The 114,850-nt window shown below is 45.8% G+C and overlaps 1 protein-coding gene across 1 annotated transcript; it reads right to left on the reverse strand.

Annotated features, from left to right (window-relative positions):
- Positions 1 to 25,821: 25,821 nt before the first annotated feature.
- RENBP (renin binding protein) lies at positions 25,822 to 95,262 on the reverse strand. The gene is made up of 10 exons (XM_077479018.1): positions 94,936 to 95,262; positions 69,352 to 69,427; positions 65,950 to 66,025; positions 64,135 to 64,307; positions 62,511 to 62,735; positions 44,656 to 44,737; positions 44,401 to 44,576; positions 43,825 to 43,956; positions 40,496 to 40,583; positions 25,822 to 26,936 (listed from the first exon to the last, which is right to left on the reverse strand). Exons 1-10 carry the CDS (start codon positions 95,037 to 95,039, stop codon positions 26,851 to 26,853), a joined length of 1,218 nt encoding a protein of 405 aa, XP_077335144.1. The 5' UTR covers positions 95,040 to 95,262; the 3' UTR covers positions 25,822 to 26,850.
- Positions 95,263 to 114,850: the final 19,588 nt, after the last annotated feature.

The following is a 114,850-nucleotide window of genomic DNA, read 5'->3' on the forward strand; positions in this document are numbered from 1 at the left end:
ATGGCAACTAGTAGTAGGTATAAAGGAGTTCCTATCGGTGGTTTTAAAGAAAGTTGATGTAATAAAACGTTCTTCTTTAATAGTAATAGTAAGGTCTAAAAAATTTATTTTGGTAAGACTGGCTTCATAAGTGAGGTGTATACCCCTGGTGTTGGCGTTAAGCTCACTCATAAACAGGGAGAGATCCGATTCACTCCCGTCCCATAGGAGGAGGATGTCGTCTATATACCTGGCCCAAAAGGTCAGCTGCGGCCTGACACGGGCATAGACGACATCCTCCTCCCATTTCGCCATAAACAAATTCGCCAGACTAGGGGCATATTTTGCCCCCATTGCGACCCCTTTGATCTGGCGAAAAAAATCCCCTCCAAACCAAAAAAAGTTATGCGTAGCCGCATAGTCTAAAAGCTTCATAATGAAGATTATTTGTTCTGAGGGGAGATCAGAAAACCTCTCTAGGGAATCCGAGACGGCCTCTAGGCCCATATCTTGGGGTATGCTTGTATAAAGTGACGCAACATCTGCAGTCACCAGCAGAGTCCCTTGTTTGGGATGATATCCCTCGAGAAGGTTAATTATATGCCTTGTGTCTTTAATAAATGATGGCATTCGACGCACTAGAGGTTGTAGGAAGAAATCTATATACCTGCCCACCCGGGAAGTGATAGAGTCAATCCCACTAATGATGGGTCGTCCCGGGGGGCAAGTTAGACTCTTATGGACCTTGGGTAGGTAGTAAATTATAGGGATTCTAGGAGTTTTTGGGACAAGAAAGGCCTTTTCTTTCTTATTTAAGATTCCCTGATCGAATCCCTCAGTAACAAGGGACTCCAAAGTTCTTTTGTATTGTACATTTGGATTAGAGGGTAGGGAGATGTAAGTAGCCCTATCTCCCAAAATCCGATTCATCTCGCCTATATAGTCATCCTTATTAAGGATGACTATGCCCCCCCCTTTGTCCGCTGGGCGGATGACCACATTTTTATTGTTGCAGAGGGATTCAATGCCAGCATCAATCACCTCTTTATTTCTAACTTTCTTTATACGTAAGTCCTCAAGGTCTTTGAGGGCCAGATCACGAAAGACTTTTAAAGAGGGACACAGATGCCCAGGTGGGTTGAAAAGTGATGGATTAGAAAGCCCCGAGTGACAATAGTCACCAGAGGTATTTCTAAGGAAATTGGTAGGGTTTGAAGCTACATATCTTTGGATATTAAGTTTTCTTACATACCTATGAATATCCATGTATGTTTGGAACTTGTTCATGTTTTTGGCTGGAGCAAACTTGAGGCCCTTATCTAGGACACTCAGTTCGCAATCACTAAGGGTGGCCGAGCTAAGGTTAAAGATACCTGCACCAGTTATGTTCTTGGTCTTTTTGGGCTGAGTACGCCTCCCCCCTCTAGTTCCTCTCTTAGCTCGACCACTCTTTTGATGCCTTGGTTTGGCCTGGGAAAACCCCAATTGCTGTGGCTTGGGTTAATACCCAAGTTGCCATTACCAGAGTTTCCCTGAATGTCACTGTAGGGACCCATATTGTTGGGCCTTAGGTTAGTCATACTCTCCATAGGTGGAAACCCCGAATCCTGTAAAGGCAAAAAGCTGTTTTGTGTAGGAATATTATATTGAGATTGGTAGTCCACATCATAATGTACCACTTGGCTGTTATTATAAGCTGTTGGTGGGTTAGGTTTTGGATATTGAGAAGGGAGGGGTAATTGATTATAAGTAGGGGATGGAAAGTAACCCTGCTTAGAAGCAAAGCTTCCCATCCATCCAGGGGGAGGTACAAACGGTCTCTCCTGTCCCCAATTTAGAGGGGGGGCAGCCTGACCATAATAAGGAGAGGGGGCTTGGGCATATGTGTGGGGGAGGGGGGGGGCATTCTGACGTTGCCCACCTCGTCCCCTTCCTCTATTGTCATGCCCCTGAGGGGGTCCTCGTTTGCCACCTCTCGTTTGGCTGTAATTTCTCCTTCCCTCAACAGGGGAGCGGAAACGAGAATTTACAGAATTTGCAGATGGTGCTGTCTGGTTTTGTGTATTCTGGGGTGGTATCCCACCCTGGGACATAGCCACCGGGGTAGTATCCATAGCTGGACCAGAGACATCAATTTGTTCCATCAATAATCTCTTTTGCCACTCAAAAACGGTCATAGATTGATAGTCCAAGATATCTCGGTTATACTTCTTTTTCTTTTTTAATTTTTGTTCTCTATCCTCTTTCTCCAGCAGCTTAAGAAGGCCTTTGGATCTATCTAAATATTCCTCATTATTTTTAAAGGGCAATATTTTATCTTTTAAGTTTTTGATCTCAATATCTAAACGGTTAAGTTTCAAATTTTTCCTCTCCACCAGGAACCGTAGAAAGGCAACACCAGCTTCATTAAAATATTTATACCATCCCTCCAGATCTACTTCACCTTTCTGGGGGCAAACCTCCCACCTTAAGCTACGTGGGACCATCTGTAATTTTATATACGTTTCCAGAAACGCAATGTCCCATTGGGTGTGGATCTCAGATACTATTAGGTTTTTTAGCCTTGTAAAGAGACCACCCAAATCCCCATCGCCTTCAGCAAAGGGTTCGAAAACCCCTTCTGTGTTTACCACTCTGGAAGCACGAAAATCAAAAATATCCATGAATAGAGTAGCTGCAGTAAATGTATAAGAATCACAAACACGGTACAAAGGGTAAACCGCGCTACTCGAACAACAAAAGAAAGCAACCTAAAAGCAGCAACCCTAATCGTAATACTCCGATATCAAACTAAATAGGTGAAAAAAATGAGCTGCGCTAAAAACAAATTAGAAATTAAAAATTAATCAAACACCTAAAACCTAATCAAAACCTATACAAAGTAAGCATAAAAAACAATATTAAATAAACAAAAATGTGATTAGTAAATAGTATATATGAGTACTATCATATCATCATAGAGTGAATAAAGTGTGTACTAAATCTGAAATGAAATTAGTATAAATAATATAGAAAGCACCCACAATAATTAATGTAAATTGAAACAAAAATAACAATGTGTGCTAAATCTAAACGAATAATATTAATAAAAATAATATTCAAAAACCATAAAGAGTTCATATGTGATAAAGGAAAAAATGATATTTTTAGTCCAAAAATATTATTATTGATTCTTCAAACTTGGTATTAAGGTGAAAAAATTTTTATCCACAAATGCGTGTATGTAGAAAATATTCAAAACAATCCTCCACCAGTGAGAAGAGGGGCCGCTTACCAGAGCTTTAGATCCCAGTGTTAGTGAGATCAATAAGGCAACAGCACAGGGGTTTCTGGGTGAACCGTCACAGGCATCCCACCATCTATGTCTCCAATACGAAGGCTCCAATACGAAGGCTCCAATCAAGGAACGAAGGTGTCGTAGATTGCTGACACCACGCTGTCTCTATCTCCAGTACGAAGCCTCCAATCAGGGAACGAGGGTATCGTGGATCATATATAAAAGATCAAAGACACTCGCATAGCGTAAAACCACTTGGTTTAATAAAGTAGAATTTAAAAAAATTACACTCACATACGTAAAGAAAAAACGATCACATAAAAAACGAGCCGGCCGGACTCGTGTGCCGCCCGCACTTCCTGGTTGGGCGTAGAACGCAGAGACGTCAGAACGCCTATCTCCCTACGCGCGTTTCGTCTCAAACGGACGTGTTCACGGGATGCGGGACGGCGTTCTGACGCACCGCCTATATACAAAATCATAAACAAACAGCCTCGGTCTGAGCTCCATGTTGTCCTCTCAATCCACCATGTTAGGTGAGGGAAAGAGGACTGGAATGCCCATACTATCACCCAGTCCACCATTTTGCATAAGGAGAAAAGGGTAAAAACGAGGACCCCCTCAGGGGCATGACAATAGAGGAAGGGGACGAGGTGGGCAACGTCAGAATGCCCCCCCCCTCCCCCACACATATGCCCAAGCCCCCTCTCCTTATTATGGTCAGGCTGCCCCCCCTCTAAATTGGGGACAGGAGAGACCGTTTGTACCTCCCCCTGGATGGATGGGAAGCTTTGCTTCTAAGCAGGGTTACTTTCCATCCCCTACTTATAATCAATTACCCCTCCCTTCTCAATATCCAAAACCTAACCCACCAACAGCTTATAATAACAGCCAAGTGGTACATTATGATGTGGACTACCAATCTCAATATAATATTCCTACACAAAACAGCTTTTTGCCTTTACAGGATTCGGGGTTTCCACCTATGGAGAGTATGACTAACCTAAGGCCCAACAATATGGGTCCCTACAGTGACATTCAGGGAAACTCTGGTAATGGCAACTTGGGTATTAACCCAAGCCACAGCAATTGGGGTTTTCCCAGGCCAAACCAAGGCATCAAAAGAGTGGTCGAGCTAAGAGAGGAACTAGAGGGGGGAGGCGTACTCAGCCCAAAAAGACCAAGAACATAACTGGTGCAGGTATCTTTAACCTTAGCTCGGCCACCCTTAGTGATTGCGAACTGAGTGTCCTAGATAAGGGCCTCAAGTTTGCTCCAGCCAAAAACATGAACAAGTTCCAAACATACATGGATATTCATAGGTATGTAAGAAAACTTAATATCCAAAGATATGTAGCTTCAAACCCTACCAATTTCCTTAGAAATACCTCTGGTGACTATTGTCACTCGGGGCTTTCTAATCCATCACTTTTCAACCCACCTGGGCATCTGTGTCCCTCTTTAAAAGTCTTTCGTGATCTGGCCCTCAAAGACCTTGAGGACTTACGTATAAAGAAAGTTAGAAATAAAGAGGTGATTGATGCTGGCATTGAATCCCTCTGCAACAATAAAAATGTGGTCATCCGCCCAGCGGACAAAGGGGGGGGCATAGTCATCCTTAATAAGGATGACTATATAGGCGAGATGAATCGGATTTTGGGAGATAGGGCTACTTACATCTCCCTACCCTCTAATCCAAATGTACAATACAAAAGAACTTTGGAGTCCCTTGTTACTGAGGGATTCGATCAGGGAATCTTAAATAAGAAAGAAAAGGCCTTTCTTGTCCCAAAAACTCCTAGAATCCCTATAATTTACTACCTACCCAAGGTCCATAAGAGTCTAACTTGCCCCCCGGGACGACCCATCATTAGTGGGATTGACTCTATCACTTCCCGGGTGGGCAGGTATATAGATTTCTTCCTACAACCTCTAGTGCGTCGAATGCCATCATTTATTAAAGACACAAGGCATATAATTAACCTTCTCGAGGGATATCATCCCAAACAAGGGACTCTGCTGGTGACTGCAGATGTTGCGTCACTTTATACAAGCATACCCCAAGATATGGGCCTAGAGGCCGTCTCGGATTCCCTAGAGAGGTTTTCTGATCTCCCCTCAGAACAAATAATCTTCATTATGAAGCTTTTAGACTATGCGGCTACGCATAACTTTTTTTGGTTTGGAGGGGATTTTTTTCGCCAGATCAAAGGGGTCGCAATGGGGGCAAAATATGCCCCTAGTCTGGCGAATTTGTTTATGGCGAAATGGGAGGAGGATGTCGTCTATGCCCGTGTCAGGCCGCAGCTGACCTTTTGGGCCAGGTATATAGACGACATCCTCCTCCTATGGGACGGGAGTGAATCGGATCTCTCCCTGTTTATGAGTGAGCTTAACGCCAACACCAGGGGTATACACCTCACTTATGAAGCCAGTCTTACCAAAATAAATTTTTTAGACCTTACTATTACTATTAAAGAAGAACGTTTTATTACATCAACTTTCTTTAAAACCACCGATAGGAACTCCTTTATACCTACTACTAGTTGCCATCATCCATCTTGGCTCAAATCAGTACCTAGAAGCCAGCTCTTAAGATTGAGACGTAACTGCACAGAACAGGATGTTTTTATACAACAGGCCCGTGTTCTTACTCAGAGGTTCATTGATAAAGGTTATCCATCTGAACCCTTGACATGTCTGATAGATGAGATTAGTCAAGTTGAAAGATCCGATTTACTAAAGGAACGAGAAGGAGGTCGTCAAAACAATTTCCGTTACCCCTTCATCACCAATTATTCCTGCCAACACACTAGGATCAAACATATACTTAAAAAACATTGGCATGTACTTAGGAACGACTCGGTATTGGGAACTATTTTGCCTGACAGACCCCAAGTAGTATATAGAGGCGTAACATCTCTGAGGGACAGGGTGGCCCCTAATGTTTTGGACCCACCCACTAATCGTCCACATTTTTTCTCAAACCTTACTGGGTACTATCAATGCAGGAAGTGCACGGTATGTAGCTTAAATGGCTGTCGGTCTAGGAGAAGTACTACCTTTAGATCTACGGTCACATCTAGGTCTTATACCATAGAACCTTTTATCACTTGCTGCTCAGAGGCAGTGGTCTACATGCTGGAGTGCCCTTGTGGCCTCCAGTATGTAGGGCGGACCAAACGTGCTTTACATGTACGTTTGAACGAACATATTGGGAATATCCGTAGAGGATATACCCAGCATTCGGTCTCCAAACACTACCTGTTGGCACACAACAGAGACCCTACCAACACAATCTTCATGGGAATTGACAAGTTCAATCCCCATTGGAGGGGAACCCATTTGGTAAGAAGCATTTCCAAGCTTGAAATGATGTGGATACACAGATTAAAAAGTTACGTCCCTCATGGTCTTAATATTGAAGTAGACGTAAATGCATTTATTGACAATTCTTGAATAGTGATGGCCGAACGGTTCGCCCGGCGGTCGTTTCGCGGCGAATTTCCGACTTTCGCCGTCCGCGGGTTCGAACGCCTTTTTCCGTCGTTCGCCCCGGCGGACTTACGTGTTTAATGTATACAAGAACTTTAACCTTTCGTGACACGTTTATCATGTGTTACAGGACAACCAATTGAGACATGACAGCTCATGGACACTTGGACATTCCCCCTAACCTATAAATACACCCGATCCGGTGGCCATTTTACATTCTTTCTTCTGTCACTGTAGGGAAAGGATCCTGTGTGGAGTAGGGACAGAGAAAACGCTAGCTATTTGGTACACAAAAGTTCTTTTCAGGACTGGTATAGGTGTTAGGTCAGCAGCCTGAGTTTCTTTTGTCAGTTTAGATAAAGGGACAGAGCGCTGTATGCTGCTATTTTAGGGACAGCTCAGCCAGATTAGTCTTTCTTCATCATCATCATCATCATCATCATTAGCTGTTACTATCAGGTCCACAAAAGAGCTGTTCCAGCTAATCGTTCCAGCCTACTCTTTTTTGCCAATTTGTATAGGGACAGGCAGGAAGCAGTGTGTCAGGCAGTGAGGATAATTTTAAAGACTTGCTGTTACTATTAGTTCCACAAAGGTTCTTTTCAGGACTGGTATCAGTGGTACGGTAATAGGCTTGTACACGTATAATATTCTTTCTTCCAAATATAGAAAGAATATTATACTTGACTGCTGCCCTTCTGCTGCAGTCTGCTAATCATTCACAACTCACTTGTTCCACAAAGCTCTTTATCAGGACTGGTAACTTGGTCTGTCTAGGGTGCTACGGTACATAGGCTTGGGTGCGGTACAGTCTGCTGTTCTGTAAGGACCGCTATCGGTCCACAATACATAGGGTTGCCGTGCACTACTGCTGACCGCTGCCCTATACTGCAGCAGTCCTTCATTGGTATAGGGACTGACGTACAGTCTGCTAATCACTAACACACAACCTGCTTGGTCCACAAAAGTTCTTATAAGGACTGGTAACTTGGTATAGGGTGCTACGGTACATAGGCCTGAGTGCGTTACAGTCTGCTGTTCTGTAAGGACCGCTATCGGTCCACAATACATAGGGTTGCCGTGCACTACTGCTGACCGCTGCCCTATACTGCAGCAGTCCTTCAGCGGTATAGGGACTGACGCACAGTCTGCTAAACACTAACACACAACCTGCTTGGTCCACAAAAGTTTTTATAAGGACTGGTAACTTGGTATAGGGTGCTACGGTACATAGGCCTGAGTGCAGTACAGTCTGCTGTTCTGTAAGGACCGCTATCGGTCCACAATACATAGGGTTGCCGTGCACTACTGCTGACCGCTGCCCTATACTGCAGCAGTCCTTCATTGGTATAGGGACTGACGTACAGTCTGCTAATCACTAACACACAACCTGCTTGGTCCACAAAAGTTCTTATAAGGACTGGTAACTTGGTATAGGGTGCTACGGTACATAGGCCTGAGTGCGTTACAGTCTGCTGTTCTGTAAGGACCGCTATCGGTCCACAATACATAGGGTTGCCGTGCACTACTGCTGACCGCTGCCCTATACTGCAGCAGTCCTTCATTGGTATAGGGACTGACGTACAGTCTGCTAATCACTAACACACAACCTGCTTGTTCCACAAAAGTTCTTATAAGGACTGGTAACTTGGTATAGGGTGCTACGGTACATAGGCTTGAGTGCGGTACAGTCTGCTGTTCTGTAAGGACCGCTATCGGTCCACAATAGATAGGGTTGACGTGCACCACTGCTGACCGCTGCCCTATACTGCAGCAGTCCTTCAGCGGTATAGGGACTGACGTACAGTCTGCTAAACACTAATACACAACCTGCTTGGTCCACAAAAGTTCTTATAAGGACTGGTAACTTGGTATAGGGTGCTACGGTACATAGGCTTGAGTGCGGTACAGTCTGCTGTTCTGTAAGGACCGCTATCGGTCCACAATAGATAGGGTTGACGTGCACCACTGCTGACCGCTGCCCTATACTGCAGCAGTCCTTCAGCGGTATAGGGACTGACGCACAGTCTGCTAAACACTAACACACAACCTGCTTGGTCCACAAAAGTTTTTATAAGGACTGGTAACTTGGTATAGGGTGCTACGGTACATAGGCCTGAGTGCGTTACAGTCTGCTGTTCTGTAAGGACCGCTATCGGTCCACAATACATAGGGTTGCCGTGCACTACTGCTGACCGCTGCCCTATACTGCAGCAGTCCTTCATTGGTATAGGGACTGACGTACAGTCTGCTAATCACTAACACACAACCTGCTTGGTCCACAAAAGTTCTTATAAGGACTGGTAACTTGGTATAGGGTGCTACGGTACATAGGCCTGAGTGCGTTACAGTCTGCTGTTCTGTAAGGACCGCTATCGGTCCACAATACATAGGGTTGCCGTGCACTACTGCTGACCGCTGCCCTATACTGCAGCAGTCCTTCAGCGGTATAGGGACTGACGCACAGTCTGCTAAACACTAACACACAACCTGCTTGGTCCACAAAAGTTCTTATAAGGACTGGTAACTTGGTATAGGGTGCTACGGTACATAGGCCTGAGTGCAGTACAGTCTGCTGTTCTGTAAGGACCGCTATCGGTCCACAATACATAGGGTTGCCGTGCACTACTGCTGACCGCTGCCCTATACTGCAGCAGTCCTTCATTGGTATAGGGACTGACGTACAGTCTGCTAATCACTAACACACAACCTGCTTGTTCCACAAAAGTTCTTATAAGGACTGGTAACTTGGTATAGGGTGCTACGGTACATAGGCTTGAGTGCGGTACAGTCTGCTGTTCTGTAAGGACCGCTATCGGTCCACAATAGATAGGGTTGACGTGCACCACTGCTGACCGCTGCCCTATACTGCAGCAGTCCTTCAGCGGTATAGGGACTGACGTACAGTCTGCTAAACACTAATACACAACCTGCTTGGTCCACAAAAGTTCTTATAAGGACTGGTAACTTGGTATAGGGTGCTACGGTACATAGGCTTGAGTGCGGTACAGTCTGCTGTTCTGTAAGGACCGCTATCGGTCCACAATAGATAGGGTTGACGTGCACCACTGCTGACCGCTGCCCTATACTGCAGCAGTCCTTCAGCGGTATAGGGACTGACGCACAGTCTGCTAAACACTAACACACAACCTGCTTGGTCCACAAAAGTTTTTATAAGGACTGGTAACTTGGTATAGGGTGCTACGGTACATAGGCCTGAGTGCGTTACAGTCTGCTGTTCTGTAAGGACCGCTATCGGTCCACAATACATAGGGTTGCCGTGCACTACTGCTGACCGCTGCCCTATACTGCAGCAGTCCTTCATTGGTATAGGGACTGACGTACAGTCTGCTAATCACTAACACACAACCTGCTTGGTCCACAAAAGTTCTTATAAGGACTGGTAACTTGGTATAGGGTGCTACGGTACATAGGCCTGAGTGCGTTACAGTCTGCTGTTCTGTAAGGACCGCTATCGGTCCACAATACATAGGGTTGCCGTGCACTACTGCTGACCGCTGCCCTATACTGCAGCAGTCCTTCAGCGGTATAGGGACTGACGCACAGTCTGCTAAACACTAACACACAACCTGCTTGGTCCACAAAAGTTCTTATAAGGACTGGTAACTTGGTATAGGGTGCTACGGTACATAGGCTTGAGTGCGGTACAGTCTGCTGTTCTGTAAGGACCGCTATCGGTCCACAATAGATAGGGTTGACGTGCACCACTGCTGACCGCTGCCCTATACTGCAGCAGTCCTTCAGCGGTATAGGGACTGACGTACAGTCTGCTAAACACTAATACACAACCTGCTTGGTCCACAAAAGTTCTTATAAGGACTGGTAACTTGGTATAGGGTGCTACGGTACATAGGCTTGAGTGCGGTACAGTCTGCTGTTCTGTAAGGACCGCTATAGGTCCACAATAGATAGGGTTGACGTGCACCACTGCTGACCGCTCACCTATACTGCAGCAGTCCTTCAGCGGTATAGGGACTAAGAGTTTTGTCACAGGGTCATTTAAAAAATGACATGCAGAGGAAGAGGCAGGCCCTTCCGCAGGGGTGGTAGGGGTAGGGCAGGAGCAACAGGCTTGAGCCAAAGTGGGAAGTTGCAGAAGGTGCGTTCAATTACTTTAAAGGATGCACCAGACTTGGTTGAGTGGCTCGCTCAGCCTTACTCTTCTGCACCCTCCTCATCCTCTCGATCTGCACCCTCTTCTTCACTCTCTGCTATGTGCACCCCCAAAGACACTACCACCAACAACACGACCACCACCACCACCACCACATACCTTCCGCTTGAGTCACTGGAATTATTTTCCGATCCATATCAAGAGGACATTTCTGATGCGCAGCCACTCTTGGTATTGGATCAGGAAGAGGAGGTAGCAACAAGCGCTACTCAGCAGTCTGACGCCAGTACCCAGATCAGCCCAAGGAGGAGGTTGGTCCCCGGTGTTGCTGCCTACTCTACTTATAGCGGTGGGGAAGGTGACGTTGATGATGACGTGTCTAGTGATGTCACGTGGGTGCCCACAAGAGAGGAAGAGGAGGGGAGTTCAGAGGGAGATATGGACCAGCAGATAGGGAGGAGAAGCAGCAATGACTTACATTGCACAGCAGGGACAAAGCAGACTGCAAATGTATCAGGAGCGAGTCATCGACCATGTACGGTCACATCTGGCGCTCCCAGGACACCGGCACATGGCTCCGCAGTGTGGGCTTTTTTTAACGTGTCCGCTGCTGACAATAGCGTTGCCATCTGCAATCTTTGCAGTCAACGCGTTAGTCGCGGTAAGCCCAATACTCACCTAGGGACGACCGCCTTAAGAAGGCACATGAGCAGCCATCACCGAGCCCAGTGGGAGCAACGGAACACACAAAGCCACACTGCAGGCTCTCACCGTCCAGCCTCGTCTTCTACTTCTCCTTCTCCTCTCTCCTCACAATTGTCCTCCACTCCACCTTCCATCACGCCAAGCTCACATTTTTCTGCAAAAAGGCAGGCTTCCGTGGGCCTAATGTTTGAGCGTAAAAAAATGATGACGCCGGATAACCCTCTTGCCCAACGGTTGGCGGCTGGCTTGTCAGAACTCATAGCCCGCCAACTACTGCCATATAAACTGGTGGACTCGGAGGCCTTTCGCAAATTTGTGGCCATTGGAACACCACAATGGAAGGTCCCAGGAAGGAAGTATTTCTCAGAGAAGGGCATCCCAGAGCTATATGGCCATGTTCAGCGGCAAGTGAATGTATCTCTGGCACACAGTGTCGGTGCCAAGATACATCTGACCACAGACACGTGGTCTAGCAAACACGGGCAGGGAAGGTATATCAGTTTTACTGCCCACTGGGTGAACCTTCTGACGGCCGTCAAGCATGTAACCCGTGGCACCCGTGTAGATTTGGTTTTACCGCCACGGATTGCATGCAGGCCTGACTCTTCTTCTCCTCCTCCTACTCCATCCTCCTCCCTCTCCTCCTCAGCTGCCTCCTCCTTTTCCGCTGCTAGCGTCTCTTCCACTGCACCGCCCAAGCTCCCCAGAACCTATTCCACATGCCAGGTGAGACGTTGCCATGCCGTGCTGCGTCTGTTGTGCCTGGAAGCAAAGAGCCACACTGGCCCGGCACTCCTTTCAGCTTTGCGTTCACAGGCAGATGAGTGGCTAACACCGCTCAATTTGACAGTTGGTAAAGTGGTGTGTGACAACGGTGCCAATCTGCTTAGCGCATTGAAACAGGGCAAAATCACGCACGTGCCGTGCATGGCACACGTCTTAAACTTGGTCGTGCAGCGATTCCTTGTCAAATACCCTGGGGTCCAGGACATCTTGCGGCAGGCAAGGAAAATCTCGGCCCATTTCAGAAGATCTTACACGGCCATGGCTCGCCTTGCTGACATTCAGCGGCGACACCATCTGCCGGTCAGACGTCTTATTTGCGATTGCCCGACGCGATGGAACTCAACCTTCTATATGCTTGATAGGCTGCTCCAGCAGAAACGTGCAGTTAACGTCTACCTGTATGAACTCTGCGAAAGAAACGGTTCTGGGGAGCTGGGTTTTTTTTCACCGCGCCAGTGGCTGCTCATGCGCGACACATGCAGACTTCTGCGGCCATTTGAGGAGATCACCAAACTGGTCAGTCGCAGCCATGGCGCCATCAGTGACATGGTACCTTATGCCTTCTTTCTGGAGCGTGCATTGCGTCGTGTCATTGATCAGGCTGTGGAGGAGCAGGAGCGGGAAGATGAGGAAGTCGCAATGCTGGATGAATTCCCAGGGGGGGCTACTCTATCTGAGACAAGTCAACAACAGGAGTCTGATGAGGAGTCAGAGGAGGATGGTGCCGGGGCGGATGAGCAGGAGCAAGAAGAGCATGCTTTAAACCTTTCTGGGATCCCTGTTGTGCGAGGATGGGGAGAGGAGAATGAAGAGGACGACATTATCCTGGATGATGAGCAGGAGCCAGGCCACCACACCGCTTCCACTTTAGTGCAAATGGGGGCCTTCATGCTCCAGTGTTTTAATAGGGACCCCCGTATAAAAAGCATGAGGGTCAAGGACCAGTACTGGGTGGCAACGTACTTAGACCCCCGGTACAAACACAAAATGGCGGAAATGTTACCGCCGTCGCAGAGGGCTGTCAGAATGCAGCACTTCCAGGCCTTGCTTCGAGAAATGCTGCATTCTGCTTTTGCGTGCGCTGGCAGAGGAGCAATTCCCACTCCCAGAGAAGGATTTGCGGGTACCAATCCAACAGCGCCTGCAAGAAGAGGCCGGTTTGAAGATGTGTTGGTGACTTCGGATATGAGGTCATTCTTTCAGCCGACCCATCGACAGGTGTCATCCGGATCCAGCATCAGGGAACGCCTAGACCGTCAGGTGTCCGACTACATTGGGTTAACGGCCGATGTGGACGCTCTGAGGAGTGATGAACCCCTAGACTACTGGGTGGGCAGGCTTGACCTCTGGCCAGAGCTTGCCCAATTTGCAATCGAACTGTTGGCTTGCCCCTCATCCAGTGTCCTGTCCGAAAGGACGTTCAGCGCAGCAGGGGGGATTGTGACCGATAAGCGTACTCGCCTAGCTCACCACAGTGTTAACTACCTCACATTTCTAAAAATGAATGAGGCATGGATCTCGGAGGAATTCAACACATGTGATCAGTAGACCATGTATATGTCTATAAACAATTTTTGGAATCAAGCACACAGACCTTCTTAATTCATTTGGCTCACTTCCCTGACCCAAAAAAGCACACCGTACTATATGCCCCTACCCTCCTCTTTGAAGAGGTTGAGCGGTGTCATATTTCTACTGGGGCTGCTTATTATGAGGGGTTCCCACCATCCCTGTGCTGTGCTGACTTCCTCCTGGGTGTTCTTATTATGAGGGGCTCCCACCATCCCTGTGCTGTGCTGACTTCCTCCTGGGGGTTCTTATTATGAGGGGATCACACCATCCCTGTGCTGTGCTGACTTCCTCCTGGGGCTGCTTACGGTGCTGCTGTCAGCGCTGTATGTCACGGAGCTGCTGTCAGCGCTGTATGTCACGGAGCTGCTGTCAGCGCTGTATGTCACGGAGCTGCTGTCAGCGCTGTATGTCACGGAGCTGCTGTCAGCGCTGTATGTCACGGAGCTGCTGTCAGCGCTGTATGTCACGGAGCTGCTGTCAGCGCTGTATGTCACGGAGCTGCTGTCAGCGCTGTATGTCACGGAGCTGCTGTCAGCGCTGTATGTCACGGAGCTGCTGTCAGCGCTGTATGTCACGGAGCTGCTGTCAGCGCTGTATGTCACGGTGCTGCTGTCAGCGCTGTATGTCACGGAGCTGCTGTCAGCGCTGTATGTCACGGAGCTGCTGTCAGTGCTGTATGTCACGGAGCTGCTGTCAGCGCTGTATGTCACGGAGCTGCTGTCAGCGCTGTATGTCACGGAGCTGCTGTCAGCGCTGTATGTCACGGTGCTGCTGTCAGCGCTGTATGTCACGGAGCTGCTGTCAGCGCTGTATGTCACGGAGCTGCTGTCAGCGCTGTATGTCACGGAGCTGCTGTCAGCGCTGTATGTCACGGAGCTGCTGTCAGCGCTGTATGTCACGGAGCTGCTGTCAGCGCTGTATGTCACGGTGCTGATGTCAGTGCTCTGTATTACGGTGCTGCTGTCAGTGCTCTGTATCTCCTGCACCCTCTTGTTTGCCTACCCTGGTCCCTGACCTTCCCTCTCCTCCATTGCCTTCATTAGCTCCATAGTCCTGAATTGTCAGAACAATTTCCCAAATAAAAAAAAAATGCTTGTAGTTATCGATCCCAAATTCACCTCATACATGTATTATGCTATTGTCCAGGTGGTGGGACTACGTGCTACCCCCTAATAATTACCCCGTGGCCGCAAATTCGACCTAAAGGTTTGCGAAATTCGCCTCCCATTGAAGTCAATGGAGCCCGCGGCGAACGGTCGTTTTCGCGAACGTTTGTGTCCGTTCGCGTTTCGCGTTCGCGAAACGTCCCGTCGGAAGTTCGTCCATCACTATTCTTGAATAATATATGATTGGTTGGAATGGTTTATATAGCTTGGGCTTCCTGTGGTCGTTGTTGCTTTTTTAACTGTAAACTTGGTGTGAGTTCCATGAGCCCTCAATGAGGTTTTTTGCCTTTATTAATTTTTCTGTATTTGTGGTCTTACTACTTTTATTATTATTATTATTATTATATTATTATTTTATTATTTCATTGGATACCTTCTGATAAATATACTTTTCAATTGGTATTTGAAAGGAATTTTTTTGTAATTCCTCTTTTTCCCTCAATGTATTTTTATGATAATTTTGCATTTTTATTTTATAGTTCTTAAAAGATTCTGGAGGGTTATAATTATGGGTTTGCCTCTGCGTAATGGTAGGGCAAAATTTTTACCCTTTTCTCCTTATGCAAAATGGTGGACTGGGTGATAGTATGGGCATTCCAGTCCTCTTTCCCTCACCTAACATGGTGGATTGAGAGGACAACATGGAGCTCAGACCGAGGCTGTTTGTTTATGATTTTGTATATAGGCGGTGCGTCAGAACGCCGTCCCGCATCCCGTGAACACGTCCGTTTGAGACGAAACGCGCGTAGGGAGATAGGCGTTCTGACGTCTCTGCGTTCTACGCCCAACCAGGAAGTGCGGGCGGCACACGAGTCCGGCCGGCTCGTTTTTTATGTGATCGTTTTTTCTTTACGTATGTGAGTGTAATTTTTTTAAATTCTACTTTATTAAACCAAGTGGTTTTACGCTATGCGAGTGTCTTTGATCTTTTATATATGATCCACGATACCCTCGTTCCCTGATTGGAGGCTTCGTACTGGAGATAGAGACAGCGTGGTGTCAGCAATCTACGACACCTTCGTTCCTTGATTGGAGCCTTCGTATTGGAGCCTTCGTATTGGAGACATAGATGGTGGGATGCCTGTGACGGTTCACCCAGAAACCCCTGTGCTGTTGCCTTATTGATCTCACTAACACTGGGATCTAAAGCTCTGGTAAGCGGCCCCTCTTCTCACTGGTGGAGGATTGTTTTGAATATTTTCTACATACACGCATTTGTGGATAAAAATTTTTTCACCTTAATACCAAGTTTGAAGAATCAATAATAATATTTTTGGACTAAAAATATCATTTTTTCCTTTATCACATATGAACTCTTTATGGTTTTTGAATATTATTTTTATTAATATTATTCGTTTAGATTTAGCACACATTGTTATTTTTGTTTCAATTTACATTAATTATTGTGGGTGCTTTCTATATTATTTATACTAATTTCATTTCAGATTTAGTACACACTTTATTCACTCTATGATGATATGATAGTACTCATATATACTATTTACTAATCACATTTTTGTTTATTTAATATTGTTTTTTATGCTTACTTTGTATAGGTTTTGATTAGGTTTTAGGTGTTTGATTAATTTTTAATTTCTAATTTGTTTTTAGCGCAGCTCATTTTTTTCACCTGAGAAGGATTCCTTTGTCAGAGTCATTACTCGTTTTTCGGGACAGCACCAGCAGATACGTGGTATTTTGGAAAAATATTGGTATCTGCTACTTGCAGATCCCAAAATATCCAAGTTTGTAGGTGATTGTCCATCAATCACGTATAGGCGGTCTCAATCGCTCCGTGACAAATTGGTCTGTAGCCATTATGCCCCGGAAGTTAAAACAAAGATTAAAGAAACTGGCAATAAACCTTTTCATAGGTGCAACTTTAGTCGCTTCCTTTTTGCATCTAGGCATATTGTGTTACCTAATGGTCAAACATACAGACCCAAATTCTTGGCAACGTGTCAGTCTATTGGAGTAGTCTATATAATGATATGCAACTGTGGGGCTTATTATGTCGGGAAGACCAAGCGTTCCTTTTTTTGCCGCATCAGGGATCATGTATCCCTGGTGCGAGCTAAAAAAAATGGAGACACCCATAAGTAGACATATGGGCCTCTTTCATGCTTTTGATGAGACCTGTATGCATTTTTTTGCACTAGAATTAAATCCTCCAGGTGAGAGAGGTGGGAACTATGATCGCATACTTTTACAGAAAGAGGCACGTTGGATTTATATTTTAAGAGCTACATGTGCCCCTGGGTTAAATGATTCAATGAGATATAAACCTTTTCTCTGACGGTTCTGCTCCTTTTTTTTTTTTTCTCAATAAATATGAACTATGTTATTCTCTATACATTTTATTTCAAAATTGTCGAGGGATTGAGGGGCTAAATTATCCATTAATACTTGCTAAACCAGTCATGTTTTGGTTTTATTTCAAATAAAACCTTTTTTGAATTTATTTTGAAGAGCCTCTTAAAACTTTAGAGCAAATTGTTTTTTTGCCTTTTTTTTCTTCTCTATTTGTTACCTATTATCATTATGGGGTACCTCGGGTCCTAGCTTGCACGGGCGCATGGGGCTTTAATATGATTTTAGCATTATTAATCAATTTCTGCGTAGTTGTATCTATGTAAATTATGTCCATTATTTCCCAGGGTACATATGGGAACTCTAGTCCATACTCCGTTGCCACCCATTTGTTCAAAAGTCTCTGAGACCTCGCAAGACTCGGCAGGGTTCGGGCAGTTCCAACCCTCGGGAGGTATGCACGAATGTGGGGATTTACGCACCAAAGCAGCAGAGTCTCTCTTAAGTATAGGCAGGTTCACGGGTCTTGGCAATGTCACATTAACAGTGGTTGGGGTTTCCGCCCGTGGTGATACACTCCCTGAAGCAAGGGCTAGCCAGCCCGAAATGTCAGCACAGGTAGCGGCCACATCATCCCCACAGGCCCATAGCAACTCTTGGGACATTGTGTCAAACAACTCATCAACATCACCAGTGTTAGAAGAAGAGTCTGAATCTGAGTCCCGTACTTCTTCCGCTAACAAATAACCTTTCACAGTCCCGCTCCCCACCGTTTCCCCAGTTTTCTCACCGGTAGATTGTGTTGGCTTCTCTAGGGCAATCGCCTTCTTCCGATGAAGTCCAACTGGACTGGGAGGTGGTCCTCTACCGCAGCTGCGGGAAGTCTTTGCGCGCTCCACATTCTCCAGAGCAGGCATAGCAGTAGCAGTATTGGTGGACGAAGCCGTGTCCATAACTTCAGGGTAACTTCTCTGACCTGAGAAGAAGCCTTGTCTTTTTCCAAAGCACGACAACAGTGCACGATGCAGAAACTGTAGGCCTCACAGTCAGAGCGTAGGCGATGGACTCCTCGGTGGCCACGCCCGTAGCCCAGTCCATATGGTAGGCCTGAGGCGATTCTGTAGGCTGCTCTACTTTGAACAGGTAATCTCTGCATCTCCGACAACGGACAAACGGCCAGGGACTTGTGACCAGTCCCTCACATCTTCCACAAAGCATGCGAGGGCCTCGATGTCCCCAGAGGTATAGAGCATAAACCGCCCCTGCCTGGACAGTCAAGCACCGATCTCCCTGTATAGATTTCAATAAAGCAGCTGACAGACACTTTTCCGCACATTTTTTAAATTATATTATTTATTTTTGTATTAGCCCTATTTGGGGCGGGGGGGGGGGGGCTTTGGTGAGATATAAGGGGTCTAAACATACCCCTGACATCTCCCCTTTGAGGCAGAGAAAGGAACTGAGGACAGAGATTCCCCAGTCCCTTTCTCTGCAGTCTCTGCTGCACTGTGCCGGTAAAGGACAGATATACTGGCTCCTTCCTGGCAGTTTCGGGACAAGGGGGGCCTGAGGAAGACTGAGGGGGATGGGAGGCGGATGGAGGGGGACCAGAGGAGCACAGAGGACACAGAGGGGGACTGGAGGAGGACTGGGGGAGCATAGGGAGGAGGACAAGGAGAAGGACACAGGGGACAGTCAGGCGGTGGGAGGAGTTACAAGCACCGATCTCCCTGTATAGCTTTCACGAAAGCAGTTGAAAACCACGAGGGTGGAAAAGTGTCTGTCAGCTTTTTTATTAAAAACTATATAGGGAGATGGGTGCTTGTAACTCCACCCGCAGCCACACCGATCACCCCTGACTGTCCCCTGTGTCCTCCATGCTCCTCTGGTCCCCCTCCGTCCTCCTCCCACCCCAACCCACCCCCCACCCTGCTCCTCCCGTCCCCCTCTCTCCTGGATCTGTCAGGATGGAGAGCGGAGGAAGGAGCTGGTAAATCTGTCCTTTACTGGCTCCTTCCTTGTCTGAATGGACAGTCAGCGATGACTGACTGTCCATTCATAACTGAGCAGAGTAAACTTTGCTTACAATGTCTCTGTTTATGAATGGAAGGGAGCCTCTATCTCCTGTCCATTCATCTTCAGTGCAGCTGAGGCTGCAGAGAAAGGGGCTGGGGAATCTGTGTCCTTGGTCCCTTTCTCTGCCTCAAAGGGGAGATGTCAGAGGTCTGATTAGATCCCCTGATATCTCACCAAAGGCCCCCCCAAACAGGGCTAATACAAAAATAATAGAATAAAAAATATATATAAATATTTAAAAGGTAAAATTGGAAAAAATATACATAAATAAAAAAAAACACTGGTTTCATAAGAAAACCAACTGTCTGCAGAAAAGAACGGTACCAGGGTTATGGCTGATATCTTCAGCCATAATCCTGGTAAACCACTTGCAAGCAGCAACGTATAGACACTCTATTAACAAAAATATTGGGGCACCTGCCTTTACACAAACATGAACTTTAATGCCATCCCAATCTTATTCTGTAGGGTTCAATATTGCAGCTATAACAGCTTCTGGTAAGGCCGTCCACAAGGTTTAGGAGTGTGTCTATGGGAATGTTTGAACATTCTTCCAAAAGCGCATTTGTGAGGTCAGGCACTGATGTTGACAAGAAGGCCTGGCTTGCAGTCTCTGCTCTAATTCATCCCAAAGATGTTCTATCGGGATGAAGTCAGGACTCTGTGCAGGCCAGTCACGTTCCTTCACCCCAGACTTGTTCATCCATGTCTTTATGGACCTTGCCTTCTACAAAGAGGGAAGGATTTTTTTCCCCTTGCTGGAGCAAATTAGATCATGCTTTGATTGTTTTTTTTTATCTTCTTCGTATGAGGATTGTATCTGTAGCGCCCTGGGGTTTAGTCAGGGAGCTCCTCACAAATTTACTTACAGTTAATTACAAGTAAAAAAAAAAAAAATGTCCCCGGATTTCATTTTAAAAATCACCTTAGGTTATAGGTATATGGGGGTATCTCAGCCAATGGGCAGGGGTTTTCTTGAATCCCTTGGCCTGCTGGGAGAACCTTTATATATGGGTGAGGTCAGGTGATCTGCGTTCAGTGCCACCTGGACGGCTGTCTGGGTGGATGTGTGTGGTGCGCCCTGGGTTGCGGCTGTGTGAGGGCCTATCCAGAAGTAAGAGGGCAGCGCAGGGTTGGGAAAGCGGCTTGCAGCCCAACCAGAAGTGACGGCTGGAGAACCTGACGTGGCCAGAGGTAGAAGGGAAGCTGTCACCACTAAGGGACCAAACACCTTATTACCAGGGATCACAGGGAGTAACTGAAGCAAGTACCGGAGCAGCATTCTCACCGAACAGGCACGGTGGAGAATCGGGAAACTTCAGGCGGTGATCAAGTCAGGGACCCAACCAGCGGAGGTGATGCTTGCAGAGCAGCCTTGTGTGTCAAGCTAGGGACCGAGCCGGTCAGCATGGGTGAAGCTTGAGAAGTATCTGGAGTGCCAAGCTAGGGACCCAGCAGGGAAGCGTGGGTGGAGGTACCACCGCAAACCTTTGAGGAGCTCCAATGATTCAAAGTCAATAAATCAGAGGGTCTAGTGAGAGACCGGGAGATTAAGGGGCTGAAGAACTACAAGTAGAAGTTGTAGTGAAGCAAAGAGGACTGTAACAATATGTGTTAGGAACTATTAAAGGCTGTTGCCATAGGAGAGAGCAATCCTGCACATGCAGATGTGGCGCCTTGCTGGGGGCCTTTCCCTGTATGGCTGTCCTATTGAAGTCTCTGAGTCTGCCAATTGAAATTGTAACTGCTTAAGGGTGTCCTGGTCCTAACCCTCTTTCCCCCTCAAAATATAAAAAGTACTGTTAAGAGAAATAAAAACCTCTTTTACATCCAAGAAGTGTCTGGCGCCCAATAACTTTATCCACCTTGCACCCAAATGCCTCACAACCCAACACATACAGGATGTCAACTATCTTTGGCCCTGAAGGCTCTCAGACTGGAGGAGGCTAAAGACTTTGCTACATATGATTATTTTTTTGTTCCCTTTTATTGGTTGAACTAGATGGACTTGTTTCTTTTTTTTCAACCTGACTATATAACTATGAATGCGGCCACCACATGTAAGTACTGCTAAGTTGCAACATATTTCATTTTTGGTTTTGGGTGTAGGTATACTATGTGAATACAATGCTTTACATTTTTCTCTGGTGCTGATTGGGAATCCAAGAGAGTCACTGAGACAGAGCAAGTGAGGCAGCAGGCTGATGCTATTTGCTTCTTATAGCTCCTCTGGTCTCCTTGTGGGCTGTAACAACTCTGATCCTCCAATCTGCAGGCGTCTCTTGTCCTCGTGGGCTGTTACGGCTCTGATCTTCTAATCTGCAGTTGTCTCCACTCCTTGTGGGCTATGACAGCCCTGTTCCTCCAATCTGCAGCCTGCCACTTTCCTTATGGGCTGTGACAGCTTGGTTCTTCTAATCTGCAGTGGTTTCCTCCCCTTGTGGGCTGTGACAGCTCTGATCCTCCAGTCTGCAGTAGTTTTCTCCCCTTGTGGGCTGTGATAGCTCTGATCCTCCAATCTGCTGCGGTCTCCACTCCTTATGGGCCATGAAAGCTCTGATCCTCCAGTCTGCAGTAGTTTTCTCCCCTTGTGGGCTGTGATAGCTCTGATCCTCCAATCTGCTGCGGTCTCCACTCCTTATGGGCCATGAAAGCTCTGATCCTCCAGTCTGCAGCCATCTACTTTCCTTGTTGGCTTTGACAGCTCTGATCCTCCAATCTGCAGCCAGCTACTTTTTCTTTATGAGCTATGACGGCTCTGATCCTCCAATGGGCAGTTGTCTCCTCTTCTCGCAGGCTGTGCGGAATTAGGAAAGGTGCACAGTGCACTCTACAGCATGGCCCACAAGAAGAGGAGAGAAGTTGGACTGGAAGATAAGCATTATCAAAGCCACTAGCAGACCAGAAGAACAGAAGTAAAGATGCAGTGTCCTTGCTCAGTAGAAGGTGGGCAATGAGCAGAGGGTTTGCAGGATCATGGGAGCTGTTAGCGACCTAGGGCCCTCTGCAGTTGCCCAATTTCACCCCATCCTCAAACGATGGCCCTTATTACCACCAAATGAATCTTCTTGCAAAAAACAAAACAAAAAAACAATGAGCTGGTTAGCAGTATGACTCTTACATAAAAGTCATGTGTCACTTCTAACCATATCAGTACCAACATGTTACACCCACTTCATTACCTGGCCTTTTTATTTTATTTATTTATTTTTTTACTCTTTTATTTAAGAAAGGAAAGCAGTTTCCAAGTAGACATACATAAGTAGCAAGATAATACACAAAGGGTCCAGTAGTAACTAATTACCAATGCATTGGTCTAGACCAGGTAAGACAAGGAAAAGACCTATGTGGTCTGTCAAGGAGCAGAAGCATATTAAAACTCAACAAGAATGTTACGCTGTCCCCACAAAGGGAGCTAGGGAGTTATACCCCTGTAGGTAATGATCTGGCATGTCCTGGAGATGCCCCGGTTAGCAGTGCCAAAGTGGGACAACCTTCTGAGGAACCCCGTATGTAACAGAAAACTGCCAAATGTTTACACATAAATGTAAGGCAAGACAAGAAACACACACAAAAAAAAAAAATAGTAGAAAAAAAGCAGATAAAAAAAAGGGAGAAAAAAGGGAGGAAAAGGGGGGCGTAATACGAAGAGCCAGTCAGCGGCCAGGCACAGAATGCTAAAATTTCATCAACCATTAGGACCCACATCAATGAGAGCCTTCCCTTCCTCTAAGTCATGGGTCTTTAAACTATGGCCCTCCAGTTGTTCAGGAACTACAATTCCCATCATGCCCAGTCATGTCTGTGAATGTCAGACTTTTACAATGCCTCATGGGACATGTAGTTTCGCAACAGCTGGAGGGCCGTAGTTTGAGGATCCCTGCTCTAAGTAGATAAACATGTTCCATAGGGTCCAGCTTTTCGTATAAGCCTCTCAATTCAGCCGAGCTGTCAAGGCCAGATCCTCAATCAGGTTCAATTCCTCTACCCTACCTGGCCATTTTTTTTACGTTTTGAGTATTGTGGTACTTTGACACTAATCGGTCATGTAACCCTGTACCAACATAAATATCATATCTTTTTTGAGACAAATAAAGCTTTCTTTTGGTGCCAATTTTATCACTGCTGAGTTTTATTTTTATTATTTTGTACTATATAAAGAAAAAAAAAAAAAAAAGACTGAACATTTTGGAAAAAAAAAAGTTTTTTCATACTTTCTTGTATAAAACATGTAAAAAAAAAATTATATATATAAATAAGTGTGATGTACTGACTGCATATCACATTTCTTGAGCCCTCAAAATGGCAGGTTAGTATAAACACTCCTAAATGAGATTTTATATATATATATATATAATCTCATTGGTTATAGTGCTGGTTATTCTATACCTAGATGGTTTTTAAAAATTATATAATTTATCAAGTTTTTTTGTATGGTAAAGTTGTATATATTCTGTTCGTGTTAACTGCATTCAGGTAAACAGCAATCTAGTGGCTCTATTCTGTTATTTGGCAAATGACTCTCTCTGTGCAGAATATTTAAACTTGACCCTCTCCATACCACTTGAGAAAGGAGCGCGCATGCTCTGAAACGCGTTGCGTTTGTCTCTCCTTACCCTGGTGACGTCACACGCCCACTGGCACGGCGCTTCAAGCTGGCCCCATTCAACTTACCTGGAACTACTCAAGACTTGCCAGCTTCTTCCTGATTTACCGTGGACATCACCACAGGTACACACGCGGAGCGGAGGCGTGTAGGACTCTTCCTGTCAGGTTCCTTTCCCCAGATGAGCTTATTTTTCTTGATGTGAGTATATTTGACTGCTTAAAATTGTATATAATAAATATTGCACTTGAGGTGCTTTTCTGTTTTCCTTTAAGTTTTACCTCGAGCTGGCTTCACTCCAGAGAAAAGCTTTGCCTTTAGTGCGTGTCCTCCATTCAAGATACATCATAAGACTTATCGTCTACTTGTCTATAAACTTTTACCCCTCGGTTTCCTTGTCATGGACTTTTTAGACCTATGTCCCATTTATTGTATGCTATTTATGTAATTATCCTGTGCGCTGGCATTTAATCTATTTTATCAGGTACCATTACAGCCACTGCCAAAACTGTCCAAAAAAATCTGCATAGTTGATCCAGAGTAAGGCAAAAAACAAAACAAAAAATAAAAATAAAATATAAAGCTTTATCCAATTTGCTCCAAAAGGGGAAAAATACATTCCTTCATTATCCCTCTGAAGGCAATTGGATATTCCCTTGATCAACTACTCTTGCCTGGTGTTATTACCTATACAAAAAGTGCCCCCTTGTCCTCTAGCATGACCTGAAAGTGACGAACTCCTTACCAATTACATGGTCCATGTATTTGTACATGTTGATCGTATCCCCCCTTATTCTTTTCTTCCCAAGAGAGAACAAATTCAGTTCCTCTAATATTTCCTCATAGCTGAACTCCTTCATGACTCTTATCAGTTTGGTTGCCTTATCTGTACTTTACACTAGTTCCCCCGATATCCTTTTTGTGATTTGGTCCTCCAAACTGAACAGCATATTCCAGATGGGGTCTTAGCAATCCTCTTAGTTTTTCACAATTGCATTGTTAAGCAGAAGGTGGTGGTGTTGGACTGGAATACCTGGTGCCCAGCAAAAGCCAGGTGATGCAGCAAGTAGGCATGGTTAAATCAGACTACCAAAATGTTATTAGACATTGTCATTGACCTCTCGTCGGTCACACTATACTGCAGACCAGCCATTCTCAACCAAGGTTCAGTGGAATCCTAGGATTCCTCTAGAGTCCCCTCGCTTTTGATGGTGTCTGCATAGTTCCAGGGCCAGTGCCACTTGAAAAAGCCAATAGCAAGATTTTTCTATATGTCTGTAAGGGTGGCATTATGTTTACCATTGTAAGAGGGACATTCTTTCTACTGACCACCAAAGTAAGGGGGACATTGTTCCTACTGATCCCCAATAAATTCATTTTAGCAAGGGTTCCCCTGAACTGAATTTTTTTTTCTGAAGTTCCTTGGGGGTAAAAAGGTTGAGAATGGCTGCTATAGACCACTGTACTATGGACCACTCCCATGTAAGACACAGACTGGTCAGATATCAATGTAAACTATTGTTCTCCCATTGATATAAACGCTGCTCTGTAGATGGTCCAAGCAGCAAAGGACTTGACAGGGAGCTCCCATGGCCCAGTAATAATAAGATATGTTGGGCTGGTGGCCCTGAGTATTTCCCTATTAAGATTTCAGATAGAGCAGAACCTGTAGAGCTACCTTCTTCACACCTGAAAACACTTGGCAAAGACATAATTGGGAATTTAAGGTTACCTGATTGCAGATCTTTATTAATACCAAGTATCAAGAACAATGCTGCTTTATTGGTCTTATTTTCATTATAAAATGACATTAAAAAAAAAAAACTGTGGTTTTACCATGCAGCAACATCTTATAAGTGAAATATATATGTTAAAGTAGATCTAAAGGATCCTGTATGACAGTGTAAGCAAGTATCAAATTCAGTTAATATGTGATGCACAGGTCTCATAAGGAAATAACTTCCTTTACTCTCCCTGACTGTGTCAAATTCTCTTTCATTGGTGTATCACAAGTTTCCCCTCCCAGACACTGCAGCTCACAGTGGGAGGGTTTCAGCAACAGAAGCAGAGCTGTCAATCCAGAAAGATGTGGGTAGGAGTAGGTGTGGCCAGGTGCTAATTGGGTTGTAAAACAACAGCGACTGCTGATAGCCACACCTTCTACAACATCTTCTCCTCCCACTGTAGTGCAAGCAGGCACAGGCTACATGAAAAATATGAATGAGCAGATACGTGTATAATTAAGTGATAGATAGATCTTCCTGTCCTACACACTCAGGTTTAAACTGCCCAGGGGCTATCACCCTAAAGACATTTGAACCGTAGGTTACTCATTAATTAAAAGAAATATATAATAGAGCACATCTACTCCACAGCTAGATGGTCAGAGGTGGCTTTTAGTCAGTGCTGTGCAGATGTTTCCAATAGGGTTATAGGAATTAGATTATTGAGCCAATGTGGCCTCAAATAATTTACACATTTAGACGTGACAATCTACATTAACACTTCACAGTTGCAGATGATTGTAAGAAAATAATTGTGCCATAAACCTTTATCTATCTATCATAAGCTGGCATATTAAAGCTCACCATTAGAAAAAAATTGCATTGGCAATGGTGAGCACCAAGAAATCGCATAGATATATTGCAGGGAATATAAGCCAATCACTCTAAGCTTCTATGACACATTGATATTACTAGGAGCAATTTTCCAGCTAGGAATGTTCTTCAGTCTTCCATAAGAATTAGTCTGTGGCTTGGTTGTCTTCTTCCAGAAGCCTGGACAGAATCTCCTCACACATATACAGGCATCGTGGGATGTGAAAACAGCCTAAAATGTAATAAAATCTTTGTGTTAACACAAAAGATAAGGAAACAGGCTATGCCCTATGCATTGCAGGCCACAGCACAAAGTAAAATATGAACCACATGAAGCATACCCATGATGAAGGAAAAGGGGCGTAATATCAGACCCGCCATGCTATGTAGTCCAATATGATACCCTGGCACCCTCTAAAAGTATGTGAAATCTTAAGGCACCCCAGGCTAAAATGTACGTACATGTTACTTATCAATGGGAAATTGAGCCCAGAAGACTGCACAGAACTCCCTGATGAAATTAATTTCAGATCAGAAGTTCCTCCATCATGTCAGAGTCCTGTCTATCCATGCAAATCTCCCATCACATCAGTCACCTCTATATATCAGATGCCCCTCATCAGATCAGAAGTTCCCCCATCACATTAGAGGCCACCCATTACACCAGAGGTCCTCCATCATGCCAGAGCCCCCTATACAAGAGAGGCCCCCCCATCACATGAGAGTCACTCCTATGCATCAGATGCCCCTATAAAATGACAAAATTGCCCCATCACATTAGTCACCCCATTTACAAACCCTCTCCCCAATAACAGAGCCCCCCAGTTACACAGTCCCCTCACATCAGAAGAGCAGCAGAAGATGGGAAGTGGACGAGATCTGGTGGAGGCAGATTTCCATATTCTGCTAAAGGCAGGGGGCTTATCGGCATCGGGTCTGTGGATCAGTCATGTGTTGAGATGGTGCAGGCGAGCCAGCTGAGCCTCAAATAACATGCATCCTGGGCCTAGACCGTCAGTGGCAATTATGGTGCTAGTAGCCAGCTGGACCATGGCTACTCATGAAGCTGATCCAGGGCAAACTGAGTCTAATTGGCCATACACATGATAGGATTTTCCAACAACAAAATGTTCAATGCGAGCTTGTTGTCGAAAATTCCGACCGTGTATATGCTCCATCGGACATTTGCTGGTCGGAATTTCCAACAACTGTTTGAGAGCAGGTTCTCAAATTTTCTCAACAATTTTCCGAGCGTGTGTACACTATTCCAACACTCAAAAGTCCATGCATGCTCGGAACCAAGCAGAAGAGCCACACTGGCTATTGAACTTCACTTTTCTCGATTCACGTTCTTGACGTTCAGGAATTTCCAACAGCATTTGTTTGACCATGTGTATGCAAGACATGTTTGAGCCAACATCAGTCGGAAAAAAAATCCAGTTTTGTTGTTTCGGAACGTCTGATCATGTGTACATAGCATCATTCTCACAACACCACAAGGAAACAAAGATGACACCCCGGTTGAGAAATACCGATCTAGTAGATCATTACACGCACTCACACACTTATGCCCTGTACACACGATCGTACATTCCGACCACAAAATCCATGCATTTTTTCTGAGGGATGTTGGCTCAAACTTGTCTTGCCTACACACGGTCAAACAAACCTTGTTGGAAATTCCGATCGCCAAGAACGCGGTGACATACAACACGTACGATGAGCCAAGAAAAATTAAGTTTAATAGCCAGTGCGGCTCTTCTGCTCGAATTCCAAGCATGCGTGAAACTTTGTGCATCAGAATTGTTGTCAGAAGATTTGAGAGCCAGATCTCAAATTTTGTGTGTCGGAAATTCCAATGGAAAATGTCCGATGGAGCCTACACACAGTCGGAATTTTCGACAAAGAGCTCCCATGGAAATTTTCCGTCTGAAAATCCGACCGTGTGTACGGGGCATTAGTCTTACATTTTTCATAAACAATGTGGAAAGAGGTGGGTTATTTACAGTGGGGTATCTCGTTTTAATACTTTTTTTATTGGTTAGGCTGGAAATACACAAGTAAAATTTTGTTCGAACAGTCATAAGGAAATTCTGAAACTTGTTCTTCAGAGCATTTGATCTCACCATCATTGGAATTTTGTTCCAAAGCCCTTAAAAATGTCATGTCATCCAGACCTGCTACCTTAATGGAATCCCAGGTGTATTAAACAGATTTCATTACAATAGTTATGATTTTTTTTGGGCCAAAAATAAATAAATAAATACCACATTTCGAGTAATGCCCCATACACACGATCGGATTTTCAGATGGGAAATGTTGGATGTAAGCTTATTGGCGGTAAGCCCGACCATGTGTATGCTCCATCAGACATTTGTTGTCGGACTTTCTGCCAACAAATGTTGACTAGCATGTTGTCAAATTTTCCGCCCGACAAAAGTCCAAAGTACAAACACGCATGCTTGGAATCAAGGATGAGCTGGAAGCACACGGTCTTGTAAAACTAGCGGTCGTAATGGAAGCATCACATCGGCTCACCGTACATCACTACATTCCTAATTGTTGGCCAACATTTGTGTGACCGTGTGTATGCAAGACAAGTTGAAGCCAACACCCTTCAAACAAAGTTCAGCGGTTTTGTTGTCAAAAAATCCGAATTAGAATTTGCTCAAGAAAAAAATCTCTATTCTGCCTCTTCAAATCTTTTTATCACTAGGTTTGAGAACAATAGTCGTTTTGAACTCACCAACTTTTTGAAAATTCAAAAAAACCTTTAAAAAAATTAAAACTGTTATTCCTTTTAGTATTATGGCCAATTTTAGGGAATGTTGTATGTTTTTTTTTCTAGTGAGTTTTCATACATTCAACCCAAGAACAAAAAATAATATATGGCAGCTTACCAGTTCTTAGATGTGGCTGCATTCATTTTTTAAATTTTTTTTCTTTCCTTTATTTTCACCTGGTGATCCTGCCAAAAACAAACCTCCTGTTCTATAATGACAAAACTCACTGTACTGTATCTATAAAAAAACGCCATTGTTGCCCTAGGGGTCTCTACTGATTTGAATTACAGGCATTTCCTCTTCTCTTCATATTCATTCCTTTTGGGTGGGGAAGGGGGGAGCGTTTTGTAGTTTACATAAGATGGCTGGGAAAGCAGATGATATTGTTTGAGATTTCAGCTCCATTTACAAGAATTTACAAGGATATTCCTGGCAGGATCAACAGGTATTTTTTCTTTAAAAAATATAATGGTACGCAGCCCTACACATATAGCATTACAAATAAAAGTCCATAGTGTTTGAAATAAGAAACTGGTAGGCACTATTTTTATACCCATATATGTCACGTTACCAGTACACTTATCTCTACACGTACAACGTGGGGTATTATTCTCACATACTTTCATCCATACACCTTTTTTTTACTTTATCCTTTTCAATTTTCCCCTTCCTCCCATTCTAGCTTACTCATCTTTACTTTTTCAGTTTGCAACATTTCTCCATTCTCTCGCTTCTTTTCCTACCTCTTTCTCACTCCCTTTTTACATCCCTTCCTTTCTCCTCATACCATCTCCCCCATGCTCTGCAGGACTCCCTTTAATCCCTTGTACCCAAGTACATAATCTTATACTCTCAGGACATTGCTACACTAACCATCTTAGATTTGTATACATAATTATACATTTTATTACAGTGAGTACACCTTGCAAGATTCATGGGTGATCCTTAGGTCCAAATTTTTCTTTCCATCTCCTTGCCATGCCTGCCCTGCGTCTGGCCTCGGTCCTCCATGCTGTGGTCTCTATCCTTAGCTCCCGGGGGAGATGTTCTCCGCTGAAGCCAATCGTCTGACTAGCAAGTATGGGATTATTAGCTCTGGCCTCATGCTCCTGTCCAATCATAACCTATACTAAAATATATATTTTACTTTTTGTTACAGATATCAAATATACACATCAGCCCCTAAATAAGGGATGAGCCGAACACCCCAACCCCCCCCCCACCCCCGGTTCGGACCAGAATTTTCAAACAGACCAAAAATTTGTGCGAACTTTAGAACCCCATTGAAGTGTATGGACTCAAACCTTTCGAAATAAAAAGTGCTAATTTTAATGGCTAAAATGCAAGATATTGTCCTAAAAGGGGTTTGGGAACCCGGCTCCTTCCCCAGGGGACATGGGCCAATGGCTGAAATGTTTTTAAAAACTGCATTTTTTTTTTCGGGAGCACTGATTTTAATGACGATTAAAGTGAAAAAAAAAAAAAGTAAAATATTCCTTTAAATATCGTGCCTGGGGGGTGTCTATAATATGCCTGCAAAGTGCCACATGTTTCCCGCGTTTAAAACAGTCCCAGCACAAAATGACATTTAACGGAAAAAAAAGTCATTTAAAACTGCTAGTGGTTTTAATGTAATATCTGGTTCCGGCAATACAGATGAAAATCATTGAGAAAAATGGCATGGGTAGCCTCCCCTACCCATTACCAGCCCCTATGGGTCTTGTACAGATATTAAGGGGAACCCCGTACCCAATTTAAAAAAAGGAAAGGCGTGGGGCCCCCAGGCCCTATATACTCAGAACAGCAGTATACAGGTGGTGAAAACAAGACAGGGACTGTGTAGGTTTGTTGTGTTAAGTAGAATCTGTTTGTAATTTTGGACTGGTACATTTTTAAAGTGTAGCTCCAGTCAAAAAAAAAACTATTTTTAAGCTTTTTGGAAAACATAGGATAGGGTCATCACCCCGTCTTTTTTCATCTCACTTCCTGTTGTGTCCTTCCGTTTGCAAGTAGGAGATGTTTGTAAGTTGGATGTTTTAAAGTAGGGGCCTGCCCTATATGCTTTGCAGAAATGGAGGCCTAAGGTGTTGGTGTTGCCACAACATTGTAAGCCCTCACAGTAACTCTTGGTGGGCGCTGGAGCACCCTGCTGTGAACGATTAGATCAAGAATTGTAATTACTTGCCATTGTTGAACAATGGTAGAAAAATTGGGCCTTTGGTGGTTGTGGTGCTGGTGCTGGTGCCAGTGCCACAACACTATAAGTCCTCACAGTTACTCTCGGTGGGCGCAGGAACGGGCCCTGCTGTGAAACATTATATCAAGAATTGTAATTACATGCCCCTGTTAAACAGGGGCTGAAAAATTGGGCCTTAGGCACTGCTTGCTGGTGCCACAACACTGCAACCTTTCCCAGATACTCTAGTTGGAGTGTAGGAATGAGCCCTGCTGCAAAGCATTGCATCAAAAAATTGTATTACATGCCCCTGTTAAACAGGGGCTGAAAAATTGGGCCTATACACTGCAACCTCTACCATATACTCTAGTTGTAATGCAGGAATGAGCCCTGGTGCAAAGCATTGCATCAAAAATTGTATTACGTGCCCCTGTTAAACAGGGGCTGAAAAATTGGGCCTTAGACACTGGTGCTACGACACGGCAACCTTTACCATATACTCTAGTTGGAGTGCAGGAATGAGCCCTGCTGCAAAGCATTGCATCAAAAATTGTAATTACACGCCCCTGTTAAACAGGGGCTGAAAAATTGGGCTGGTGGCATCACCCAGAACCAAAAATGTTCTTCCAAGATATCAGATGTCACTCAGATAAGCATAGGCAGCCTTGAAGGGATGTGACATTTAAAAAAAAAAAAAAAAAAAAAAGGTTTCGGTTACATCAGCTTCAGGTGCTTGGTAGCTAGTGGTGATCCAAGACTGATTCATCTTTATGAAGGTCAGTCGATCAACTGAGTCGGTGGACAGGCAACACCCTGTGATCGGTTACAAAGCCACCAGCAGCACTGAAGGTGCGTTCCGAAAGAACACTGGATGCAGGACAGGCCAGTAGCTCAATTGCATACTGTGCAAGCTCTGGCCAGTGATCCATCCTCAAGACCCAGTAAGTCAGATGATTTTCGGTGGGAAAGGTGTCCAAGTCTGACCTTGCCCCTAGGTATTCCTGCACCATGTAAATCAGATGCTGGCGATGGTTGCTGGAACCGATCATACCTTGGGGCTGCGGACTAAAAAAATTGTCTGAATGCATTGGTCAGACGGCCACCTTCTCTACCACTCCTTCTGTGACTAACCAAAGCCCGAGAAACACGTTGTCCAAGACCAGGAGTTTGTAACCTCCAAGTTACATAGTTACAAAGGTTGAATAAAGACAACCTTAATGAGTGTCTACAATTGTCCCTATCCCTGTACATTGCACACTCACATCGGTCCCTACCCTCAAGGAGCCCACAATCCAAGGTCCCCATTCATATATTAGAGCCAATTTTGGATAGAAGCCAATTATCCGGCCTGCATGTCTTTGGAGTGTGGGAGGAAACCGGAGTACCCGGAGGAAACCCACGCAGGCACAGGGAGAACATGCAAACTCCAGGCAGGTAGTGTTGTGGTTGGGATTTGAACCAGCAACCCTTTTTACTGCTAGGTGAGAGTGCTAACCACTGCACCACTGTGCTGCCCGAGTCTCTGGGAACGAGTTGCACAGACCTTTCTGCAAAGCCTCCCGGAGATGTCTCATCCTCTGCTCCCTCTGTGGCAGCAAGATAAGGTCCACAACCTTACCCTTGTACCGTGGATCAAGGAGAGTGGCCAGCCAGTAATGGTCCCTCTTCTTGAACTGAAGAATACGAGGATCTTCCGCGGGCTTTGGAGGATCAGGGAGGCCATGCAGCGAAGGTTAGCTGAGGCATTCGGTCCGGAGTCCTCTGGGTCACCAAGGACAACATGATCTGCAGCCACCTCCTCCCAGCCACGTAGAAGTCCACGGGTTTCTTGAGACTGTAAATCATCCCTACAAGGCTGCTGCTGCTGATGCCGAGTGCCAGGCTCCACCTCCATGCTGACACAATCCTCCTCCAACAGGTGGACAAGAGGTACAGTGTCACTGATGCATGCACTGTCACTGCTCACCATCCTTGTGGCCTCCTCAAATAGTGACAGGACAGTGCATGCATCCCTGATCATGCCCCACCGGCGTGGTGAGAAAAAACTGAGCTCCCCTGACCCTGTCCTGGTGCCGTAGTCGCACAGGTACTCATTGATGGCCCATGTTGAGTTCCACCTGGTGAGCATGTCACATACATGGCGGTTCTTGGGCAGGTTCAACTCCTTTGGAGCTCAGCCAGCTGAGCACTGGCATTAAATGATCGGCAGAAATGCACACAGACTTTTCTGGCCTGCCTCAGGACATCCTGTAAGCCTGGGCACCTGCCCAAGAACCGCTGCACCACCAGGTTAAGGACGTAAGCCACACAGGGCACATAGGTCAGTTGTCCCTGTCGGAGGGTGGAGAGGAGGTTGGTGCCATCGTCGCAAACCACCATTCCTGGCTTAAGCTGGCGTGGCGTCAACCACCTCTCGGCCTGCCCCTGCAGAGCTGATGAAATATCTGCCCCAGTGTGGCTCCTGTCCCCCAAACAAACCAGTGCAAGCATGGCCTGGCATATTTTTTCCTGCGTACTTGCATAGCCCCTTGAAAGCCTACGGAGCACCGCTGGTTCCAAGGCCAGAGCACTGGAAGAGGCCATGAAGGAAGAAAAAGAGGTGGGGGTGGAGGAGAGAGGCGTGCCACAACCAGTTATATCATTTTCGAGGCATGGTGGCGGAACAACCTCCAACACTACTGCATCTTGTCCTGCATCCTTCCCAGCTGCCAGAAGAGTGACCCAATGGGCCGTGAAAGATAGGCAATGTCCCTGTCCATGCCTGATGGACCATGAGTCAGCAGTAATATGCACCTTACTGCTGACCGCCCTGTCCAGCGAGGCAAGGACAATTGCCTTCCACATGCCGGTAGAGAGCCGAAATCGCCTTCCGTGAGAAAAAGTGGCGTTTGGGGACCTGCCACTCAGGAACCGCACATTGCACAGAAGGGGGCAGAGTCTGCCAACTGAAAAGGCAGCAGTTGAAGTGCTAGCAATTTAGCCAAGCTAGCATTCAACCGCTGGGCATGTGGATGGCTGGGAGTGAACTTCTTTCTACGGTCCAGCAGCTGGGGCAGGGAAATTTGCCTGTTACAATCGGACGTGGGTGTAATGCTAGCAGAGTGCCCACAAGTAATTGGCTGTGACAACTAATTCTACACCTTCAGTCCTCTCAGTGCAGGTTTCAAAGAGGACTGAAGGTCTAGTGGGGTTGGAGATCCCAGCTGATGAGGAGCAAAGAGAGGTTCGCTTTGTTCTTTGGTGTGGGTCTTTAAGGTACTCTTGCCAACGAGCTGCATGGCAGGTCAACATATGTCTGGTCAAGCATGTGGTGCCCAAGCGGCTGATGTTTTGGCCACGCGAGATACGCTCAAGACATATGTTGCAAATAGCAGCGGTGCGATCTGATGCACTCGTCTCAAAGGCCCACACCAAAGATCTTTTGGAATAACGCGCAGAGGCAGCGCCCTGCACAGGCGGAGCTCTGCAGAGTGATTCAGTCTGTGTGCTGCCCCTAAGCTGGCCCCCGGAGGGCATCCTGCCTCGTTGGAGATGTGCCTCCTCCTCCTCCTCTCTATCAGGCACCCATGTGGAGTCAGTGAACTCATCATCCCCTCCCTCTTCATCCCTGGAGCAAACCTGGCAGCATGCTGCAGCTGGTGGAAAATGACTGCCAGATTGCTGTCCTTCTTGAGCATCCCCTCACTCTGCGCTCATGCTACTGCCTTCCTCTAGCTGGGTATCATCATCAGAGCCTTCAAAACGCTGGGCATCCTCCTGGAGCATGTACCCAGCACTGTGCTCAAACAGTTCGGGGGACTCCTCAGGAGGACATGGTGGGTCTAGGGAAGGAGTGACTGATGATGACATTGAAACGAGGGAAGAGGACGCGTTGGCAGCTGCTTTGCTAGTACTCTAAGCCGAGGGTGAGAGAGGATGAGGAGGATGAAGAGGGCTTAGTCATCCACTCTACCAAGTCTTCGGCATGATGCAGCTCAAAACGTCCAGCTGCCGAAAATAAGGACAAGCGTGTCCCATGGCCACATGCTGATGACGATGCACAGCGTCCACGACCAGCACTGTTGTCTCTAGACACTGAGCCTGCTTGCCCTCTTTTATTGGCTCGTGACTGTCTGCTTCTCCTTGTTGGCCTTCCAGACATAGTAATGGCCTGCAGGGAGATGGGAAAACCAGCAATTGGGTAGTGTATATTGTGCTGGAGGCACACAACACTTACTAACTATTGCAGATGCCTGTATGAGAGAACACCAGAAATAAAGGGTAGATACAGGTGTATACTGTGCTGTGCTATAGGCACACAACACCTACTAACTACTGCAGATGCCTATATGAGAGAACACCAGCAATAAAGGGTAGATACAGGTGTATACTGCGCTGGAGGCACACAACACCCACTAACTCCTGCAGATGCCTGAGAAAAGAACACACTGTCCCTGCCTATGCTGCTCTTTGCCTGCACGCCGGAACACACTACACAAGGCCGCCACGCTGGGGCCTTATATAGTGTGGGGCGTGTACTAAACCCCCCCTGAGCTATAATTGGCCACAGGCATCTTGCCTGTGGCCAATTATTGCTCTCTTCGCTGCTGGCGCTGTGATTGGCCAAGCATGTGTGGTCACAGTGCATGCTTGGCCAATCATGAGCCAGCAATGCACTGCAATGGCACAGTGCATTGTGAGCCGTGAGCGCCACACGAATTTGGTACGAATGGCCCATAACGTTCTGTATTCGCCGAATGTGCGACGTATGTTCGACTCGAACATCAAGCTCATCCCTACCCCTGAAGAAGCAAGTAGAGCTTGTGAAACGCGTCAGATTAGAGATGTATCAAGTATATCTGTACCATTAATATTTTGTGATGTTATATCATTATGGCTATGTTTAGAGCAGTATCATGCTATGTTGCTGTTTTTATGAATATTTCACCTACGTTCATGTCTTGTATTGGATGATATTGATACCATTCAAATAAACGTTGTTACTTTTTTATATTCATATATCTTGTTTACCCTTGATTATCATGGACACTTCACTTAAAGTCCCGGGCGACTGTCTGTTTCTATTGCCGCATATCGGAATTTCGACCAGCAAAAGACTGATGAGAGCTTTTCATCAGAAAATGCAACTTGTGTATGCTCCATTGGAATTTAGCTGGCCAAATTCCCGCTAGCAAAATTTGAGAGCATGTTCTCAATTTTTCTGACGGAAATTCCGATCGTGTGTATGCAATTTCCAAAGCATAAAAACGAATGCATGCACAAGATGGAAGCTATTGAACTTCCTTTTTCTAGTCCCGCCGTATGTGTTGTACGTCACCGCATTCTTGACGGTCAGAATTTGGTGTGACCATGTGAATGCAGGACAGCTTGAGCGAAATACCGTCGGAAAAACCATCAGAGCTTTTTCCAATCAAAATTCCGATCGTGTACACGTGGAATTAGTTTGAAATAAGGTCCTTATTCAGGGTAAAAAGGTGGAATCACCCACAGAGTATACAGGAATACAATTAGGTGAATACGGACTTATCTTCCACGGGTGGAGTGTTGACATCACGACGATGCAACGTGTCGACCGCGGCCATCTTTGTGGTTGGAAACAAATGCTGCTTATACAGACTTCTGCTTTCTGTACATGCTTGTTTTTAATTTGATGAAATGTAAGTACCCTGGATTTTTCTTTCAATAAATATGACTCTGGTTTCATAATACTACACCATGAGGAGTTCCTTCTTTTATATTTTATGCATGCACCTCTGATTATTTGGTGAGTACAAGACCCAGCCATCTGTGATCTCCATTAATGGTTTTGTGGCTCTGTTGATTTATCATACTTGTGTGACCACCTGTGATTAAGTGGTCCATTCGTTTTGGTAAGAGGCCTGGTGTGTTGATGTTTGGTGGTGGAGAAGTCTGTATTAATCTAATTTGCATTCTTGCCTACACTGTGGGCAATTCCAGCTTTTTCCCCTGAATACGGACCTTATTTCAAATACTATGGACTTTTATTTGTAATACTATACTTGTAGTGCTGTGTACCATTATATTTTCTATGCTTATTGTCAACATACAATTTATGTCAGCTGCTTTATTACAGTTACTAGGAAAGTGATTTATCCTGAATTTAGGTATTTTTCTTTGCTTGCAAAACAATTACTTAGCTTGAAAAAAATAAAACGAGTACAGCCACCACCAGGCCCGGACTGGGACAAAAAATAGGCCTGGGCATTTTGCATTGAGCAGTCCATGACATGTTAACCGGCCCCTTCCCCACTCTCCTCCCTGACAGATCCCCTGAGAGGGGGGAGGGAGAACCCACCAGAGGTGTGGGGGAGGGGTGAGGTGGGACCAGGAAAGAGCATGGGGGGTTGGAGAGCACAGGGAAGAACCTTCAGAACATGGGGTGGGGCGAGAGCACAGGGAGGGCAGCGGAGAGAGCATGGGGGGGTGGGGGAAGGTGGAGAGAACAATGGGGGGAGAGGTGGAGAGAGCAATGGGGGGGGGGGAGAGCAATGGGGGGGGGGAGAGAAGGTGGAGAGAGCAATGGGGGGGGGGAGAGAAGGTGGAGAGAGCAATGGGGGGGGAAGAGAAGGTGGAGAGAGCAATGGGGGGGGAAGAGAAGGTGGAGAGAGCAATGGGGGGGGGAAGAGAAGGTGGAGAGAGCAATGGGGGGGAGAGAAGGTGGAGAGAGCAATGGGGGGGGAGAGAAGGTGGAGAGAGCAATGGGGGGGGGGGGAAGGTGGAGAGAGCAATTGGGGGGGGGGGGGGAAGGTGGAGAGAGCAATTGGGGGGGGAAGGTGGAGAGAGCAATGGGGGGGGGGAAGGTGGAGAGAGCAATGGGGGGGGGGGGAAGGTGGAGAGAGCAATGGGGGGGGGAAGGTGGAGAGAGCAATGGGGAGGCGGAGAGCATGGGGGGGGGTGGAGAGCATGGGGAGGGAGGTGGAGAGCATGGGGGGGCGGAGAGCGGGGGGGGGGGGGGGGAGGTGGAGAGCCCAGGGGGTAGCAGCAGAGAGAAGCAGGATAGGAGGAGCAGTGGGGGCGGCTGCATATAGAAGAATAATTCTCTCCATCCTCCTCCTGCTTCTCCTCTCCCTCTCGCAGGCATTCTGCTACTGCGGGAGGAATTATTCTTCTATATGCAGCCACCCCCACCCCTCCTCCTCCTATGCAGTTTACAGGGGGGCTGAACTCACGTTTTCTTTTCCAGTGATCTGGCATATTCAGTCCATTCTCGACAGAAGGTGGGTCTGGCTCCTCCTTCCGGCACCAACAGCTGACCTATACGGGCGGCCGTGCAGAGGCCGCCGAAGGAGTGTCATCTAGCTCCTCCCCCCGGCGCCGATGGCTGAGTTTAACTGGCAGCCGGGCGGCCGAGGAGAGGCTGGATGAGCGGCGCAAGCTCAAGCTTTGAGCCCCGCAAGGGCTTGCAGCCTGGCGGCCCACCAGGCAAGTGCCCGGTTTGCCCTATGGCCAATCCGGGCCTAGCCACCATATTTAATGACTGGAGAGTGATATATGACATTTTTGTTCTCAGGTTTAGATACAGAAAAACTATTTCATAATGTGTATATACTGTATATGTGATCTGGCATTGTTTTCATGGCTCAGCCTGCACTCTAGAATGGTGCATTACACTTTATACACTTCAAATCAAGTGTGTGGATTGGTCTATGTATGGAGACTCTTAGGTAAAATATACCAGAGGTAAGCTTCAGCCACAGGGCAGCTATTCACTTGTATTGCAGGCCATACTCTTGTAGATGTTGATGCCCATTTGTATCAGTGATTACCTGCACCAATTCCTGAATGCGTAATTTTGTGTCAAGTAGCATATAAAATGCCTACAAGCGTCCATGTGCATGAACCCTTATAGTCAAAGTTACACAAATACTACAGTATATTGCCAAAAGTATTGGGACACCTGCCTTTACATGAACTTTAATGGCATCCCAGTCTTAGTCCGTAGGGTTCATTATTCAGTTGGCCCATCCTTTGTAGCTATAACAGCTTCAACTCTTCTGGGAAGGCTGTCCACGGGAATGTTTGACCACTCTTCCAGAAGTTCATTTGTGATGTCAGGTACTGTTAGATGAGAAGGCCTGGCTCACAGTCTGCACTCCAATTCATTCCAAAAGATGTTCTATGGGTTTGAGGTCAGAACTCTGTGCAGGCCAGTCAACTTCCTCCACCCCAAACTCGCTCATCCATGTCTTTATGGACCTTGTTTTGTGCACTGGTCCAAGTCATTTGTTGGAGGGGGAATTATGGTGTGTAGCTGTTTTCAGGGGTTGGGCTTGGCCCCTTAAAGTGTCAACATACCAAGATATTTTGGACAATTTCATGCCTGCCCTCGACTTTGAGGGAACAGTTTAGGGACAGCCCCTTCCTGTTCCAACATGACCAGTGCACAAACAAGGTCCATAAAGACATGGATGAGCGAGTTTGGGGTGGAGGAACCTGACTGGCCTACACAGGGTACTCACCTCAACCCGATAGAACACCTCTGGGATGAATTAGAGTGGAGACTGCAAGCCAGGCCTTCTCGTCCACATCATTTCCTAACCTCACAAATGCGCTTCTGGAAGAATGGTCAAACATTCCCTTAGGCACACTCCTAAATCCGGTGGACAGCCTTTCCAGAAGGATTGAAGCTGTTATAGCTGCAAAGGGTGGGTCCACTCAATATTGAACCGTATGGACTAAGACGCCATTAAAGTTCACGTGCGTATAAAGGCAGGTGTCCCAATACTTTTGGTAACATAGTGCATCTTGGAGATTCTGGCAGAAGTTTATTAAAATGTTAATCTAAATTGCTTGTGACAATGGTAATCAAACCTTTAAATGGGCCTCCTTTAATGCTGAGCGCTACCTTTCCATCCTGGCTCAGATAGCCAAACCACTCCCCGTATTTAGGGTCCAAAAACTGAAAAACACAAAACAGAAAAAAGGTCTTATATTATGCACATGCCGTAAAATATCACAATACAAAAAGTCAAACTTGTGCTGAGACAGACAGGAAGCCTGGTATTCTCCAGAAAATGCTTGTTGCCTGGCTATCATGCTACTCTTATACTTCTTAAGTCACTTAAGTCACTGACTTTAGTATGCATACAAAGTTGAGAGGTTATTGACTGCATTCATCTTCCATATTAGTGGCTCCTAAAGTGGTGAAGCTGGAGGATCGGTTACTATTTTCAAAGCATTTTTAGTGGTCCATTCAAGATTCCTTGCAGGTTCTCTGCTGTGATTTCCAGGATTCATAGGACCTCCACCAACTCCAGGACTTCCAGAGAATCCTGAGCAAGTGTAGACAGCCTTTTTGTTCCAGTCACCCCCATGGTGGGTTAATCTTGAAGGCCACGACCTGGTGCCAGTTGTAGTAAAGAAAACCGGGACCACTTAGGTTCCTGGCCTTCTCCACTTCAGGAGCTCTGGTGAAGGCTAACTGCCACTTAGATTCTGTGCCTCAGGTGACAATGTGCCACTTGCCAGGGGGCACCATAATAGGGTCAGTTTGTCATAAACCAGATGTGACCAGAACTGTGTGACTGTGACAGAGCGGACCAGACATAAATAGGTGAAAGTATGTTTATTAAAGTAAATGCACATAAATGTGAGCACGACACCAATACAAACTGAGTGAACAAACCAAACAACCAAACAGTGATAATAAACCAACCAGCATATGTAGCAAAAGGGAGTACCAGAATCGTAGTCAAGCAAGGCCATGGGTCATAAACAGGAGATCAGTAGATGGGGGGCCAGGAGTAAACAGACAGGGAACAAGATGGAGGGATCAGGCTGCAGAGCAAAGATCCAGGGATACAGGAACAGATACAACAGGTACAGGATATAGGAATCAGGGATCAGGATAACAGGAAAACAGGCTGCAGGTCAGGGAAAAAGGACAATACCAGGGCAAGGTGTCTGTGCACTTTCCAGGTATTTATACTATAGCTGCTATCAAAGTCAGGCGATGCCTGGTGATCCGCTGGTGGACGCTAGTACTGCGGCCCAAAGATGACATAATACTAGCAGGGAGAAGCTCTTCTGACAGCTCCAAACTGCCAGGAGACACCTGCTGGTGGACCTCAGTACTGCCCACCAAATGATCAATATTACCAGTGGAGGGAACCTTTGCTGACAGTTGCTAACATATTTAGAACCAACCAAGTCGGCAATTGTGCTCTCTGCACAGTTTTTTTTTACCCATCAAAGCAGCACAACCCATGTACTTAAACTAATATAGCGGTACCCTTGTAGGGACTGCAGGCGATTGTGGTCCATCCCTGAACAGCCAGGCACATGAATTTCCAGACACACCTAAGTCAAGAATCAGTCCTTGTACTTTGTTTTGTTTTATTGAGGAGATATAACTTGGATGGGGATAGGGAACATATGGGATACCACTTGACTGAAGATAGGAAATCAGGGAATGAATCTATATACACCACTGGTATATACAACCTGTTCTCTTCTCCTCCAACACATACACTTGCTTACAGACCATCACACCCAGGACCAGCTAGCACTTTTGGTTTGATCTATCACAGACTTGGATCCTTGAAAACAGACCAAGCGCCCCTTTGGTGTAGCAAAAATATGGTTGTTCTGAGTGCTAGCTGTCCTACATGTGGCTATTGCTCCCAGTACCACCTCTTCAGGCCCTGCCAGCCCTCCTGGCTGCAGCTTCCCCTTTCCACTGCCTGTGCCACCACAGCACCTATCCCAGGCTGCTTCAGCCCAGTCCTCTCAGGGATGCCTCCCAGTCCTCCTGACTGTGCCACTTACCCTGCCCTCTTGGCTGTTCCTGCTGAAGACTTGCCTGGGAGCATTCTCCCGCTGTCCTCCTTGCTCCGTGCCTCCCGTCCAGGAGAACTCCATGTATCTTGAGTGCGCCCCGTCTGCACCCAAGCCCAGGACCAAGGTCACCCCCCCCCCCAAAGGCCACAACAGCCTAACACACCATCTCCACCCAAACAACTCCTCCCCAGCTGGGCTGGCCCTGAGTATTTGAGGGGGCCTGCCCCCTGCCAATCCAAGTTGGAGATTGGTCAGGGCCCGCAGAATACTCCAGCCAGCTCCACCTTACTTCCCCTCCCTTCTTTCTAGAAGGTTCCAGTACATTCTAGAAATAGGGGGAAGGTCTCAGCAAAGCTGCCTGTGAGTCAGTCATCCAGCTCTCTGAATTTTTGCCCAACCCAGGGAACAAACAGAGGCAGGCTTGGCTGCCAACCAAGCCTGCATACATTTACCTACTCTAAAACAAAATAACTTTCTAAATTTCTAGCATTAGAGGGTACTACACTAAGTTTATAAAGTGTACTCATTGCTAGACCACTGTATTCACTTTACTAGTGTATGCAAAATGCTTTGGTTTTCAACCAGGCAGGGACGAATTAGGAGGCATGGGAGACAGGCGTGGGTAGGACTGACTGACGGACGGACTGAGTTTCATTAGAAAGCTTTAGATTTGCACATAATTTTAGCTACCTAAATCTCCGGATCAATTTATCATTTAAACTATATTGTTTTAGAGTATGTGGTAAAGACGTGCTCAAATTCCTTGATTTGCATATCTGCCAGAGCAGTTTTGATGTGGCATCACCACCCCTGTTAGATTTTTAATTTTATATAGAGATTGTAACAGGGCCCATTTCATAGTAGGACTGAGCAATCTGGCTTTACTGTATTATACAATTCAACATCTTAACATGTTTCTGTCATTTGGATCTGAACAAGTTGGATGTTCGGGAAGTTTTACAGGGGTTGAGGTGCATATGAAGGACCACAACAATATACGCTTTCATAGTCCAATGAGCAGGCTGGACATGGAGGCGGAAATGTGGGCGAATACTTACCTTTCCCGCTGTCCCCACCACTGAACACTGTTTCGATCCTGAGAAAACAGTCTCCCAAAGTGTGCCAGGAAACCATCACTTCTGAGGGTGTCAATCCCTGGATCCCTGACAGTTCTCACTGGTTCCTCCATCTCACTGCAGCACTTAGTATATGAAGGTTAGCGAGAGGAACCAGTGAGAAGGGACCCAAGGATTGGAGCCCAGGGTCGGTTTCCCAGTGGACTGTTTTCCCAGGATTGAAGCGATGTTAGGTGTTACATGGCTTTTACTTTTTATTTAAGCAGTCACTTTAATGTTACGTACCCGGGTGAAAACATAGTCAAAGACTGTCTGGAAGTGGTCAAGTAGACGTGGATCACGGGTCTCCTGATATCCAAGCAGAAAAGCAATCAGAGCTTCTGTGTGTGGCCACCACATTTTCATACTCCACTCCAGCTGGAAGAAAGGAAAGGAAACAGGAATTATCCACATACAGTACAATGAAAAAATAAACCCAACCTTCATTTGTTTACGATGATACAGGGAGATGGTTATAGTTCTTGGGGAGTTTACAAGCAGATAGAAATAATAGATGGGAACTTTGCTTCTCTCAGTAGAAGTATGGAAGCAGAAGGAAGAACTGGCCACAGTTTGACATACAGAATGTATCCTAATGCAATAGGGGGAAATAAGTTAAAGTTAAACTTAGCCCCTCCCCCAAACAATCACTACATTTGTTTTGTTTTTTTGTTGTTCTTTTAACTATTCTATATGTATTTAATCTGTGTATTTAGCCTTTTTTCAGCTTTAACGCTTCACCATATATTAACATCGGCCTATTAGCAAATGGTGTTAGGCCCTCTTTGGGTGATGGGCCCCCCTTTCAAACTTTATGTTCACCTGTGTAGGGCAATGCCCATCCACATCTTGAAAGGAGAAGAGACCTCCATGCTCTTGATCCCACCCTGAGTGAAATGGCAGCAACACAAACTTCTCCACTGCAGTCTGTCTCAAAGTATGGTCAGAGTGCCTGATGGCATGGCGCAGAAGAAACCAGCCAGCTTCAAGGGCATGCCCTGTGATGGCAAAAGAAAGATTAGATGAAAGCAAAAGGAACAGTTTGCGGCTATGAATGTATCTAAGAACATTCCATACCGGGGTTCTGATGCCGGCCCATACACCCTGGAAGCTCCTTTCCATCTTCAGATACGTTCTCCAAAATTTCCTGACCATCACGCTAAATTAAATTTAAGGTGGCACAGGGATAAAATCAATGTACAAGTCACCAAAGGTCATAAAACTTGCAGTAAACAAAAAACAAAACAAACAAAAACAACAACAAAAAAAAAAAAAAATACCTTACAGTCCCTGCTGAACTGCTCAAATTAAAATTCATGTACGGCCAGCTTAGCCCTCAAATATGTATAGATTAGTCCTTTCCTCCTCATTTCTGACTATAGTAAGTGCTGTCTGTGTAGCAAGATCCCAGGGCCCCTGGGGCCCAAGGGTGACCTCCAAAGTTAGGGACAGCTGACATCCTGGGTTACGAGGAATGTTGGGTGTAATGTAAGGTAGATGAATGGGTGGCAGACACTCATTGAATGCAAAGAGATTTATTTTCTCTTGAACAGAACTGGGGGAGAGAGGGTTAGGGCCAGGACACCCTTTAGTAGTTGCAATGTTAATTTGGCAGACTCTGAGACTTCTATAGGCAGACAGCCATGCAGGGAAAGGTATACAGCAAGACACCACATCTGCATGAGGATCACTGTCTCCTATGGCAACAGTCTTATAATGCCGCATACACACGATCGGAATTTTGGTCGGAAATAGCTCCGATGGTTTCCCCGACGGAATTACGGCGGGATTTCACTCAAGCTGTCTTGCATACACACGGTCATACCAAATTCCGACCATCAAGAACGCGGTGATGTATAACACATAGGACGGGACTAGAAAAAGGAAGTTCAATAGCCAGTAGCCAATAGCTTCCGTCTCGTAGTTGAATCTGAACATGCGTGGGTTTCTGCACGTCGGAATTGCATACACACAAATGCATTTTCGGAAAGGAACTTTTTCCGACCGAAAGATAGAGAACATGCTCTCAATATTTTGCTGGCCGAAATTCGAGTCCGATGGAGCACACACACGATCGCATTTTCTAACCAAAAGCTTGCATCTGTCTTTTGCTGGCCGAATTTCCGATTGTGTGTACGCGGCATTACAGTTTCTAACACAAGTTATAACAAACTCCTTTAGTTCTTCTACAATCTCCTCTTGTAGATCTTCACTCCACTGAGCTCCCAGTGTCTCTCACTAGACTTGCTGATCCACTGCCACTGGATCCCCTGAGCTCTTCCAACCTACTCACTCAGCATCTACCTCAAGCATCAGCCTCATGTCCATGCTGGGTCCCTAGCTTGGCACTCACAGATACTCCTCAAGGGTCACCACACTGAGTCCTGCTCAGTCCCTGGCTTGGCACACAAGACTGCTCTGCAAGCCTCCTGCTGAAGTTTCCCAATTCTTCACCATCCCCAGTTGGTGAGAATACTGCTCCAGTACTTTCCTTCAACAACGCACGGTGGTCACTGGTAACAAGGTGGATGGTCCCTTACTGGCGACAGTTTCCCTTCTACCTCTGACCACAACAGGTTTTCCGGGCCGGCAGAACCGTCACTTTTGGTTAGACTGCAAGCCGCAGTCCCAATCCTGCGCTGCTCTCTTGCTTCTGGATAGGCGCTCAGACAGCCTAGCAGCCAGATGTCCCCGGGATAGGTCTCAGGCTCTGGCCTAGCAGCCCGGGGCAGTACAACACACGTCCACCCAGACAGCCGACCAGGAGGCACAGAACCCCGATCACCTGACTCCACCCAAATAATTAGGTTCTCCTAGCAGGCCAAGGGATTCTAGAAAATCCCTGCCCATTGGCTGAGATACCCTATATACTCTTAATCTGCCACTTGCAATGCCCTTGTTTTATCCAATGTTGCCAGGTACCCGGCCACCTAACGACAGAAAAGAGAAGTGCAGCAATTTCAGAATTAGGGCAAAATCAGTTGACCCCCTAGGAACTGGCCAAGGCAACTGCATTTAAAAACAACCCTGCCTAAACATCGGGGTGCTACACCTGTGTGACCGGATAATTTATATGGATGGAAGGGCAGGGAAGAGGCCCATGTTGAGTCTTCGCATGGCACATGCATGCACAGACCCTCCTCTCCTACAGTTATGGCCAAAAGTATTGGTAATTATCCACAATGGGCATCATTCAACCAAGGCTTTATGAACACACCCCTTGATGGCTGTTATTTTTAGTTTGGTACCCTTATAAATACAAAAAATAAAATAAAAATCAAGCAAAAAAAAAAAAAACCATATACAGTATATCCAGGAGATATTGCAGCCGTGCTCAAGTCAGAAATTCCACATAGCTTACATAGAGTGGACTCATACTTTAAAACTACTGTAAACCTTTTTTAATCATTTTGCTAGAAAAGCAAACATGTGACCCAAACTGCCTAGGCCTTATAACGAGCCCTGAATAGAATTAGAAGCTGCATTTTACCCGGAAGGATTAGTCATTAACCGCTTCAGCCACGGAAAAAATTACCCCCTTCCTGACCAGAACACTTTTTGCGATACGCCACTGAGTCACTTTAACTGACAATTGCGCGGTCATGCAACGTTGCCCCAAAACAACATTTATTTACTTTTTTTCCCACAAATAGAGCTTTCTTTTGGTGGTATTTGAGCACCTCTGCCGTTTTTATTTTTTGTGCCATAAACAGAAAAAAGAGTGGCAATTTTGAAAACAAAAAAAAGCAATATTTTTTACTTTTTGCCATAATAAATATCCTCATAAAATATATAAACATGAAATTTCTTTTTCAGTTTAAGCCAATATGCATCCTTCTACATATTTTTTTGCAATGAGCGTATATCGATTGGTTTGCACAAAAGTTATAGCGTCTAAAAAATTGGGGGTAGATTTATGGCATTTTTAGTATTAAATTTTTTTTTATCAGTAAAGGCAGCGATCTTTGATTTTTATTGCGACTGCGACATCGCGTCGGACACATCGGACACTTTTGACACTATTTTGGGACCAGTGACATTTATACAGCGATCAGTGATCTAAAACTGGAGTTAGTACTTACCGGTAACTCCTTTTCCGGTGGTCTTCCAGGACAGCCCTTGAGAGATGGAACTCCTCCCATCGACACAGGAAACACATTGCCACAGTTCAAAAGGCGGTCCCTCAGATCCCTGGTCAGTCATTCACCAAGAACCGAAGGATGGAACTGAAAAACATATAAACCATAACAGGTAATAACATTAGTACATCACTACAATCAAATAAAGGGTGGGATCGTGCTGTCCTGGAAGACCACCGGAAAAGGAGTTACCGGTAAGTACTAACTCCAGTTTTCCCAAGTGTTCTTCCAGGACAGCCCTTGAGAGGATCCCCAAGTACTTACCAGATTAGGGGGGGACCACGGCCTGGAGGACTTTCCTCCCAAAGGCCTGATCCTGACTAGACATTAAGTCCAGTCGGTAATGCCTTGCAAAGGTGGAAAAGCTTGACCATGTGGCTGCTTTACATACCTGCTCCGGGGTGGCACCAGCTCTTTCTGCCCAGGATGCAGACAACGCTCTTGTGGAGTGAGCTTTAACACCCTCAGGAGGATCTCTATTCAAGGCCTTATACCCCTCTGCTATAGCTAGCCTAATCCATCTAGCTATGGTTACTTTTGAAGCTTTCTGTCCCCTACGCTGTCCGGAAAAAAGGACAAAAAGGGAGTCTGAGATTCTGAATGGATTTGTTATTTTAAGATATTCTAGAATACACCTCCTCACATCCAATAAATGAAAACGTTCCTCTTTCTCATTTGCTGCATTTTGACAAAATGAAGGGAGGACAATATCTTGGGACCTATGGAAGCTAGATGCTACCTTTGGTAAGAACCCAGGGTCTGTCTTTAGTATGACTCTGTCTTCTAGGATCTGTAGGAATGGTTCCCTGATGGATAGAGCTTGGATTTCACTGACCCTATGGGCTGAAGTGATTGCCACCAGGAGTACTGTCTTAAAGGTAATAAGCCTTAGGGAGGCCCCTGAGATAGGCTCAAAGGGTGACCCCAAGAAAGCTTTTAGCACAACTGCTAAATCCCAGGATGGGACTTTTGTGATTCTGACTGGCTTACGTCTAGCGACTGCCTTACAGAATCTAGCGACAAAAGGATTTTCCTGTAAGCGTTCATCTAGGTATACACTTAAGGCAGCTATCTGTACCTTAATAGTACTTAGGGTTAAACCCTTGTTTACACCTTCCTGTAAAAACTGTAGAATATTAGCCGTATTTATGTCACGGCTATTCAGCCAGCTATTAAATTTTTTCCAGACTTTTTTGTAAATAGCCCTCGTGACTGGTTTGCGACTCTGTAGTAAGGTCGCAATTACCTCATCTGACAGGCCCTTACTCCTTAAGATTTCCTCCTCAGTAACCACGCTGAAAGCTTCAGTGTGGCGACCTGCGGATGGTAGAGAGGTCCCTGCGACAGGAGGTCCTGTCTGTAGGGAAGCCTTAGAGGCGGACAATCTGTCAATTGTAGCAACGTTGTGAACCACGGTCTCCTGGGCCAAAAAGGTGCTACTAGAATCAAACAGGTTTTCTCCTTGAGGAATCTTGCTAGGACCCTCGGAATGAGATGAAGAGGGGGAAATGCATACGCCAGACTGAAAGTCCATGGAGTTTGCAAGGCATCTACCGCCAGGGGTTGATCTCCTGGGTTTAGCGAGAAAAAATTGGGAACCTTTGCATTCTTCTTGCTCGCAAAAAGGTCTACCTCTGGTTCTCCCCAGTGAGCTGTTATGAGATTGAATGCCTCTGGGTGTAAGGACCATTCTTGGTTCGAAATCTTCTGTCGACTCAAGAAGTCCGCCTTGTTGTTCAGCTCCCCTTTCAGGTGAACTGCAGAAATGGATTCCAGATTGGCTTCTGCCCACTGGAGAATGCGTCTGGCTACCAACATCAAACGAGGACTTCTGGTACCTCCTTGTTTGTTTATGTATGCTACAGCCGTCGTATTGTCTGAACGGACTTGTAGATGGTGACCCTGTATTGCGGGGTGAAAAGCTAGAACAGCTCTCAGGATTGCTGTTAGTTCTTTCCAATTGGAAGAGAAACATTTCTCCTCCGGGGTCCACTTGTCCTGGACCCAGCTTGAGCCTAGGTGGGCTCCCCAGCCCCAACTGCTCGCATCCGTTGTTAGTGTTGAAGTGATAGGAAGGACCCAATGAACCCCTTTGTTTAGGTTCTCCCTGTCCTTCCACCACCAGAGGGAGTGTTTTATCCTTGAGGGGATCGATACCTCCTCCTCCAGATCTCTGCCTTTTAATTGTTCTAACAGAAAACCCTGAAGTTCTCTTTGATGGAACCTGGCCCATTGTACGGCTGGAATGGCTGCCGTCATAAGACCTAAGACCGACATTACTTCCCTCACCGTACACTTGGGGCTGCATTGAAGAAAAGATATTCTCTGCCACAGATTCAAAATCTTTTCTTCCGGCAGTATAATTTTCTGATCTACAGACTTGATCCAGTACCCCAGATACAGGATCTCCTGTGTTGGGGTTGTCTTGGATTTCTCCTGACTGACAATCCACCCTAATCGACTCAGGCTGAGTTGAGTCAATTCCAGGTCCTGAGAAAGACGACTCTCTGAGTGGGCTGTTAGGAGCAGATCGTCTAGGTAGGGGATAATTGAGACTGATTGAAGCCTCAGAGGAACTAAAGCCTCTCCGAGAACCTTGGTAAAGATTCTCGGGGAGGATGATAGACCGAAGGGAAGTGCTCTGCACTGAAAGTGGTAAACCTTTGTGTCTATCTGCACTGCCATCCGAAGGAATTTCTGGCATTCCTCCCTTATTGGAATGTGCAGATAAGCATCCCTTAGATCCAGGGTTGCCATAAATGTCTCTTTCTGCAGGAGATTCTTTATGGAATAAATGGACTCCATCCGAAATCTCTTGTAACGGATGGAGCGATTCAGTGGACGGAGGTTCATAATTAGTCTGAATCTCCCTGACGGTTTTCTTACCACAAAAATGTGCGAGTAAAAACCGTCTCCTTGTTCCTGAATAGGGACTGGTGTCAATACCTCTTGATCTACCATTTCCCCTATTAGTAAAGGTAAGGCCCTGGCCTTTTCTGAGTGACTTGGAAGCTTTGTCACCAGAAACTTGGAAGGAGGGTTGCTGTGAAATTCCAGCGTATGACCCCTTTTTATTATATTTAAGACAAACTCGTTCGAGGTTGTCTCTTCCCATTGTGGAAGAAATTTGCTTAATCTTCCTCCCACAGGAACCCTGACGTCACTGGGGTTTGGGATCCTGATTGGGGCGGCTAAACAGTATGCCCCCTTTTCCTTTCCCTTTATGTCCCGACCAATGTTTTTTGGGGGTTGAACTCTTCTCTGGTTTAGAGGGTTCCTTAAAGGGACGAAAAATTTTTCTTTGAAAATTTTTCTTTTTTGCGGGAAAGGTTTTCTTTTTATCCGCCGTCCTTTCTAAGGCGGAGTCTAATTCAGGCCCGAAGACTAAGTCTCCTGTAAAAGGGACGCTGCACAGGCGGGTTTTAGACGCCGTGTCTCCCCCCCAGGTTTTCATCCATACTGACCTCCTTGCTGCCACTGAAAGTGCTGCAGATTTAGCCGTAAATTTTGCGGAGTCCGTGGAGGCGTCAGAGATGAAACTGGTGGCCTTAAAAAGCATAGGGAAGGATTTCAAAAGCTCCCCCCTAGGAGTGCCTGCCTTTAAGTGTTCTTGTAGTTGCGATAACCAGAACTCCAGGTTTCTAGCTACACAGGAAGTGGCTAGAGCTGGTTTTAAGCCTGCCATAGAGGCATCCCAGGCCCTCTTTAAGACAATGTCTGTTCTCCTGTCCATGGGATCTTTCAGGTGGCCCATATCCTCAAAGGCCAGATCAGCCTGCTTTGAGATTTTGGACAGAGGGGCGTCTAGTTTAGGATTTTTATTCCAGACCGCCTCTGGGCTCTCATCAAAAGGGAACCTTCTCTTAAGGGATTTAGGAAAGAAAACCTTTTTGTCTGGTTCAGACCACTCCTTAAGGACAAGGTCAGAAAGCACCTTATGTATAGGAAAAACCCTTGCTTTCTTTTTCCCCAGAGCCTCATACATTTGATCATGTCTGGATAACTGAGTTTCTTCCTCCTCAATTTCCAGCGTATCATAGATAGCCCCCATTAGCTCATCTACTTCCTCGAGAGATAATCTATATTTTGAGGCTTTAGATGCTGCTTGATCCTCTTCCTGACCCGAGTCAGTGTCAGAGGATTCGGGGCTAATCAACGTGGGGCTAGGCTCCCTGACCATACGGGGCTCCCCTGAGCTGGGTGTTGTAAGGCATGGTGAGGATGAGATTATAGTTGTTTTACTCGTGGAGGCAGCTGCAGCTGATCCCACGTCAGTGATTAACTCCCGGAGGGACTTAAAGGTCGACGCCATTTCCTCTTTAAAGGAGCCCAAAAACTTTGCTAAAGGGGAATCTGCCTCAGATTTAAGCAAGCTTGCAATGCATTGCTTGCATAGGGCTTTGTTAGAGCCAGAGGACAACCTATTCCCACAATTAGGGCACTTTTTGCGGCCTGTCTTGTCTTCCCTTGGCATCTCTTTAGCCTGAAAATAAGAAGACAAAGGATTTCTTAGCATCAGCACCATGTCCCTCTTAGAATCACCACTAACAAACAACCTCACTGTGAGTAAACCGCCACCGGGGGCACTACAGGGCCCAGCCTACAAACACCACCACTCCACCAGAGTAATAGCATGCCCAGCAGCCTACCTGGGTTTGGCTGGTGCCTGTCTCCGCCGGAGTATCCTGGGGAATAGCCTCCATGGTCCCCCTCTGACGCTCCGAATCCCGCCGCTAATCCGGTATAGCTGGACGCTGGTCGGGCTTCACAGGCACAGCGCTGGCTCTCCCTCTCCTCCTTGTACCCTTAGAGACCCGGAACCGGAAGTCTCGGCACGCAGTGATGACGCGGTTCCGCCGGAAGTGACGCTCGGCGTCTCCGACCCCACCGCAACAAGGAGCAAAGATGGAAGGTTCCACTCACCGCTCCTGGGGGAAACCGCGCCATTCTGCCCCTGGCCACCTCGGCACTGGAAGGAGGAGGGTAACGGGTCTGCTCCGAATCAGCTGGACGGTACCCGAGCCACAAAGAAAGGTATGGACCCAATACTGCAGCCAAAAAACAGGACCCGGTCCCTTATGGCTAACAGGTTCTCAGGCAGCCCCTGAGAGGGGCCTCCAGGTTCCTGGCAACATGTTCCTCCGACGTAGGAAACACAAATGACTGATCAGGGACCTGAGGGACCGCCTTTTGAACTGTGGCAATGTGTTTCCTGTGTCGATGGGAGGAGCTCCATCTCTCAAGGGCTGTCCTGGAAGAACACTTGGGAAAAATGTACTGATTACTGTGTAAATGACACTGGCAGGGAAGGGGTTAAACACTAGGGGGCGATCAAGGGGTTAAGTGTGTCCTAGAGAGTGATTCCAACAACTGGTGGGCTCACTACAACACGACAGAGATCACTGCTCCTGATGACAGGGAGCAGTAGATCCCTGTCATGTTGCTAGGCAGAACAGAGAAATGCTTTGTTTACACCTCCATCTCCCCGCTCTGCCGCTCCGTGTCACGATTGGGGGCCCCCGGCGGACATAGAGTCCGCGGGACCCATGCGCACGCTCATGGAGTACACGGCGGGCGCGTGTGTGCCCACTAAGGCGCGTCTTAAAAGGGACGTACAGGTATGCCCATTTGCGAAGCCATTGTGCCATTGTGCCGATGTACATCGTCATGCGCTGGTCAGCAAGCAGTTAAAGAGGAGCTGCACCTAAAAAAAAAAATATTAAAAGCCAGCAGCTACTAATATTGCAGCTGCTGACTTTTAATAAAATCACACTTACCTGTCCCAGGTTCCAGCGATGTCGGCGGCAGATGACGAGCGATCGCTCGTCTCGCTGCTGCCACCGCCGCCATCCTCTGTCAGGGAATCGGGAAGTGAAGCATGATGGCTTCACTGCCCGGTTCCCTACTGCGCATGCGCGAGTCGCGCTGCACGTCTCTTATGGTCCCCCGCTGCGTCTCTGGGAACTGTGTGTTTCCCAGAACACAACGGGGGGGGGGGGGGCGGAGCGTCTGCGGGGGTCTGCGGTGGTCTGGCCGGAAGTGGGTGCAGTTACCTGGATTATCCAGGTAACTGCACCCCCCTCCCCCCTGAAAGGTGCCGATTGTGGCACCGGAGGGGGGGAGGGATAAGATTAGCGGAACTTCCCCTTTAGGGTGAAGAACCGCTTTAAGCCTTTCTCTAGCTCAGTTTTTAATACATTTGATTCACATTCAAATGCAATGTATCCTGTATCCAGATTCAGCAGTCTTTTCACTGCGATTCTGTACAGGACTCTCTGAGAACTATTTTGGGAGGAAATTGTAACCTGGTTATACACTGTTGGAATACATTGTTCTTGTACTGTATTTTTCAACAATAACTACAAAAATATTCTTCAGCCAGTAGATGGCAGTGTTTACAAGTTTGTAGCTGCATCTATGGTAATACTCCATGTCTTTTCTCTGTATAATAAAGTTTACGATTTCTTGTCTGCAGTTAAGCAGCAAAGCCCATGGTCTGTTCTGTAGGGCTATATACAGATTTTTTTTTTTTTTATCAGAAAATAACTTTATTTCGCTTGTTGCACAGTACATGGTATAAAACAGGCAGTGCGTGGAGATACAGAAAAAATATAGATTACAAAAACAGGAGAAACATTGGGAGGAGAATCAAATCCCAAATAAAGTGCTTTCTCAATACATGCCCTTGCATTTGTAAATGTAACCTCTTTTGCTACACTCACTTATTATTCCCAGCTTTCTGTTTTAGATTACCATTATTCTCCCCACTGTCTTTTCCCTCCATTTCTTGATACAGCAATCCATCTACCGTGCAGCAATTCCAACATCTTGTACCGTAGATAGATAAACCTTAACAACTGTCATACTGAAAACAAGTGTTGCATCCACAATTGACCTTTGCAATTCTTTTAATTTCTCGTGTACACATTCTATATTAAAGTGGTTGTAAACGCTTTACATCAGGGTTTACTTCCTCTTTAAGTCATCTATAGTAAGTTGATAATACAATGTTCCTTCTTCCAGTGGCATAAGTGCCAGATTTTCGTACGGTCTATTCCCTGCAACTTTTGGTAATAATTGGATAATCGTGCTATCCCAGAATCAGTCTATCTTTGATAAGTTGGTAGGGGGCCAACCCCGGAATCTCTAGCCATGCCTGCCACATTAAATAAAATTTTTGTGGTACTTTCCTATGTTGATATGTTAATTTTTCTTTAATTAATAATTTGTTCACACTGTCCACCCATTGCCCCTTGGTAGGCACTCTTGAAGTAATCCACCGTTGGGCAATCAGTTTACGCACTTCATAGAGTAATCTGAGGATTGCTGTGCATGTGTGTGAGGTCAGCGTGTCATCTTCCAGTGCACCCAACAGACAAACGGCCGGGTCCATTGGAATAGTCACCCCATATACTGTAGATATCATGGCTATCACCTCCCTCCAGAATCTGAAAAGCTTGGGGCACTTCCACAACATCTGAAGAAGGTCACCATGGTCTGTCTCACATTTTGGGCATGGGGGGAATCTCTAATGCCCCATTTATGAAGTCTCTTGGGTGTCCTATAGGCCCTATGTAATAAGTATAATTGTGATAATTTGTGGGACGCCGACAGTGAGACCATAGGGACTGCCGCTAGACACAATTCCCATTTTTCCCCTTCAATGGGGCCAAGATCTGCCTCCCACCCCTGCCTACATGGTAGCTTAGCAGAGTCTTGTATTCGTGCAAGGAGTGCACTGTAACAGCCCGAGATCATTCCCTTTTTGTCCCCCTTCATAAGGATGGATTGAATAATAGCGTGATCTGTTGGTTGCAGTACAGTGGCCCTTGCCTGTGTTTGCAGTGCATGACGCATCTGAAGGTATTTGAAAAAATTGTTATTTGGAATCCCGAATTCCGTTTGGATTTCAGAGAACAATTTAAATGTATGACCAGCATATAGTTGGGAGACATATTTAATACCCGCCCTTTCCCAGTTTTTAAAGCCTTTTAGCTTCTGTAGTTCTTTGAGTTGTTTGTTGCGCCATATGGGTGTATCTGGCAGGTACCCTTTCATTCCAAGTATCTTTTTAATGTATGGCCATAATGTATTCAACAGTTTCACAGTAGGAGCCGTTGAATTTGGATGTGGATAACCCGCCTCCAGCCTTGTAAGTGCAGTCTCGCTGTCTCCCTCCATATCAAGCAACCTACGAATAGGGTCAGTCAGGTCCATTAGTCCCCACCCCCCTAGCTGTTGCAGTTGGGATGCTAAGAAGTAAATTCTGGGGTGCGGGACCGCCATCTCACCTTCTTCCTTATTATACTGGAGGGTTGACAACTTAATCCTAGCTGATTTTTTCCGCCATATCAATTCCTGAAATTGCGACAATCTTTTCAAACCATCTCCTGGGGATCCACACCGGGGAGTTATGAAATGTATATAATAATTGTGGTGCCCAGATCATTTTAATTAGGTTTATTCTCCCATCAACCGATAGAGGCAGTTTGCACCAGGCTGTGCATTTGTTTCTAAATTTGCTAAGAAGGGGGGATAAGTTGCGTGCAATATATTGGGATGGGTCCAGGATTACCTGGACACCCAAGTACTTAAATTCAGTTACAATCTGGACCATTTCTGCGCACCCAGGCACTGGGACGGTCAAGGGATCTAATGGCATCAGTTTTGCCAATTGATGGCAAAACCTGACAGCTCTCCAAAGGCTTTAATAAGGTCCATAACTGCATGCAAAGTTCCCTGTGTGTCTCCCAGGTATAGCAGGGTATCGTCAGCGTACAGGGATACCACATCCGTGTCCATGGAGCGTTGAAACCCAATTATGTCTTTGTCTCCGCGTATCCTAGCCGCCAGGGGTTTCAGAGCCAGAGCAAACAGGGGCGATAAAGGACACCCCTGTCGAGTGCCCCTGTACAACGAGAATGGCTCTGACAGTTCTCCATTCACCCCAAGTCCCGCGGTGGGCTTAGCGTAAAGTAACTGGACCCATTCGATAAAAGGTGTCACCCAGTCCCACACGCCTCAACACCTTCCACAGGTAAGGCCACTCGACACTGTCGAAGGCCTTAGCTGCGTCAAGGGAGAAAATTGCCCTATTGCCAGTATTATCCGCTGGGATCTGCAGGTTCAAAAAGAGCCTCCTAATATTTTGTGCTGTGGATCTTGAAGGGATATATCCGGATTGGTCTTTTTGCACCATTTTATGTATTACCCTGGCCAGTCTATTTGCCAATACCCTAGCCAACAGCTTAACATCCGCTGTCAGCAAGGATATGGGCCTATATGAGCCCGGGGAGCTGGCCTCCTTGCCTGGTTTCAGCAAGACCACAATAATTGCCTCATTCATGGAACTCGGCAAGGACCCTCTTTCAAGGGCCTCAGTATAGACTTTCAAGAGGGTGGGGAGTAGAGTACCGGAGTATCTTTTATAAATTTCGGATGGTAGGCCATCTACCCCTGGCGAGTTGTTATTTCGGGAGTGTGACAGGGCTATACCTAATTCCTCTTCTGTCAAAGGTGCATTAAGCATTTCGGTGTCTTCTAGTGATAGGATCGGGAGTTCGCTTTTATCTAAAAATTCCTCAATCTCCTCCTCCGTGGGCCTCACTTTAGATGTATACAGGTCCTCATAGAAGTCTTTAAAAATACGAACAATGTCTGAGGTGGAGGAGTGTTCGACCCTCTGGTCATCACAGATAGCTGAAATGGTGGAAGATGACTGTTGCGCTCGCGCCAGAACCGCCAGCATATGTCCAGTCGCTTCACCTTCCTCAAAATGCGTCTGTTGCAAAAAAAAGTGTTTATTTTCTGCTAACTGCAATGCTAGTTGCCTAGACATTGATTGTGCTCCCAGCCACGCCCTTTTTGTGTCATCTGTGGGATTGGCAATGTACTTGTCTTCTGTTTCGGAAACCACTCTGTGCACCGTCATTTCCCAAGCTTTAGTGTCTATTTTAATACAATTTATTATTTGTATGCATTGCTCCCTTGTATAGGCCTTCAATGCATCCCACACCATCACCAGATTCGTAGTGCCAATGTTGTCCAGTAAAAAGGAATTAAGTGCGTCCCGAAGTGGGTCAGGCTCTGGGAACAGCGAAAGCCAAAAGGGATTAAGCTTCCAAACTGGACGCCCAACTATGTCAGGGAATGATACACAGATGCGGAGCGAGGAGTGGTCAGAAAGGCGTCTGTCGGCATAGTCCGAGTCTCTAATATGTTGCAGCATCCTGTCATTGCCCAGGCCCAGGTCTATTCTGGATAGGCCTCCATAAGAGGCCAAATGACAAGAACACTTTTTAAGGTCCGGGTACCTACTGCGCCACACGTCTGTCAGCCCCAATTCCTCCAGGACCTTGGCAAAAGGTGTACAGCCCGTTGTGCCTGGCACTATATTGCTGGGTATGGGGAGCTTGTCTCTGGTATGATTTAAGTAATTGTTGAAGTCTCCCACTGCAAGGAGGGGAACCTCATGATATTGCGCCATAAAATTTTGCCAGGCTCCCAAGAACCCCTGCCGAATACGGCGGTGGTACGTATATATTAGCCAGTATACAAGTTAGCCCATGAACTTTACAGAGTAAAAAAACATATCTGCCACCCGGGTCAATCTGGGTCTTAGAACATTGGAACCGGACACCTTTATGTACAAGTATGCTTACCCCCCTGGAATATGAGGAATACGTGGAGTGGTACTGAACATCATACAAGCGTGGGCTCAGGCTAGGAGGAGGGTCAGCCGCAAAATGCATCTCCTGCAAGCACACAATACTGGCATTCATCGATTTTATATGTCTCAAAACTGCTATTTTTTTCACTGGGGTACCTAGGCCCCTCACATTCCAAGTGAGGACATTTAGCTCAACCGCCATATGGGCTTACCACAAATAGTGTCAGGAGAATATACAATGTTCGGCACCACGCCGCAGCTAAAAGAATTAGGACTTTAGACAAAGAGGAAATTACTGTTGACAGAGCATCAAAATTACCCAGTATGCAAATAATTAACTGTACATAGTCCAACTTCACAACTGCTAGGAGTATTAGTATGGAAGAGTCAGAACAGGAACTTGAGAAACATTTGAAGACATTGTGATTGCAAACGGCCATCAAACTAGGCCCTATTCGTGGGACCAACAGGGCCCCTAGCCTCTTGGGCTGTATAACAAACAGACCCCCTGCATCCGCTGAGGGGGGGGGGGGAGGCGGAGGAAGCTCCCATGAAACCCACGGGTTAGTTCAGCTGGAAGCTTCACTTCAACGGCACCTGCGGGGCATGCCGTTTCGTATAGGGTATACCGTGACAGTAGATCTCCCTCTGCCGCCTTGCTCACAATGTAGGACAGAGAGCAGTTATATAAAAGAAAAGGGGAAAAAATAACTCAAGCAGAACGAGCCTGTAAGTGACCGCAGCAGAGCCAGGGATAGCTTTATCAGGGCAGTCGATGGCTTCCAGTTCCCTGGGGCCTTCTCCCTCAATCCGGGGCGTTGCGTTGCACGCGGTTAGCTTTAAGGGCTCTATCCTCCCTGTCCAGCCATTAAGCTGCGTTGGTAGGCCGGTCAAAGAAATGGGTTTCTCCCAGTGCAACAACTCTGAGGCGCGCTGGGTAAAGCATGGCGTAAGGGAGGTTAAGCTCCCGCAATCTTTTCTTCACATCAATGAACTTTGCACGTTGCTTCTGCAGCTCAGCTGAAAAATCCAGGTACAAGGATACTTTAGAATTGACGATAGCCAGCGTGCCTCCCATAATTCTGGCCTTGGACAGTATGGAGTCCCTGTCTTTGTAATTAAGCAATTTTAAGAGGAAGGCCCTGGGATGATTGCCTGGCGGCAGGGGTCTGGATGGAACTCTGTGTGCCCGTTCAACTGCAGAGAGTGGAGAGAAAGCCTCCTTGCCAAACACAGTGATCAGCCAGTTCTCAATAAATGCAACAGGGTCTTTGCCCTCAGCCTGTTCCGTGATGCCTATTGCCCGTATATTGTTGCATCTCTTGCTATTTTCTAGGTCATCCAGGCGAGTCACATGCTGTGCAGTAAGGTGACAGTTGTATTGCAAGTCTCTTTGCATAGGGGGAATGTCATCCTCTATAGCACTCACTCTGCCTTCAATGGCGGCTGTGCGTTCCCTTAGTTTTTGCATATCCTGCCACACATAGGAAATTTCAGCTTTCACCCCTTTCACTTCATTAGCAAGTGCTGAGATAGACATATTACAAGCAGTCACAGCAGAGAAAATATCTCTGAGGGTGGGTTCTGTGCCATCAGATGGAGAGGGAATAGAAGTAGGCCCCACTAATCTGTCCCTTGGTGTACTCACAGTGTTCCAGGCAGGGGACAATCCCTCAGCATCCTCCAGCGGGACTGTGTCATCTGCAGTCGACTGATCACCAATGGCTTCCCCGGTGCCTGAGCATGGAGAGGGCATCTCTTTTGAAGCTTTGCCTCCATAGAGAAGTTTCTGGGCTGCCTCCCTATACTGATCTCTGGAGGTGCACTGTGGTAACGGCGCCAACTTGGGACAGGTCGGCCTGCATACTCCGGGATTCTCTGCCGCTCCTGGACATGGATTTGAGCATCCCAGAGCCCCGCAGGACGTGTCGCCGTTTCCGCGGTATCGTGGCGGTTACGGTGGGGCTCGTTCTGGAGCGTGTCCTCTGTATGACCGGATGATTACCAGGATTTTCGGTGGAGCAGGAGAAGTGTGCGACCGTTTACATGTGCCGCTCAGCCACGCCCCCCTATATACAGAATTTCTAACATACACCAAGCAGCATTTTTATAGGGTCAGAAAATAAGGGGCAATAAGGATTAAGCAGCCCAAGAAGCTGGCCAAATAAGATGAATGAAAGCATGACTAACTTCTTATATTATACATTACATTATAAACCTTCTTACCTGCACCTTGTGTTTTTCACCTACATAAGATGTGCATCGATCATTTCATGGTGTCACTTGCTGCTCATGTACACACAGCCTATAGTAAAGTAAACCTTAAAGCAGAGTTCTAGCTGGAAAGTCAGCTGCTGACTTTTAATAAGGACACTTACCTGTTGTCCAGGGAGCCACGTTATCAGCCCCCTCCCCCTCCCGGGTTTGATCCATCCATCGGATGGGGTTCAGTCGCTGCTATTCCAACTAAGGTAAACCAGCAGTGGAGCCTTCGGGCTTCACTGCCGATTTCCTACTGCACACAAGTCGCACTGCACTTCCTGAATGGTCCCCGTCATCTTCTGGGACACACAAAGGTCCCAGAAGGCAGCAGGAGAGAAGAGATTTTAACGCACTGGGCCATGGCGAGGCTGGGGCGGAAGTATACAAGGTACTTCATAAAAGGTAAGGAAATAAAATAATAATCATCATCCAAAATCGAATGGTGGAGGGGTTTAAGACAAAGTTGTAAAAGTGGGTGGAACTCCACTTTAACATTCCGGTGTCAGGAGTTTGTTCAAACATGAGGCATGGCACTGCATAGGTTAATGCATGCCTGTAGTCTAAGAACTGACACTTCCTGGGAAGAAACCACAAATCTCACTATCACAAGGTCACTAACTAGTGCTCTGCAGGTGAGAGCTACACAGTATTTAGATTTTACACAAACAAAAGCAGGCAGAGCAACAGAGATCCCCATACAGTTTTTCATCACGTTAGCACACCCACCATTTGTGATGTAACGGAAAGGAAATGGCAAGGCATGCGTTGGATGCTGTGTGACCCGGATTATGAAGTTGACTCTCCTTATGGCAAATAGGGACAAGTTAGGTGAATGGATATATGAACATGGTAGAATCAGCCATAATACTACAAACTGAAGCCAAAACATGTGAGCCCATCATTACACGGTCATGCAAACAAATGACATAGGAAAAGTATACAATGCCTTTACACGCTTGCCGACCGTATACTGTACATATAACACGGCAGCTCTGAAGCAAAAAGGTCACATACCCAGTTCGTGATCCTGCACTTCTGGGTCTGGGGCCCACGTGCGTACCGCCGAGGCCGCTTACGCTGTGAGAAGACACAGCGGGAGCTGATCAGCGGGTACAGTGAAATTAATGTCCACCGGCACCCACCAATAGTTTGGTAGAAAAAAGAAAAAAGAAAAAGCAGTAACACCCCAATAAAGGGTCAGAGGGCGCTGATCACCCCTAGTATATAAAAAACAAAGAAAAAGAATTATCCCCTAAATGGGGTTTTTTGACAGCATATATTACCTGTAGTTTGGTAGACAGGCAGAATGGTGGTCTGCCTATGCAAGCAAGGCAGATCGCCGTTCTGTCAGTAAAAAAGGCATGGATCCTGTGTCTCTGCTAAGCAGGGGTACCGATCCATGCCTTTTCCTAGTAAAAGCACCTCCCCCATAGTAGTAAAGCACTGGTCAGGCACACATTTAACCCTTTGATTGCCCATTAACCCCTTCCCAGCCATTGTCCTTATTACAGTGACAGTGCATAGTTTTTTTATCACTGAACACTGTATTAGTGTCATTGTTTCACAAAAAGTGTCCGCAATATCGCAGTCCCGCTATAAGTCATTGATCACTGCTGTTACTAGTAAAAAAAAGAAGACAAAAAAATAAAACAGATAAAAAATATCCCACAGCTTGTAGATGCTATAACCTTTTGCACAAACCAAATCGTGGGCATTTTCGGCAGCCATTATCTGCACTTTTTTTCTTTAAGCACAACACTGAAAACCCTATCTTCGCCCGATAATTTTCAGCGGCCGAAATTTCAGTGGATCACTAGTCTTTACTGTCATCCCCTCCCTGTGTAGTTTTGTTTCTCAGGTACCTGTATATGCTGCAGAATCCTCTCCACACTCCAGGCTTCCAGCTCCTCATATTTATTTGCTGCCTCTTCATCTTCCTCACACAGTTGGTCCACCAGGTTTAACAGCATCATTGGCACCGCCATGCCATTCACAGGATCAGCTCCCGGCAGCTCCGGCCTTCCCAAATCCGATGGATCCTCTCTCACCCAATGTACAATCTGGTCCATCATCTCTCGTGCTGCCTTCTAAAATATAGATTGGGAGCATCATTGCAGATGATCCATTCTGCAAGTCTGACCATACACAGTACATGTGTAAATTCTAACCAACTAAAAATAACAGAGTGACGCCTTCCATCATAAACAGAGGCCAGGAGCTGCTTGTGACAGCTCGGTCACTGTGCTAGAAGGGTGTAGGCAGGTGCAGGTTTTCCTCCAACCTCTAGGTGCTGCTGTGCCATTGTTACAAGTGGAGTGGAATCTGTTGCAGGAATTGTCCCCTTATGGACTCTGTTAGGGTTTCAGTGAAGTCAGTTGTCTGACTGAACACTGCGACCTCTGGAGACCTCCGACGGCCATCTTGACCGGGAATCTTATATATTGGGTCTCCTGTGACATTTGGGCATGCCTCGAGTATGTGGTAGGTCAAGGTTCTACTGGCTAGGGAAAGTGAAGAGAGGTTGCTGGCGAGTAGGGTCAGAAGAACAGAGACTAAGCCTGTGGAGAGGAAACATCCCAGTGTCTGGCATAGCCATGTGGTGCTCACCTTAGCAGCCTTACAGTCCCATCCAGTGCAAGCCACCCTTTGGTACTACAGGCCTCAAGCCTGATAATATTGAGAAATCACCAATTATTGCTTTTTCATATATCATGCCTACAAGAACTGACTGCCATCATTCATTACTATTTATGCAATATACCAATTAAATCAATAAAGAACTCTGTGGGGTCTCTTCCTGGCTGGGTACCATTGGCCTGGGGCTTGCCACCAAAGGGGCAAGGAGCTTGCTCTTAGGCCAGGAACCTCATCTGCCATGGACACATTTGTGTAGCATGTGGGTGTTAAGGTCCACCTCCCTTGCCGTTACATGTTTGGCATGAGGTCAATGTTTAGTCTAAGCAAGAACCTATGTTTATCTTAGTCATGTTTAAAGCGGTAGTAAACCCGCAAATTATAATTTTTTTTTTTAAACCTGCAAAGCAAAAGGCATAATGAGCTAGTATGCACCGCATACTAGCTCATTATGAAATACTTACCTTAGAACGAGGCCCCAACATCTGGCCCGATCCACGCCGAGGGAGCTGACATGCTCCCTCGGCGTCTCTTCCGGGTATCGCGGCTCCGGCGCTGTGAGTGGCGATATCGTGCATGCGCACGGGAGATTTCAGTCCGGCCGGACGAGCGCTGCCGGATTTTCACGGCGAGAACTCCCTTATGTGCATGCGCCGCTGCAGTCAGCGGCGCATACCGAGGGGAATATCTCCAAAACCGTACAGGTTTAGGAGATATTTTTTTTACCTACAGGTAAGCCTTATTATAGGCTTTCCTGTAGGTAAAAGTTAAAAAATTGACCATACAACCACTTTAAGTTCATGGTGTACTAAAACCTTGATTTTTTTTTTAATGGTTCCTCACATCTCTTACCTTGTACTGTTCTTTATGTGTGGTTCTCCAGAGCTCATCCATTGCCATAACGTAAAAACACTCGCTGAAGATTGTGCGCTGGACCTTGACTGCACGACCGTCACGGGTCACCACAAAGGCGCATTTTAGGGAGCCAGCGGAGGGTTGAGCATGAGCCAGAAGGAACTCTCCTCCTATGTAGACATAAATATAGTTTTTCTATAAAAGATTTATATAACAGACCAAGAGGGAGCAAATAAAAAAGATGTTCAACGTTAGGGTTTACATACAGTACCAATCAACTATTTTATTGATTGGTACTATTTATTGATTGCCACTATATACCCAGGTTTCCAATGTAGAAGAGATGCTGCCAGTCACACAAGTACAGTCCCTTGTGTACTGACATTTAAGGCTCTGTCTAGGGTGGCCTTTCTCAACCTTATTACCCAAAAGGAACCCTTGCAATCATTTTCAGGTCTCAGGGAACCCCTGCTTAAAGTAGTCCACTGGTGGTCTTTGGGAATTTGCCCCTTTCCTTGGTGGTGGGCAGTGGGAAGAATGCTCTCTTTACAGACATGGCTCTGGCTCGGTCAAGTGGTGTTGGACCTGGAACTAAGCAGGCGCTATCACATGATAGGTCAGTTAGCCAAAGCTCAAGGAACCTTAGCCACCTCTGGAGGAACCCTAGGGTTCCATGGAACCCTGGTTGAGAATGGCTGGTCTATGGGGATTTCTTTTTAGTATTTATTGCTGAAGAACTTTAACAGGAAAGAGGTTTAGCATCACAGGATACTCCAAGCTGATCAATAGCAAAAAAGGGAGGACAAACCTCTCACTAATATTCCAATAGCAGCTTTTCCTGGAGGTCATAAGGAATGGTAAATACATCTAGGACCCTACAGTAGCAGTCCAAGCCCATATAGCAGCTTCTGAAACTTGCGCAACTAATAGTCCACAGCTAGGTCTTTACGCGCAGTGTCACAGAAGTTGTCTGCGACCCAGCATCCACAGGTAGATCCTTCAGCAAGGAAGACAAAAAGACCCTTCTCCAGACGAGTGTCCTCCAGCAAATAATTCTTTAGAAATCCTCTCCAGGCCCTTAACCTATCTCCTGCTGAGGCCCAGATTGCAATTGCTTTTTTCAGTAAAGCTGCCTCCAGGGGCAGCAGCCCCAAGAGAACTGGAACCCACTTTCGAGAGGAAAGAACACTGTCAAAGCCTCCCAAACATTTCTCACCTCACAAGCCACCTTCTGGAAGCCTCCTTCCAGGGAATGGCTGGGGCATGATAAATATTAATGTTGGTGGTTTGAATCTCCCTGCCCTATACTCTGTAAACTTCTTCCAAAGGCAGGTAAGAGAAATCAAACACCCAGTACAGGAAACTCTGAACAGCCAATCACTGCTCCACTCACTACAGTGAAGTCAAAACCTTAATTTAAACTTAGCTTATAATGAGGAGGATGTTACATTTAAAAAAAAGGAGTGCACATATCTGGATTCGCATCAGTCCAGCGCCTGCAGATAATTGCCCACGTGAGCCTAACTTAACTAAACTAGAGTTTTTCTTTAACTTCTTGCCGCCCTCCCACTGTCAAATGACGGCGGGGTGGTGAGGCTCTCATTCTGGGAAGCCATCATATGATCACTGCGGGCGCAATGATTAGGGCCGCGCGTGTTGCTAGGACACGGCGCAACCTTGATCTCTGTAAAGAGTGACATCCGGAGCCCTTTGTGATCGGCTGTGGAACTTACCATTTAAGAAGAACATAGCAATAAACATTCTATCCAGCAATACAATGATCATACAGATAATAGTATATGAAATGTATACCTGCAATGGCAGACGTAAGCAGTTCCTGTCTCTGGAACCTGGGCACCTTTCTGTAAAGACGGCAATACATCCAAACCTAGAAAAAACCGAAACCTAAAGTAATGGAACCTAAAATTTACGTAAACCCTAGCATAGGCTGCACATCATTGCTCTGGACCAGCTTCCCGATAGTGGTTACGCACACCTGTGCAATTACTGTATAAAGAGACTTTTAGCCTCCACCAGGGGCACTTGTGACAAGTTGACACCACAATTGGGAGACAGTTGTCACCCTACAACAGGAAGTTCCTGAACAAGGCACTTAATGGCAGGTGTAAATGACCACTTCCATAAAGCCCGTTTCAACTACTAGACAGAGTTCATCCCCTTCCCTGTGCCAATGGAATAACAAGACTCAAAATTCTAAGTAGTAGTTTTGTATTTCATGAAACTAGTGTCTGTGGAGATCCAGAGGGAAAAGGAACAGTTTTTTGTCACACATTTGGATAAAAAGGGTATCTGTAAAGGGTAGCTGCCAGTCTAGAAGAAATAACGGTAAGCAAATCCTAAGTAACAAACAGCCAAATAGTTAGGATTTTGCACCCCTTGGGTATTTAAACAGCACACAATAAACCTTGTTTGTCAAGGTCAGTTGTTTTCAAACTGTGGCCATTTTTCTTGCCAGTGTATGTCCCTTTGGCTACTATCCTTCCCACTGCTATGAGGCACCATTCTTTCCAACGGACACCAACAGTAGGACATCATTTTTGCTACTGACACCAACAATGGAACACCATCTCTCCCACTGATTTCAACGATGGGACACTATCCCCCCCAAGTTCCAACTAATACCAATGATGGGGCACTATTCCTCCAAGTTCCAGCTAATACAAATAATGAGGCACTATTCCATCATTCGTATTAGTTGGAACTTGGAGGAATAGTGCCCCATTATTAGTATTAGTTGGAACTTGGGGTACTATTCTTCCAAGCTCCAACTAATACCAATGGTGGGGCACTATGCCTCCAAGTTCCAACTAATACCATTGATGGGGCACTGTTCCTCCATCATTGGTATTAGTTGGAACTTGGAGGAGGAACAGTGCCCCGCCATTGGTATTAGTTGGAACTTGGAAGAATAGTACCCCAAGTTCCAACTAATACCAATGATGGGCACTGTTCCTTTTGGGCTGCTTCTTACACCTTCTATATTGCTTTTTTATTCATGTGATCACATTTTTAATTTATTTCATGTATTTGGCATTTTTTGCAATAAAAACGCCCATCCATACCTTTGATTCTATACCATTGGGAGCCTCTTTCTTTTAGGTTTCTACATGCTATTTGTTCCTTATGCTTATCTGACCGTTCGGAGATACACTTTTTTTGGATGCCTTGGCTGTCAACTTTTTGGTCCGCTGATCCCCCTGGACGTTGATCCCATTGGATGGTCGTGGATAGCGAAGGACCTCACAGAGTCGGCTGCTCCAAACGACTATCGTTTATATGCTTGTACGTTCTGGTGTTGCTGGCACACAAGTCCAACATTTCCGGTAAGAGTATTTCAACATACCTGTTCATCCGGACCCTATTATTCATCTGTACATAGCTGCTTGCCGCTTTTCTCCATGCAGGATTGACCTCCCAGCTTTGAGAATTTATTGTCTATTCAGATGAACTCTAGTGGACATTTTCATTTTTATATTTTATCTACCATTTATTCCTATTTTAGCGCTACATTTGTCCTTTTTGGTTTCTATGAATTTTTGTCATATTTGTATGTAGCTGCTGCATGTAACTTTTCACCGCAATTTCAGCGCAGTATTATCACGTTTCCCCGTGTTTTATAGTAGAAAGTAAAAAATATTGTGGCTTTTTTGTCTTCAAAATTGTTGGTCATTTTTGTTTATAGCGCAAAAAATAAAAACCGCAGAGGTGATCAAATAACCCCAAAAGAAAGCTCTATTTATTTATTTGGATACAGCATTGTACGACCACGCAATTGTCAGTTAAAGTAACGCAGTGCCGTATCACAAAAAAATGGGCTGGTCATTAAGGGGGGGGGGGGGTAAATCTTCCGGAGGTCAAGTAATTAACCCCTTTAGATCCGCGCTATAGCCGAATGACGGCTACAGCGCAGATCTGTTTGCCGGAGGGCATCAATAGACGTTCTCCCCTTTGCAAGCTGGCCATGCCCCCCTGAAGGGTGCACGCTGTGATCACCCGAGTCAATGAGGTCGATCCCGACTCCTTACCACGTGATCAGCAGTCAGCCAATGACAGCTGATCACACGATGTAAACAGAAGATCGGTAATAGTTTCCTTTTCTTCTTACACTGACAGCGAGAGGAGAAAAAGAAGCCGATCACTGGCTTCTGTTGAAGGAACATTGGTCCCGATGAGGAAGAGGCAAAGCCGCCTAATATGTGCCCACCAGTACCGCCTGCCCGTGCCACAAATCAGTGCCCACTAGTACATAAGTGAAAGCAATCAGTGCCACCCATCAATGCCCACCAGTAGTGCCAATCAGTTGCTCATTGGTGCCACCTAGCAGTGCTGCCTATCAGTGTCACCTACCAGTGCCCCTCACTGCCACCGATCAGTGCCCAGTGCCAGCCATCAGTGCCCATTGTCACCTATCAGTGCCTATCGGTGCCCATCAGTGCAGGCTCCTCAGCGTACATCAATGAAGGAGAGAAATTACCTGCTTGCAAAATTAACAAAATATAAAACTTTTTTTTTTGTTTTTTTAATTCTTTTTTAAATTTGTTTAACAAAAAAAAAAAAAAAAACAAGAGGCGATTAAAAAAGAAAGAAAGCTCTATTTGTGGGGGAAAAGAAATTAAGAAAAATGTAATTTGGGTACAGTGTTGTATGACCACGCAATTGTCAAAGAGTGACAGCGCTAAAAGCTGAAAATTGGTCTGGGCAGGAGGGGGGTTAGGTGCCCAGTAAGCAAATGGTTAATAAAGACCTCCAATCAGGGGTGTAACTAATGGCATCTTTAGGCACAAGTTGATGGCCACCCAACTTGGCTGTACTAGACAATGGTCCTCATGGCTATGGGTACCCTCAACTGATTTTAAGGGAAAGAATAGCTATTGATTGCAATTGATTTGGTCAGCTGGTCACTGCCGACTGCTAAGCACATCCATCAGCTCACAAGGCTGTGTGCTAAACAATATTTGTCCAATAGGCAATCTTCTACTGGCCTATTCAAGGGGAAGCGAAGGTTGGTGGAGATCTCCACAAAGTAACAGATCATAGGATACAGAAGCCTTCTTTACCAGTTGTAACCTGTGTCACAGATGTATAATATAAACTGGTGATGACAGATTCAAATTTACTAGAGAATTGTGTTGATCAAATCTGGAATAATATCTGACTGTGTGTAGCCAGTTTTAGTCCTGGTAGTCACTGTACCTGCCTGCCTTGTAGCCAAAGGTACTTCAGTGGATCGTATACTGTTCCATCTTGGCCAAGACAAGTGAAGAAACCTCTATAACAACAGGAAACAAACAGGTGAGTTATGAACTTTTTCTTTCTGGATTTGATGGAAAACAATATTATTTAGTGTACACATTTCAAGCAAAATCTCCCAGCCTTCCTCCCTTTCCCCCTCAATACATAGATCTGGGCCCCCCTGACATGAGTACCTACCTCCTCAGATGTTGTGGCCTCCTGTAATGTCTGTAGTCCTGATCTAGTGCAGGCTGCCTTGTCCCATAGACTTGAACATGCCCAGAAAACAGTGGACACGAAAAAGAGCGCCAAATTATTGCCTCTAGTGTCCAACATCCTTTATTGTTGTTATCACACAGAACAACAAATAGTAACCAACATGTTTCAAAGGCTAACAATCCCCTTCCATCAAGGCTTTAAAATAAAAAATTATAAATGTAGAGAACAACTAAAAAAAGATCAGTACGTCATTCATACCAAAGTCTTGGTAAAGGTTGTGCTGAATGTCCACTAGGGAGCCTAAAAACCCAAAAATTAGATCCAATTTAAGAGTAAAAAGGTGTACATGAAACAACAGAGTAATCATTTATAGTAATAGAGGGATATGACCTAACAGGCTGTCAAACAACAACTAACATGGTGGAATCATACCATTATGTTCAAAACATCCGTTTGGATACCTGTAAAGTAGGACAGTGTCCCCATGTATAGATGCAGCACCCTCCTAGTATAGAGTAGGTTGGTAGGTAAACTTAACTGGCTTCTCTGTAATCAGTGGAGCAGAGGTTGATTACTTAGGGCTGCTCAGTGTCTCACAGGCTGCTGCTCTCAATATTTTCCCCTGTTTTAGAAGATTCTAGAATAAAAGTGGGAGGAGAATAGAGTAGGTAACCTGAATATTTATGGAATTTCAGCCAATCTCTGTGGAGGTGGGCCCAGTAGTTGGTTGGAGAGCAAATAAATAGCCTGAGACCTGTTTCAGCATGCATTGTTCCTGGGTCCAGTCCTATTGGAAGAGACCCATGTGCAGGGGACTCTGCACCTGGAGTAGGAGTGCTGAGGAAACCCTTGTGAAGACATTGAGGTCCCAGGTAGGGTTTTTGTGGGTGGGGGGGGTGGGGGGGGCCAGGCCTTGTATACTCTGAACAGCAGTACAGAGGCGGTCAGGTTACAAACAAGACAGGGACTGTAGGTTTGTTCTTAAGTTGAATCCGTTTGTAATAAGGTAATTTTTTAAGTGTAGCTACAGCCAAAAAATCTAGTTTTAAGCTTTTTGGATAACATATGGCAGGGTTATCACCCCTGTAACATTTGTTTTGCTGTCTGTGCCCCTGTTCAGACGATTTCAACTCACTTTCTGTCCCAATGACAATTGGATTTTGAACATTTTGGGTTATTAGGCAAACAATGCGTTGGATTTTTTCTGACGGATTTTGTCTGAAACTTGTCTTGCATACACACTGTCGCACAAAGTTGTCGGAAAATCCGATCGTTCGGAACAAGGTGACGTAAAACAAGTACGTCGGGACTATGTAGAGGCCAGTAACCAATAGCTTTCATCTCCAAATTTTTTCTGAGCATGCATGGCACTTTGTGCGTCGGAATTCTCTACACACGATCGAAAAAAGTCTGATCAGATTTTGTTGTCGGAAAATTTTAGATCCAGCTCTCAAACTTTTCCGTTGGAAATTCCGACAGAAAAAGTCCGATAGAGCCCACACACACGATCAGATTTTCCGACAACATAATCTGATTGGACTTTTATGGGTGTATGGGGCATACGCCCTCACAGCTACTCTTGGTGGGTGCTGGAATGGGCCCTGCTGTGAAATATTACATCAAGAATTGTAATGACATGCCCCTGTTATAGGGGCAGAAAAATTGGGCCTTAGGTGGTGGTGGTGGCACAACACTGCAACCCCTAACAGATACTCTTGTTGAGCGCAGGAACGAGCCCTGCTGTGAAACATTTGATCAAAAATTGTAATTATGCGCCCCTGTTAAACAGGAGCAGAAATTAGGCCTTAGGCAGTGGAGGTGGTGCCCTGAACCAAAAATATCCTTAGAATCTATCATCCTGAAGATTGAGGAGGAAAAGTATAGTCCCTCAGCATAGGCAGTCTTCAAGAGATCCCACATCCATAGAAAAATCAATCGGTTACATCTGCATCAGGTTCTTGGTAGCTGGTGATCCAAGACTGATTCATGTTTATGAATGTGAGCCGATCAACAGAGTCTGTGGACAGGCACACTCGGATCGGATACAAAGCCCCCAGCAGCACTGAATGTGTGTTTAGAAAGAACGCTGGATGCAGGACAGGCCAGTAGCTCAATTGCATATTGAGCAAGCTCTGGCCAGTGGTCCATCCTCAAGACCCAGTAACCCAGTGGATGTTCTGTTGGAAAGGTCTCCAAGTCTGATCTTGCCCCTAGATATTCCTGCACCATGTAATTCAAATGCTGGCGATGGTTGCTGGAACCGATCAGGCCTTGGCGCTGAGGACTGAAGAATTGTCTGAAGGCATCGGTCAGCCAGCCACCTTCTCCACTGCTCTTTCTGTGACTGAACGAAGCCTCAGCAACACGTTGTCCAGCACCAGGAAATTGTAACCTCCCAGGCTCTGAAAACGCATTGTATAAACCTTTCTGCAAGGCCTCCCGAAGAGGTTTCATCCTCTGCTCCCTCTGCGAAGGCTGGTTAACTTCTGCAACCTTGCCTTTGTAACGTGGATCAAGAAGGATTGCCAGCCAGTAATGATTCTTTGATACCACAAAGCCAAGGGTCCTTTTCCAGGATCAGGGAGGCCATATAGTGCAAGTTTGCAGAGGCATTCGATCCTGAGTCCTCTGGGTCACTAAGGATCGCATGATCTGCAACCACCTCATCCCAGCCAAGTACAACTCCATGGGTTTCTGGGGACTGAAAACGATCCTTTGAAGACTTCTGCTGATGCTGAGTATTATCCTGTACCTCCATGCTGACACAATCCTCCTCCTCCTCTTCTTCTTCTTCCTGTGTGATCGGCGGGACCGCAGGAATACTATCTGGATAAAGGGGGCCTTAAGAGGTAAGGAAGTCCTCCTCTTCCTCCCGCTGTTCTGTCTCAAGTGCCCTGTCCATTATTCCACAAAGTGTGTGCTCCAACAGTAAGACAAGAGGGACAGTATCACTGATGCATGCACTATCACTGCTCACCATCCTCGTGGCCTCCTCAAATGGTGACAGGACAGTGCCTGCATCCTTGATCAGTAGCCACTGGCGTGGCAGAAAAAAGCCAAGCTCCCCTGACCCTGTCCTGGTGCCATACTCACAGGTACTCATTGATGGCCCTCTGCTGCATGTGCAGCTGCTGCAGCATTGCCAACGTTGAGTTCCAGGGGAGGTTGCATTCCCTTTGAAGGTCAGCCAGCCGAGCACTGGCATTATATGACTGGCGGAAATGACCACAGACTTTCCTGGCCTGCCTCAGGAGATCCTTTAAGCCCAGATACCTGCTCAAGAGCCGCTGCACCACCAAATTCAGGACGTGAGCCAAACAGGGAACATGGGTCAAGTGTCCCTGTCGGAGGGTGGAGAGGAGGTTGGTGCCATTGTCGCATACAACCATTTCTGGCTGAAGCTGGCATGGCGTCAACCACCTCTGAGCCTGCCCCTGCAGAGCTGACAGAATCTCTGCCCCAGTGTGACTTCTGTCCCCTAAGCAGACCAACTCAAGCACTGCATGGCATTTTTTGCGCAGCCCCTTGAACGCCTACAGAGAACCACTGGTTCAGAAGACAAATCTGCAGAGGAAGAGGCCATAGAGGAAGAAGAAGAGGAGAGGTGGAGGAGAGAGCTGTGGCAGAATCACCACTAGCATTTTGGAGGCATGGTGGCGGAACAAGCTCCAACAATACTGAACCTTGTCCTGCATCCATCCCAGCTGTGTACTATGGGTGCATGGTACTGTGTACACCAACAGAATTGGAATAACTATGGGTGCACTGTATTGTGTACTGTGTACACCACCAAAAAATAGTAGCAACTGCACTATGGGTGCATGGTACGGTGTACACCATCAGAAGTCTAATAGCAACTATGGGTGCACTGTATTGTGTACACAACCAAAAGGTACCAGTTACTTACCGGTAACTGTCTTTCTGGGAAATCTTCAAGGACGGCACACCTGAGAGAGGAGAGGCTCCTCCCTACAGGAAACACAATCAATCGACAGCTGTTTTAAGTCCCCACCCTTCCCCTTGATCCTCAGTTTGTAGAGAAGTAACTCCTGAACCCGGTTCACAAGGGAAATCATTCCTCATAGGCACTCACCTTCTAGTGTTCTAGAGTTTTCCCTCCTCCAACGGGCGGGAAGTAGGCCTGCCATCCTGGAAGATTTCCCAGAAAGACAGTTACTGGTAAGTAACTGGTACCTTTCTCAAGTCATCTTCCAGGACGGCACACCTGAGAGGATAAACAAGTACCTCAGGCCTACCTTAGGGTGGGGCTACTGCAAGACCCTCTTGGGGAACCTTGGTTCTGCAGTGAGCTTTACCTCCACTCCATATGCTCATATGCTTGATGAAGGTATCTTAGCTGGATCATACGGCTGATCTGCAGGTCTGCTCCACAGATGTCCCTGCCTTTTCCGCTTCGGATGCAGTATCTAGGTGAAATGGGCTCTTAACCACTTCAGCTCCGGACCAATAAACACCTTAAGGACCAGAGGTCTTTTTGCAATTTCGCACTGCGCTGCTTTAACTGGTAATTGCGCGGTCATGCAATATTGCACCCAAACGAAATTTGCGTCCTTTTCTTCCCACAAATAGAGCTTTCTTTTGATGGTATTTGATTGCCTCTGCGATTTTTTTTTTTTGCGATATAAATGGAAAAAGAGCGAAAATTTAAAAAAAAAAAAAGATATTTTCTTCTTTTTGTTATAAGAAAAATCGAATAAACTAAATTTTAGTCATACATTGAGGGCAAAATTTATTCAGCCACATGTCTTTAGTAAAAAAAATGTCAATAAGCGTATATTTTTTGGTTTGCGCAAAAGTTATAGCGTCTACAAACTAGAGTACATTTTCTGGAATTTACACAGCTTTTAATTTACGACTGCCGATCTCATTTCTTGAGGTGCTAAAATGGCAGGGCAGTACAAATCCCCCCCAAATTACCCCATTTTGGAAAGTAGACACCCCAAGGAAATTGCTGATGGGTATGTTGAGCCCATTGAATATTTATTTTTTTTGTCCTAAGGGATTGAATAATGACAAAAAAAAATAAAATAAATTTTTTTTACAAAAAGTTGTCACTAAATGATATATTGCTCACACATGCCATGGTTATATGTGGAATTGCACCCCAAAATATATTCCGCTACTTCTCCCTAGTATGGGGATACCACATGTGTGGGACTTTTTGGGAGTCTAGTCGCGCACGGCACCCCGAAAACCAATCACCACCTTCAGGATTTCTAAGGGTGCAAATTTTTGATTTAACTCCTCACTACCTATCACAGTTTCGAAGGCCATAAAATGCCAAAATAGCACAAAACCCCCCCAAATGACCCCATTTTGGAAAGTAGACACCCCAAGCTATTTACTGAGAGGCATGTTGAGTCCATGGAATATTTTATATTTTGCCAAAAGTTGCGGGAATATTACAAACTTTTTTTTTTTTTTTTGCACAAAGTTGTCACTAAATGATATATTGCTCACACATGCTATGGGCAGAAGTCAAATTACACCCCAAAATAAATTCTGCTGCTTCTCCCGAGTACGGGGATACCACATGTGGGGGACTTTTTGGGAGCCTAGCCACGTACGGGACCCCGAAAACCAAGCACTGCCTTCCGGATTTGAATATAAAATGCTACCAAAAAACCTGTTAGCGATGGCAGGGATCAGGCCTGACTCTGCGATCGCTGCAGTTATGTGTTTAGTGTTTTGTAAGTGACAGTGATCGATCGATACTGCACTTGGGTGGGCTGGGCAGAGGGGCAAAACGCAGGTGCTAGCAGGTATTTGGGCTGATCCCGCTAACAATGCGTTTTTTTGGAACCCTAAACTGCTGGGGACGCTAGTATAGATCTGATCAGATCAGATATTGATCTGTTCAGATTCTATACCACTACGGGAGGTGTATGCTTTGCGTGTGGGTGTTAGCGGTACTGGCACAAACTAACCAGAGTCACCCGTAACACTTATACGGTGATCAGTGGTGAAAGGGTTAACTAGGGGCAATCAGGGGGTTCAAATTTTTATTAGGTAGTATATGGGGGTCCCTGGCGCTATATAAAAACCTGACGGGGAACCTAAATAACTAACTGGCTAACCAGCGTCACCAGTGACACTTATACTGTGATCGCTGGTGAAAGGGGGTGAAAGGGTTAACTAGCAGCAATCAGGGGGTTAAAACCATTATTGGGTAGTATATCGGGGTACCTAGCGCTATAAAAACCTGGCGGTGAACCTAAAAAAATAACTAGCTACCTAGCGACTGTAGCGACACTAATGCAGCGATCAGAAAAACGATCGCTTAGTGACACTGGCAAAAGGGGGTGAAAGGGTTAACTAGCGGCAATCAGGGGGTTAAAACCATTATTGGGTAGTATATCGGGGTACCTAGCGCTATAAAAACCTGGCGGTGAACCTAAAAAAATAACTAGCTACCTAGCGACACATGCAGCGATCAGAAAAACGATCGCTTAGTGACACTGGCAAAAGGGGGTGAAAGGGTTAACTAGTGGCAATCAGGGGGTTAAAACCATTATTGGCTAGTATATCGGGGTACCTAGCGATATAAAAACCTGGCGGTGAACCTAAAAAAATAACTAGCTACCTAGCGACACATGCAGCGATCAGAAAAATGATCGCTTAGTGACACTGGCAAAAGGGGGTGAAAGGGTTAACTCTAGGGGCAATCAGGGGGTTAAATCTTTATTGGGGGGTGATAGGAGGGTACCCTGGACCTAACACTAACTGTCCTGACAGTTTTTACTGTCACAACTGACACTGAATGCATTGATCAGTAAAGAAATGATCAATGCAATCAGTGACACTGTGACTGGGGGGGGAGGGGGGGCGGGGGGGATCGGGGGGGGGGTTTGTGTGCCTGTGTGTACCTACATGTCAGTGTAGTGTTGGTGCACACTTACTATTAGTCTTCTCCTCGTAGTCCGGTCAAAAAGACCGCCCCGAGGAGAATGACATCACTTCCTCCTTCCTGTGTAAACAATACACAGTGGGAGGAAGCTTCTCATTGGCCAGGAGCGATCCAGAGGGGGTGGCCGAAAACCAACGGCCATCCCCTCATCACGGAGCGCTCCTGGAGCGAACCGGACCGCCTTAACCAGCGGGAGGGTACATCTACGTGATTGTGCCTGCCTGTGCCATTGTGTTGACGTACATTGGCAATACGGCGGTCCTGAAGTGGTTAAAGATGGAATCAGAAAACATGTTAAACTTGTAGACAAAAGATATATATAGAAAGGCTAGTGGTCACATGAGTACATGTGTTAAAAAGGTACCACATCCCAGTTGAGAAATTTAAAAAATGAAAAGGGAAATGCGGATATGGACAGACAACTATTGGCAAACTCCTTGACTCTGGCCATATTCTAAAATGGCCGATGCGCTGAAAGGACGTGGTCTACGTCCTCCGCGAATGCGCAATACGAAATGTACGCGCAGCTAGGAGGTCCTCTCCAAAGATGTGCTGGAGGCACGAGTTAAGACGCTGGTCCCGTCAGTGCCGATCAGGCAAGCGACGGGAGAAGACACGTGGGGCCGCTCCCTAATGGATGAGCATTTGAACCATCTTGACTGTAATATTAATACTTTAAAAACAGGTAGGAACGGGATAGCTTTGGTGGGACTCTGAGGATGTTCCTCGGGGCCCAATTGGAACTATTTTATCTATATCTCTAAGGCAGACATATATTAATGACTGGGACGTGGTCCCTATTTTCTATTTCTATTTTTTGTTTTTTAGATCTGCACAGATAAATATCTCGTGTTCAAAAACATATTTGGTTTAACTTTTATCTGACAATACACGGAGTTTGCTGGCATTGGACATGTCTAACTGGTTCTAATTCAGCCATTTCCTGGGTTTTTTGCCAGGTATGTTCTCAATATTAATCTCCTATTGCCATATGAATTTCATACTCAAATGGCCTAGACATATCATATAATTTCTTCTCGTGCCTCTGCAGACTCGTGGGAGAGATTGGGGATCCCTAACGTTGTTTTTCATCACATTCCACTTATCTGGTGGAAAAAGAGGAGAACTTAAACTTTTTTCGCTTAAGCAACAATCAATACTTACAATAACGATATATAACTATACAAATTCACAAACCATATGGGGTAAGATGTTCTTGTTTTTTGTGTTTGTTTGTAATCCAATCTGCAATCTCCAAAATGGAGAATTACATTATTATTTGTCTATCCAACAGACTTGGGATGCCACTCACAGGAGTGGGTGTCTGTTTCCATTAATGAATTAATTTGTTATCTATTACTGATAAGAATTATGTCCTGTTTTCTATTACTGTAAAGGTAGTTGATACATTCTTTTCTGGGTTGAATGTCTGATCTGAATGGATCCATTACCATAATTATTTAATTGGTTGTGTTAGGCTGTTTGGCGGACATTTTGTGTGTCCCCCAGGGGTCTTATGTATGCACAGAATTATCTATGTTTACGTTTTGTATATTTTCAGTTTTTTACCTATTGCTGTATGCTGCAATTGTCCTGAGGAAGCTCAGAAGAGCAAAACATGTAGGAAAGAAACAATGCAGGCCAAATCATATACAAATGTGGTAATCTGTGGAGTTTTGTAGGCTTCTGTACTAACTTTTGTATATTCATATTGTATGTGTATGGACTTAATTGTCTTTTTCATCTGAGAAATGTCTTTTGTACATTTAATAAAACTTTATTGATTTTACTCATTTGTTTGTACACATCTGGTACCGTTAAGAAAGTCCCGGGGGTTGGTTACCCTCCAGTCCCCTTTATTCATTTCCCTTTTCATTTTTTAAATGTTAAACTTGTAGGTTAGCAATGTTGCCTATCTCACATATCTAACAACCATGGCCTATTGTGCCTGTAGGTGCTACTTATAACCACTAAAAAGATAAATAAGAGACCTGTGTAAGACAAGGACACTACATTAATCAATAAGAGGGCCTGTCTTAACACTACCCTGGTCAGGGAAATAAAACTGCAAAAAAAGGGGGGGGGGCCCTGACAGAATTTTTTTTTTGTTCCTTTTTATCTTTATGTCAGCAAAAGACTAAAGGGAAGCCTACTTAAGGGAAATAGATTAACAGAAGCTTGAACCCTGGGTTTAAGGCATGCCCAATCTATGTCTTTACTTACGCCTGAGAGCCTACTTCAGGAGATTAAAGTCCCTAGCAGGAGTAGACTACCCATATTACTACGTCTAGTTTTGCTAAAAGGGCAAAATGAAGGCCATGCACCGAGCCGAAACCTATTCGATCGGGTATACATCTTTATACTTCATCCTCAGGCCCTAATACTCCTCTGAACAGAACTCTCCAAGTTCTTACTAAACAGGGCGATTCATTATCCCCTTCCTCCAGTGTCCCATAACCCTACAGGGCTTCAACCCTAGGAAATGGTTCTGGCATCCATGAATGTAAGTGGTCAAGGTTTTCTGACATGTGGCATCTGCAGCCCGAACTCCTGGCCCCTCCATGGAAAAGAAGGCTGAAATACAAAAGGTGATACATGTATTATTAATATCACAAATAAAATGATCACAGATTGTGGGCACGGCACAATAGATTTAGACAGAAAGGACACAAGCATAGACAACAATGTTGTGTGCCTGAGTGTGACTAGCTAAACCCATATATCAAATATGGGAAGAGACCCAAATCTGAACCTCAATGTAGACAAACAGTCCTCACAGTCTGGTTTTCTGATGTGCTGCCAAGACGTAAAAACATTAAGACACAAGTAAACCCTAAATGCTGCGTATTTCTTTAGTGCAGCTAGCTAGGTCATAACTGATATATAAATACAGAAAGGACAGGAACCCCCTTTACTGTTGTGTTTTACCTATGTACAGCAAAACAAGGCTATAAATATAAAGACAGAAAGACCCAAACTTCTATGTTGTGCATTTCTGACAAACCACCAAATACAGTTATAAGATCAATATGAACACCAACTCCCGTGTTGTGCATTTCTGCTATGCCACAGGGTAAAATATGGAACACAAGACAATCATTTCTGTCATGCACTTCTGTAGTGTAGTTCAGATAGAACCAACACTGAGAAAGGACACAAGCAACCTGCAGCATTGTGTTTTTCTGAAACAGAAAGCACCAACAAGCTTCAATCTTGAGTATTTCTGCTGTGCATCAACATAAAAGCAGACACTGAGGAAAAAGACAGACAGCCTTTACAGCTGCAATCTTTCTGGTCTGCTGCAAAATAAAACAACGCCATGATGAGTATTCCTGCTGTGTAGCAAAACTTCAATCAGAAGGGACAGATAAGTTTAGGGTTCCCACACCCGTGCGACCCAACCTGCGACTTGGGACTGCAAGACGCATGAGAAGTCATACACTATGGCTTCCAATGGGCACCATTTGTGTCTGTGCGACTCCAGCAGTCCCTGATTCCTGGATCCACAGACCTCAAGATTACACAGGTCGCAGGGAAAAAAATAGCAATTTTCAGGTCGAACAAGTAAGGGGTCCCCAATGCTGCGACTCCCTGGAGGATTGCAGCCAACAAACCCCTGCTGTGTATCCCTAAGATGCAGAAAGGTAGATCAATGAGAAACACTGCTCACTGCTGTACCTGATATACAAACGATAAGGCAGTAAATATAGGACAATCTTTGTGTATGTCTGATGTGTGGCAATATACCAATACTGAGCAGAGATGCCACCATCCTCAATGTATCTCTCAGCTGAGCAGCAAAAACAAAATCAGAAAAAGACAAGCAATCTTCACTGCAGCCAATAAGGCAGTATATGCAAGACATAAAGGACAGACAACCTTCAATCTTATATATGTCTGATGTGCAACAATATAACAATTCTGAATAAAAGATAGCACATCCATATTGAAGCAATTTGGCCTTGCGACTCAACATGTCAAATCGCATGGCTAAAATCAGCACAACACCACTTTGTGGTGCTACACGGATTACCAAAGGCAGCATATGTACTACACCTGGCAGGGGTTCAATTTGTATTTCTGCTATGTAGCCCAACAAATTCGAACCATCAATTTTCACTGCTGCCTTTCTGATAAGGCAGTAATACAGGACACAAAACCTCACAGACCTTACTCCTGTATATGTCTGATGTGCAACAATAAAACACTCTGAATAGAGATAGCACAACCATATTGAAATGATTTGTCATGCGACTCAACATGTCAAATCGCATGTTTAAACTCGGCAGCCATTGCCGTTAATAGCACTGTCTGAATCAGCACAACGCCACTCAAATCAGGACCATCAGACATCACTGCTGCCTTTCTGATAAGCAACCAACAAGGCAGTAAAACAGGACACAAATCAGGACACAGACCTCAATCTTGTGTATGTCTGATGTACAGCAATATAACCATTATGAGCAGAGATGTCACCAGACTCAATGATGTGCATTTCTGCTGTGCAGCACAAAACCAGAAAGTAGACCACCTTCACTGTTGTATTTTTCTGATCTGTAGCCAAACAAAGCAGTACCTTTAGGATATAAAGGACAGCAAACAAGCTTCAGTGCAGTACATTCCTGATGTACACCAATATAGTCCTTATGAGCAGAGATGTCACAAATCTCAATGTGTATTTCTGCTGTGCCACAAAAACATCCCAGCAAGGACAAACCTTCACTACTGAGGTCTACTGGTGTCCATAGACTGAGCAAACGCTAGCCAGCTAGCCAGCTCATACCCAGGTGGTGCTGATTAGCAACTAAAGTCTCACTGAGCCCAGCCCTAAAAACCAATTTAAGAAAGCCTCTAGAAGAGGTGGTTACCAATTTAGCCTGGGGGGTAAATAGCTATTTGCAGGCTTCAAACAAGCAATTATGTAGCTCTTGCATAGGTTTGCACAGAAAATCCTCAATTAAAAGGATGTAGGAAGCGATCTATGGTGAATCGCCCTTAGATCTAGTGGATTGTAGCTCAAACCAAGTTTTTTCTTACCTCCTACACTATAATATAACCACAGTGTAAAGGTATAACCACAGTGTCTCTGCTGTAAGAGGGAGCTGTGGCTGGTGGTTTTAGCAGTGGCGTCTGGGCTATTTGTATCCTGGCCCCAGGTTCTGCACTGCACCAGTCAGTATATACACGGGGAAGGGGGAGCAATGGCCTACCTACCTCTTTCCCATCTGAGGTGGTTTAGGCACACTCGTTCCTCTGCACCACCTGTCCACCATACAGCTTCTCTGATGTAAGAGGGAGCTGCAGCTGGTGTTTTTAGCAGAAGCTTAAGGGCTATTTGAATCCAGACCCCAGGGGAGATTATCTCAAATGCTCAGAAACCCTCTGGCTGGAATTGGGGATTTTGCAGCTAAACTCCCACAGCAAAAGGAAAGCACTCACCGTTGTCGTCTTCCTCTTTTTGCCACAGCCAGCGGGCTTGCTTCTCCATCCTTATGGGCCACACGCAAGGAGGATAGCCACACGCAAGGAGCTACCGGGGACCCAGGAGTCGGGGACACGATCCCCCTGGAAAGAACTGATGGCCAGCACCCCTGTCTGAACAGCCACCTGTACAGGTAAGGAGGGGAGACAGGATAATGGCCCCTGAAGTTCTGGGTACACCACTGTACCCAGGGTCCTTCAGCTCTCAGGGGGACTCTTCCAATTTCTGCTGCCCCCCCTGAGGAAAAGATAGGGGAACCCCCCAGGAAGGACAAGAATATCCTACCAGACCCAGAGGCTTCCCATGCTTGTGGTCCGGCTCCCAAGGGGAGACCACCAGCCCCAGGCTTCGGGTCATTTGGAAAAAATGAGGAGAAACACAATCAAAAACTGAGGATCAAGGGGAAGGGTGGGGACTTAAAACAGCTGTCGATTGATTGTGTTTGCTGTAGGGAGGAGCCTCTCATCTCTCAGGTGTGCCGTCCTGGAAGATGACTTGAGAAAAAGAAGTAGCAATTGCACGGTACTGTGTACACCACCAGAAGTGTAATAACTATGGGTGCACTGTATTGTGTACACCGCCAGAAAAGTAGTAGCAACTACACAGTACTGTGTACACCGTCTGAAGTATATTAGAAAAAGTACACCAGGAATGGCCCGCAGTCAGATATAGCTACACTGGATGCAGAATATAGAGACATACACACACACACACACACACACACACACACACACACACTGCAGCCAACTGAATAACCTGTCTGCCTGCTCAATCTAAATCACACTCTCTCCCAGTCCACACCAACAACACACTACACAGGGCCTACGTGCAGGCAGCCTTATATAGTGTGGGGCGTGGACTTCGCCCCCCTGAGCCTTAATTGGCCAATTATGGCTCCCTTAGCTGAGGGCGCTGGGATGGGTATGGTGCATGCTTTGGCCAATCATCATACAGCAACGCAGTGTATTATGGGGCATTACGCGGCGCTAAAACTTGCCATGAATGCCCCCAAACATAAAGCGCATTCCTAGTCCAGACCCACCTAAGCGAGCCTGCCAGGAATATGTCACTTCACTCTATCAATCAAAAGCAGCCAAAGGGCCCAGCGGCCACATGTATAGATGCCCCTTGTGTAAGTGTGGCTGCAGGGCAGAAAAAGCCTTGGCCGCTTAGGATTTGCTGTGTGCAATGATAGCTTCCTGAAGGGCTCACTCAGGTGGGTTTGGACCAAGATCTAAACATGCCTGAGCTAACATCTACTTACACTGTGCCGAGCTAGACCAATTTAAGTATGCAATAAAGATTAGTGATGAACTTGGGCATGTTACTATTCAAACCCACCCGAGTTATCCTGCCCGACAGCTGTCACTGCACACCACCAATTGTAAAAGGCTGAGGCATTTCGCTGAATGTATATGTGCCGCTGCAGACCCTGAACTCTTTACAGAGATGGGGGTCATGCCGTGTCCTACCAACACTAAGCGGCCGTTCTGGGACGCCATCATATGAACCAGTTAACCACTTGCAGACTGGACCATTTTGCTGGTCAAAGACCAGACCACTTTTTGCGATTCGGCACTGCGTTGCTTTAACTGAAAATTGCGTGGCCGTGCGACGTGGCTCCCAAACAAAATTTAAGTCCTTTTTTTCCCCACAAATAGAGCTTTCTTTTGGTGGTATTTGATCACCCCTGCGGTTTTTTATTTTTATAACAATATAGAGCGACAATTTTGAAAAAAACGCATTATTTTTTACTTTTTGTTATAATAAATATCCCCCAAAAATATTTAAAAAAACATTTTTTTCCCTCAGTTTAGGCCGATACGTATTCTTCTACATATTTTTGGTAAAAAAAAAAAATCGTAATAAGCGATTATTGATTGGTTTGCGCAAAAGTTATAGCGTTTACAAAATAGGGATAGTTTTATAGCATTTTTATTAATAATTTTTTATTATTTATTTTTTTACTAGTAATGGGGGCGATCAGCGATTTTTATTGTGACTGCAACATTGTGGGGGACCCATCGGACATTTTTGACACATTTTTGGGACCATTGTCATTTATACAGTAATCACTGCTATATAAATGCAGTGATTCCTGTGTAAATGACACTGGCAGTGAAGGGGTTAACCAGCGGGTGGCAGTGTAGGGGTTAAGTGTTCCTAGGGGTGTGTTATTAACTGTGGGGGGGTTGGGCTTTCATTTAGTGAACACTGATCTCTGCTCCAATCACATGGAGCAGAGATCAGCGTCACTAGTTGCTAGGCAGAATGGAAAAATGCTGTTTACACGGCATTTCCTCCATTTGGCTGCTCCGTGAGACGATCGCGGGGATGCCCGCGGGTCCCACGACCGGACTCACGGGGGTCCCGACCAGCGCGGGAGCGCGCCGCCGCCCGCGCGCTCCCGATGGCAGGGCGGCATTGAATATTGGACGTACCTGTACGCTAATATGCCTGCCCGTGCCATTCTGTCGACGTACATCGTCGTGCGCTGGTCGGGAAGTGGTTAAAGAACATGTTACACTGGTATTTAGGATGTAACATGTTCCAGGATCTTTCCCTCACACCCCCTTCCCCTGTAAGAGAGAGTGTGTGTGTGTGTGTGTGTGTGTGTGTGTGTGTGTTTGTGTGTGTGTGTGTGTTTGTGTGTGTGTGTGTGTTTGTGTGTGTGTGTGTTTGTTCCTCTCCCCTGCCGCCTCTGTCACATTTAAAATCAATGCACTGCCCACACATCCATGTCATTTATTCACAGGGACTTGTGAATGAAGCAACTACAAGCACCAGTGGCAGACGGCTTGTAGTTCTCAATGGACTACGAGTGCGCTCACTAAAGCCTCCAACACACAATCAGAGGTTCGTCCTTTTTTTGTTGCATGCTAGTCTCATATCAAAAGTGAAGAGGTTTTTTTACCATACGAAAATTCTTGTACAACAGAATAAAACTTCAGAAGTGACGTAATGTGTTAAATAAATAGTTTTGTATGTTGTTAGAAAAGTTTTAAATGTTTATTGTGTGACTATTAGAAAAACAATATTCCTGAGACTGATTTTTTAAAAACTTACTTCTGAGCACATTATTGTATTAACTTGTTGTATTGTTTTGTCTTAATTAACTCCATAGTAAGTTGTAGGATGATTAGATTTAACTAAATATGATAGCCTAAGAATGTACGGGAACATGAATATCAAAATAAAGTACCATTGCGTACCATGACAACGTTATTTATGTTTTCTCAGCCAATAGAAGCATAGTGGTGGTATTCTTGTAGGGTATGAGGAGGAGGGAGAAATTATTCTTTTGTGAGACTTTTTTCTGCAGCTTGTCCTGTAAGAATGTCTCCCTTTTGTGGGCCACATCAGAAATAAATTGTCTTCTTCTCAATACATCTGGGGTTTTGACTGATCACAAGAGAAGATTCCTAACATTTTTGGTCCTTCGCAGCCAGAAACAACACGCTGGTTTTCAGATCAGACGGCCCCGACAAAACTTTGGTGAGTATTGGACTTTGGAGCTCACTGAAAATAATAGACCCCCCATTCAATGTTATTTGGTGAAAAAGGGGCGGGGGCCTAAGATCTGGATTCTACTGTCTGTTTCCGAACCTTGTGTGATCCAGTCCAGGTGTTTGAGAGATAAGATAATTTAAATTATTCTTAATTCTTTCTAAGAGTCTTTTCTTCTCTTTCTCTTTGATTCTGGTTTAATGTGTTGTAATTGCCGACATTGGTATTGATAGCTTATTCCAGTGCTCGTAGACAGAGACACTTGGGGACGTTGTCTAAGGTAAAAAATTACGTCGCCCGCTGTCCGGACAGAGAACAAAAAGATTTGAGGTATACCGAACGTCAGAGGTTGATTGCCTGACGCTGTCGGAGGTTGAATGCCCGACTATTTAAGCGCTGTTTATTTAAGTGATCTAAAGAGATCGCACGGCTAATTTTCTTCTGTGTGTGTTTATTTTATCTTTGCTCATGTTTAACCTTTTTTGATTCTCTCGATAGTGGGGGGAGTGCTGATATTTTTACTCTTGTATTGTTACCCCACGGTACAACAGTCTTTGTTCGTTTACATGTTTTGTGCTGCGTATTCCTAAGAAGAAGATAAGAAGTCATTCTTCACGTTCTCATGATCTGTGTGTCTGTAAAAAAAAAAAAAAAAAAAAAAAAGGGAGGAATGCACTGAACTCACTCTCCCCCTCCCCCTTCCCTCATGTATGCAGTGCTTATTCCTGCCTTAAAGAAGTTGTAAAAGTTAACCCTTGACTATCTGTGACAATACAGAAGGGTTATGTTGTAAATATTGAAACTTAGCATAAAAGAAAAAAAAAAAAGGTACACTGATAACACCAGGTTGCTTTATTATTTTAGCATGCCACGGTGTTACAGGAAGCAAGTGGCAGAAATTGTTTATAGTTTGGGTAGATGGGACACGTGAAGGTGAATTGCACTGTGGAGTGAACAGAATGTTGTAGAATTATTATCAGGTGGCTTGATGAATGTGAAAAGGGGGAAAAAAAAAGAAAAAGAAAAAGGCTGAGGATGTTTTCATTACTATGATGGTCAAGAAGCTATTTCTCGGAAACAAGAAAATGCAGATTGCCTGACAGAGGTTAATTTGTGCATCTGTGAAAATATTAGGACTTTTGGTGGGAAAGAAAGTCTGAATAATAGTCTTAAAGTAAATATTTATATTGGATGAGTTATTTTTAGAATACACAGACTTTCAACTGTGAAGTGTTAATGATGCAATGCTGTTTATATTTGGGTACATTTATAAAGTCTAAGAGCCGGTTCACACAGCGGGCGATGCGAGGTCGACACGACTCGCCTCGCCTCGCTCTCGCAAGTCGCCCCCGTTCTGTACAATGGAACCGTTCTGAGAGGAGCGACTCGAGTCGCTCCGACTCAGAAAAAAGGTTCCTGTACTACTTTTGGGCGACCTCGGGGCGACTTGCATTGACTTCTATACAGAAGTCATTTGCAAGTCGCCGCCGAGGCCGCTGCAGGTCGCGGCGAGGCAAGTCAGAGTCGCCTCGCCTCGCCTGCAGTGTGAACCGGCCCAAAAGGCTAAGTTCTGAATCAGAATACTAAATATTGATTAAAAAAGAAAGAAAGTTCTATTTTGGGGCCCTGTGGATAAGCTTAAATTGTTAGGACCCAAAGTTCAAAAAAGGTATGGGTTGGAAATGGCGGAGTATTGGCTTCAGCATGCTAGAATTAGAGTAGAAGGAAGGAGAACAAAGGAAAAATGCCAAGCCCAATTGTCCCTAGTGGACAAAGAGGATGATCTCATCTGCTATACTCAGAGACCACCTCCTTATAATGGTCCTCCCCCTCAGGTGCAAGCAACTGCCCAGAGTAACACCTTCCCTGTGACATCCACCCCTGTCAAAGGAACCGCCTCTGAACAAAACCTCCTCAATCTCTCCAGACAGTAGTTCAGTCCTGGAGATGAACAGATCGATCCTTGAAACATTAACTGACGCCATAACTCATGCACTGGGTGCCCCAGCAGGAGCCAAGAGACTAAGTAATCCTCCTATTAGGTATGGTGTGGAGGACGGTGAGGAATACCCCTTGATAGAGGTCCCAAACCCAAGGGGAGGACAGAATGATGCACTGGGCCAGCCATGTCCCTTGACTATGACTGTTTTTCGACCATGGACTGACAGTGATATACAAAAGGCTACAGAACACATAAAACATCCAAAATTAGGTCCAGCTGAATTCATTGAAAACATAGAGGGATTACGGAACAGTTATAAATTGAATGGGGTGGAAGTAGAGAGAGCCCTGAGGAGAGTATTAGGATCAGATTGGGCCTCGGTAAAGGGGGATTGGGACCCCTGCGCACCAGCAAATGCACAGGGACGGGGGGATCCATTGCCTCCAGAAAGCCCAGACTTAGGAAACAGGTTGACTGCCTTACTGAACAGATGCCAGCTTAGATGGGTACAACGGACTGATTGGCAAAATAAATAAATATGACAGTACAAGAAGACAAGGAACGTGTCAGTGACAACCTAAATAAATTACGAGAGATTTTTAGAGTGTTCTCCGGGCTCCCCGAAGCTGAGGATGTGAATAATGCATATTAACAACAGCTAAAGATTGCTTTTTTTTTAAATGGATTGAAACAGGATCATAAGGATTACATTGTTAAAAACATGGTTACTTACCAAACTGCATCAGTTTTAGATGTTTTACAATATGCTAAGCATTCTGAGAAGTATTTGTAAACAAAGGCAAAAAATAATGTAAAAGTAAAGGTTTTTGTGCAAGGTGATGAAGGAGAGGAGGATGCAGAAGAGTACACTGCTGCGGCAGAACCAGAGGGGTCTCATAGAGGAAGAGGCACAGGTGGTTTTAGAGGAAGGATTACTCTACAAAATAAAGACAGTGCAACTAGAGCACTTCCACCCTGTGTACAAGCACTGGTAGCAGCAGCGGTGTAGTGGTTAGCACTCTCACCTAGCAGTAAAAAAGGGTCGCTGGTTCGAATCCCAATCATGACACTACCTGCCTGGAGTTTGCATGTACTCCCTGTGCCTGCGTGGATTTCCTCCGGGTGCTCTGGTTTCCTCCCGCACTCCGGGGACATGCAGGTGGGTTGATTGGCTTCTGTCCCGGGTTGGCCCTGGTATATGAATGGGGACGTTGGATCCTTGAGGGTAGAGACCAATGTGAGTGTGCAATGTACAGGGGTAGGGGCTAGACCAGTGATGGCGAACCTTGGCACTCCAGGTGTTTTGGAACTACATTTCCCATGATGCTCATGCACTCTGCAGTGTAGATGAGCATCATGGTAAATGTAGTTCCAAAACATCTGGTTTGCCAAGGTTCGCCATCACTGGGCTAGACACTCACTCAGGCTGAACCGGATGGACTGGTGTCTTTATTCAACTTTACTAACTATGAAAGGTACCACATGCAGTGTCTGTTATCCTGTTACAACAAAAGATATCACATTTGAGCCCAGCACGAAACCTTTCCTGTATGACAATACTCTTGACATAACCTCACTTAACAATACAGAGGTGTACTACATTAAACCCATCCACACTACTACCACTTCCTACTGACGGGTATAAACATGACTGTACTGCTGCCATCGCTGAAAAGGTACTGCCACGAAGTGATCTGAAAGATGTACCATTATCTAACCCTGACATGATACTTTTTGTTGATGGTTCTAGTAAGAAAAATCCAGATGGCACAAATGCAACAGGATATGCAGTAGTGACACAGGATGAGATTTTGGAAGCGGGCCACTACCAAAACATTATTCAGCACAAGTTGCAGAACTTGTAGCACTGACAAGAGCATGCATACTGTCAGAAGGAAAATTCGTAACCCTATACACTGACAGTCAATATGCCTTTTCAACAGTACATGTTTTTGCACAACAATGGAAAAACAGGGGGATGATCACCTCCAGTGGTAAACCAATTTCACATATGGACTTCATTTTAGAACTCCTAGATGCAATACAGTTACCAAAAAAGCTTGCAATCTGTAAATGTCAAGCACACACAAAATATACGGAACCCCATCTCAAAGGGAAATAAAAGGGCAGATGAAGCTGCCAAAATAGGGGCACAAGAAACACATAAAATAATGACAGAAAGAGAAATCCATAGAGATAGATCATACAGTCCTTACTGATATGCAGCAGTATTGACACATGGAGTAACTCATGTGTCAAACAGGGGGATGACTGAGATGTTTATTTAAGGTATGTACAGTCTATGGCTTCACTAACTACTAAAAAAACTTTTTTGCTGTCAATGTCTTATATGTGCAAGACACAATGCTCAGGGAGGTATAAGACCACAGAAAGGGAAGTTCCCTACACCGCGATATCCATTCCAACACATTTGCATGGATTTTATTGAATTAGACAAAATGTGAAAGGAAGAAATATTGTTTGGTAACCAGGTACCCTGATCAAATTGGGTGGAGATATTCCCGACAGGAAGTGCAGATGCACAGACAATTATAATGGACCTCATTTTGTAATTAAACATATACAACATTTGACAGAAGTGATGAGAATTAAAGTGAAATACCATTGTGCCTATCATCCCCAATCAGCTGGATTGGTAGAAAGACATAATGGCTTTCTAAAAAGCCAACTGAGAAAAGCTATGGAAGAAATAGGTAAAAATAATTAAATGTATTGCCTACTAGTAGCTGTGACCAGTATGTATATCACACCCCCAAAAGAAGCTTTAAGCCCATTTGGAATGATAAGGCCATATAAGATACACTTACAATTAAATGAAACACCTAGTGAGCAGTCTGAGCACACACCAGCAGAATACATGTCTAGGTTGTTAATACAAAGACATACTAATGATTTTGGTTCTGGTCTAGAAGGTCCAATTTAAGAAGATGAAAAGGTGCATGTGGGAGATTGGGTTTCAATAAAAAGTAATAAGAAAAAAGCAGTGGTACTCCCCAAGGTGGGATGGTCCTTTCAAAGTCCTCTTAACTACCCCTACTGCGATAAGGATTGCAGAGAGGTCTACCTGGATTCACCAGTCCCATTACAAAAAGGTTTTACAGGCAGAATAGGGCCAGATGGCTACAAGAGGTTCAGAAAATCCGGCTACAAAAAGGAGGTCTCACACAAGGTGGGACTTGTCTCAAACCGGTGAAGTCTCCCTCCCCTTCCAACTCCCCTATCCGCTGGAACTCTGTAGCTGGTTAGGATGAAAGGGAGAGTAATTATCTTTGGGTTACTGGTGACTCTAGGAGAGGCATCCATAAGAGGGATTATACATTATGGAAGAGTAGAGGAACCTTTGAATTAGGAAAGAACAGGAAAAGCATTAAATCTAAAACTTTATAGAGGGAATAACTAGCACTATACTGGTAGACTTCTGTCAGATTGCAGATTTTGGGGATACTACTGGGGCTAGAGGACTTCTATGGGCAGATAAATATATCTGCTGGCTCTGGAATAGGGCAGGATGTCAAGCATGGGATCAGGCCCTAATCAACCAGGGGCTAAAAAGAGTGGAATAAAGGAGAGACTCTTAATCACAAAAGCGGCCAACTCCCCCTGCACACATAGTAAGAACTGTAACCAACTATTAATAACATTAAAGGAGCCGAGGAAGGAAGATCAGCGGTTGTATTCCATGGGAGCATGGGTGTCAGGAACTGACCCCTCAGGAACATTTTTCCTTGAGGTATTACCACCTAATAAAACTAGACAACAGGAAAAGGTAGACTCAGAAGGGAAAGAAGAAGGCCATACTAAAATAGAAGTTCTGAGTAAAACTATAAGATTCACTAACGTAACAATAGAAGATGCCATAGCTTTGGAGACGGGCTACCAAGAAAAAAAATGAGTGGTTAGAATGGTTAAGGTTAAAAAAAAAAAAAAAAAAAAAGGGAAAACTGTTTAGTTTGTGCAGGAGCCAGACCACATTTAGCAACAGTTCCTTTTCCTCTAGATCACAATACAGATCCAGAAGGTTTAAAATGTATGTTGCAATTGTATAATAAGAGTTATAAACCTGAAACAAATTCTACTTGTCACACATTGAGTTTGTTGTTTCCCCCAGTACAGAGACCTCAGATACCTCCAGCAGTTACCGCTTATCCGGGCAACTTTACTTGTTTTGCACTCCCAGGGAACCGTAGCGCTGTTGGATCTTGGGTCACTACCTGATGACTACTGTGTGGAGAGGATTAACACGGACAACGGTGACTGGGTTGGACATGACATTCAGAGAGCTGATGTCTGGTGGATGTGTGGGGATAAGAAACTGCGAGCTAGACTACCGGCCAATGCCCAAGGGGATTGCGCTATGGTCCAGCTGGCTATGCCCCTAAGAATCCTGTCAGAATATCCGTGGACTAAGAGTCACTGACAGTATCGTAGGGACACCTCTCCCTTGGGGTCATTTGACTCTCAGATCTACATAGATGAGATTGGGGGTTCTTCGCGGGGTGCCGGATGAGTTTAAAGCCAGGAATCAGGTGACAGCTGGGTTTGAGTCTCTTCTCTGGTGGGTGACTATAAATAAAAATGTTGACTGGATTAATTATATATATATATATTATAACCAGCAACGATTTGTAAACTATACTAGGGATGCTGTGAAGGGCCTAGCAGAATAGTTGGCCCCCACATCTCTAATGGCCTGGCAGAACCGAATGGCTTTAGATATGGTCCTAGCTGAAAGAGGAGGGTATGCAAAATGTTCGGTAGCATGTGTTGTACCTTTATCCCTAACAATATAGCTCCTGGAGGGACCGTGACCAGAGCCTTGGAAGGACCGACTGCGCTATCGAATGAATTGGCGGAAAACTCAGGTATTAATGATCCATTCACAACCTGGCTTGAAGGATGGTTCGGTAAATGGACTGGATTTAGCACATCATGTTTGATCTCAATCGCTGTGGCTTTGGCTGTTTTGGTTACTTGCGGATGCTGCTGCATTCCCTGTATTCGAGGACTTTCACAAAAACTGATTGAAACCGCAGTCTCAAGAACAATGTATCAAACCCTCTCTACCTCGGAGGAGACCTATGTGGACATTGAAGCTCAACTTAATGACATACAGTCCGAAAGTGTATAACACAGGGACTATCATCGAAATGTGTTGAGATAAAATAGTCACACAAAGAGGAGGGAATGTTAGAAAAGTTTTAAATGTTTATTGTGTGACTATTAGAAAAACAATATTTCTGAGACTGATTTTTTAAAAACGTACTTCTGAGAACATTATTGTATTAACTTGTTGTATTGTTTTGTCTTAATTAACTCCATAGTAAGTTGTAGGATGATTAGATTTAACTAAATATGATAGCCTAAGAATGTACGGGAACATGAATATCAAAATAAAGTACCTTAGCGTACCATGACAACGTTATTTATGTTTCCTCAGCCAATAGAAGCATAGAGGCGGTATTCTTGTAGGGTATGAGGAGGAGGGAGAAATTATTCTTTTGTGAGACTTTTTTCTGCAGCTTGTCCTGTAAGCATGTCTCCCTTTTGTGGGCCACATCAGAAATAAATAAATAGTCTTCTTCTCAATACATCTGGAGTTTTGACTGATCACAAGAGAAGATTCCTAACATATGTATTCTTTCGTTTCTGAGCATGCGTAGTCTTGCTCTTACGATTTTTTTTTAGATGAAAACCGTACTAAATTAAATGAAAATCGGATGTTGAGTTCATGTACAACAAAAATTTTATAGCCTGCACATCCAGCTTTTGTCAGATAAAATATCGTAATCAGCTGTCGAAAGCAACGTACTAAATCTGAAAAGCGGCAGAACGTTCGTCGGACGAAATTTTACTTTCCCGACTTTTGTATCGTGTGTACAGGCCTTTGCACAATCATGGTCTATTAACACTTCCTCCAACTTTCTAACTAAAAGCTCATACAGAGGTATAGGCAGGGAGCTTGAGGGAGAGAATGTCAGGACATTGCAGCTGTGATCCACTGATTGCGGGTGCAATGCTGTGCAGGGCCTTTTGAAAAAAAAAATATAATAAATGCACATCTTTTTTTCTGCAAAATATGTGCATTTATTATTTTTTACCCAAAACATGGACTTAGCTTTTATTAAAAAAAAATTAAAATAAGGATGATTAAATAATTATGCAAATAAATCGCCTTTCTGTACAAATATTGCTTACCTGCCGACCGCTGCACGTCAATATACATTGGCACAATGGCAGCGGTGGGCAAACCTGTGCATCCCCTTTAATTGGCGGGGCTAGCGGGCGCAAAAGCCGCATACAGCATGATCGTGCCTGCGGGAGCCGCAGACTATGTCTGCTGGTCTCCCGGCGATCATGTCATGGAGCCGCAGAATGGGGCGATGCCTAGGTAAACAAGCCATTTCCCCGTTCTGCTTAGTGACATAACAGATCACTACTCCCTGTGATTGGGAGCAGTGATCGCTGTCACGTGAGTGGAAGCCCACCCCCTCTCCCCACAGTTAGAATCACTCCCTAGGACACACTTAACCCCTTCATAACCCCCTAGTGTTCCCTGCCAGTGTGATTTACACGTTAAATCAGTGCATTTTTATAGCACTAATCGCTGTATAAATGACAATGGTCCCAAAATAGTGTCAAAAGTTTCATAGTTAGTAAGGTTGAATAAAGACACCAGTCCAACCTGAGTGAGTGTCTACAATTATCCCTATCCCTGTACATTGCACACTCACATTGGCCCCTACCCTCTAGGAGCCCACAATCCAAGGCCCCCATTCATTTATTAGGGCCAATTTTGGACAGAAGCCAATTAACCTACCTGCATGTGGGAGGAAACCGGAGTACCCGGAGGAAACCCACGCAGGCACAGGGAGAACATGCAAACTCAAGTAGTGTCGTGGTTGGGATTCGAACCAGCGACCCTTCTTACTGCTAGGTGAAAGTGCTACCCACTACACCACCGTGCTGCCTTGGAAGTGAAAGTGTCCGCCGTAATGTTGCAGTCACGATCAAAACATTTTTTTTTTATATATTTTTGGGGGCTATTTATTATAGCAAAAATTAACAAATATTGCGTTTTTTTTCAAAATCTGCCCTTTTTTTTTTTTGTTTATAGCGCAAAAAAGAAAAACTGCAGAGGTAGACGTCAATTTTGTTTGGGTGCAACATCACACGACCGTGCAATTGTCAGTTAAAGCGACGCAGTGCCGAATGGCAAAAATTGCTCTGGTCAGGAATTGGGTAAAATCTTCCGGGGCTGAAGCGGTTAAGCGCTGTGCTGGCCCTATAGAGACCCGGAAGCCTTTTGCGGCATCCATAGACAAGTAAGCCAATGGACCATATATAGACTAAACATTTATATTTTAAGATCTTCCATATATAAAAAGGGAGTCATCCTTTAAGTAACTAGTTACACAATTACGACTCCAGGACTAAAGCCAAAATTACCCGTATTCTTTGTCTTCAGAGTGCCGAATCCAGAAATCCATGACTCTGTCCAACTCCTTACTCATCTGGTCTCTCCAGTACTGCAGATGCTTTCTGTCCCCCATCCTGGAACAAACAGAGTCCTCCACTTTCCACAACTAGCAACCTCATACACTCACCACTACGTTCCCTATAAAACGGCCAGCCTCCAAATCTTTCACGGCCAGCCTGATCCTCCCCACCATACTCCTCTTGGCACACAGCCCACCTCAGTCACCCATCTGCATTCATACAATCTGCTGTGCTTGCATTGCACTCATCTGCTAAGGAAGGAAATCAGCTGTGCAGAACTAAGTCACAGTCAGGTGACCCGGAATCACATGACTCATTCAAGCAAAGTCAATAAGTACCATGGCAATGGGATAAAAAGAGTGAACAATTAATAGGTAGCATCTGCTTTAGAAAACAGTGAAGCCATCTCCTGTACCACATGCAAAAAAATAAAAAATTCAACTAGGAAAAGAAAATTCAAACACTGCAAGATTAAAAAAAAAAGGAAAAAATTCATGAAAAATGTTTAAAAAAAAAGCATCAAAATACAAAAGACACATGATAATGTAGATACATAAAATACACTACTATAACCCACTTGTTGTCTGGAGCAATTTATTCATTTTTTACACACGTTACAATCATCATATTTTTTTAGAAAGTTCCTTAAAACACCCGAAAAAAAAAAAATTCTGAGCAGAGGCCCTGGAAAATAAAATAGTGACTATTGCTTTTTTTTATGCCACATGATATTTGGGTAGCCATTTATAAAATGATAATTGTTTAAGAAAAATACACTACAGCGAATTTCACGCAAAAATAAATATAATACTTTTTTCATGCCTAAAAATTGTCCATAGGTGATGCTTTAATTGCAGGTTATAAGCTTAGAGTTAATCATGAATTATTGCTCTCACGCACATGTGTGGTGCAATTGCTGTTTATATATGCGTTCCAAATGTACACGTGTGTGTGTGTGTGAACATGTTTACATTTCTAAAAAAATAAAAAAATGTTTCCGGTATTTTATTTAACCACTTCAGTCCCGGAATAATTTACCCCCTTCCTGACCAGAGCACTTTTTACGATTCGGCACTGCGTCGCTTTAACTGAGAATTGCGCTGTCGTGCGACGTTATACCCAAACAAAATTGACGTCCTTTTTTTCCCATAAATAGAGCTTTCTTTTGGTGGTATTTGATCGCTTCTGCATTTTTTTTTTGGGCTATAAACAAAAAAAGCGTAAATTTTGGGAAAAAAAAGCATTATTTTTTACTTTTTTGCTATAAAATATAAATATCCCCTAAAAATATATAAAAAAAACTATTTTTTTCATCAATTTAGGCTGATATTTATTCTTCTACATATTTTTGGTAAAAAAAAAAAAAAATCACAATAAGCCTATATTGATTGGTTTGCGCAAAAGTTATGGTGTCTACAAAATAGATAGATTTATAGCATTTTTACAAATTTTTTTTTTTTTACTAGTAATGCCAGCGATCTACCTTTATCGTGACTACGACATTTTCTACTCCCACTGACACATCAGACAATTTTGACACATTTTGGGACCATTGGCATTAATACAGCGATCAATGCTATAAAATTGCATTGATTACTGTAAAAATGTAACTGGCAGTGAAGGGGTTAACACTAGGGGCACTCGAGGGGTTAACTATGTTCCTTGGGAGGTGATTCTAACTGAAGGGGGAGGGGACTGACTGGAGAAAGTGACGGATCGTGGTTCCTAGCTAATAGGAACACACAATCTGTCACTGCTGTCCGAACAGAACCTGTTCTGGGTATCCTGCTCACGATCACTCAAGGCAGGTGGTCATTGTGACCGTCGGCCACGAGCACCAGCAATCCCACTATGCATGGGCATGCGCGCCTGCTATCTCGACCCCGCGAACCGATGCATAGCTATGACGGCTCGTGCAGGGGAGCCAACCTGTCGCAGTATAACTAACTAACTAAACTAAATAAAGTGATGCTAAAGTCTCAATTTTTTTCTTTAAAAATAACAAACATGTTATACTTACCTGCTCTGTGCAGTGGTTTTGCACAGAGCAGTCCAGATCTTCTACCTATTGGGTCCCTCGCCAGGGCTTCTGGCTCCTCCCCCCTGCTGAGCGCCCCCACAGCGAGCAGATTGCTATGGAGGCAAATGAGCCGAGCCACTGCTCTGTGTAACCATTCAAACACAGAGCTGCGGTTCTGCCTCAACCCCCCCCCCCCGCTTCATCATTTGATTGACAGCAGCGGGAGCCAATGGCACTGCCCTGCTGTCTTAGTCAATGAGGAGGGAGTGTCTTGATTAGCTGAGAGGAGCTGTCACTCCTGCAACATCACTGGACCAAGATGGGGCTCAGGTAAGTATTATGGGGCTGAGGCACACAGAAGGTTTTTTATCTTAATGCATAGAATAGGCCACTGTAAAGCCACTCAGATGACTTTTACAAAACAGCCAATGGCCAGTTGAAAAAAGGTACCAAAGATCATGGCAACTGCTACTGTGCTTATATATGTACGTCGGTCAGCAAGTGGTTAAATTGTGTTTTAACCAAAACATTTTATATATTGCAGCTTACTAGTTCCTGGTGCAGTAGCTGCATTTCTTTTCTTTTTTTTAAACTTTTTTTATTTTAATTTTTTTATTTTCACCTGATGATCCTGCAAATAACACACTGTGCTTCGGTGGCTACATCACCCCTCCACTGTATCTATGGAGAGAACCATTGTTGTCACCCAGGGTTGCTCTGTTGATATAGACTACAAACATGTCTGTGTCCCTTCATCTTCATTACATGAGGGGCTGCGCAATTGGTAAATTGCATAGACAGGAAAATATTTGTCGTGCAGTTCACAGGACGGGGCATTTCTGGCAGGATCAACTGGTATTTTCTGTATTTTATAAAAATGTTCTTAGATGTAGTGGTTGCATTTATTTTCTTTTTTTTTAAGCTAAGGACTGGAAGCTGTAACATACTGCATTTTTGTTATTGGTTTTAGTTATCCTTTAGGGCCAGGATCACATCTGTGTCTGCTTCTGTTCATTTTTCATCCGTTTTTTTTTTTTACATACATTGTAGCGCATTTGTATTATTCTTTTAAAATTTAAGCACATGAAAAAGCACAAAAAACTGAACGTGTCTCATTTTATAAACCCCACTGGACTGATCTGAACAGTCTCACTGAATAACATTGCTTCCTATGACATATGCATTGTTCTGCTTTATAATATATTACAACTCAAAGGTTTACACCTGTAAGTTTTAATGGGTCCTGTACTTAAGTTCAGTTATCCTTCTGTAGTGCAGACCCCAAGCTGGTGTCACTGTTTTCCAGGCCCTAGACTATTTATACACACCTCAGCCCCCTGCTGGTCATCCCCTTCACCTGGGATTATCTGAAGCTATATGAATATAGCCCAGGATCTGCCTCTTCCAACCCACTATATTCTAGAAGTTACCAAACTTCGGCCCATGGGCCAGATGTGGCCCTTTGCTTGCCTTTATCTGGTTGCCACACCATTTCTCCTACTGACACCAAAGATAGAGCACTATTTCTCCCACTGACACCAACAATAGGGTACTTTTCCTCCCCATAGATTGGGAACTTATTCTCCTACTGACAATAATTATGGGATATTGTTCCTCCCATTGACACCAATGATGGAGCACTATTCCTCACACTGATACCAGAAATAGGGAACAAATTCTCCCACTGACACCAATTATGGAGGACTATTTCTCCTATTGATACCAGAGATGAAACAACTAATTCTCCCACTGACACCAATGATGGGGCACTATTCTTTCCGCTGACACCAATGATGTAATTTTTTTACTCCCACTGACCATCAAGCCTATGACATTGTTTACTACCACTGATGCCAGGGCATTTTCTACTCCCACTGACCACAGACCGGTACCCCCTAAAGTTTGAAGGGCAATAAGCTTGGCCTTTGTTTCAAAAGTTTGGGGACTCCTGTACTAGAACCTACTAGAAAAAAGGGAGAAATTATGTTTTTCCCACCTTCCTGTTGTTTGGCTGGTTGCCTGTAGTGATGGACGAACTTCCGACGGGATGTTTCGCGAACGTGGCCGAAAGTTCGCAAACCGCAAAGTTCACGGCGGGCCCCATTGACTTCAATGGCAGGTCGAACTTTAAAAACCTGCAGGTCATATTTCTAGCCACAAAATAATTACTAGCTGTGCACACATAGTCCCACCACATGGCCACTGACATAACACATGTATGAAGTGAATCTGGGATCGACAACTACAAGCATTCTTTTTGAAAATTCTGACAATTCAGGACTCAGGAGGGCATGAAGGCAATGGAGGAGAGGGAAGGTCAGGGTAGGCTAAGAAGAGGGTGCAGGAGATGATCACCAGCACCGTGATATAGAGCACTGACACCAGCACCGTGATAGAGTGATCTGACACCAGCACCATGATAGAGAGCACTGACATCAGCACCGTGACATAAAGCACTGACACCAACACTGTGATAGAGTGCACTGACACCAGCACCGTGATAGAGTGCACTGACACCAGCACCGTGATATAAAGCACCAACACCAGCACCGTGATATAGAGCACTGACACCTGCACTGTGATAGAGTGCACTGACACCTGCACCGTGATAGAGTGCACTGACACCAGCACCGTGATAGAGAGAACTGACATCAGCACCGAGATAGAGAGCACTAACAGCAGCACTGATACCAACAACTTGCTGCTGGGCCCCAAAAATATGACACCGCTCAACCTCTTCAAACAGGAGGGTACGGGCATATAGTACGGTGTGCTTTTTTTTGTACAAGGAAGTGAGCCAAATGTAGAAAGAAGGTCTGTGTGCTCAATTAAAAAAATCGTTTATAGAGATATACATGGTCTACTGGTCACATGTGTTGAATTCCTCCGAGATCCATGCCTCATTCATTTTTAGAAATGTGAGGTAGTTAACACTGTCGTGAGCTAGGCGGGTACGCTTATCGGTCACGATCCCCCCTGTTGCGCTGAACGTCCTTTCGGACCGGACACTGGACGAGGGGCAAGCCAACAGTTTGATTGCAAATTGGGCAAGCTCTGGCCAGAGGTCAAGCCTGCCCACCCAGTAGTCCAGGGGTTCATCACTCCTCAGAGCGTCCACATCGGCCGTTAACCCGATGTAGTCGGACAGCTGTCGGTCTAGGCGTTCCCTGATGCTGGATCCGGATGACACCTGTCGATGGGTCGGCTGAAAGAATGACCTCATATCAGAAGTCACCAACACATCTTCAAACCGGCCTCTTCTTGCAGGCGCTGTTGGATTGGTACCCGCAACTCCTTCTCTGGGAGTGGGAATTGCTCCTCTGCCAGCGCACGCAAAAGCAGAATGCAGCATTTCTCGAAGCAAGGCCTGGAAGTGCTCCATTCTGACAGCCCTCTGTGACGGCGGTAACATTTCCGTCATTTTGTGTTTGTACCGGGGGTCTAAGTACGTTGCCACCCAGTACTGGTCCTTGACCCTTATGCTTTTTATATGGGGGTCCCTGTTAAAACACTGGAGCATGAAGGCCCCCATTTGCACTAAACTGGAAGCGGTGTGGTGGCCTGGCTCCTGCTCATCATCCAGGATAATGTTGTCCTCTTCATTCTCCTCTCCCCATCCACGCACAACAACAGGGATCCTAGAAAGGTTTAAAGCATGCTCTTCTTGCTCCTCCTCATCCGCCCCGGCACCATCCTCCTCTGACTCCTCTTCAGACTCCTGTTGTTCACTTGTCTCAGATAGAGTAGCCCCCCCTGGGAATTCATCCAGCATTGCGACTTCCTCATCTTCCCGCTCCTGCTCCTCCACAGCTTGATCAATGACACGACGCAATGCACGCTCCCTAAAGAAGGCATAAGGTACCATGTCACTGATGGAGCCATGGCTGCGACTGACCAGTTTGGTGATCTCCTCAAATGGACGCAGAAGTCTGCATGCGTCGCGCATGAGCAGCCACTGGCGCGGTGAAAAAAAACCAGCTCCCATCGCGTTTGGCAATCGCAAATAAAACGTCTGACCGGCAGATTGTGTCGCCGCTGAATGTCAGCAAGGCGAGCCATGGCCGTGTAAGATCTTCTGAAATGGGCCAAGATTTTCCTTGCCTGCCGCAAGATGTCCTGGACCCCAGGGTATTTGACAACGAATCACTGCACAACCAAGTTTAAGACGTGTGCCATGCGTAATTTTGCCCTGTTTCAATGCGCTAAGCAGATTGGCACCGTTGTCACACACCACTTTACCAACTGTCAAATTGAGCGGTGTTAGCCACTGATCTGCCTGTGAACGCAAAGCTGAAAGGAGTGGCGGGCCAGTGTGGCTCTTGGCTTCCAGGCACAACAGACGCAGCACGGCATGGCAACGTCTCACCTGGCATGTCGAATAGGTTCTGGGGAGCTTGGGCGGTGCAGCGGAAGAGACGCTAGCAGCGGAAAAGGAGGAGTCAGCCGAGGAGGAGAGGGAGGAGGATGGAGTAGGAGGAGGAGGAGAAGAAGAGCCAGGCCTGCATGCAATCTGTGGCGGTAAAACCAAATCTACACGGGTGCCACGGGATGAATGCTTGACGGCCGTCAGAAGGTTCACCCAGTGGGCCGTAAAAGTGAGATACCTTTACCTTCCCTGCCCGTGTTTGCTAGACCACGTGTCTGTGGTCAGATGTATCTTGGCACCAACACTGTGTGCCAGAGATACATTCACTTGCCGCTGAACATGGCCATATAGCTCTGGGATGCCCTTCTCTGAGAAATACTTCCTTCCTGGGACCTTCCATTGTGGTGTTCCAATGGCCACAAATTTTCGAAAGGCCTCCGAGTCCACCAGTTTATATGGCAGTAGTTGGCGGGCTTTCAGTTCTGACAAGCCAGCCTTCAACCGTTGGGCAAGAGGGTTATCCGGCGTCATCATTTTTTTACGCTCCAACATTTAGCACATGGAAGCCTGCCTTTTTGCAGAAAAACGTGAGCTTGGCGTGATGGAAGGTGGAGTGGAGGACAATTGTGAGGAGAGAGGAGAAGGAGAAGTAGAAGACGAGGCTGGACGGTGAGAGCCTGCAGTGTGGCTTTGTGTGTTCCGTTGCTCCCACTGGGCTCGGTGATGGCTGCTCATGTGCCTTCTTAAGGCGGTTGTCCCTAGGTGATTGTTGGGCTTACCGCGACTTATGCGTTGACTGCAAAGATTGCAGATGGCAACACTATTGTCAGCAGCGGACACGTTAAAAAAAGCCCACACTGCGGAGCCATGTGCCGGCGTCCTGGGAGCGCCAGATGTGACCGTACATGGTCGATGCCTCGCTCCTGATACATTAGCAGTCTGCTTTGTCCCTCCTGTGCAATGTAAGTTATTCCTGCTAGTGATGGCCGAACGGTTCGCCCGGCGGTCGTTTCGCGGTGAATTTCGGTCGTTCGCGGTCCGCTCGTTCGCCCCGGCGGACTTACGTGTTTAATGTGTAAAAGAACTTTGACCTATGATGACACGTCTATCATGGGGTACAGGACAGCCAATTGAGACATGACAGCACATGGACACTTGGACATTCCCCCTAACCTATAAATACACCCGATCCGGTGGCCATTTTACATTCTTTCTTCTGTCACTATAGGGAAAGGTTGCTGTGTGGAGTAGGGACAGATAAAACGCTAGCTATTTGGTACACAAAAGTTCTTTTCAGGACTGGTATAGGTGTTAGGTGTATATAGGTTTGCTGTGCTACTGATTCTTGCAGCAGCCTGAGTGTCTTTTGTCAGTTTAGAGAAAGGGAAAGGACGGTGTGTGCTACAGGGACAGCCAGATTAGTCGTCATCATCATCATCATCATCATCATTAGCTGTTACTATCAGGTCCACAAAAGAGCTGTTCCAGTAACCACTAATCGTTCCAGTCTACTCTTTTTTGCCACTTTGTATAGGGACAGGAAGGAAGCAGTGTTGTCAGGCAGTGAGGGTCAGTTTAAAGACTTGCTGTTACTATTAGTTCCACAAAGGTTCTTTTCAGGACTGGTATCAGTGGTACGGTAATAGGCTTGTACACGTATAATATTCTTTCTTCCAAATATAGAAATAATATTATACTTGACTGCTGCCCTTCTGCTGCAGTCTGCTACCGGTAATCATTCACAACTCACTTGTTCCACAAAGCTCTTTATCAGGACTGGTAACTTGGTCTGTGTAGGGTGCTACAGTACATAGGGTTGAGTGCAGTACAGTCTGCTGTTCTGTAAGGACCGCTATCGGTCCACAATAGATAGGGTTGAGGTGCACCACTGCTGACCGCTGCCCTATACTGCAGCAGTCCTTCAGCAGTATAGGGACTGACGTACAGTCTGCTAATCACTAACACACAACCTGCTTGGTCCACAAAAGTTCCTATAAGGACTGGTAACTTGGTCTAGGGTGCTACAGTACATAGGGTTGAGTGCGGTACAGTCTGCTGTTCTGTAAGGACCGCTATCGGTCCACAATAGATAGGGTTGAGGTGCACCACTGCTGACCGCTGCCCTATACTGCAGCAGTCCTTCAGCAGTATAGGGACTGACGTACAGTCTGCTAATCACTAACATACAACCTGCTTGGTCCACAAAAGTTCCTATAAGGACTGGTAACTTGGTCTAGGGTGCTACAGTACATAGGGTTGAGTGCGGTACAGTCTGCTGTTCTGTAAGGACCGCTATCGGTCCACAATAGATAGGGTTGAGGTGCACTACTGCTGACTCCTGCCCTATACTGCAGCAGTCCTTCATTGGTATAGGGACTGACGTACAGTCTGCTAATCACTAACACACAACCTGCTTGGTCCACAAAAGTTCTTATAAGGACTGGTAACTTGGTCTAGGGTGCTACAGTACATAGGGTTGAGTGCGGTACAGTCTGCTGTTCTGTAAGGACCGCTATCGGTCCACAATAGATAGGGTTGAGGTGCACTACTGCTGACTCCTGCCCTATACTGCAGCAGTCCTTCATTGGTATAGGGACTGACGTACAGTCTGCTAATCACTAACACACAACCTGCTTGGTCCACAAAAGTTCTTATAAGGACTGGTAACTTGGTCTAGGGTGCTACAGTACATAGGGTTGAGTGCGGTACAGTCTGCTGTTCTGTAAGGACCGCTATCGGTCCACAATAGATAGGGTTGAGGTGCACTACTGCTGACTGCTGCCCTATACTGCAGCAGTCCTTCATTGGTATAGGCACTGACGTACAGTCTGCTAATCACTAACACACAACCTGCTTGGTCCACAAAAGTTCTTATAAGGACTGGTAACTTGGTCTAGGGTGCTACAGTACATAGGGTTGAGTGTGGTACAGTCTGCTGTTCTGTAAGGACCGCTATCGGTCCACAATAGATAGGGTTGAGGTGCACCACTGCTGACCGCTGCCCTATACTGCAGCAGTCCTTCAGCAGTATAGGGACTGACGTACAGTCTGCTAATCACTAACATACAACCTGCTTGGTCCACAAAAGTTCCTATAAGGACTGGTAACTTGGTCTAGGGTGCTACAGTACATAGGGTTGAGTGCGGTACAGTCTGCTGTTCTGTAAGGACCGCTATCGGTCCACAATAGATAGGGTTGAGGTGCACTACTGCTGACTCCTGCCCTATACTGCAGCAGTCCTTCATTGGTATAGGGACTGACGTACAGTCTGCTAATCACTAACACACAACCTGCTTGGTCCACAAAAGTTCTTATAAGGACTGGTAACTTGGTCTAGGGTGCTACAGTACATAGGGTTGAGTGCGGTACAGTCTGCTGTTCTGTAAGGACCGCTATCGGTCCACAATAGATAGGGTTGAGGTGCACTACTGCTGACTGCTGCCCTATACTGCAGCAGTCCTTCATTGGTATAGGCACTGACGTACAGTCTGCTAATCACTAACACACAACCTGCTTGGTCCACAAAAGTTCTTATAAGGACTGGTAACTTGGTCTAGGGTGCTACAGTACATAGGGTTGAGTGCGGTACAGTCTGCTGTTCTGTAAGGACCGCTATCGGTCCACAATAGATAGGGTTGAGGTGCACCACTGCTGACCGCTGCCCTATACTGCAGCAGTCCTTCATTGGTATAGGGACTAAGAGTTTTGTCACAGGGTGATTTAAAAAATGACAGGCAGAGGAAGAGGCAGGCCCTTCCGCAGGGGTGGTAGGGGTAGGGCAGGAGCAACAGCCTTGAGCCAAAGTGGGAAGTTGCAGAAGGTGCGTTCAAATACTTTAAAGGACGCACCAGACTTGGTTGAGTGGCTCACTCAGCCTAAGGCCGCGTACACACGGGCGGACTGTTCGCCCAACTTTGTCCGCTGAACAGTGTTTCAGCGGACAGTCCGCTCGTGTGTGGGCTTCAGCGGACAGTTTCAGCGGACAGTCTGACGAACAAAGTTTTTCGGAATTTCCGTAAGACTGTCCGCTGAAACTTGGTTTGAGCGGACAGTCCGCTCGTGTGTAGGCTTGTTCGAGAAACGAAGTCTCGCGCATGCTCAGAAAGAATTTACACTGCGAAGGTTGCATTGCAGTGTATTGGACTTCGAATCTCTCGTCCCGTCGTACGCGCCGTTCACGTCATCGCGCAAGTTTTCAGCGGACTGTTCGTTCGTCGTGTGTGGTCAAGTCCGTTCATGCTAATTTTGAACGGACTGTTTGTCAAACTGTTTGACGAACCTAGTTGGGCGGACAGTCCGCCCGTGTGTACGCGGCCTTACTCTTCTGCACCCTCCTCATCCTCTCGATCTGCACCCTCTTCTTCACTCTCTGCTATGTGCACCCCCAAAGACACTACCACCAACAACACCACCACCACCACCACCACATACCTTCCGCTTGAGTCACAGGAATTATTTTCCGATCCATATCAAGAGGACATTTCTGATGCGCAGCCACTCTTGGTATTGGATCAGGAAGAGGAGGTAGCAACAACCGCTACTCAGCAGTCTGACGACAGTACCCAGATCAGCCCAAGGAGAAGGTTGGTCCCCGGTGTTGCTGCCTACTCCGAGATCTCTACTTATAGGGGTGGGGAAGGTGACGTTGATGATGACATGTCTAGTGATGTCACGTGGGTGCCCACAAGAGAGGAAGAGGAGGGGAGTTCAGAGGGAGATATGGACCAGCAGATAGGGAGGAGAAGCAGGAATAACTTACATTGCACAGGAGGGACAAAGCAGACTGCAAATGTATCAGGGGAGAGTCATCGACTATGTACGGTCACATCTGGCGCTCCCAGGACACCGGCACATGGCTCCGCAGTGTGGGCTTTTTTTAACGTGTCCGCTGTTGACAATAGCGTTGCCATCTGCAATCTTTGCAGTCAACGCATTAGTCGCGGTAAGCCCAACACTCACCTAGGGACGACCGCCTTAAGAAGGCACATGAGCAGCCATCACCGAGCCCAGTGGGAGCAACGGAACACACAAAGCCACACTGCAGGCTCTCACCGTCCAGCCTCGTCTTCTACTTCTCCTTCTCCTCTCTCCTCACAATTGTCCTCCACTCCACCTTCCATCACGCCAAGCTCACGTTTTTCTGCAAAAAGGCAGGCTTCCGTGGGCCTAATGTTCGAGCGTAAAAAAAATGATGACGCCGGATAACCCTCTTGCCCAACGGTTGACGGCTGGCTTGTCAGAACTGATAGCCCGCCAACTACTGGCATATAAACTGGTGGACTCGGAGGCCTTTCGCAAATTTGTGGCCATTGGAACACCACAATGGAAGGTCCCAGGAAGGAAGTATTTCTCAGAGAAGGGCATCCCAGAGCTATATGGCCATGTTCAGCGGCAAGTGAATGTATCTCTGGCACACAGTGTCGGTGCCAAGATACATCTGACCACAGACACGTGGTCTAGCAAAAACGGGCAGGGAAGGTATATCACTTTTACTGTCCACTGGGTGAACCTTCTGACGGCCGTCAAGCATGTAACCCATGGCACCCGTGTAGATTTGGTTTTACCGCCACGGATTGCATGCAGGCCTGACTCTTCTTCTCCTCCTCCTCCTACTCCATCCTCCTCCCTCTCTTCCTCAGCTGCCTCCTCCTTTTCCGCTGCTAGCGTCTCTTCCGCTGCACCGCCCAAGCTCCCCAGAACCTATTCCACATGCCAGGTGAGACGTTGCCATGCCGTGCTGCGTCTGTTGTGCCTGGAAGCCAAGAGCCACACTGGCCCGGCACCCCTTTCAGCTTTGCGTTCACAGGCAGATCAGTGGCTAACACCGCTCAATTTGACAGTTGGTAAAGTGGTGTGTGACAACGGTGCCAATCTGCTTAGCGCATTGAAACAGGGCAAAATCACGCACGTGCCATGCATGGCACACGTCTTAAACTTGGTCGTGCAGCGATTCCTTGTCAAATACCCTGGGGTCCAGGACATCTTGCGGCAGGCAAGGAAAATCTCTGCCCATTTCAGAAGATCTTACACGGCCATGGCTCGCCTTGCTGACATTCAGCGGCGACACCATCTGCCGGTCAGACGTCTTATTTGCGATTGCCCGACGCGATGGAACTCAACCTTCTATATGCTTGATAGGCTGCTCCAGCAGAAACGTGCAGTTAACGTCTACCTGTATGAACTCTGCGAAAGAAACGGTTCTGGGGAGCTGGGTTTTTTTTCACTGCGCCAGTGGCTGCTCATGCGCGACGCATGCAGACTTCTGCGGCCATTTGAGGAGATCACCAAACTGGTCAGTCGCAGCCATGGCGCCATCAGTGACATGGTACCTTATGCCTTCTTTATGGAGCGTGCATTGCGTCGTGTCATTGATCAGGCTGTGGAGGAGCAGGAGCGGGAAGATGAGGAAGTCGCAATGCTGGATGAATTCCCAGGGGGGGCTACTCTATCTGAGACAAGTCAACAACAGGAGTCTAAAGAGGAGTCAGAGGAGGATGGTGCCGGGGCGGATGAGGAGGAGCAAGAAGAGCGTGCTTTAAACCTTTCTGGGATCCCTGTTGTGCGTGGATGGGGAGAGGAGAATGAAGAGGACGACATTATCCTGGATGATGAGCAGGAGCCAGGCCACCACACCGCTTCCACTTTAGTGCAAATGGGGGCCTTCATGCTCCAGTGTTTTAATAGGGACCCCCGTATAAAAAGCATAAGGGTCAAGAACCAGTACTGGGTGGCAACGTACTTAGACCCCCGGTACAAACACAAAATGGCGGAAATGTTACCGCCGTCGCAGAGGGCTGTCAGAATGCAGCACTTCCAGGCCTTGCTTCGAGAAATGCTGCATTCTGCTTTTGCGTGCGTTGGCAGAGGAGCAATTCCCACTCCCAGAGAAGGATTTGCGGGTACCAATCCAACAGCGCCTGCAAGAAGAGGCCGGTTTGAAGATGTGTTGGTGACTTCCGATATGAGGTCATTCTTTCAGCTGACCCATCGACAGGTGTCATCCGGATCCAGCATCAGGGAACGCCTAGACCAGTGATGGCGAACCTTGGCACCCCAGATGTTTTGGAACTACATTTCCCATGATGCTCCCGCAGTCTGCAGTGTAGTTGAGCATCATGGGAAATGTAGTTCCAAAACATCTGGGGTGCCGAGGTTCGCCATCACTGGCCTAGACCGTCAGGTGTCCGACTACATTGGGTTAACGGCCGATGTGGACGCTCTGAGGAGTGATGAACCCCTGGACTACTGGGTGGGCAGGCTTGACCTCTGGCCAGAGCTTGCCCAATTTGCAATCGAACTGTTGGCTTGCCCCTCATCCAGTGTCCTGTCCGAAAGGACGTTCAGCGCAGCAGGGGGGATCGTGACCGATAAGCGTACTCGCCTAGCTCACGACAGTGTTAACTACCTCACATTTATAAAAATGAATGAGGCATGGATCTCGGAGGAATTCAACACATGTGACCAGTAGACCATGTATATGTCTATAAAAAATTTTTTTAATCAAGCACACAGACCTTCTTTCTTCATTTGTCTCACTTCCTTGTCCCAAAAAGGACACCGTACTATATGCCCCTACCCTCCTCTTTGAAGAGGTTGAGCGGTGTCATATTTCTACTGGGGCTGCTTATGATATCCCTGTGCAGTGCTGACTTCCTCCTGGGGGTTCTTATTATGAGGGGATCACACCATCCCTGTGCTGTGCCGAGTTTCTCCTGGGCCTGCTTACTATGAGGGGATCACACCATCCCTGTGCTGTGCTGACTTCCTCCTGGGGGTTCTTATTATGAGGGGATCACACCATCCCTGTGCTGTGCTGAGTTTCTCCTGGGCCTGCTTACTATGAGGGGATCACACCATCCCTGTGCTGTGCTGACTTCCTCCTGGGGGTTCTTATTATGAGGGGATCACACCATCCCTGTGCTGTGCTGAGTTTCTCCTGGGCCTGCTTACTATGAGGGGATCACACCATCCCTGTGCTGTGCTGACTTCCTCCTGGGGGTTCTTATTATGAGGGGATCACACCATCCCTGTGCTGTGCTGAGTTTCTCCTGGGCCTGCTTACTATGAGGGGATCACACCATCCCTGTGCTGTGCTGACTTCCTCCTGGGGGTTCTTATTATGAGGGGATCACACCATCCCTGTGCTGTGCTGAGTTTCTCCTGGGCCTGCTTACTATGAGGGGATCACACCATCCCTGTGCTGTGCTGACTTCCTCCTGGGGGTTCTTATTATGAGGGGATCACACCATCCCTGTGCTGTGCTGACTTACTCCTGGGGCTGCTTACGGTGCTGCTGTCAGTGCTGTATATCACGGTGCTGGTGTGAGTGCTTAATGTCACGGTGCTGCTGTCAGTGCTGTATATCACGGTGCTGATGTCAGTGCTTTATGTCACGCTTCTGATGTCAGTACTCTCTATCACGGTGCTGCTGTCAGTGCTGTATATCACGGTGCTGATGTCAGTGCTTAATGTCACGCTTCTGATGTCAGTACTCTCTATCACGGTGTTGCTGTCAGTGCTGTATGTCACGCTTCTGATGTCAGTGCTCTCTATCACGGTGCTGCTGTCAGTGCTGTATATCACGGTGCTGATGTCAGTGCTTAATGTCACGCTTCTGATGTCAGTACTCTCTATCACGGTGTTGCTGTCAATGCTGTATGTCACGGTGCTGGTGTTAATGCTTTATGTCACGCTGCTGATGTCAGTGCCCTCTATCACGGTGCTGTTGTCAGATGCCTCTATCACGGTGCATGTGTCATTGCTGTATGTGACGCTGCTGGTGATCATCTCCTGCACCCTCTTCTTTGCCTACCCTGGTCCCTGACCTTCCCTCTCCTCCATTGCCTTCATGCGCTCCACAGTCCTGAATTGTCAGAACAATTTTCCAAATAAAAAAAGAATGCTTGTAGTTATCGATCCCAAATTCACCTCATACATGTATTATGTCATTGGCCAGGTGGTGGGACTATGTTTTCCCTGCTAATAATTACCTTGTGGCTGCAAATTCGACCTAAAGGTTTGAAACATTCGCCTCCCATTGAAGTCAATGGGGCCCGCCGCGCACGTTCGGTTTCGCGAACGGTCGGCCTCGTTCGCGGTCCGCGTTCGCGAAACGTCCCGTCGGAGGTTCGGGCCATCACTAGTTCCTGCTTCTCCTTCCTATCTGCTGTTTCATATCTCCCTCTGAACTCCCCTCCTCTTCCTCTCTTGTGGGCACCCACGTGACATCACTAGACACGTCATCATCAACGTCACCTTCCCCACCGATATAATTAGAGATCTCGGACTAGGCAGCAACACCAGGGACCAACCTCCTCCTTGGGCTGATCTGGGTACTGTCGTCAGACTGCTGAGTGGCGGTTGTTGCTACCTCCTCTTCCTGATCCAATGCCAAGAGTGGCTGCGCATCAGAAATGTCTTGATATGGATCGGAAAATAATTCCTGTGACTCAAGCAGAAGGTATGTGGTGGTGGTGGTGTTGGTGGAAGTGTCATTGGGGGTGCACATAGCAGAGAATGAAGAAGAGGGTGCAGATCGAGAGGATGAGGAGGGTGCAGAAGAGTAAGGCTGAGTGAGCCACTCAACCAAGTCTGGTGCTTCCTTTGACGTAATCGCACGCACCTTCTGCAATTTCCCACTTTGGCTCAAGCCTGTTGCTCCTGCCCTACCCCTACCACCCCTGCGGAAAGGGCCTCCCTCTTCCTCTGCCTGTCATTTTTTAAATGACCCTGTGACAAAAGTCTCTAGAGAAGTGCAGTATGTATGTGGAAGAAGGTATATAACACCCCGCTTCAATCTGTTGTTTTTGGGGGCCACTGGTCTATCACACCAGTTACAATACTTTTTTTTAGGATTGCGTTTGTCACTCTTTGTAGTATCGCTGCAGAACCGCTCAGCAGTCACAATGCTGCACAGTGGAAATGCACTATACTATGCTTTCTATATGTGCAAGTATTTTATACGTGTATTACACAACTATATACTGCACACCAAATAGTACACCTATACCAGTCCTTAAGGACCTTTGTGGAACTAGTAGCTAGGGATTAGCAGACTGTACCTCACTCAACCCTATATACTGTACTACTCTATACCATACCAGTCGTTAAAAGGACCATTGTAGAACTAGTAGCTAGTGATTAGCAGACTGTACCTCACTCAACCCTATATACTGTACTACTCTATACCATACCAGTCCTTAAAAGGACCTTTATGGAACTGGTAGCTAGTGACTAGCAGACTGTACCTCAGTCCCTATACTGATAAAGGACTGCTGCAGAATAGGGCAGCAGTCAGCAGTAGTGCACCTCAACCCTATATATTGTGGACCTATACCAGTCCTTAAGGACCTTTGTGGAACTAGTATCTAGGGATTAGCAGACTGTACCTCACTCAACCCTATATACTGTACTTCTCTATACAATGCCAGTCCTTAAAAAAAGGACCTTTGTGGAACTAGTAGCTAGTGATTAGGGATGAGCCGAACACCCCCCGGTTCGGTTCGCACCAGAACTTTCGAACGGACCCCAAATTCGAACAAACTTTAGAACCCCATTGAAGTATATGGGACTCAAACGTTCGAAATTAAAAGTGCTAATTTTAACGGCTAATATGCAAGATACTGTCCTAAAAAGGGTTTGGGGACCTGGCTCCTGCCCCAGGGGACATGGGTCAATGCCTAAAATGTTTTTAAAAATGGCCGTTTTGGCGGGAGCACTGATTTTAATGATGATTAAAGTGAAAAAAAAAAGTGAAATATTCCTTTAAATATGGTGCCTGGGGGTGTCTGTAGTATGCCTGTGAAGTGCCACGTGTTTTCCATGTTTAGAACAGTCCCTGCACAAAATGACATTAAACAGAAATAACATCATTGAAAACTGCTTGCGGTTTTAATGTTATATCTGGTTCCTGCAATATGGTTGAAAACCATTGAGAAAAATGGCATGGGTAGCCCTCCCTGCCCATTACCAGCCCCTTTGGGTCTTGTACGCATATCAAGGGGAACCCTGTACCCATATTAAAAAAAGGAAATGTGTGTGGACCCCAGGCCCTATATACTCAGAACAGCAGTATACAGGCGGTGCAAACAAGACAGGGACTGTGTAGGTTTGTTGTGTTAAGTTGAATCTGTTTGTAATTTTCAACTGGTACATTTTTAAAGTGTAGCTCCAGTCTTAAAAACTATTTTTAAGCTTTTTGGAAAACATAGGGAAGGGTTATCACCCCTGTATAATTTGTTTTGTCGTACATATTTTTTCATCTCACTTACTGTTGTCTCCTTCCGTTTGCAAGTAGGAGATGTTTGTAAGTTGGATGTTTGAAAGTAGGGGCCTGCCCTATATGCTTTGCAGAAATGGCGGAACAAGGTGTTGGTTTTGCCACAACATTGTAAGCCCTCAAAGTGACTCTTGCTGGGCGCTGGAGCGCCCTGCTGTGAACGATTATATCAAGAATTGTAATTACATGCCATTGTTGAACAGTGGTAGAAAAATTGACCTTTGGTGGTTGTGGTGCTGGTGCCACAACACTATAAGTCCTCACAGTTACTCTGGGTGGGCACAGGAACGGGCCCTCCTGTGAAATATTATATCAAGAATTGTAATTACATGTCCCTGTTAAACAGGGGCAGAAAAATTGGGCCTTAGGCACTGGTGCTGGTGCCACGACACTGCAACCTCTCCCATATACTCTAGTTTTATTGCAGGAATTCAGCCCTGCTGAAAAGCATTTCATCAAAAATTGTACTTAAGCGCGCCTGTTAAACAGGGGCAGAAAAATTGGGCTGATGGCACTGGTGCTGGTGCCACGACACTGCAACCTCTCCCATATACTTTAGTTTTATTGCAGGAATTAGCCCTACTGCAAAGCATTGCATCAAAAATTGTACTTAAACGCCCCTGTTAAACAGGGGCAGAAAAATTGGGCCTTAGGCACTGGTGCTGGTGCCACGACACTGCAACCTCTCCCATATACTCTAGTTTTATTGCAGGAATTAGCCCTGCTGCAAAGCATTGCATCAAAAATTGTACTTAAACGCCCCTGTTAAACAGGGGCAGAAAAATTGGGCTGATGGCACTGGTGCTGGTGCCACCACACTGCAACCTCTCCCATATACTCTAGTTTTATTGCAGGAATTAGCCCTGGTGCAAAGCATTGCATCAAAAATTGTACTTAAACGCCCCTGTTAAACAGGGGCAGAAAAATTGGGCCTTAGGCACTGGTGCTGGTGCCACGACACTGCAACCTCTCCCATATACTCTAGTTTTATTGCAGGAATTAGCCCTGCTGCAAAGCATTGCATCAAAAATTGTACTTAAACGCCCCTGTTAAACAGGGGCAGATAAATTGGGCTGATGGCACTGGTGCTGGTGCCACCACACTGCAACCTCTCCCATATACTCTAGTTTTATTGCAGGAATTAGCCCTGCTGCAAAGCATTGCATCAAAAATTGTACTTAAACGCCCCTGTTAAACAGGGGCAGAAAAATTGGGCTGATGGCACTGGTGCTAGTGGCACGACACTGCAACCTCTCCCATATACTCTAGTTTTATTGCAGGAATTAGCCCTGCTGCAAAGCATTGCATCAAAAATTGTACTTAAACGCCCCTGTTAAACAGGGGCAGAAAAATTGGGCTGATGGCACTGGTGCTGGTGCCACCACACTGCAACCTCTCCCATATACTCTAGTTTTATTGCAGGAATTAGCCCTGCTGCAAAGCATTGCATCAAAAATTGTACTTAAACGCCCCTGTTAAACAGGGGCAGAAAAATTGGGCTGATGGCATCACCCAGAACCAGAAATGTTCTTCCAACATATCAGCGGAGGAGGAAGAGGATAGACAATCAACATAACAGGACAGTCACTCAGCATCAGCATAGGCAGTCTTGAAGGGATGTGATATTTCAAAAAAAATTATTCGGTTACATCAGCTTCAAGTGCTTGGTAGCTGTGGGTGATCCAAGACTGATTCATCTTGATGAAGGTCAGTCGATCAACTGATTCGGTGGACAGGCGCACCCTGTGATCGGTAACAAAGCCACCACCAGCACTGAAGGTGCGTTCCGAAAGAACGCTGGATGCAGGACAGGCCAGTAGCTCAATTGCATACTGTGCAAGCTCTGGCCAGTGATCCATCCTCAAGACCCAGTAAGCCAGAGGATTTTCGGTGGGAAAGGTGTCCAAGTCTGACCTTGCCCCTAGGTATTCCTGCACCATGTAAATCAGACGCTGGCGATGGTTGCTGGAACCGATCATACCTTGGGGCTGCGGACTAAAAAATTGTCTGAAAGCATCAGTCAGACGGCCACCTTCTCCACCGCTCCTTCTGACCGATGCCTCAGCAACACGTTGTCCAGGACCAGGAGTTTGTAACCTCCCAGTCTCTGGGAACGTGTTGCACAGACCTTTCTGCAAGGCCTCCCGGAGATGTCTCATCCTCTGCTCCCTCTGCGATGGCAAGATAAGGTCGGCAACCT

Source organism: Lithobates pipiens, unplaced genomic scaffold (genome assembly GCF_037356315.1).
Source record: "Lithobates pipiens isolate NorthernLeopardFrog02 unplaced genomic scaffold, aLitPip1_a1.2 Scaffold_1, whole genome shotgun sequence".
Lineage (NCBI taxonomy): Eukaryota > Metazoa > Chordata > Amphibia > Anura > Ranidae > Lithobates > Lithobates pipiens.

Excerpts from the sequence above, each read along its gene's own strand:
- RENBP (XM_077479018.1), bottom strand. The coding sequence starts at position 95,039 with ATGGGGGACAGAAAGCATCTGCAGTACTGGAGAGACCAGATGAGTAAG. Across the intron at positions 44,577-44,655 it reads GGGCCGGCATCAGAACCCCG|GGCATGCCCTTGAAGCTGGC; the intron begins GTATGGAATGTT and ends TTGCCATCACAG. Across the intron at positions 40,584-43,824 it reads TTGACTATGTTTTCACCCGG|TTTTTGGACCCTAAATACGG; the intron begins GTACGTAACATT and ends TGTGTTTTTCAG.